At 44.0% G+C, this 144,179-nt stretch overlaps 1 protein-coding gene and 1 long non-coding RNA gene across 4 annotated transcripts; both read left to right on the top strand.

Annotated features, from left to right (window-relative positions):
• Positions 1 to 32,888: 32,888 nt before the first annotated feature.
• On the top strand, positions 32,889 to 141,506 carry SERINC5 (serine incorporator 5). 3 transcript variants are annotated; one of them, XM_061430058.1, is made up of 12 exons: positions 32,889 to 33,085; positions 86,516 to 86,677; positions 109,896 to 110,074; positions 110,552 to 110,634; positions 112,109 to 112,202; positions 119,985 to 120,196; positions 121,742 to 121,837; positions 124,183 to 124,309; positions 130,809 to 130,875; positions 133,945 to 133,984; positions 134,775 to 134,919; positions 137,009 to 141,506. In XM_061430058.1, the coding sequence occupies exons 1-12, from the start codon at positions 33,059 to 33,061 to the stop codon at positions 137,154 to 137,156; spliced, it is 1,380 nt and encodes a 459-aa protein (XP_061286042.1). In that variant the 5' UTR covers positions 32,889 to 33,058; the 3' UTR covers positions 137,157 to 141,506. The 3 variants fall into 3 exon arrangements, with proteins under 3 accessions (XP_061286042.1, XP_061286044.1, XP_061286043.1); XM_061430059.1 differs by having other exon boundaries at positions 32,895 to 33,206; XM_061430060.1 differs by lacking the exons at positions 134,775 to 134,919; positions 137,009 to 141,506 and adding an exon at positions 131,218 to 131,361 and having other exon boundaries at positions 32,891 to 33,085; positions 133,945 to 133,961.
• On the top strand, positions 86,684 to 96,929 carry LOC133255616 (uncharacterized). Its single transcript, XR_009738995.1, has 2 exons — positions 86,684 to 88,226; positions 88,285 to 96,929. It is a non-coding gene; the product is annotated as an uncharacterized LOC133255616 (long non-coding RNA).
• Positions 141,507 to 144,179: the final 2,673 nt, after the last annotated feature.

Below are 144,179 nucleotides of genomic sequence, written 5' to 3'. Positions count from 1 at the left end.
GTCAAAACACAGGGCAGACATTCAAAAGCCAATTGCTAGATATTTCACTCATACCCTTTAAAAAACAATCACAAAAAATGATGTTAACCTTGCTAAATATTAGAGAAATCCAAATCAAAACTGCAATGAGGTATCACCTCACACTGATCAGAATGACCATTGTCAAACACTCTACAAAGAACCAAGGCTGGAGAGGGTGTGGAGAAATGAGAACCTTCCTCCATTGATGCTGGAATGCCAACTGGGAACAGCCACTATGGAGACAGTGTGCACACGTGCTAAGTCATTCCAGTCGTGTCTGACTCTTTTTGACCCTATGACCTGTAACCTGCCAGGCTCCTCTGTCCATGGGATTCTCCAGGCAAGAAATACCGGAGTGGGTTGTCTCCAGGGGATCTTCCCCACCCAGGGATCCAACGCACGTCTGTTTCCCGGGTGGGCAGGAGGGTTCTTTACCACTAGCGCCACCTGGGAAGCCCATGGAAACAGCGTGGAGGTTCCTTAAACAAGGAAAATGGGAACGAAATTACAACAGCCCTGTCGACTTAAAAAATATTCACAACCTAACACTTGAGAGTTATGTTTTATTCAGTAGGAATTTTTAGGACTTCGAGCTCAGGAGACACCATCTCAAGCAACCCTGAGAGAACCGCTCCCGGGATGGGGAGGGGAGGAGCCAGCTTACACAAAGCTTTGTAACAAAGGGCAGGTAGTCTGAATATCAAAAGATTACTGCTAAAGAAAGCCAGACATCCTGAGTCAAGGAATTTAGTGCTTTTCTGTGTTTGGGAAGATGCAAGAGTCAGGGCTCCCTGAAATCATTCCTTTCACATGCACCTCACCTATCTGGGCCAGCATCCTGAGCTTCCTTTCCTCAGGGCTCAAATTAGGGAGTGTCTGCAGTCTGATGGCTGCTAGAGAGCAGATATTCTTCTTCCAGAGTTCCTGAAGTCTCAACGGCTCATATTGAAGAGCTGCAATTGCTGCTGTATATTGTCACCCTGCTTATTTAACTTATATGCAGAGTACATCATGAGAAACGCTGGGCTGGAGGAAGCACAAGCTGGAATCAAGATTGCTGGGAGAAATATCAATGACCTCAGATATGCAGATGACACCACCCTTATGGCAGAAAGTGAAGAGGAACTAAAAAGCTCTTGATGAAAGTGAAAGAGGAGAGTGAAAAAGTTGGCTTAAAGCTCAACATTCAGAAAACGAAGATCATGGTATCCAGTCCCATCACTTCATGGCAAATAGATGGGGAAATGGTGGAAACAGTGTCAGACTTTATTTTGGGGGGCTCCAAAATCACTACAGATGGTGACTGCAGCCATAAAATTAAAAGACGCTTACTCTTTGGAAGGAAAGTTATGACAAACCTAGACAGCATATTAAAAAGCAGAGACATTACTTTGTCAAGAAAGGTCCGTCTAGTCAAGCCTATGGTTTTTCCAGTGGTTGTGTATGGATATGAGAGTTGGACTGTGAAGAAGGCTGAGCACCAAAGAATTGATGCCTTTGAACTGTGGTGTTGGAGAAGACTCTTGAGAGTCCCTTGGACTGCAAGGAGATCCAACCAGTCCATCCTAAAGGAGATCAGTCCTGGGTGTTCATTGGAAGGACTGATGTTGAAGCTGAAACTCCAATACTTTGGCCACCTGATGCGAAGGGCTGACTCCTTGGAAAAGACCCTGATGCTGGGAAAGTTTGAGGGCACGAGGAGAAGGGGATGACAGAGGATGACAGGGTTGGATGGCATCACTGACTGGATGGACATGAGTTTGAGCAAGCTCTGGGAGATGGTGATGGACAGGGAAGGCTGGCGTGCTGCAGTCATTGGGGTCGCAGTGAGTCAGACGTGACTGAGCAACTGAACTGAACTGAATCAGTTCTGAATATTCACAAGGCAGGCAGGGCTGGAAAGGACTCCTGCCCTCAAGTGAAGTCCTTGGGGTAAATCACCAAAAAATGAATTCAAAATAGGGTCATCGTTCAAGAAGCCAATTTCAACAGGCAAACTGTACTCTCACTGTATAGGATCAAAAAGCACATGGAAACGTAGTTCACATGACTAATTATCAAATCAATGCAAATCAAAACAACACTGAGGAATCACCTCACCATGGTCAGAATGGCCATCATCAGAAAGACCCACAAAGAATAAACGCTGCAGAAGTCAGAGACAAAAAGGAATCTTCCTTCTTTCTTGGTGGGGGTGTAAATGGGTGCAGCCACTGTGGAAAACAGCATGGAGGTTCCTTAAAAAACTCAACACACAGGTACCATATGATCCAGCAGTCCCACTCCTGGGTTCAGATACAGAGAAAATCATAATTTGAAATGACTCGTGCACTCTTATATTCAGAGCAGCACTATTTATTAGAGCCAAGATGGAGAATCAACAAACATGGCCAGACATGGAAGACTTAGTGAGACAACTAGACACTAGAATACTCCTCACTCATAAAACAGAATTAAATAAATCCTTTGGGAGCAGCAAAGATGGACAAAGACATTATCATGTGCATGGAAGTAAATCAGAGAGAGAGAAATATCATCAGATATCACCTACAGGAGGAATCTATCAATTTATACCAATGAACTACTATAGAAAACAGAAAAAGACTTACAAATTTTGAGAAGGGTAAAGTAAGACTTTTGCATTATCACATACACACTCATATATGTCCAATAGATAATCATAAAGAACATACTGAGTTGCACAGAGAACTCTAAAGAACACACTGTTCAGAGCAAGAATAGATATACATCTAGATACATCCGAATCAAGTTCCTGGACACCTAAAACAGCACAGTGGAAATCTTCACTATTCCAATATATAATAAAGAAAGTCAATCCCAAAGAATGTTCAAACTACCATACAATTGCACTCATTTCACATTTTTGCAAGGTAATGCTCAAAATCCTTCAAGTTATCCTTCAACAGGATGTGAACTGAGAAATTCCAGATGTTCAAGCTGGATTTAGAAAAGGAAGAGGAACCAGAGATCAAATTGCTAACATCCACTGGATCGTAGAAAAAAGAAAGGGAATTTCAGAAAAACATATACTTCTGCTTCACTGACTACACTAAAGCCTTTGACTGTGTTCAGTTCAGTTCAGTTCAGTTCAGTCACTCAGTCGCGTCCGACTCTTTGCGACTCCATGAGTTGCAGCACTCCAGGCCTCCCTGTCCATCATCAACTCCCGGAGCCTATGCAAACTCATGTTCATTGAGTCGGTGATGCCATCCAACCATCTCATCCTCTGTCATCCCCTTTTCCTCCTGCCCTCAATCTTTCCCAGCATCAGGGTCTTTTCCAAGGAGTCAGCTCTTTGCATCAGGTGGCCAAAGTACTGGAGTTTCAGCTTCAACACCAGTCCTTCCAATGAACACCCAGGACTGATCTCCTTTAGGATGGACTGGGTGGATCTCCTTGGAGTCCAAGGGACACTCAAGAGTCTTCTCCAACACCACAGTTCAAAGGCATCAATTCTTTGGTGCTCAGCTTTCTTCACAGTCCAACTCTCACATCCATACACGACTACTGGAAAAACCACAGCCTTGACTAGATGAACCTTTCTTGACAAAGTAATGTCTCTGCTTTGTAATATGCTGTCTAGGTTGGTCATAACTTTTCTTCCAAGGAGTAAGCGTCTTTTAATTTCATGGCTGCAATCACCATCTGCAGTGATTTTGGAGCCCCCAAAAATAAAGTCAGCCACTGCTTCCACTGTTTCCCCATCTATTTTCCATGAAGTTTTTAGAGTCCCTTGGATGCTGGGAAAGATTGAGGGCAGGAGGAGAAGGAGATGACAGAGGATGAGATGGTTGGATGGCATCACCAACTCAATGGACATGGGTTTGGGTGGACTCTGGGAGTTGGTGATGGACAGGGAGGCCTGGCGTACTGTGGTTCATGGGGTCACAAAGAGTTGGACATGACTGAGTGACTGAACTGAACTGAACTGAACTGATGGGACCGGATGCCATGATCTTAGTTTCTGAATGTTGAGTTTTAAGCCAACTTTTTCACTCTCCTTTTTCACTTTCATCAAGAGGCTCTTTAGTTCTTCACTTTCTGCCAAAAGGGTGGTGTCATTTGAATATCTGAGGTTATTGGTATTCCTCCCAGCAATCTTGATCCCAGTTTGTGCTTCATCCAGCCCAGCGTTTCTTACGATGTACTCTGCATATAGGTTAAGTAAGCAGGGTGACCATATACAGCCTTGATGTACTCCTTTTCCTATTTGGAACCAGTCTGTTGTTCCATATCCAGTTCTAACTGTTGCTTCCTGACCTACATACAGGTTTCTCAAGAGGCAGGTCAGGTGGTCTGGTTTTCCCATCTCTTTCAGAATTTTCCACAGTTTGTTGTTATCCACACAGTCAAAGGTTTTGGTGAGGTCAATAAAGTACAAGTACATGTTTTTCTGGAACTCTCTTGCTTTTCAATGACCCAATGGGTGTTGGCAATTTGATCTCTGGTTCTTCTGTCTTTTCTTAATCCAGCTTGAACATCTGGAAGTTCATGGTTCATGTACTATTGAAGCCTGGCTTAGAGAGTTTTGAGCGTTACTTTGCTAGTGTGTGAAATGAGTGCAATTGTGCAGTAGCTGGAACATTCTTTAACATTGCCTTTCTTGGGATTGGAACAAAAACTGACCTTTTCCAGTCCTGTGGCCATGGCTGAGTTTTCCAAATTTGCTGGCATATTGAATGCAGCACTTTAACAGCATCATCTTTTAGGATTTGAAATAGCTCAACTGGAATTCCATCACCTCCACTAGCTTTGTTTGTAGTGATGCTTCCTAAGGCCCACTTGACTTTGCATTCCAAGATGTCTGGCTCTAGGTGAGTGATCACACCATTGTGGTTATCTGGGTCATGAAGATCTATTTTGTATAGTTCTTCTGTGTATTCTTGCCACCTCGTCTTAATACCTTCTGCTTCTGTTAGGTCCATACCATTTCTGTCCTTTATCGAGCCCATCTTTGCATGAAATGTTCCTTTGGTATCTCTGATTTTCTTGAAGAGATCTCTAGTCTTTCCCATTCTGTTGTTTTCCTCTATTTCTTTGCATTAATCACTGATAAAGGCTTTCTTATCTCTCCTAGGTATTCTTTGGAACTCTGCATTCAAATGGTTATATCTTTCCTTTTCTCCTTTGCCTTTAGCTTCTCTTCTTTTCTCAGCTATTTGTAAGGCCTCCTCAGACAACCATTTTGTCTTTTTGCATTTCTTTTTCTTAGGAATGGTCTTGATCACTGCCTCCTGTACAATGTCATGAACCTCTGTCCATAGTTCTTCAGGTACTCTATCAACCTTTGAATCTATTTTGAACAGTATGAAAAGGCAAAAAGATATGACACTCCCCAGGTCGGTACTTGCCCAATATGCTACGGGAGAGGCGTGGAGTAATAACTCCAGAAAGAAGGAAAAGATGGGCCCAAGTGAAAACAACACCCAGTTGTGTATGTGACTGGTGATGGAAGTAAAGTCTGATGCTGTAAAGAACAATATTGCATAGGAACCTAGCATGTTAGGTCTACGAATCGAGGCAAATTGGAAGCGGTCAAACAGGAGATGGCAAGAGTGAACATCAACATTTTAGGAATCGGTGAACTAAAAGGGACTGGAATGGGTGAATTTAATTCAGATGACCACTATATCTACTACTGTGGGCAAGAATCCCTTGGAAGAAATGGAGTAGCCCCCATAGTCAACAAAAGAGTCCAAAGTGCAGTGCTTGGGTGCAATCTCCAAAATGACAGGATGATCTCTGTTCATTTCCAAGGCAAACCATTCAATATCACAGTAATCCAAGTTTATGCCCCGACCAGTAATGCTGAAGAAGCTGAAGTTGAATGGTTCTATGAAGATCTACAAGACCTTCTAGAACTAACACCCAAAAATGATGTCCTTTTCATCACAGGGGACTTGAATGCAAAAGTAGGAAGTAAGGAAATACCTGGAGTAACAGGCAACTTTGGCTTTGGAGAACAAAATGAAGCAGGGCAAAGGCTAACAGACTTCTGCCAAGAGAAAGCCCTGCTCATAGCAAACACCCTCTTTCATCAACACAAGAGACGAATCTACACATGGACATCACCAGATGGTCAATACTGAAATAAAATTGATTATATTCTTTGCAGCCAAAGATGGAGAAGCTCTATACAGTCAGCAAAAACAGTACTGGAAGATGACTGTGGCTGAGATCATGAACTCCTTCTCTATGGACCATGCATATTTATTGAAGAAGAGAAAATAAAACTCAACTGTCAATAATGAGTTAATGTTGAAATTTACTGCGGGAATAAGCTCCGTAAAGGGGCACGGGATCAGACAAGCTTCGTTGGGGTTGGGTGCCAAGAAGAAGGTCAAATCAGTGGCAGGAGATAGGACACAAAATTCGGAGGTTGCACAACTTTCTAAATAGCCTCCATCAATGTCTTTAGAGCTAGACCGTTTCCCAGCCAAACCAAGACAAGGAGTTCATGACCAGGTTATAATCTACGTTAGAGAGTATGGGGATCCATCTTGTGCCTGCTATTTTGATAAGCACATCTTCAGCAATATAGTATACATCCTGCTCTCTCTCATTGTCTTTTTCCCTCTCACTCTTAGACTCTTTCTCTGTGTTCACTAAATAATTTGCAATAAGGTATACTAACTACTTCAGTTGCCCTTTGTTTTAAAAGTCAGTCACTACCCTGCTGGCCTTTCAGGTGAATAGGACTTACCTAAAACACTTAGCAAAGTGCTAAGACTTATATAGTTACAAAAGAATCAGGCTTGTCCTCTATCAGTTGTAAAATTTCTATTGTTTGTAAGCATGAAATTAAAAGATGCTTGCTCTTTGAAAGAAAAGCCATGACAAACCTAGATAGCATATTAAAAAGCAGAGAGATTACTTTGCCAACAAAGGTCCATATAGTCAAACTATGGTTTTTCCAGTAGTCATGTATGGAGTGAGAGTTGGACCATAAAGAAGGCAGAGTGCCAAAGAATTGATGCTTTTGAACTGTGGTGTTGGAGAAGACTGTTGAGAGTCCCTTAGACAGCAAGGAAATCAAACCAGTCCATCGTAAAGGAAATAAATTCTGAAAATTCACTGGAAGAACTGATGCTGAAACTGAAGCTCCAATACTTTGGCCACCTGATGAGAAGAACTGACTCATTGCAAAAGACCCTGATGCTGGGAAAGATTGAAGGTGAGAGGAGAAGGAGATGACAGAGTATGAGACGGTTGGATGGCATCCCCAACTCGATGGACATGAGTTTGAGCAAGCTCTGGGAGATGGTGAAGGACAGGGAATCCTGGTGTGCTCCATGGGATCACAAAGAGTCGGATGTGAATGGCTACTGAACAGCAACAGCAAAGCATGAGAGGCTATTCTCAATATGCAAGGGTGAGAATGGATTTTTTACTATGATTTAGCAGTTCCATGGGGTCGCAAAGAGTCGGAAACGACTGAGCGACTTCACTTTTACTTTTCACTTTCATGCATTGGAAAAGGAAATGGCAATCCACTCCAGTGTTCTTGCCTGGAGAATCCCAGGGACGGGGGAGCCTGGTGGGCTGCTGTCTATGGGGTCGCACAGAGTCGGACATGACTGAAGCGACTTAGCAGCAGCAGCAGTTATTTCAATAAAATACTTAAGAATTGTCTCAGGAAGAGTGAAGAAACAAATGTTGACCAATATTTACTTGTCCTTTTAAAATGCACCAATAAAAATTTGAATCATTAGCCATTCTGACTGATTCTGAACCAGGTGGAACCATCTTATGTCCTAGCATAACTATTCTGATTTCTGAGGATAAGCGGGCATATGTAATCCCCCCAAACCATAGCTTTTGCTCTCAAAAAAAGATTATAATCAACAAAATACAATTATCAACAGATCAGATGTCTTACTTCTGTTAGAATATGTAAGAGTGAGACCTATTCAGGAACTCTTACAAGGACAAACAAATGTAATCGGCTTTGCTGAATGCCATCTTGCTTTTTTATTTCTTCTTTCTCCCTTTCTCCTCTCCTTCCTTCCTTTCTCCTTTCTTCAGACACTCATACTGAGCACACTTGTTTCTAAGCTTACTTTAAAATTGAAGCATAGTTGATTACCAAAGCTGTGTTAGTTTTCAGGCGTACAGCAAAGTAATTCAGTTTTGCCTACATATATATCTATCTTTTTTCAGATTTTTCCATTAGAGGTTATTACAAAATATTGAGTATAGGTCCCCATACTACATAATAGGTCTTTGTTGATTATCTATTTTATATATGGCAGTATATATATATATGTTAATCCCAAACTCCTAACTTATTCCCCCTCCTTCCCCTTTGGTAAAAATGTTTGTTTTCCGTGTCTGTGGATCCATATCTGTTTTGTATATAAGTTAATTTGTATAATTTTATTAGATTCCACATATAAGTGCTGTCATGTGATATTTATCTTTTTCTGTCTGGCTTACTTCCCTTAGCATGAAAATACGTCCATCCATGCCGCTGCCAGTGGCATTATTTCATTCATTTTGATGGCCAGAAATATTCATTGCATATATGTAGATATATGGGCTTCCTAGGTGGCTCAGACTGTAAAGAATCTGCCTGCAGAGAAAGAGACCCAGGTTTGATCAATGGGTCAGAAAGATCCCCTGAAGAAGGGAATGGCAACCCACTCCAATACTCTTGCCTGGAAAATTCCATGGACAGAGCAACGTGGCAGGCTACAGGTCATGGGATCTCAAGGAGTCACTCACAGCGAAGTAACTTCACTTCTCAAGAATCAGACTGCTGGTCCCTTCTTGCTGGGAGGTCATCTGACAGTATGTTTCATCTAATCAGGGTAAACACAGGCATGGCCACCCACATTCCCAGAACACTCTCCACCAGTATTTTTGTTCAGAATCGGTGCGCTGTGTGTATGCTACGAGTGTCTTTACACAGCTCTAAATGAGGAGGGAAACGTGTTATCTTCAAGCTGGAAATCCAGGCAGTAAGGAAAATCACTATATTCTTCCTGGGAAAGCTGGATTGTTGCAGCGCTGCTTGCCACTTCTTAGTGGGAAGTCATCGCCCAGTGCACTTTCACCGAATTCAGCTGAGAACAGATGTGGAAGTCAGCACTCACAGAACACCCCCCACGGAACTCTTTAATCGGCGAATGGTGCAATCTGTCCTTGGGCTCCCTTACACAGCTTTCTAACTACAGGGACATTTGCTTTTCTTAACACAGGATTTGGAACCTAATGGTAGAAGCAGCATTTCTTCCTGTGGCTGCAATTCCTTGCCGCTGGATCATTTCCAGTGGAATGTAAACTCCTTTGGTAACAAAACTAGATGCGCTCAGCACTCGCAGACACAGCCTGTTTCCTCAGGGGCAGTCCCAGGATGACCTAGGTATGGGTTCACAAGGCTCAGAAATGCAAGGAAACATACTGGATGTGACTTTGGAAATTAGGGCCTCTGTGCAAACCTGGAGTTCTCACATCTTAGAATCTAGACTGTTGCTGATTGACAGATGCCTGAAAAACACTCTCTTTTTTGCCTTTCATTCATCAAAGGAACATAGATTTTACAGCATTTTGTTTGCTGAGAGTAACAGACTGCTTGTAAATCCTTGCTTGGAGGTAATTTTTAAGTAAAAATTTCCCCTGACTGTGTTACAGTAGGGAAAGCCCCCACACTCACTGGGACAAGCAAACAAACATCAAAATGTCTGTTCCATCGAGTTTTCTCTGTAGGAAGGATCCAGTGATCCTAGGTCTGTCTGGAAAATTCTTGGATACTCCAGGGACACATACTGAGTGTGAACCTGGATACTGGACCTTCTTGGCAAACTTAGCATTTTCTCTCTGTTGGCCCTAAAAAGGTGCCACCTAGCAGTTGCCCAAAAATCCACCCAATTGCTGTTTTCTTACTTGTGACAGCGATATCTTTGGTCAACCTTTGGGATTTCTGAAGCAAGCAGGTGGTTTGCAACTCCCTGCAGCAGGATCATTTCCATTAGAATGTCAACTAATCTAGGTAACAATAGTATGGCACTCACACTGTTACACAATCTCCCAAAGCCTGTTTCCTCTTGGGCAGACCCAATATGACCTAGGAATGTGTTCACAAGACTCGAAAAGTACAGGGAAACATACTCACTATGAGTCTGGAAATTAGGTCCTCTGTGCAAACCTGGAGTTCTCACATCTTAGAATCTATACAGCTCCTGATAGATAGATGCCTGAAAAACACTCTCTTTTTATGTCTTTTATTTGTCGAAGAAACATAGCTTTCCCAGCATTCTGTGTGCTGCGAGTAACACACTGCTTGAAAATCCTTGCTTGCAGGTCATTTTTCAGTAACAATTTCCCCTGACTGTGTTACAGTAGGGAAAGCCCCCACACTCACAGGGACAAGCAAACAAACATCAAAATGTCTGTTCCATCAAGTTTTCTCTGTAGGAAGGATCCAGTGATCCTAGGTCTGTCTGGAAAATTCTTGGATACTTCAGGGATACATACTGAGTGTGAACCTGGATACTGGACTTTGTTGGCAACATTAGGATTTTCTCTCTGTTGACCTTAAAACAGTGTGGCCTAGCAACTGCTTGAAAATCCATCCAATTGCTATTTTCTTACTTGTGACAGCAATATCTTTGGTCAAACCTTTGGGATTTCTGAAGCAAGCAGCCGGCTTGCAATTCCTTGGCGCTGGATCATTTCCAGTGGAGCGTCAGCTAATCTAGGTAACAACTCACAGACACACTCTTACAGCCTGTTTCCTCATGGGCAGTCCCAAGATGACCTAGGAACAGGTTCACAAGACTCCAAAGTGTGAAATGCAATGTGGGGAAACATACTGACCTTGACTTTGAAATTAGGGTGTCTGTGCAAACCTGGAATTCTCACATCTTAGAATCTAGACTGTTGCTGATTGACAGATGCCTGAAAAACACTCTTTTTTTTGGCCTTTCATTCATCAACTTTCATCATTGACTTCCCTGGTGGCTCAGATGGTAAAGCGTCTGTCTACAATGCGGGAGACCTGGGTTCAGATCGCTGGGTTGGGAAGATCCCCTGGAGAAGGAAATGGCAATCCACTCCAGGACTATTGCCTGGAAAATCCCATGGACAGAGGAGCCTGGTAGGTTACAGCCCATGGGGTCGCAAGGAGTCGGACACGACTGAGCGACTTCACTTTCTTTCTTTTCTCTCTTTCATTCATCGAAGGAAAATGGTTTACCAGCATTCTGTGTGCTGAGAGTAACACACTACTTAAAAATCCTTGCTTGGAGGTCATTTTTAAGTAAAAATTTCCCCTGACTGTGTTACAGTAGGGAAAGCCCCCACACTCACAGGGATAAGCAAACAAACATCAAAATGTCTGTTCCATCAAGTTTTCTCTGTAGGAAGGATCCAGTGATCGAGGTCTGTCTGGGAAATTCTTGGACACACCAGGGACACATACTGAGTGTGAACCTGGATACTGGACCTTGTTGGCAAACTTAGCATTTTCTCTCTGTTGGCCCTAAAAAGGTGCCGCCTAGCAGTTGCCTAAAAATCCACCCAATTGCTGTTTTCTTACTTGTGACAGCAATATCTTTGGTCAACCTTTTGCGATTTGTGAAGCAAGAAGGCGGCTTGCAACTCCTAGCCGCTGGCCCATTTCCAGTGGAATGTCAGCTAATCTAGGTAACAACAGTGTGGCACTCGCACTCTCAGACACACTCCCGCAGCCTGTTCCCTCATGGGCAGCCCCAGCGTGACCTAGAAATGCGTTTACAAGGATCGGAAAGTGCAGGGAAACATACTGCCTTGACCCTGGAAAGCAGGTCCTCTGTGCAAACCTGGAGTTCTCACATCTTAGACTCTAGACAGCTCCTGATAGATAGGTGCCTGAAAAGCACTCTTTTCTCCTTTTATTCTTTGAAGGAATGTACGTTTCCCAGCATTCTGTTTGCTGAGAGTAACCCACTACTTGGAAATCCTTGCTTGGATCTCATTTTTAAGTAACAATTTCCTCTCACAGGTGTCACAGTAGGGAAGGATCACATAACTACAGGTAGAAACAAAGAAAAAAACCCACGTTTCATCAGTTTTTCTCTGTAGGAGGGATCAAGTCATCCTAAGTCTGTCTGGAAAATTCTTGGATAGTGCTTGGACACATTCTGAGTGTGAACCTGGATACTGGACCTTGTTGGCAAATTAGCATTTTCTCTCTGCTGGCCCTAAAAGGGTGTGGGCTAGCCGCTGCCTAATAATCCATCCAATTGATGTTTTCCTATTTAACGACATCAACTCTTTGTGACCCCATGGACTTCAGCCCACCAGGGTCCTCTGTCCATGAGATTTTTCAGGCAAGGATACTGGCGAGGGTTGCCATTTCCTTCGCCATATGACATCAATAGGTTTGGTCAAACCTTTGGGATTTCTGAAGCAAGCAGCCAGCTTGTAACTCCTTGAGGCAGGATTATTTCCATTAGAATGCCAACTAACCACTTACCATCACTTCCTCTGGGACATTCTCATCGTTCTCATTACAACCTTCCTTGTTTATGACGATAAGCTTGCCTGTGCTGAGATCCTCTAGCTGCATATCTAGAGGCTCTAGAACAGCAGCAGGGCCAACATTCGCACAATGAGTGATTTCTTCTACAACTCCATCTGTGTTCAAGTCTCACTTCTAGCTTTATCGTTTTCATTTCTCCTGTGCACTTTCGTCTCTACTGGCCAAATCTGGTTATCCACTTTGTAAAATGTCACTTGGGTAACAAGGAGACAGAGCGACAGTGTGCTTTGCCATCTGAGGGAGCTGACTAACAGATGGGCAATGACCAACCCCTAGCGGGATTTGAGAGAAATAAGGTGACTACTAGTCCCTGATCTTGAAGCACACGTGTTACATAGGGACGGATTTGTGGACTAAGAGCCAGCAGGGGAGATTGTACTTCATGCAACTACTTACAACTAATATACCGTAGTAACTGAAATTTGAACTGTGCTGTTAGGGAACTGGTTTCTTTAACTAAGTCATTGTCAGTGAAATTGATGGGCCTGGAAATTATATGAATCGAGGACTGCCTATACACTGCTTGTTTACATTGACCCAGTCAGGCTTGAAGCTGACTGACTGCTGAGTAAATAAATGATTACATTCTGCTAAGTCACTTTAGTCATGTCCGACTCTGTCCGACCCCATAGACGGCAGCCCACCAGGCTCCCCGTCCCTGGGATTCTCCAGGCAAGAACACTGGAGTGGGTTGCCATTTCCTTCTCCAATGCATGAAAGTGAAAAGTGAAAGTGAAGTCGCTCAGTCGTGTCCGACCCTCAGCGACCCCATGGACTGCAGCCTTCCAGGCTCCTCCATCCATGGGATTTTCCAGGCAAGAGTACTGGAGTGAGGTGCCATTGCCTTCTCCGATGATTACATTGGGCCTGCCTAAATAATCCAGGATAATCTCCCATCTCCAAGTCAGCTGATTAGCAGCTTTAAACACTATCTGCAAACTTAATTCCCCTTTGCCATTTAACCTCATATATTCTCAGGATCCTGGGATTTGGCCGTAGACATCTTTGAAGGGCCATTACTCTGCTGACAGTAACTCCTGACTCAGTAAGATTAAGGGCCCTACCCTCCCTTTAACTCCCTGAAAACTCCTATCTTCTAATTTCTCTCATCTACACTTTGACATCACCAAGCTTCCCGTCATTTATATACTGTTCTGTACCCATAATTAAACCATTCATGGATTCATTCTAAAATCTGAAAAGTCAGTAACTTACTTAATTTTACTGTAATTTTCCCCTCAGAATTTTGAAGGTGTTGCTCCATTGTGTTACTAACATCCAGTGTTTCAAATGAGACTTCTGATGCTAATATGATTTTATCTGGGGGATTAGGGGTAGGAGGAACTCTGTTCCCAAGTATTCTATCCACATGAGGTTGGGTGGGGGTGCTGATGGGTATAATTTACTATTTAAGAATTTCTATTAATACTCTCGCTTTTTTGTGGAGTTTCAGCCTGGCCCTCCCTTGTCTCTGGAGGCCTTTCCATGGTTCTCTTGCTGGGCTAGCGCCCTCCCTGGGAGCATTTCCCTGACCTGTGGCTTGTATTTTAAGCAGCAGCTTCCCCACCCAGCCTCAGGCACCACCATTTTCCTCTTCCAGTTTTCTATTTTTCAGAAACTGTTCACATCTGTCATCCACCCTCATTTGCTTTAATGTAAGGAACTTGTTCCTGTTATTGCTTCGAAAGTGAAAGTGTTAGTAGTTCAGTTGTGTCCAACTCTTTGTGACACCACGGACTGTAGCCAGCAAGACCGCTTTGTCCATGGAATTCTCCAGGCAAGTATATTGGAGTGGGTTGCCATTCCCTCTTCCAGAGGATCTTCCTGACCCAGGGATCGAACCTGGGTCTCCTGCACTGCAGGCAGACTCTTTAAGATCTGAGCCACCAGGGAACTATCATTTTAAAGGAATGAATGTAAGATCCCTATCTTATACCACTAAAATAACTCAAAATTAATTAAAGACACAAATACAAGATCTGAAATCATAAAACTGGAAGAAAACATAGGGGAAAAGCTCCTTGACTTCGGTCTTGACAATGATTTCTTGGATATGTCACTTAAAACACAAATAACAAAGGCAAACAAATAAACAAACAAACAAAAAAAGTGGGGCTATATTAAACCAAAAAGCTCTGCATAATTTTAAGTCAACACAACCTATGGACTGGAAGAAAATATTTGCAACACACATATCGAATAAGGGGTTAGTATCTGAAATATGCAAGCAACTCAAACTCAATAGTAAAAAAATCAAACAATCTGATTAAAAATTGGGCAATGGACTGGAATAGGTACAGATACAATGAAACTCAATATTGCCGATCATCAGGGAACTGCAAATTGAAACTACAATGAGATATCTCATCATACTTGTTATGAAAATGACAATAGATAAGACCAGCAAGACAAAGGCTTGCAAGGATGTGGAGAAAAGAAAACCCTAGAACACTGTTAGTGAGAATGTAAATCGTACAGTCACTGTGGAAAACATTATGGAGGTTCCTCAGAAACTTAAAAATAGATCTACCGTGTGATTCAGCAATTCTACTTCTCAGTATATATCTAAAGGAAGTGAAATCACTATCTGGAAGAAACACCAGTGCACTTTCATATTCATTGCAGCATGATTTACAATAGTCAAGACATGGAAAAAATCTGAGTGCGTATCAGTGAATGAATGGACAACGGAGCTGTGAGATATATAATAGAATATTATTCAGGCATAAAAAGAGAAATCCTGCCATTTCTGACAACATGGATGGGACTTGAGAGTGTTACACTATGTGAAATAATATGACAGAAGAAGACAAATTATGTATGATCTCACTTATAAGTTGCTGCTGCTACTGCTGCTAAGTTGCTTCAGTCATGTCCAACTCTGTGTAACCCCATAGACGGCAGCTCACCAGGCTCCCCGTCCCTGGGGTTCTCCAGGCAAGAACACTGGAGTGGGTTGCCATTTCCTTCTCCAATGCATGAAAGTGAAAAGTGAAAGTGAAGTCGCTCAGTCGTGTCCGACTCTTCGAGACCCCATGGACTGCAGCCCACCAGGCTCCTCTGTCCATGGGATTTTCCAGGCAAGAGTTCTGGAGTGGGGTGCCATCATCTTCTCTGCACTTATAAGTGGAATCCAATAAAAGTGAATTTACAGAAAAAAATAAATGTAGATATTGAGAAAGATGGATGATAAATGCTATCACTAAATCTGCCATTTTAACCTCAAACCTCTTCCCTTGTGTTTTAAAATTTTTTCACCAGAATGGAAATATAAGACAAGCCTCGTCACATGAGCTATCCTCATCCTGAGGTGCCCTGGTAACCCCTTGTCCTGATTTGGGCATAAGAGATCAAAATGGGACATGATGGGGTTCCCTTGCCCCTGCCTCGCATCACCTAAGAGCTTGTAGTTCTTGGCTCACTCACTTCCCTGAAACCCAGGGACTCTACTCTATGGTAGTTTTACTATGGTAAAACTGAAGCCCAAGAGTTCATACCTTAACAATTTGATTCTACTAATATCTGAACTAACAGCTATTCAAAGGCCTGTTTGCCCTCTGTATAACTCCCTGTAAAACTCCTGTGTATCTCCTGTATAGTAACCCTGTACAATTCCCTGTATAACTGACTCATAGATAACTCTGATTAGGTTGTCAATGAGAAAATGTTCCTTGCTATATCAGTAAATAAATGATGTTGAGCCATCAAGACATCACATTATAGGGCCCCCAAAGTGAGCCCTGAGGGAACTCAGGATAGAAAGAGAATGCCTGCCATCTAGCAGTCAGCTGCTGCAGTCACCCTGATGGTGCACCTTGCGGAGACTCAGGATGGGAAAGTACAGGGTACTGGCCCCAGACAGCTGAGGAGTGATTTCAGTGAGCCCGGACTCTTGCATCTTAGAAAAGTGCTAACTGTCTTAACTTGAGATATCTGGTTTTCTTTCATTAAGAGTAATCTTTTGCTATTCTGACTTCCTGGTCTTTGTTGCAAAAATATCTATATACCCTAGCTCCTCCCTTACCTTCTCAGAGTAGTCCCTTAGAGCTATCTGAGAGGCTGTGTCCCAGGCTTAAGTCCTCCACTTTGTCCATCAAGTAAAACATTATTTTCAACTTTTAAGCTGTGCATTTTATTTTTTCAGTCAGCAAGGTCAAATATTGTCTCCTCTTGGAGATTTCCATGGAGCAGGCCTTAAGGAAAGATGGTAACAGGCATTACCTATTGACCAGGGTCCAGGCTGATCGCCCCCTGCATCTGGTTGCAGTGGACATATACGTGGGGTCAGCATAAATTTGGCATGCTTAGAGACATAAAAGCCAAAAGACTTTACATTTACTGGTATTTCTTTCTCCTAAGCCCTGAACGTCACACCTACTCTTAGGGTAGAAGCTAACCTACCCTAACCAGAGTAGAAGTAAACATTCTACTCTGTCTACTCCTTTTCCAAAAGTCTCTGTGTTCCAGAGGAATTTAAAAGAAACAGCAGCAGGGAATCCAGTACTTCTAAAAGGGAAATCTCCCCAAGTAATCTCAGGATAAAAGTGTGAAGTCATTACTGTTAACTTGTCAGGGGCTAGAAGGTGAATCTGGAGACTGCCTGTGTAGAGCACAGGCACTTCACGAATTGGTGTCTAAGGTTTTCCTTGGGGGAGATTTTTTTTTTTAATTAACTTATTTATCTTTATTTTTTGGCTGTGGTGGGTCTTCGTTAATGCGTGCAGGCTTTCTCTAGTTGTGGCAAGTGGGGGGCTACTGTTTGTGGAGGTGGCAGGCTTCTCATTGCAGTGGCTTCTGTTGCAGAGCACAGGCTCTAGGCACGTGAGCTTCAGTAGGTACGGCTCTTGGGCTCAGTAGTTGTGGTACACAGGTGAGCTCACAGGCGTATGGGATTGTCCCAGACCAGGGATAGAATCGGGGTCGCCTGCATCGCGAGGCGGATGCTTAACCATTGGACCACCAGGGAAGTCCCCTTGGGGGAGATTTTAGTTGAGACTTTCGTCTGCTACATGGACAGTCCTCCGCTTTCCTCCTTCTCCTGTCTCTACCTCTGCACCTTTAAGTCTACAACATGGCCTTAACTCTGCGTTTTTTATTAATTGCCCTTACATTCCAGCAAAAAAACTAAACACAACAGAACATTGGTGCTTGTTCCGTTTCTCGGTTTACTGTGACTCAAGCCATGTGCCCCTATTTTGGATTTTATACTTTGAGGGATGGGTCAGAAATGATTGTGCCTAAGGTTTCATTGATTTCTTCCAATGATGTAGTCCAGTTATGGACCAGGAGCCCACTGCTTTTAAATAAAGTGAAGGAATAGGAGTGTTTAATCTTGCTTTCAGTGCTAGAATCAGCATAGGAAAAACAAAATACAGAAAAATATAAAAAATTGTTGATTCATGATGTCAGTTCAATAAATGCATCCTTTCTTTTCCCCTTAAAGCAGCTGGTTTTTGTTGTTGTTTGTTTGTTTGTTTTGTATTTTAACTTTTCATTTGGGTTTCAGAGTTATTAACTTTCATTGTTGGGGCCAGTGTGAGGAAAGCAGGAGAGACTCCATCTTGAAGCCTGTCATCCATCGTATAGACAGGATGTAAACTGGGCCTGAACCCTGCCCAAGAGTGAGGAAACCATTGCTAGTGAAAACCAGGTCTCCTGGAGACTTCCCTCCCTACAGAAGGCAAATGGAGATTGTAGTTGAGGCCAGGTTGCTCCCGTTGGATTAACCATGGAGACATCCCCCTTGATGTATAATCATTGTTCCCCGCCTTTAATGTTAATTGCTTGTCCTCCTAGCACCTACTTGTAAAACTCAATCATGTACAACAGACTGCTAACGTGTAACCAGTCACCTAGCGGGGGTTCAGTTCAGTTCAGTCACTCAGTCGTGTCTGACTCTTTGTGACCCCATGAACCACAGCACGCCAGGCCTCCCTGTCCATCACCAACTCCTGGAGTCCACCCAAATCCATGCCCATTGAGTCAGTGATGCCATCCAGCCATCTCATCTTCTGTTGTCCCCCTTCTCCTCCTGCCCCCAATCCCTCCTAGCATCAGTCTTTTCCAATGAGTCAACTCTTCGCATCAAGTGGCCAAAGTATTGGAGTTTCAGCTTTAGCATCATTCCTTCCAAAGAACACCCAGGACTGGTCTCCTTTGGGATGGACTGGTTGGATCTTCTCACAGTCCAAGGGACTCTCAAGAGTCTTCTCCAACACCACAGTTCAAAATCATCAATTCTTTGGTGCTCAGTTTTCTTTATAGTCCAACTCTCACATCCATACATGACCACTGGAAAGGGGGTAAAAAACTGGGCCTCTCAGAAACATCAGGGTCCTTGTTGGGAACCGATTCCCCCTGGACCCACTGGCGTAATAAACTGTACGCCACTGTCTTGAGTGTCCTCCAGGTGTGTTTTGCAACTCCGGGTTCCACAACATTTCTGGCACGTTGGCCGGGAAGCCCTCGGAGACAGGTCCGTTGAGCCTCGGCCTGCGGCTCGCTGGGATGAGAGCCTCCGGGAGGGGAAGGCGCCTCCCGCTCTGGATCGGCTCTTGTTTTAGCGACTTGTCCTTCCAGGCAGACTTCACAAGACTGTTGTCAATAGAAGGGAAGCGCACAGGTAGGTCCTACTGTAACAGTGGAAGAAGGGGCCTGATCAACCCCTTGGGGCTGGATGAGTGTGCGGCGGCTGTGTCCTGGTAGGCTTGGTGGGGAATTGTTTACTGAAATAAGTGGTACTCTGTTAACTAGACCTGTACTGATTGTTTGTCAACGTATCTTTTGGTTTCCAAGGGACTGCCCCCTTTGCCGAGACACCTCCCATTCTCCTTAGGGACTCTGGGATCTCCCAAGCATTGTTTGGGGTCAGATTGGGAACCGTGGCTTTGGAAGCACGTTTGCCTGCACCACCCAGTGATAAGACGGTCTTGGATTTAGCAAGGATCAGACTTGTGCAGAGAAGAGTATGTGGAAGCCTTAACGGATTGGATCTGGCTGGCTACTGAGAGAGTGAGAGGAGCACGAGAGAAAATACAGAAGGAAAGTAAGAGCAGGATGGGTAGTGGAGAGTCCAAGCCGACCGTTCCTGGACGCATGATTAAAAGCTTCAGAAAGGGCTTTGGAGGAGACTATGGTGGAAAGTTAACCTAGAATAAGCTTAAAAGCTTTTGTGAGATAGATTGGCCATCCTTTGGGGTAGGATGGCCCTCAGAGGGAACTCTAAAATTGGACAAAGTTCGTGCTGTGTACTCTGTGGTAACTGGATAGCCAGGCCACCCAGATCAGTTTCCGTACATTGACTCATGGCTACTAATTGCACAAAACCCACTCCCTCGGGCCCGGGTATGTCACCCTGACAAAGGAGAAAGCAAGATTTTGCTGGCACAGGCAGAACCCAGGCAAGAAAAGTAAAAAAAAAATATATATATATATCAAGATCCAGAGGAAGAGGAGCTTCCACTTCCTCCCCCATACTGGGAACACATGTGGACTCCTAGAGCAGGAGAAGGAAGTAAGAAAAGAGAGAGATTTTCCTCCCCCACCTCCCCCAGTGAAGGTCGCTCCTTTCCTTTCTACTGCAGCACCAAGTATGATGGGAGTGACTGTGCCAGCATTATACCCTCCTCCCTGGTTCAGAGGAAGGGAAAAGGGGAGAGCCAAGTGTTCAGAGCTGGATGAGGTCTATACAGAAATCTCAAGAGAAAGAGGTTTTGCAGATGCCTCTTAGGGAAGTCTAGGCAGCACCGCAGGTGGGGTCTGTTCAGTTCAGTCACTCAGTCATGTCCGACTCTTTGCGACCCCATGGACTGCAGCACGTCAGGCTTCCCTGTCCATCACCAACTCCTGGAGTTTACTCAAACTCATGTCAATTGAGTCGGTGATGCCATCCAACTATCTCATTCTCTGTCGTCCCCTTCTGCTCCTGCCTTCAACCTTTCCCAGCATCAGGGTCTTTTCAAATGAGTCAGGTCTTCGCATCAGGTGGCCAAAGTATTGGAGTTTCAGCTTCAGCATCAGTCCTTCCAATGAATATTCAGGAATGATTTCCCTTAGGATGGACTGGTTGGATCTCTCTTCAGTCCAAGGGACTCGTAAGAGTTTTCTCCAACACCACAGTTCAAAAGCATCAATTCTTTGGCCCTCAGCTTTCTTTATAGTCCAACTCTTACATCCATACATGACCACTTGAAAAACCACAGCTTTGATTAGACAGACCTTTGTTGGCAAAGTGATGTCTCTGCTTTTTAATAAGCTGTCTAGGTTGGTCCTAGCTTTTCTTCCAAGGAGCAAGAATCTTTTAATTTCATGGCTGTAGTCACCATCTGCAGTGACTTTGGAGCCCAAGAAAATAAAGTCTGTCACTATTTCCATTGTTTACCCATCTATTTGCCATGAAGTGATGGGACTGGATGCCATGATCTTAGTTTTCCGAATGTTGAGTTTTAAGGTGGGGTCAGATGGGCACATTCATCCTGGCCCCACTGCTCTTTACTAGCAGCCATTCTCCATATATAAGGAAAGGGGACTATTAACTGCAACTGACAAAGAGATAAAAAACAAAGAGGCAATTCTGCTGCTGTTGGAAGCATTGTGGGAACCCGCTGCAGTGGCAGTAATGCACTATAGTGGCCACCAGAGGGCAGACACACCTCAGGCGAAAGGGAACTGTCTGGCCGACCGAGGGGCAAAGCAAGCAGCCGCCCAGGACAATATAGCAACCAAACTTATGGCGATGCCTGTGGTGTCTAGCCTACTAACCGCCCAAGCGGCCCCAGTCTATGATGAGGATAAAACCACCTGGGTACGAACTGAGCAAGATTTTAGCTCGGTATTTTGTCATACCATGTCTAATAGCCTTTTGTGCAGATGTAAGCCGCACATGTGTAACCTGTGCCCAGAATAAGGAAACATCTAGAAGTGGGCTTCTCTGAGGTAAAGCCATACCAGGGATACAAATATTTGCTGGTGATGGTATGTACGTTCACGGGATGGGTAGAAGCTTACCAAGCTTCTTGGAAAAGCAAAGGAAGTGGCCCGATTCTTGCTGAGACACAGTATTCCTAGGTTTGGGTTCCCTCTGAGTATAGAATCAGATAGTGGGCCTGCATTTGTGGCTGAATTACTCCAACTGGTCTGCAAAGCAGTAAATATTAAATGGAAACTGCATGCAGCGTATAGGCCACAAAGCTCAGGAAGAGTTGAGAGAATGACCCGGACCATCAAGGTGACTTTGGCAAAATGGCTGCAAGAAACTGGTGCCCCCCTGGCTGGACGTGCTGCTAATGAAGCTAGTGCTAATGAAGATCAGAATGACCCCCTGGTCCCACGGGTATTCCCCCTATGAGATAATGTTCAGGAGGCCTTCTCCACTTATTCGGGAAGTAAAGGGAAATTTATTACCAAGAGGAGGGATGAGGTGTCACTGCAACTGGAACAGTTAGGGGAGGTAATCCATGATATCATCCCTTACGTTCAAGAAAGGATTCCATTTTCTTTAGGTACTACTATACACCCATACTCTCCAGGAGATTTAGTATCGGTAAAGGATTGGAAACAGCGGACGGTACCCCGCACCTGGAGAGGGCCACACACTGTTGTCCTAACCACTCCCAGTGCAGTTAAAGTTGCAGGTATCACTCCCTGGACTCACCACACTCGGCTCAAGACAGCTGCGGAGGGAAAGGGACACTGGGCCACCCACACTAATCCAGAAGAACCCCTGAAGACCCGACTCATCTTCCATCGACGACCACAGACCCAGGATGGAGCTGCTACAGATGACTCTGCTGTTCCTAGTTGGCATGACAGCCCTACTGGGACTGCAAACTCAGGATAAGATGTTCCTGTCCTGGGCCCACTTGTATGCGAACTTCCGTAACACTTCTAACTATTGTGTTGTGGGGCCATGCCTTTGTCAGTGATTGATGGACCTCCTTGGTTGGTGTCTCCCCTCTGCAGAGGGGACTTTAGCCCCCTCTGTTCTTTTTTTGAGACAACACGGGAAACATTTCTTTGGTAACTCACAACCTGTCGCTTCTTTCTTCGTGTAAACTGGACTCTAATCAGATTGATCAAGGCCATGGGGTGACATTTAAAGTAAATGCAAGCTTTCCAGAAGTAACAAAAGCCTATACTTTTTATTTAAAAAATTTAAAAAAGATAAAAACTCTATGGGCCAATCCATCAGGTACTTTGAACAATTTTACCAGATATGGGATAAATATATTTGGATGACTCCAGAAAAAGGCCAATCTATTGTCCCTGCCCCTATCTGTTGGGAGCAAAGGGAATAAAAGATTGGATTTGGTGACTGTCCCATAGATCCAAAAGAATTAAAATATGTGCGATACTTGTCCTCTGAGCAACGTGAACAAACATAAGAGGTCACTTATCGCCCAGATTTACCAGCTCACTGGCCTGGCTCAGACTGGAAGTGCAACCCTGGGATCTGATGGGTGGCCCCAATGGCACCCAATGACTATATGGATCGAATTTATGGCCTTGGCTTCCAGTCAGTTGGGTCGGCAGCTACACTTTAGGATTTGCCTTTGCTCATGGAAGTATTAAGCCATCCTTACAACAAGCCCCAGTAAATTTGCCTTATTGACATACAGTTGGCAAGGTCTGTATTTCAATGGTATGATTACACAGCTGCGTTGTTTGTATAATCTATAGAAACAACAGATATTATGATTAAAGTAGAAGCTCTAACTAACTTCATGAAACAGGCCCTCCTGGACAACACAAAGGCAATCCAAGTTTTAAATGAAGAACAAATACAAATGAGAAAGACAGTGATTCAAAATTTGATGACTTTTGACATATTTGGGCTTCCCTGCTGGCTCAGAGGTTAAAGCGTCTGTCTGCAATGCTCAAGACCTGGGTTCAATCCCTGGGTCGGGAAGATCCCCCTGGAGAAGGAAATGGCAACCCACTCCAGTATTCTTGCCTTGAGAGTCCCATGGACGGAGTAGCCTGGTGGGCTACAGTCCACGGGGTCGCAAAGAGTCGGACACGACTGAGCGACTTCACTTTCTAACTTTCACTTTCTTTGACATACTTATAGCTGCCCAGGAGAGACCTGTGCTACAATTAATGTTAAATGTTGTGTATATATCTCTGACTTATCTGGCAATGTATCAGCTGCTCTAGACAACATGAAAAACCTGGTAAAAGCTATGTCAAATGATAATCCTCCTTTTTGGACGTTTGGTATTTTCTTGGATCAAAGGTGACTGGTAGAAAAATCTTTTTGTAATTATTTTGTTCATCATTGTATTACTAATTTGGGGGCCTTGCATTCTCCAGCATATACCTCGATGTGTAGCCTCCAGACTGACAGCCCTGCTGCAGTTACATAGTCCCTGCGTACAATGCCTACCCACGACTGATGCCCATCGTTAAAGATAAGATGAGCGTCAAGAGGGGGCAATGTTGGGGCCAGTGTGAGAAAAGCAGGAGAGACTCCATCTTGAAGCCTGTCATCCATCTTAAAGGCAGGATGTAAACTGGGCCTGAACCCTGCCCAAGAGTGAGGAAACCATTGCTAATGAAAACCAGGTCTCCTGGAGACTCCCCTCCCTACAGATGGCAAATGGAGACTGTATTGAGGTCAGGCTGCCCCTGTTGGAGTAACCATGAAACATCCCCCCTTGATGTATAATCATCGTTTTCCCTCCCTTTAACCTTAACTGCTAGTCCTCCTAGCACCTACTTGTAAAACTCAGTCATATACAACAAAGAGGTTGCTAATGTGTAACCAGTCATGTAGCAGGGAGTATAAAACTGGGCCTCTCAGAAACATCAGGGTCCTTGTTGGGAACCGATTCCCCTTGGACCCGCTGGTGTAATAAACTACACTCCACTGTCTTGAGTATCCTCCGAGGTGTGTTTGCAACTGCAGATTCCACAACAATAAAAAGATTGAATAGTGATTTTATAATGATTCTTTGCCTGATTTACCCGAATATTTATTTCTAAGAGAAGAAATTGGAAACTTTCAAAAATCTACTCAAAGCCTGCTACATATTTTAATTAGAAAGGCAAAGCCTCTCTATATTCTTCTACTGAATTTTCTTCAGTTCAGTTCAGTTCAGTCGCTCAGTCGTATCCGACTCTTTGCGACCCCGTGAATCGCAGCACGCCAGGGCTCCCTGTCCATCACCATCTCCCGGAGTTCACTCAAACTGAATTTTCTTAATGGAACTCAAATCTGAGTATATATTACACATCTCAGAGATGGTGGGGTAGGGTGGGGAACATATACATATTATATACGAAGAATATACATACATATTTGTCAAATTAAAAAGTCGTCACAACCAAAAGTTCAGAGTTACGTTTTACTTGGTGGGAATTTTTAGGACTTCAAGCCTGGAACACCAGCATCTCAAGGATCCCTGAGAGAACTGTTCTGAGGAGGGGAGGGGAGCGGCCAGGTTATACACAAGTTTTGAAAGAAAGGGCAGGTAGTCTGAACATGAAAAGACTGTTGTTATTTTAAGAAAACCAGATATCTCAAGTTAAGGCATTCAGTGCTTTTCTGTATATGGGAAGATGCCGAGAGTCTGGGCTCACTGAAATCTTTCCTTTCTTATGCGTCTCACCTACTTGGGGCCGTATCTTGTGTTTTTTCAAATCCAGAGCTCCCCTTAGGGAGTGAGAGTCCTATTGGCTGCTAGTTATCATATATGTTTCTCCTTCCAGAGTGCCCACAGGGCTCAGGGACTCACACTGAGGGCTGGAATCACTTATGACTATGACATCCTTACTTAGTGAAAAGGCAGGAATACTCCATTTCCCAGAGTTTTTCCACTGATATGAAGACTAGGCCCTTAGTCCAAGAGAGCTTTAAAAATATTTGTTTGTTCCCAGAAGGGTTGAGCAATCCTGAGAAATCTGTTGAACAATGCTCTACCTCCTCATTAACTTGGAATTTGTTTTCCCTGCGGTGTTACACAGGAGTATTTCCCTTTGTATTATTTATACTCAAAGGGCTTATCAAGCAAATTAATAATGTGAAATGGATTAAAGGTAAAAATCTTTACAATACTGAGGCAAAACTTTTAAAGCACCCATTTGAGGCTTGAAAATTAGTTTTCTCTTGGCACAAAATAACAGGGTGATTACATAAGATTTCTTCAGTTTCCCAAAGCATCTACCCTAAAAATCTTGACCAGGCAACATATGGTTAGCTTATTTGTTGCATTACCTGAATTTGGGAAAATAAAAGCACTTTTCTTTAAAAATTCCTTCAAATGGGAATTAGTGGAGAGATAAAAAGACAATGATTTTAAGGTGTTAAGGCAAACAGGAGGAGAACCTGGGGCCTCCAGTGACCTCAGAAGCTGCAGCTTCAGTGGCCTGGAAGGACAGAAGCCACACCAGAGAGGATTCAGGAGAGTGGAGCACCAAACTGTGTTTTCTAGAAGTTTTAAGACAAAGAAAAGAGCAATGGATGGTGCTGGGTTAAAATGAGGTTGCTTGTTGTTTAAGAAAAACCTGACTATGTTTGTAGCTTGAGACTGATTCAACAGAAAGGAAAGACTTAAAATGCTTGGAAGAGAGAAAATTGAGGAGACAGGAAGTAATGGAACTAAAGGTAGGATGAGGGTACAACGGAGTGATTAGAGTTAAAAAAGAAGCTGAATAATTTTTAAGTTGGACAGGTCAAGGAAGGTCAATACAGGGTTAAAAAAAAGTCAGGGGGTGGGGAGGTTGGCGTCCTAAGGCTGCTAATGCGCTCACCAAAGCAAGGGAATAAGTCAAGAAAGAGGACTCCAGAAGGCCAGATGTCCAAGAAGAGAGTGGCAGGGGTGACGCACAAATTGTTAGGTAGTCAATGTAGGGTTGGCAGCCTTGGTCTTCTTCTAATTTCAACTTATTCCCTCACATAGATGTTTCGCTCCATTAGCCCAAAGCTCCAGTTTTCCAGGCATTCAGAGGAATGCCTCCCTGGTCTGGAAGGTCATAAAACTTTCAGATCCAGGACAAGACAATCATTAAATGCTGTCCAGTATATCAAGGAGAACTTCAGGTAAATCATTAACTCTTAAACAGGCATCTGGTTCCTAAATAATGGTCTGGGGTCTTGAGATAGGATTGAGGGATGGCGTCTCAGTGTCTCAGAAACTGAGAAACCGGGAACCCAAAAGAAAGCCATAAAAATGAAAAACTGGACATTGCAACATTCAAACTGATTGGTCAAAAATGACATATATTAAAGTCACAAGCCAACCAAAAATGTACAGATCAATACTAGTAAAGATATAAGAACTGCTGTTATCTCCTTCTTTTTGGGTCTCTTCACCCCCTCTCAGGGTCTACGCTGAGAAGTTTGTATCTCTATCCTTTAAAATAAACTTTGCCTGTGTGTTTGCGAGTTTGAAGAATTCATTCTTTGGTTCCATGAACAGAAGTTGGTTTTCACATCTCAGGGGTAATGCCAGGAGGGCAACCATCAGTAGCAGCCTGGAGGGATCCAGGTTGCAATAGTTTGGAGAACTCTTAGGGAAAGAAAAGGCTCTTGGAGAAAATGGAATTGATAGATTATCTGATATTGTTGATTATCTGGGAGAAAAGAATTTGACAGATCAGATGGACAACTGGAAAAAAGTCAAGATTAGGTACCAAGAAAACCATGCAAGTCAAACATAACTTCAGACACCTAATACATGCTGGATGCTATTTGCTGCTGCTGCTGCTGCTAAGTCGCTTCAGTCGTGTCCGACTCTGTGCGACCCCATAGACGGCAGCCCACCAGGCTCCCCGTCCCTGGGATTCTCCAGGCAAGAACACTGGAGTGGGTTGCCATTTCCTTCTCCCATGCACGAAAGTGAAACGTGAAAAGTGAAAACGAAGTCGTTCAGTCGTGTCCTACTCCAAGCGGCCCCATGGACTACAGCCGAACAGGCTCCTCCGTCCATGGGATTTTCCGGGTGTTCTTTAATATGCATACTTTTATTAATCCTCCTCATTTAAAGAGGAAGAAACTGAAGGACAGGGAGATGAAATCAGTTGCTTAAAATCACAGATCTAATAAGTGACAAAAGCAAAGGTCTAATCCCAATATAGAGACAAGAAAGAAATGCTATCATTATACACTCTGTGGCTATGCAATGAGTAATTTTTACTAGCCATAACTACATATTAAGTTCCTACTAATTTGTAAAATTAATTATGTTATTTTATGAAAAACGTGATGTGATTAGACTGTCAAGATAGCAGATAGAAGTGCTTAATAGGTTAAGCTTTCAGCCCACATGCAACATAAAAGATAAAACACAACAAATATAGTCAACAGGTCAGGAAATAAAAGCATAAACTATTATTTAAAAATACGGACTTGGGACTTCCCAAAGACTCTGCTTCCACTACAGAGGGCATGGGTTCAATCCTGGTGGGGAAACTAAGATTCCACATGCTGTGCAGTGTGGAAAATTAAAATAAAATAAAAATGTTTAAAAAAATACGGAAGTAATAAGGAAAAACTGCTCGAAAAATTGAAAGTGATTACCTCTGGGGAGGGGACAGAAAGGAAGGATATGAGGGAGATGCTATTTCTTTTTATTTTATGTTTTATAATATTTGCAACATTTAAAAAACATTGTATAGGAAATCCCCGGTGGTTCAGTGGTTAGTGCTCCACACTCACACTGCTGAGGGCCTAGGTTTGATTCCTTATGGGGGAACTAAAACCCCACAAGCTAAGTGGTATGGCAAAAAATCCACAAACAAACAAACAAAAACCATTGTACATATATTAATTTAATAGAAATGAAGGAGAATGCAATCACCATAAGGACTGCGGTGGGGACACTATAGCGCTTGGATTGTTTTTTGCCTGAGTCCCCAAAATTTATAGCTATTTTTTCCTAAATGAATACTTCCTTGTTCACCTGTAACTGAAATTAATTAAACTTTTCCTATCAGATTGAGGTCCCAGGACCTTTATAAGTGAAGATTGGAGAAATCTCTTCTTTTATATTTAAATACCAATAGAATACATCACTAGGTTTTCTTTTCATAGTTGAGAAAATTTTAGGGAATTAGAATAATTAATTTTGTTGGCTTTTAAGCCATTCTTGAACTGGAAATTAAAATTTGCAATGAAGTTTTCTAAAATCAAAAGTTATAAAACAGCAAGTGTATGACTATTTGTTTTCTTTAATAACATAGGTATATCAATATTGTTTTCAGTTCAGTGAGTGTTTTTAAACTCAACATTGCCTTCTCCTTCCTAAAAGGGGGGGAAAAAAAAACGAAAAAAAAAAAAAACCACTTCAAATTCACAAGGAGAAAAAAGCAAATTATAAGCTTGTTATTTATAGTATGTCATATATATATATATATATGCATGCATAATTAACCTGTATAAAAGGAGCTAATTTAGTTAATTTCAGAACATTTTTGTGGGGGGAATATTTCACATGGTCTGCCAAGAGCTACAGTCTTATTAAAACAGGCCTTTTATTGGTCATTCCTGAGAAAATCCACATCAAACGGGACAGACCGTAAAATTACCTACATGTGAGGAACACTGTGCAACTGTCTTTCTTGAAAAGGCCTGCAGAGTACTTAAAATAAAATTAAGGTGCCACTGTTTTCTGTCATGTCTGCTGACATTACGTCTGTTCTTTTTGACTCACCACAGATGCAAAGGATGTTACCTACCAGACATTAAGTAGTAACTGCAAAACCCTCAGAACCAGGAAAGGAGGAAACCTTCAGATTCAGCATGAAGAAAAAAAAGAGTTACCAGCCAGTCCATTTCTACAGAGATCAAGCCATTAGGCACTGTCGCCCACAACAGTGCACCCAGAAGGGACTTCAGGATGGAGAAAGCCAAGAAGCATTCTGCGTTTTACCCCAGAGATGGTTAAGATGCATCTCTAAGGTAAAACATCCTGGCCCCTATATAATTAAGAAGCATATCCATGAAAAAATTTCAAGAATCCCAGATTCCTACCTCTTCCCATTCATAGAAAAGTATTGAAATTAAAAATATTGAAATTCCAATTATTTCAATAAAAATATTGAAATAATTGAAATAATAAAAAAGTATTGAAATAATTACCTTGACATTAGTAGTTATCTTTTTATGTTTGACCACGTGTTTTTTCCCCCAGCTAAACATTTATTATTTATTTATTATATATTTATTATTTACATTTATCCTCGCTTTCCCCTTCTCTCTCTGAAGCCAATTTCTCAATTTGGTGTTATCTTAGAGGCCATCTCCTGGGCTATGATTCACAGTAAGATCCCTGAATACAACTGAACTCACTTTACATTGTGTATTTTTCTTTCAGTTGACAGTGGCCATATTCCTTTGAGATCTTCCAGAAGAGAGGAAGAATCAGCCTGCATAAATTATTTAACATTTTTAAACTGGTTTTTGTTAATACCAGTCATGTCGGACTCTGCGACCCCATGGACTGTAGCTGGCCAGGCTCCTCTGTTTATGGGATTTCCCAACGAAGAATACTGGAGGTGATTGCCATTTCCTACTCCAGGGGATCTTCTCCACCCAGGGACTGAACCCTCATCTCTTGCATTGGCAGGTGGATTCTTTATCAATTTAATTTAATGTATGGTTAGTCCCCATTTTGCAGATGATAAAACTGAGGCTCAGAGGTCATCCAGCCAGTTCTTGGTTGATGCTAAAATTTAAAACTTTATAGCTTTAGAAGCTCAGGCTTCCAGTATGTTTTTCGGGTACCTTGGGCAGTCTACAAATTCTCTGGTCATTAAGTTGCATTGTCTCTTTGCCAGCTGATGTTAATATCATCATAGAATCCTTCCACATTTGATATAGATTTGAAAAAAAAAAGCTCAGGATTCAAGAGGCCTGGATCCTACTACCAGCTCTGCCTGTAACCCAGTGGCATGCTCCAATTTCCCTAAAAGGTGAGGAGACTTCATAGCCCCAGCAGGCTCAAACTGAAGTAGATTTCACACCTTCCCCTCCCTAGAAGCTGCCTGACTCTTCCCAGGGGAAAAGAAACTCCTGGTACCCAAGTAGTCTCCCAGGGTGCGAAGTGGGGCCAGAATGACCATCCCAAACAACAGTGAACCTGACTAGACAGTCTCAGTGAGATCCTTGGCTTCTGATGAGTCATAGACAGCCACCAAGCAGGTGGCTGCACCAGTCTGAGTGCTGGAGAAGACTCCTGAAAGTCCCTTGGATATCAAACCAGTCAATCTTAAGGGAAATCAACCCTGAATACTCGTTAAAAGGACTGATACTGAAGCTGAAGCTCCAGTATTTTGGTCATCTGATGCGAACAGCTGACTCATTGGAAAAGTCCCCAGTGCTGGGAAAATTTAGGGGGTAGAAGGAGAAAAGGGCGTAAGAGGATGAGATGGCTGGATGGCATCACCAATCCAATGGACATGAACTTGGGCAAACTTTGGGAGATGGTGAGGAACAGGGATCCTGGAGTGCAGCAGTCCAAGGGGTCACAAAGAATCAAACAAGACTGGGCTACTGAACAACAAGTTTCATCACCAGGGAATAGAAGCAAGAAACGGGTACCCTTGCAAGCTCTTGGAGGGAAGCTGCGTGGGTCCTTGACTGGTGTAACCATAGGGATGGATGAGTGGGTTTGGCAAAAGGTGTACCTTATTATGGGCTTCCCAGGTGGCACTAGTGATAAAGAACCCACCTGCCAATGCAGGGGATGTAAGAGATGTGGGTCCATTCCCTGGGTCAGGAAGATCCTCTGGCAAAGGGCATGGCGACCCACTCCAGTGTTCTCACCTGGAGAATCTCATGGACAGAGGAGTTTGGTGGGCTACAGTCCATAGGGATGCACAGAGTTGGACAGGGCTGAAGCCACTGAGCACGCACACAGGTACCTTACTATGTCTGTCTACCCCTTTGGTGGTGCAGTGTACAGGGATCATGCATAGTACCCTGCTTTAGCTCCTGGCACCTCAAAAACTTGTAGCCTGTGGCTTTTTTTGTATCCTCTTGCTCAAGGTTGTCTCAACTGTGCATGTGTGCAGTTATTTCTAGTCACTTATAATTTCCCTGTATCCTACTGCTCAAGGTTGTCCAGGTGCAAGCACTCTGGAAGCCTGTCTCAATTATAGAAGAGTCTGTGCTGCTCATGATCCAAGCATTGGTTCCCACGGACTTTTCTCTTAGTTTCCATCTCCTCAACTGCTGACAGACACTACTTTGCCAAAGGCGAAGGTCAAATTTGCGTCATGCCCCAGGGGGTCAGACACGTGCCTTCCAGTCCCTGTATTGCTTTTTCAGTTTTACTGATAAACTTTGGACAAGTTATTTAAATTGCCTGAGCTTCAGTCGCCCCACTTCTAAAATACAGAGAATAATCCTTCTTTTAAGGAATGAAAGGAATTTGGTGCAAAGTTTGCACTAACAGAAATTCCTCTGCTTGGGGAAGTGGCCATGAGGAGATTTAGGTAGGGAGAACTCTTTCTGTATGTAACAAATATCCGTGCTCCTTGTGACCCCATGGACGTAGCCCGTCAGGCTCCTTTATTCAAGGAATTTTTCCAGGCAAGAATATTGTAATAGGTTGCCATTTCCTCCTCCAGGGGGTCTTCCTCCACCCAGGGACTGAACCGGCGCTCCCTGTGTCTCCTACATTGGCAGGTGATTCATTACCTCTGAACCACCTGGGAAGCCAGAGAGGAAGGAGGGATGCAAACTAAGTCCCTGGGCGAGGATGCGCTCTCCTATGGGTGGTGGAGGAGAGACTGGAAAACAGGGAAGCACAGAAAGGGTTCTCCCTGGATCCCTTAAGGTGCCATGGTAACGTGCCAAGACAGCTAAGTGACCAGGGATTCGTAGCTTGGGCAAAGGGGATCTTACCAAAGCTTGAGAAATTTTATTGGGAGATGAAGAAGATAAAGGGACTTCTGAAACAGGGATCCCCTGCATACACCAGTTCCGCGCGAGGCCGAGCACAGACTAGCACCCGGCCATCCCTATCGCGCCGGTTCAGTGCAGGGCACTCGGAATCGCTCACAAAAGGCTCCTAGCTTTATTGGAGTCAGCAACCAGCTCTTCCACCGGAGCCGCGGATTGGGGGCGCTGCTCCCTTCAGGGCCGGGGACCGAGAGTGCCAGGCCAGCCTGTTGGCGGCCGGACTTCGCAGTCCAGCGCAGCACCGGGAAGTGATGACCACTGCCTGCTGCTTGACGCCAGCGGAAGTGCGAGCGGGGGAGACGGGGTTCGGAGGCGGTGCCCCGGGAAGGGGCGGGGACAGGGAGGGGCTGAGGGCGGTGGCGGCCTGACGGGGCGGGGCCTGGGGCTGCGGGGCGGGGCCTGCAGTGGAGGGGCGGGGTTTGGCGGAGGTTGTTTTCACCCAGGCCTAGGTCCCCCAAGCTCAGCTGGGGCTGCGCGGCGTGGAGGTGTGAGCGGTCTGCAGACCGACGCTTGAGGCCGGAGCTAGCCAGGAGCGCCGGAGCGAAGCTGCAAGCCGGCGAGCGCTCGGGTGGTGGTGGTCGGCCGCCGCTATGTCAGCGCGGTGCTGTGCGGGCCAGGTGAGAAGAGGGAGACGGATCGGTGGAGACCTGGCCAGGAGCCCGAGGCACCGCGGGCTTCCCTGGGTGTGCGCCCCGCTTCCGCCGCCGAAAGTGGGGCGGGTGACCCCGCGCCGCCTGGGTGAGTGCCCCGGGCCGGAGCGCGACGTTCAGCCGTCGGGGAAACCCTTTGCTTCGGCGGGCGGACCAGAGGCACACGGGGGGCAGCCCGAGAGGTGACCCCGAGGTCTTCTCGTTGGGCGTTAGGTAGGAACTTGGCTTAGGGCGGGGCAGGCAGGGTTCGGGCGGAAGGTGCCGACTGTTTCTGGAGCGTGTCGCCTACTCTCCAGGGCACGAGTGTGTGGAGCCGAGCTCCGTAGGCCACCGGGCTCCGCCAGCCCCGTGAATCCAGAAGACATGGGTTTGGGCAACCACTCCTCTATCATGCCCTGAACGAAACTCGGCTCGTTTGGCTCAGGCGGATTGCGCTTGACATCTCCCAAGGCTCCAGAGCTCTGGCTCTGTTCATTTGAGAACGGAGAAGCCTGCTTTCCAAACCGCAGGGCTCAGGTCTGGGCGCAGGAAGAGTCAGCCCTGCTTGTTAAATTTCCCGACCCAACCCTGGCTGGACACGAACGCGCCCCCTGGCTAGGAACCTCGAGCCTTCTCATCCCCCTTTCAGCTGTGAACTTGCCCGAGCCTGTTTGTAACTCTCGCCTATTAAGCTCCCGAGATCTTAAAACACCTGTGCCCGCTTGGGATCGGTGTCTTCTACCGGTTGGCAGTGCGTCAGGGCAGAATTGGTAGTAGGTGTTAACCTTTAACGCTGCTTTCATTCCTTCTTGCAGAGTTAGAAAGGAAGAAGTAGGTAAAGTCTGCCAGACGTTGCGCTCCCACCTTCTCAGACATGTTGATTATCAGCATTTCTTTACAGAGTTTTAATGGTTCGTTTTTCCCAGTGAGTCTGGCCCGGCTGTCGCTGCTTGCTGGTGCATTCAGCCTTGGGATGATCAGGCCAGCCCGTACGGGATGCAGGGGTTAAGCTGTGGGTTTCTGTATAGCCACCGATTAGATTGGTAGATAATCCGACCTCTTTCCAGTGGCCCTGTGAAGTTATCGCTTGAGTTTTTGAGGTCTAATACTGTCCTTGGCATGCATTCAAGCTGGTCTTTTCAGAAATGAGGAAATCGAGGTTTTTAACTTGAGGTGGAATGACTTGCCCTCAGTCAGGCAAAGTGACAAGAGAGGGCACTGGAGACCAAAGTGGACCTCAGAAGGCGGCTTTCAGATATTCCAGATCTCAAGAAGGCTTTGCAGATCGTTCACTGTGGTTATTTTGAGGGAGTTCCATTTTGAGGTGACCCCTCATTATATAGTAATTAGGTTACAATATTTCGAGGCACCCGTCCCCAGTCACTTGAAAGCCCCTTGAGGCTTTCTGTGGCTCCCAGTGGGTAATTTAGAGCTCAGAAAATTATTGCCAGTACTCAAGTGGGTCTTGTAAAAGAATTATTGGTATGGTCGATATTTTGGCAGGGTTTTATGACTTGTTTCTAAAATCCCCCTCTCAGGACTTTGGAAAGAACCAAATACTGGCTGTTCATCACAGGGAAGTTAACTTCTGCTTTCTTGGGACTGCTTGAGGCTTCACTGTGGTGGGTCTCAACGCTGGGAGGCGGGTGATGAAGCTATGATTTCATATGAATGAAACTGTTAAGTTTACATTAAAACACACACACACACAGCACCATCAGAAAGTATCTAAGTCTAGAAATCCTTAAAACTTTTTTGAGCACATGTGCATTGTTGTTACTTACATCACTTCTGACATCAGTTTATGGACCCCACACCCCCCACTCCACACCAATTAGTTCCCCAGCTCCCCGGATATTAACTGGATGTACAACAATACAGTTTAATTCTGACATTACCTGGATGTCAGATATCCCCCAGGCTAGGGGCCTAATCCCACAACACCACACTCCTCCCTGTCTGGCATCCCACACATTTCAGCTGTCAGCATTAAGTCTTCTGGGCCTCCCATACCCAAGTAGAAGACCAAATAAATATTCCTGATTATATCACAATATCACAGCACCTACCACGTGCTAAGAGCTGGAGATAGGGCAGTGAGCCAGACAGACATCATCTCTGCCCTCAGTGGTTGGTCCCGCTGGGGCAGGGATGGGGTGGCGTTATATAAACGTTGGAGCAATGAAACAATAATATACTGTAATCAGTAAACCATACTGATACTGTAACAGGTCCTGGTGGGCAAAGCGGCCTCTGTAGGGTTGTTGGGGAAATCTGTGAGAAGATGCCCTTGGAATTGAGACTGATGGAAAGGCACCCATGTGAGGGTCTGGGTAGCGAGCCTTCCAGGGTGTTTGAGGAACAGTGAGGTGTTGGACGAGTCCAGGAGGCTGGAGTGTCATAGATGAGGTAAAGAGGCAGGTAGGGCCAGGTGGGGTCAGTCACCGATGGATTTGGGTTTTATTTCTCTTACAGGGAAACGTTGTTCGGGGATTTTGAGCAGGTGAGAACTGTGGCTTGATTTACACTTAGCAGATCATTTTGGGCGCCATGAAGATTTGAGTGTGTCAGGGACTAGTGTGGAGGTGAGAGCAGTCAAAACTGTTCATTCAGTGAATGCTTTTAAACCGCCTCCTCCTGGATGTGAGCAGTGTTCTAGGCTTCAGCAGTGAACCAGAATCCTTCCTGGTAGAGCTTGAATCCTGGCAGTCTGCTGTTGCTATAGGCCAAGAAGAGAGTGTACTACCTTAATTTAGGGCGTAGCAGTGCTGACGGTGGGATGGTGTTGGCTTCTGGACATATTTTAGAGGTAGAGCTGGACTTTTGCATGGGTTAGAAGTGGAATGTGGAAATAAGAGATTCTGTTTGTGACCCGGGCAACTGAATAGATGATAGTGCCTCGCTGAGGTGAGGAAGAAGGATCTTTGGCAAGAAAAACCCATCGTTTTCTTCTGGCTTTGCTACATTTGAAATGCCTATTAGAAGTTAAATAGAGATGGCCAGTTATCAGTTGGATTTTTAAGTTGGGAGAAGTTTGAGGTTGGAGATAGAAATTCGGGGACCTTAACTGAAACAATGTGTAACCCAGAAAATAGGCTGGGCTTGAATTGGGAAATTTGGACACTGAGGGCTGGTGTGACTGTGCGTATTATTTACCCTCAGTTTTCCTCAGCTGTTGAATGGGTATGATAATATCTCCCAGGGTTATTGGGAGGATTACATGCAATAATGTCTCTAGAACAGAATTTGGTACAGAGTGAGGGACCTCCCACATCTTGGTGGCTGTTACCCAGTTGTACCTGGACAGTCTCCAGGTCATTTTATTTTTGCTTTGACTCTGATACACTTAGATTTTGCTTGGGCTGTTGGCTTCTAGTGTGTTAGTTGCTCAGTCGTGTCTGACTCTGTGACTCCATGGACGGTAGCCTGCCAGGCTCCTCTTCCATGGAATTCTCTAGGCAAGAATACTGGAGTGGGTAGCCATTCTCTTTTCCAGGGGACTTTCTTGACCCAGGGATCAAACCCATGTCTCCTGCCTTGTAGGTAGATTCTTTACCATCTGAGCCACCAGGGAAACCCTGGTGGATGCTAATGGAAGCAGAAATCACAGGAGGATGGTCACTCTATACCTTCTGGGTACCCAGCACTATGCTAAGGCCTCTGGGTACCCAGCACTGTGCTAAGGCCTCTGGGCAGTGAACAAAGCGCATCCTTGCTCTCCTGGAACTTAAGGGCTAGTTGGGGCTGGAAGTGTGAGGTAGGCTCACTACTGAAAAATGACAGGATGCCCTTTCAGAGGTGAAATATATAATTGGAAAATCTATCACTATCAAGGCAATTTGAGAGTAAGGCTGGGCAGGTTTTACTGGATCCAGGCAGGTATAAGCATTAATGATAATACTAACAATAGCTGAAGCTTATTTCACGTCCACAAGTGTGCTGTTTTTACCTACGTTGTATCACTCACACTTCACAGGAACTCTGTGCAGTCGAGGAACGTTCATTTTGGCTTCCTTTTGCAGATGAGGCCACTGAAGTGCAAGAGATAAATTAGCTTGACTCATGTTTACATGGTGGTGGAGCCAGGCCTTCAACACTGCTCCACCTGACTTGAGTCGGATCTTTTAACTGGGAGACTGCTATTCCTTATTATTCTAAATACAATATGAATAAATCAGAAACTGCTGCTGATTGTTGTTGCTCATAATGGCCCTAATAGCTCAGTTGGTAAAGAGCTATAATGCTTCCCTGATAGCTCAGTTGATAAAGAATCCACTTGCAATGTGGGAGACCCCAGTTCAATTCCTGGGTTGGGAAGATCTGCTGGAGAAGGGATAGGCTACCCACTCCAGTATTCTTAGGCTTCCGTGTGGTTCAGCTGGTTTCTTTAATCTGTCTGCAGTGTGGGACACCTGGGTTCGATCCCTGGGTTGGGAAGATCCCTTGGAGAAGGGAAAGGCTACCCATTCCAGCATTCTGGCCTGGAGAATTCCATGGACTCAAAGAGTCCATGGGGTCTCAAAGAGTTGGACACGACTGAGCGACTTTCACTTTCATAGTGACCCTAAGGCCGTGTTAAATACATCGTCATGCGGCCGTCTTGGTGGTTATTGGCAGTTGTCAGGAGTCTGGAGAGGTTCAGCTTCTTCCTCACAGCCGTCCAGGTTATAGACAGTGAGTCTCAGACCACATTCTGCCACTGGCGCAGACAGTTATCCACAGGCAGGCACAGAACATGTACGCAGCCTGACCTGTGGCTTCTCGAAGTTGCAGCTCTTTGTCCTTCTTGGTGAACCAACATGCAGCTTGCATGTTCACCTGAGGCAGATGACCTTCTAGAAGGAAGAACTTGCCCAGGACTGCCGAAGCATGGGACCTCTTGGATAGATCAAACCCACAGTGCCCCTCTCAGGCAGAAGACTCACTTTGTCTTTATAACCAGTTCATATAAGGGCAGGAATGCCAAGGTATTTCCAACCAGATCATATACTTGATTCCTGAGATTTTCCCCAACAAAAGTCTGTTTCTAATGTCTGTTATGTTAATTGTCAAAAGTCACCCAGAGACTCCCCATTGTCAAAGATAGATAAAGCTGGACGTTAGTTAAAGCAATGAAAACAGATTTTATTCGGTAATCACTCATTGACGGAAAGAGCTGAGCTGCGTCCTGATTTACAGGTACCTGGGAGTTTTAAAGGGAGGAGTGAGTGGGGGCCCAAGCAGAGTTAGGGAAGTGAGACGTGTTTGTTCGTATGGGTGGGGGGATGAGGCCAGCAGGGTCTCCTAGCTAGCAAGTTAGATTCTGTTCTTCCACCGAGACTGGGAGATAGGCCCTATCTTTCCAGAGGACTTCATTTTAAAGGAAAGGAGTTTAAGTCCTTGAGAAAGACATTCCACACTTGTTAGGAGATGTGTCTGCCTGTTGCTGTCCACAGGAGCAGAGGAAGGACTCTTGATTGTATAATGCTCTTAAGAAAAGGAGGTCAGGGCTTATCTTAACTATATAAATATCTTTTCCCAGCCCTGAACCTTTCTGCACAAGGACTCAGAAGGCAGCTGGGTTATCCCAGGCAATGCAGCCTTAGGCTGCTAGAAGCCCTGTTAAAGTTTGCTCAAGTTCTTCATGCAGGAATTTGGGCAGAGTTGCTGTGCACCCCACTCCAGTACTCTTGCCTGGAAAATCCCATGGATGGAGGAGCCTGGTAGGCTGCAGTCCATGGGGTCATGAAGAGTCAGACATAACTGAGTGACTTCACTTTCACTTTTCACTTTCATGCATTGGAGAAGGAAATGGCAACCCACTCCAGTATTCTTGCCTGGAGAATCCCAGGGACAGGGGAGCCTGGAGGGCTGCCATCTATGGGGTCGCACAGAGTCGGACACGGCTGGAGTGACTTAGCAGCAGTAGCAGCTGTGTATCGAGAGTTCTTGCAGTTTTCACCAATTCTCATCATTCCGCTGGTTAACAAAACCTGGGGTCATGGGAGTTAGAGATAACTGAAGTCCCCACAGGAGGTTCTTAGAGGGTGGCCTCTGTTGAGTGTTGACTGGAATTGGTCGATCCTCCTCATCAGGGCATCTTTTCACCTCTAGATTGTAGCTTAAAACAGATAAGCACACACACAATCAATCCATGAAGACTTCTTTGAAGAGTAAATTAGGTACCAGATAAAGATACTGATTTCCCTGAGGTGTCTCTCCTTTTTCTCTGTAAAACTCAAATCTCTGCATTGAAGGCCAAGCTCAAGAAGCCTTTTCCTCAGAAATGACCTTTCCCTTACTTTTCGAGTTCCCTCAGAACTTGCACCCCAAACCTGTCTATACCACCTAGAACATGGTCGTCTGACACCCTGGAGTTGTTCCCTGGTTACTGTGTGGGTGCATTTCCTCTTTCCTCCTGGACAGAGCACGTTCTGTAGACTAGCTGAACCCCCTGTTGTGTGTTTTTGGTTACACAACTCTTTTTCTCTACAGCTCTTTGTTTATAGTGATTGGAAACGTTAGGTCCACATTATATCACGTGTTGCTTCCACACTTGGAAGGGATCCAAGTGCAAAAGTTGATGCTTTTCACGACTGATGCTCTTTTGAACAGTGAGGGGGTATTTATGAAATACATATCCTCACCCAGACAGAACTGTATTTGATATTTTGACTCAGATTTAACATATAATTTTACTTTGTAGAGTTGGGATTATGTTGTAGGTACTATGTTTGATTCAACTCTTTGCTGAATTACAGGGTGACCAAGGCAGTTTTTTAAATGCACCAGCCACTCATTTGCAGCCACGCTTTTTATGCTTATACCCAGGAATAGTGTAGTAGGCCTCTACCTTCAACTATGGACATTTTTCCAGAGGTATTAAGTAAATGTAAATATGTGAAAGTCAGCTAATAGGCTTATGTATTAATAGGAGTGTGTATGGATGGCTGTTTCAATTCCCAAAGGACTAAAAATAATGAAGAAAATCCCGATTTCACCCTTTTTAGATACCATTGACAACGTGGTGCAACCATTTTCTTCCTCTTTTTTTTTAAATAGTCTTCGTTGAATTTGTTGTCATATTGCTTCTGTTGTGTATGTTTTGGTTTTTTTGGCCACAGCAAGGCATGTGGAATGTTAGCTCCCTGATTAGTGATCGAACCTGCACCCTTCGAACCGTCCATTGCACCTTCCTGCATTGGAAGGTGAAGTCTTAACCACTGGACCGCCAGGAAAGCCCCCTGGTTCAGCCATTTTTAATATCATCTTTAACTTTGGTCTTTTTCTTTACAGCTACTTATGCAGATACCATCTGTCTAGATGGTGTTTGGATCCGTTTTCTTGCTGTTTGAAGGACTCTGTTTTAGTTGCATTAAGTTTGAGTCCTGTGCTTATCACTAGTGTTGGCAGTTTTTTCTATTCATTTTATAAAATGCAGTCCAGATGCAGTAAAATGGCTATATTATTGCTCTACCTTACTGACAAAGGTGGTGATTTGACTGAAGTTAGAAGAGGAACTAAAAAGCCTCTTGATGAAAGTGAAAGTGGAGAGTGGAAAAGTTGACTTAAAGCTCAACATTCAGAAAATGAAGATCATGGCATCTGGTCCCATCACTTCATGGGAAATAGATGGGGAAACAGTGGAAACAGTGTCAGACTTTATTTTTGGGGGCTCCAAAATCACTGCAGATGGTGACTGCAGCCATGAAATTAAAAGACGCTTACTCCTTGGAAGAAAGGTTATGACCAACCTAGATAGCGTATTCAAAAGCAGAGACATTACTTTGCCAACAAAGGTCCGTCTAGTCAAGGCTATGGTTTTTCCAGTGGTCATGTATGGATGTGAGAGTTGGACTGTGAAGAAAGCTGAGCACCGAAGAATTGATGCTCTTGAATTGTGGTGTTGGAGAAGACTCTTGAGAGTCCCTTGGACTGCAAGGAGATCCAACCAGTCCATTCTGAAGGAGATCAGCCCTGGGTGTTCTTTGGAGGGAATGATGCTGAAGCTGAAGCTCCAGTACTTTGGCCACCTCATGCAAAGAGTTGACTCATTGGAAAAGACTCTGATGCTGGGAGGGATTGGGGGCAGGAGGAGAAGGGGACGACAGAGGAGGAGATGGCTGGATGGCATCGCCGACTCGATGGACGTGAGTCTGAGTGAACTCTGGGAGGTGGTGATGGACAGGGAGGCCTGGCGTGCTGCAATTTATGGGGTCGCGAAGAGTCAGACACGACTGAGCAACTGAACTGAACTGAAACTGTTACTAATACAGAAAGAGTGGTTTGGAGATGTCTCTGTGTAGTTAGCCAAGTTCAGGTTGTTGGAAAGAAGTCTGTCACTGACCTTAAACAGTAAAGAGAGTGAAGATCACCGTTGTAGGTGGAAAGTCAACATGAAAGTTGCTCATTCAGATTTGTTTTCTTGGGCAGCTTTAGAGCTGACCTGGCGAGCTGACAAATGGCTTAGGGCTGAGGCAAGTCTGAGTGGGCTTACTTTGCTGGGATTGGGCCAATCTGTTGGGAGTAGAAGGCAGCCCCCAAATCATCTCTCTGGTAATGAGGTAAACGGGAAAAACATCTTGCCCAGTGCTCGCTTCCCACCTCTGTTTTCTCTGTCAATATCACCTGTAGATTTCCCAAAGATATTTAGTATCTGCAAGTGTGTTAAATGTGAGACTCAGAAGTGTTTCAGTTTCCCATGTAAATCAACGTGTAGAAACCTTAGAAAGGACAGAGCAGTAAGGAAGGCATCGTCTACTTGTATTTGAGAGCAGGACGAGTGATATGTGGCCTGTTCATCTATGATAATTTGACATTAAAAAGGAAGTCCTTGTACAATGTGGTACGTCAGCAGAGCTAGCCATTGGACACAATTCCATTTTATCCTCTGACTAAGCTGCTTTCTGTGTCTTTAATTATAATGGTAATTATAGATAAAGATCGTGTGTTCTTTCCTTGTCCTAAGTCAAGCAGCATTGTAAGTGAATTTTCATTGCATATTGCTGTTGTTAGTTGGATTTATGGCTGAGATTGGGCGCTGAGAGCAATGTGAATCAAGTACTCATCTAAAACACCTTGATTGTCCTTAACGATCGGGTTTTTCCGGTAGTCCAAAGGGAACCTTTGCAGCCGTCATTAAAATGAATGTTAAAACATTTCCAGTGGGGACATCCTCTTATTTTCTAGTTAGTGTTTTAAAGATTTTAGCACATAACCTGGAAGTCAGTACAGTGTGTGTACAGGAGTTTCAAATAGTGGATTGTTTTGATTACACAAAACATCTGTTTGAATTTTGAAGGAAACAAGACTTTACTTTTGGCTTTTCTTGTGTAGTTTGCCTTGTGAAATTAAAGTTGAGCTGATGTTTAAGGAAAGCAGCTGTTATGGAAAAACTTAGGGTAGGTTTTTATCACAGAGTAAACTTTGAAACAATTTGTGGGTTTGAAGTAAGGTTACAGTGTATAATGATTAGACAGCATTTTCCCCCTTGTGAAAACTGTCTAGTCAAAACAAAAGTGGGAAAAATGCATACACACAACCCCTTAAATCTTAGTTATGCAAAGATAACTAGGAAAGATGGAAAATCAGGCTAATGTTTGTTTAAGTATCATTTTTTATAAACTGGCCAACTGCTCTTTGAAACAAAGCCCATGAGGTCTTTATGAGATTTATTTTCCAGTGCTTTGTATCTCAGTAATTTAACCGAGGGCTGAGTTGCCTAATGTTCTGATCCTTAGTGTGTGTGGCTTACCAAAACTGGGGAAGAGTTCATTCTTTTGTTCCTGTCTCCCTGCTCATTGAACTCCTCCAGTGGCATTCTCAGAAATAATGGCAGTATTTTGTAACCATAGTAATGAAACTGTTCTCTATAATAAGATACTCTGTTATTATGAATTTTCTTCAGCTTTCATAGCATTATTCCTCAGAATCCTAGGACATTGTTGACTTATTTCATTTGCTGTTCTTTCTTTTAAATAAAGGCTCAGTCAGTTCAGTTCAGTTCAGGCGCTCAGTCGTGTCTGACTCCTTGCGACCCCATAAATTGCAGCACGCCAGGCCTCCCTGTCCATCACCAACTCCCGGAGTTCACTCAGACTCACGTCCATCAAGTCAGTGACGCCATCCAGCCATCTCCTCCTCTGTCGTCCCCTTCTCCTCCTGCCCCCAATCCCTCCCAGCATCAGAGTCTTTTCCAATGAGTCAACTCTTTGCACGAGGTGGCCAAAGTACTGGAGTTTCAGCTTCAGCATCATTCCCTCCAAAGAACACTCAGGACTGATCTCCTTCAGAATGGACTGGTTGGATCTCCTTGCAGTCCAAGGGACTCTCAAGAGTCTTTTCCAACACCACAGTTCAAAAGCATCAATTCTTCGGTGCTCAGCTTTCTTGACAGTCCAACTCTCACATCCATACATGACCACTGGAAAAACCATAGCCTTGACTAGACGGACCTTTGTTGGCAAAGTAATGTCTCTGCTTTTGAATATGCTATCTAGGTTGGTCATAACCTTTCTTCCAAGGAGTAAGCATCTTTTAATTTCATGGCTGCAGTCACCATCTGCAGTGATTTTGGAGCCCCCCAAAATAAAGTCTGACACTGTTTCCACTGTTTCCCCATCTATTTCCCATGAAGTGATGGGACCAGATGCCTTGATCTTAGTTTTCTGAATGTTGAGCTTTAAGCCAACTTTTCACTCTCCTCTTTCACTCTCATCAAGAGGCTTTTTAGTTCCTCTTCACTTTCTGCCATTAGGGTGGTGTCATCTGCATATCTGAGGTTATTGATATTTCTCCCGGCAATCTTGATTCCAGCTTGTGCTTCTTCCAGCCCAGTGTTTCTCATGATGTTCTCTGCATATAAGTTAAATAAAGGCTGCTGTTGCTGCTGCTAAGTCGCGTCAGTCGTGTCCGACTCTGTACGACCGCATACCCCTAAAGCTCTATGTCAATTGATAAATGTTCATTGTGTACCTAGCATAATGTAAATCATCAGACTGCCATTCATGCTTAGGAGCAACTGGTGAATTGATGCTGGATGAACTTGAGTATAAGATTCCTTCTGCATACCTGATAGAGGTTTGCGTACCTCACCTTTTTTCTTTTATGCTTGGGAAAGGAAAAGCAGCAAGCAGGGGGTCCGTTGAGGGAGATGAGCCTACCCAGGGGAGCATGTGGAGAGCTGGGCCCCTGAGAATGGGCTCTGGGGGTTCCATATAGCCCTGTGGTCACACACATATGTCTGTGTGTATTCTAAAGACTTTTCCTAGAAGAGGATCGTTAGCATTTCTCAGCTTCTCAAAATCATCTTCTGACCTGGGAAAACCCCAGTATAGCCTGAGATTGGAAAGACCAGCCCTGAAGAGGCTTGGGTACTTCCTCTTTCCAAATTGCAGGATGCTGAAGCTTATTTACTGTAAGTTTTCCAGTAACCTGCCAAAATTTAATGTAGAGGGGACTCCCATCCCTTTGATTTTTCTCTTCTTCCTTCTCCCTCTACTCTTTCCCTTGCCCCTCTTTTTTTTTTTTTTTTTTTTGTGTGTTGAATCTAATCTACAGGGATTTTATTCTTCTTTGGAAAATTCTAGGGAGGCATGTCTGGTTCTGGAGAGATCCAGGTTAGGCTGTTTGTATGGCCATTGATGGGGTAGACTGAGAAATTGGAAATTTTTAGAAGAGACTTTGAAAGGCATCCCTTTTAATTCCCTATCTGAAGCTTAGAGATCTTTTAAAAATGCCTCTGCCAAGTTACATCTGGTGTGTTTGAACCTCTCCAGTGTTGGGGGGCTCACTACTGTTGCCAGTTTTTAAGTTTTCTGAGCCTTGGTTTCTTTGTTCACAAATGGGGGAGATTTGTGTGTTTTGCATCCCTTCTATGATTGTAGAAAGGGATGAAAACAAGTCAGTGTTAAACTCTGTCATCTGTAAACTGGGGATGCAGGTGTGTCAGGGTTCAGTGCAGAAAACTGAGACCACTCTGAGTAATTTAAGCAGAAGAGGATTTAATGTAGGTAATTAGCCGTTTAAGAAATAAAAGAACTAGAGGAACAAGAGTCAGGGGGCCACCCTTTGAACTCTGGGCTTTAAGAGCACACAACTGCAGCAGTAATCCAGAAGCCTGGAAGCCCAGGCTGCTGCCATCACCACGACTGCCTCTCGACACCCACACAGATGGTGGCTTCACGGCAGAGTCACGTGTCTGTCCATTGCAACCGCCTGTCCTGTCCTATATCTTGCCTGGCAGCAGGCCTTGCAGCAGGGGGTGGCCCCCGCCATGTTTTCATCTTCTAAATATTGTGAGTGTTGCCAATTGTCAGGTCCCAAGCAGCAAAGGAGTCTGAGAAATGTTTCATGTTCCAGATTCTTCAATACTGGAAGACCCATAGGAGAAGGAGGGAATGGAGACTGAAGGAGATCACTAACCACGTGGAGCGTAAGCTAGGAAGAGCTAGTATAATAACTCTACCCTCGTGTGTGCTGCACTAATTGCCTCATGGCTTGACCAAATGACAACCGCCAGAGTGTTAAGGGGGTTCATTTAGAGGCAGGAAGATGAAACATGTGTCATGTAAACTGGTTTTCCTCCCCTAGTCTGTTGCCTGCTAATTTTGCCATATAGTCAGCTTGTTAATCCTCCTACCAAAGTGTAGTCCCAGTCATGCCATCCCTTGCTGATTTTTCAACCCCATTGAGGTTAATGTAATGGATTTTCTAAATGCAAGTCTTTGGTAGGACTCTGTTAGTGGTTTGTATCAAGGTAACATATTCCAAATAACATTCCTGATATTAGTAATTTGTGTTCTTTTTTCTTTTTAATGACTCCAAGAGTTTATCAATTTGATCAATGTTGTAAAAGAAACTTTTTAAATTGTTGTTTGTTTTCTGTTTCGTTGATTTCTGCTCTTTATTTCCCTCTTTTTACTTACTTTGAGCTTAATCTTTTATTATTTATTTTAGGTTATTTATTAACTATTTTAAGATACTTAGATCCTTATTTTAAATCTTTTTTTCCTCTAAAATGAGTATTTAAAGTCATTTTATGTCCCACACATTTTGATATCATTCAATTCAAAATATTTTCTAATTTCCCCTGTGATTTCTACTTTGATCTGTGAGTTATTTGAAAGTGTGTTGTTATTTTACAAATATTTGAGAATTTTCCAGAAGTATTTTTGCTATTGATTTCTAGTTTACTCCTGTAGAGGGCTTCCCTGATAGTTCAGTTGGTGAAGAATCCACCTGCAATGCAGGAGACCCTGGTTTGATCCCTAGGTTGGGAAGATCCCCTGGAGAAGGGATAGGCTATACCCACTCTAGTATTCTTGGGCTTCCCTTGTGGCTCATCTGGTAAAGAATCCACGTGCAATACGGGAGACCTGGGTTCGATCCCTGGGTTGGGAAGATCCCCTGGAGAAGGGACAGGCTATCCGCTCCAGTATTCTGACCTGGAGAATTCCATGGACTGTATAGTCCATGGGGTTGCAAAGAGTCGGACACGAGCGACTTTCACTTTTTTACTCTTGTGATGAGTGAACATACTCTGGATATATTTTTCTTTTTAATTTCCCACAGTGTGATACATCTTGGTGAATGTTCCATGTGCTTTTGAAAAGAACTTATTTTCTACAGTTATTGGATATAGTGTTCAGGTTGGTTGCTAGTATTGTGCTCATCATCTTTATCTTACTGATAGAGGGGTCTAATTCTGTCAGTTACTGGGAGAAGGATGTTACGTTTTTCAAATATGACTGTATTTTTGTCTGTTTCTCCCATTAGTTATGTCAGGTTTTGTTTAATATATTTTGAAACTCTTTTAGGTATATATACACATTTGGGATTGATATGTCTCCTTAATGAATTGATCCTTTTGTAAAATGATTCTTTGTATCTCTGGTAATACTCTTTATCTCCAAGTCTTTGATGACCATACTACCCCCGCTCCCTTTTTATATCACACTTTTTTTTTTTTTGGTCGTGCTGGATCTTTGCTGCTGCGTGGGTTTTTCTGTAGTTGTGCCGAGCAGGGGCTTCTCTCTAGTTGCAGGCTTCTCTCTGCACTGGCTGCTCTTGTTGTGGAGCATGGGCTCTAGGCACACGGACCTCGGTCGCTGCAGCTCCCGGGCTCTAGAGCACAGGCTCAGCAGTTGCGGCTCCTGGGCTTAGTTGCTTCCGCAGCATGTGGGATCATCCCAAACCCGGGATGCAACCCGTGTCTCCTGCACTGGCAGGTAGATTCTTTAGCACTGAGCCTCTAGGGAAGCCCCAAGCTACCCTTTTAACTCATTTGTGTTCTATATTTTAAAATCTGTCTCTTAGAAACAAATGTAGTTGGGACTTGTTTTTTGATCCATTCTGACCATCTCTGCCTTTTAATTGAGTGTTTAGATCATTTACATTTATGTAATTATTCATGCTTGAATTTCAGGCTGTATATTGGTGGTCATTTCCATTTCCGCCTCTTTGTTCTTCGGTACCTTTTTAGGGGGAGGTAGGGTGGACATTAAATTTTTTTCAGTATTCTATTTTCTTTATAGCCTTATGTTATTTTATTATTTTTTAAAGTTTTTTAGGCTGTACCTTACAGGCATGTGAGATCCCTAGCCGTGAGATCAAACCTGTGCCCCACTATGGTGAAAGTGTGGAGTCCTAACCACTGGACCCCTTTATTGCCTTTTCCTTAAAGTTTTGCAAAGATTATAATATGTAATATTTTAAAGGATAAGAGTGGGTCAATTTGCTAGCCACTAATTCAATTTTTTTTAGCAAATGATGAATTAACAGTATTTTCTGCTTTATAAAAATAATATATAGTTATCATAGAAAATTTGGGAAATACGGAAAAGTACAAAGAAGAAACTGAGTATCATTTATAATACCACAGAGAACAAACCCTGATAGTTTTTTGTTTTATTTCATTCTAGTATTAAAAAAAAAAATAGTAAATTAGACTGGGAGTTCCCTGGCTGTCCAGTGGTTAGGGCTCTGCCTCTCACTGTGGAGGGTCTGGGTTCCACTCCTGGTTGGGGAACTAAAAAGATACCACAAGCTGCATGGCTAAAAGCTAACTAAATAAATAAAACAGACAAAATAAATTAGACCAGACTATGCTTTGTGTACTGTTTTATATCCTGTTTTCGAACATTATGGACATTTCCACATATGGTAATAATGAGAAAATTTTACATCACATTTAATTGATCATGTTGACATTTATTTCACTAATTATCCTTTAGTAAATGTTTAGTATATTAAAAAAAAAATCTTTTTCGTTTTTAGCCCCATACCTCTTACTTTAGGTTAGAGCCGTGGAAATAGTCCTTCCATAATACAACATGAATATGCATTCCTAAAAATCACACTCTGCAAAATGGAACAGTAAAAACCACAGGTCTTGTGGGGAAGATGGGTTGGAGCACAGCAGCGAATGTTTTGTCAGTGACACATTAAGAATTAAAGGAACCTAGTAAAAATGATATTACAGTTTTACAAACGTTAACTGTTTAAGAGATATAGAAATACTATGAAAATTTGGCACTTGATCTTGAAAACGACCCGAAAGTTGCTTGTGGAAGCGGGTGTTGGAAAAGTCGCAGCTTGTGAGTTGTTGTGAAGTGGTGGACGGAGGGTTATCTGAAGTTGGATCGGAAATTGTAACACCAGCTGTGCTTTGGCGTGACTCATCACACACGTGGAGCGGAGGAGTGTGCAGCTATGGTTTCTGTGCAGCGCAGTTCAGCTGGACACGGAGTTCTGCCTTTGGTGTATGTTGCTCACAACAAAATGCACATCCTGTTATGCTCACGTTGTTCCTTAACATGGCAGGAAAAGAAAAAGAAAAAGTTTTCCTTGACCCAGATCCAGTCTCTTGGCTGGATCTGAAAATTAAATTAACAAGGACAGATTATTAGGTGAAAGGCGTACACATTTATTTTATATACAAATTTTATGTGACTTAGGAGCCCTCATAGGGCTTCCCTGACAGCTCAGTTGGTAAAGAATCCGCCTGCAATGCCGGAGACCCCGGTTCAATTCCTGGGTCGGGAAGATCCGATAGAGGGGGGATTAGGCTACCCACTCTGGTATTCTTGGGCTTCTCTTGCGGTTCAGCTGGTAAAGAATCCGCCTGCAATGCGAGAGACCTGGGTTCGATCCCTGGGTTGGGAAGATCCCCTGGAGAAGGGAAAGGCTACCCACTCCAGTATTCTGGCCTGGAGAATTCCATGGACTGTATAGTCCATGGGGTCACAAAGAGTGGGTCATGACTGAGCGACTTTCACTTGGGAGCCTTCATAAGGAAATGAAGATCTCAGAAATAGTGAGACCTACTTTTATATTAGATGGAACCAGGAGAGGCGGTTGTGGAAAAATGACTCAACTGTGTGGGGAGGTAAAAGGAAGATAAAAATTATTTTAACAAGGTCTCTTTGTAGAGAATTCTCTCCGTCTCAACTTCTTGTCCTTGATAAGAATGTCTTCCTCCTGGTGCAGGGAGGGTGCTTCTCGTATAGGAAGTACATCTCCTTCTTTCAGGAAGAAACACAAAGGTCAGAGTGCTCTCCTTGCACCTGCTGTTTCTCATGAATCTTAGCTCAGAATGATCAGTATGCCAAACTACTTTCTGGGGGGAGATGCTCTGAACTCCTTCCATATTAATCCTGGTGGAACAAATCTATATTTTCAGGGCAAGTATAGCAGAACCAAGTATAAAATGCATAGCTCAGAAGCCCTGGACGTGGCAGACGTCTTGCAGGAAGGCCGACCAGTTCACATGCCTGTTAGCAGCCTGAGGGAGGAGCTGGGCCCCCTGTCTCTCTTTGGACCAACTCCCAGAAAACTGGTGCTGGAAGTGGCTGGAAGCGTCTGCTGCTCCTCCTACCCAATTGTGCTCAGATTTCTTGTGCTATCGTAAGCGGACAACTCTAGAGACGGGAACTTCCTCTCTTCGGAAACAGCTCTGCTTCATTTTAGGGAGCTCTGGTTGAATTCCTCTTCCTGCCAGCCTCCCCAGGCTGAAATGACCTGCTGGCCCAGATCATGGAGAGAATTGCCATAGTTTTGCAGAATAGAAGAGGCAGCATTGAAGGTTGCGATGGGCTCTGGCTCCTGGGGAGCGGAAGAACGCAGTTGGGTATATGCAGCTGCTCCTGGTTATGAAAATCCTCACTGTCCACCCAGACGTTAAACTGAAAATTGGGACATGCTGACAAAGGGGAATTGTACCTCTGGGTATGAGAAGTTTCAGTCAGAAGCCAAATTATTGGAACTTCTGGCATACCCAAATCATTTTTAAGAGGAATGGGCAGGCAGTTTGAGATTAGAACCATCCTGGGGAGTTTTTGGTTGGCAGCAAGCCAGAGAAAGTCTCACTGCTGACGGTGAGATTCTGATTGGAGTAATGCCCATCCCTTCTTTGGCGGGGGTTACCATTCTCAGACACCTTTCGAACTATGAGAATCTGGTCAGTTATACAGTCACCTTCTGGAGCTAGATAAATCCTTAAGGGATCAAAGGAGAGACAGGCCCCAGAGCTCAGATCCTCTTCCAGCTGCACACAGCTCTCCGGCGTGCAGCAGCGCCTGCCGCTGTGGCCTTTGCTCAGCCCCAGTGCCTTGTATACAGTGGACACTGGGTAACTGATGAGAGAGAGGATGGGTGGGTATTGGGCTTTTTCTGCTGTCTTTGCAGAGCAGTTCAATGAAGAGGGCTTCCCTTGTGGCTCAGCTGGTAAAGAATCCACAGGCAATGCGGGAGACCTGGGTTTGGTCCCTTGGTTGGGAAGATCCTCTGGAGAAGGGAAAGGCTACCCACTCCAGTATTCTGACCTGGAGAATTCCATTGACTGTATGGTCCATGGGGTCACAAAGAGTCGAACACGACTGAGCGACTTTCACTTTTCAATGAAGAGTTCATGGATATAGATTTTTTAAAACTTTGTTTATTTATTTATTTTTTTTCTAATTTTATTTTATTTTTAAACTTTACATAATTGTATTAGTTTTGCCAGAAAGCAGTTTTAAGAATGTATCTTCTTACTTCTTACTAAACCATATAGTTTGTGAAAGTTGCAGGTTGCTGAGTAAGGGGTATTAGGCTATTTAGACTGAGCTGGTTAACCAACAAGGCTCTCTATGCAAATTGTTATACCCAGCAGTGGCTTCTGGCTGCAGGCTTTAAAAAGCGTGAAGCAGTAAATTATTTCCTTATGATGGGATTGGGGGGGAGTGAGCAGGGAGGAGAGGGATGTGGGTTGTCATGGGATTGTATTTTCTTGGAAGCCAGAGGTCCGGCAGAGCAAAGGCTCTGACTTCACTTTCCTGCTGTGGCGTGGCAGAAAGGAAGCAGGCTGCAGAGCGCTGGAAGGGGCTGTCATTTCTCCCATCTGCCCTTCATTGTGAGACCAGCCATATTCCCAGGTTTTAGATGCCCCGCTTCTCCTCCTCCCAGCACTGTCCTGCCATTCCCCCTTCCCAATCTTTCTAAGACTGTGAGTAATATAAATGCTTGTGTTACTATAAGCAAAATAGAGAGCTCCTCATCAAAAACAGTTATCGATTCTATAAGGCTATTATTGGAAGGGTTGAAGAAAAAGCTGTAACTAATTGAGCTGTGGCATTTGGGAGGAATGATCTTAACTAGTGGGTCCCTGGGGCAGTGCTGTTTGTATTTTGGGTGAAGCAGTTCTTTCTCTTGAGGGAGTCCTGAGCTGGTATTTATTAATAGTATGCTTGGTAACATGTAGTGTCTAAGCTAAGCCAGTCAGATGTCAGTAGCACTCAACAGTCTTTGTAAAAACACTGCCAGCACCTTTATTAACAACAACCCACCAGGCCACAGAAGGGTGGGGATGGTGCTGCCCAGATAAGAACCACTCAGTGCTTTGGCCTTAGTCATTTTTTCATATAGTTTAAAACTGCAACATGGACTGGATCCTACTTCCTAGTGAATATAGAGATGGAAAAGGGCACAGCAACGTAGATAATTCGACCATCGCACCACCTTGACTCCCATAATATGTATTCAAAACTTGGCATGCAGTTGGCAGGTTGTATTTTGGGCATAGTTTACTTTGAATATTGCTCAGAAGTATCATATTAAGGTTGAGTGTTTAAGCTAGTTAGATAAAGTGTATTTGATAGCAGAAGGAAAAGCATGCTTTATGGTGAGAGGGTTCATTTAGACATTTTCCCAGCATGCATTTAGTTGCTTTTTTGTGTGGGTAGTCCAGAGGCAGTACAGTTGAGTAGTTAAGAGCCAATTCTGGTGATTGGCAGCCTGAGTCCAAGGAGACAGGAAACTGAGATTATCAGTTTGGTTCCACAACAGTTGGTAAAGGATGTAATTTATTTTTATCTGCCCCCACTCACAGTTTGCATATGTAAATGAGGCTTTTCTTGACTAACGTACCGAGGTGAATAGAACTAGGAAAAAAAAAGGGTGCCACTCATAAAAGTGGGTGCCAAGATTATAGTTAAGCTGTCAAATCGGTCTTTGTCAGAGTGCTGCAGCGGGCTGTGGGTTACTAGGAAGTATTGAAAGAGTTGTTTTGGGTACAAGAAAATTGTTAGAGGAATGGGAGCTCCAGTACTAAGAATCAGCCGTTTCCAAATTGTGCAGTCTCAAGAAAACTCAGTGTTGAAAGATCCATGAAACACTTAATGTAAACTTTACAAAGCATTTGACAGCTGACCGATAATTTAAGAATCACAGGGAACAATTTCAGCTCCACAAGTGCTGAGAATTTGCCCTTGGGGACGCTTTATTCCTGTTTAAATTAACAGGTGTTCAAAAAACCTCATAATTTTATTTTTATTCTTAAAGTGGAGTTGGAGCAGTGCCCAAGCATTTACTTCTGTTGAGCAGAAATATCCAACCTTTTAAAATTATTTGAGATTTCTCTTTTTTCATTTTTGGGGGGGATACTTCCTTTATTGTCTCTCAGTCATGTCCGAATCTTTGTGACCCCATGGACTGGAGCCCACCAGGGCTCTTCTGTCCATAGGATTTATCAGGCAAGAATACTGGAGTGGGTTGCCATTTCCTCCTCCAGGAGATCTCCCCAACTCAGCGACTGAACCCACATCTCCTGCATTGGCAGGCGGATTCTCTACCACTGAGCCACCAGGGAAGCTCAACTGCTTTCTTATTTGTCTAAAAATGACTATCTTAGATTATTTTTTATTTAAAGAAATTCCTTATAAAAATTAAAATAGTTTTGAGATGTAGTTCACATACCATATAGCTCATCCATTTAAAATGTTAAAAATTCAGTGTTTTTTTAGTATATTCAGAGTTTTACAGCCATCACTAGAGTCTAATATTAGGACATTTTTATCACCTCTGTGATCATTAGCAGTTGTTCCCAGTTTCTGCTCAGACCTCTTCAGAGCCCCGACAACCACTAATTCACTGGCTGATTCGATCGATTTGCCTATCCTGGATATTGTATGTGAACAGAACTGTACACTTTTACATGACTTTTATGATGGGTTTCTTTCACTTGTTTTCAAGATTCATTTGAGTAGTACCATGTGTCAATACTTCATTCCTTTTGTGCAGCATACCACATTTTACTCACCCATTTTTTCAGTTGATAGCTGTTTAGGTTGTTTCCACTTTATGGCTGTTTCAAATAAATAGTTTTCCAAAGAGGTCTTCCCACCAGCAATGTATGTGGGTTCTAATTTATCCATATCCTCACCAACAGTTTTTCCTCTTTTTTAAAAAAAATTTGGATTATATCCATTCTAGTGTGTGAAGTGACAGCTTATTCGGTTTTGATTTCCCTAATAACTGATGATGTTGAGCATCTTTTCAGGTGCTTATTGTCGATTCATATTATTTGGAGAAATGTCAATTCAGATCCTTTATGGTGCTCAGTTGCTCAGTCATGTCCGATTCTTTGCAGCCCCATGGACTATAGCCCCCCAGGCTCCTCTATCCATGGAATTTTCCAGACAAGAATAGTGCAATGGGATGCCATTCACTTTGCCAGGGGATCTTCCCAACCCAGTGATCAGACTGGGTTCTTCGCTCATTTCTAAATTGTTTTTTTTTTAATTTAATTTAATTTTAAGAGTTCTTTTTATATTCTAGATAGCAGCTGGATAAGACATGTGATTTGCATGTGTTCCCTCTCATTCTGTGAGTTGTCTTTTCAGTTTCTCAATGGTATCACTTGCAGCTTAAAAGTTTTTGATTTTGATGTACTCTAATGTATCTTTTTTTCTTTTCTTACTTATGCTCTCATCTTTCCTCTAGAAAAGCTTTGCCCAACCCAAGGTTATGAAGATTTAGTCCTGTGTTTTCTTCTAAGAGTTTCATAGTTTTAGCTTATAGCCTTTGGTCCATTTTTCAAGTTCATTTTTTTGTGTATGGTATAACGAAGAGGTCCAACTGTATTCTTTTGCATTTGGATATCCAGTTCTAGCACCAGTTATTGAAAATATTGTTTTTTTCCAACCTAAGTGTCCATCAACAGATGAAGAGAAAATAAGATATACAACAACACAGATAGACCTTGAGGCATTATGTTAAGTAAGTCAGAAGCAGAAAGGCAAATATTGCATGGTATCACTTATACTTGGAATCTAAATAAAATGTCATACTCACAAAAACAATAGAAAAGTAGTTGCTAGGATGTGGGGGGAAAAGCAAATGTTGGTTAAAGGGTACAAACTTTCAGCTATAAGATGCATAAGAACTGAGGATCTAATATTAATATATAACATGGTGACTGTAGTTGATAACACTCTTATATAACACTATATGTAATTGAAATTTGCTAAGAGAGGAGAACTGAAATGTTCTCACACACAAAAATATAAATATGTGAGGTGATGGATGTGGTAATTAACTAGATGGGTGGAATCCTTTCAATGTATATCATAATGTGCACTTTAAGTATCTTTACAGTTTTGTCAATTTTATCACAATAAAGCTGAAAAAAAGAAAATATCTTTTTCCTTCAGTGAATTAACTCAGCCCACTTGGCAGAAATTAATTAACCATAAATGTTCGGGTTTGTTTTTAGGCTCTCAATTCTGTTAAGTTATCGAAATTGACCCTATGTTGGAGGAATTACTCATCTGGGGTTTGGACACAGTGGGACTGTTGATCAGTGGGCTGGAGGTTGCAGTTTGGGGACTGATGACCAGTCATTCTTAGAGAGTTGACTCATTTCTTTGTGGTCATGAGATTAAGTATTTACAGAGGTCTAATTGTAAGTTACACAGGGTTGTAGTAGATGTTGTTGGAGGCATGAGAGATGGTTTTGTTTGTACAAATCACAAAGTATAAATACTGTGGCAGTAGAAACTGGAGTCATCCCTATATCACAGGTAAGCTGTGCTCCTGAGTCATGAAGTTGTCTGGACTGACTGAAGTACACTTCCTTGCTGTATGAAGCACTGGCCAGTTCTTCATGTAATATTGTCATTTATTAAGCAATAGCTTAATTGGAAAATAAATTATGATTGGATTTTCCAAAACAAGTATTGTTTTTAAAAGTGCCAATTCCTCTCTTTTTCTCTCCATGTTTAGTTTGGTGAGGCAGTTGAGAGTGCTGACTTTAAATCACACCTGCTTTTAGGGCCTGTCCTCACCCTTAATAGGCTACGAACATCGGCAGCTCATTTCCTTGAGCTAAGCTCCTCATTGCTATGGTGGGGATAGTAACAAAAGCGTCTCACAGGTTGGGAGAAGTTGTCCGCGTGTGAGCGAGTCCGTCCGAGCCCTGGGAAGTGAATGCTGCAGAAGTGGGAGCAGTTGCCTTTGTTGTTGTTTGATGTTAGGTAGTTATGAAACATGCCCTCCCACCCCTCACCAAACCCCCTGAGGGAAACTGAAATGCAAGGGGGAATGCTTTTTTGGTCGGATGTGAGGTTTGGGTGATGGGACTGAGGATGCTGACGCCACAAGTTCCTGGAACAGGTTGAGTTGCCAAGAAGAGGAGAAACCTTACGTTCCTTGTGCCCCTGTCCCTTTTCCAGTGGGAAGAGAGCTGGCAGCCAGGCAAATCTCCCTAAGCATCAGCTCCAGGTCTGAGTTGGAGGAAATGAGGTGCCAGCTACTTTGCAACAACTAGGTTCAGATCCCAGCCCTTTAAGCCTCTGAGCTTTCTTTTTGAAGGCGAGCAGAATAATGTTGGTACCTACCATTGCTGTTCTAAGTGTTTTACTATGTTTTCTGTCCTATGGTGTTGGAACTACTATTATCTCTCTTTTGAAGATGAAGTGATGGAGGTGCAGAGATGTTAAGTGACCTTGTATTGGATGGAATGAGCATTTAGTACAAGCTAATGTTGAATACTTTTGTGTGCCAGGAATGTGGGCTAAGGACCTGGGTTTCATGTTCTTATAGATATCATCATTATTGCTTTGATATGGAGTGGTGTTGAGTCCCTTGGACTGCAAGGAGATCCAACCAGTTCATTCTAAAGGAGATCAGCCCTGGGATTTCTTTGGAAGGAATGATGCTAAAGCTGAAACTCCAGTACTTTGGCCACCTCATGCGAAGAGTTGACTCATTGGAAAAGACTCTGATGCTGGGAGGGATTGGGGGCAGGAGGAGAAGGGGACGACAGAGGATGCGATGGCTGGATGGCATCACCGACTCGATGGACGTGAGTTTGAGTGAATCCCGGGAGTTGGTGATGGACAGGGAGGCCTGGCGTGCTGTGATTCATGGGGTCACAAAGAGTCAGACACGACTGAGCGACTGATCTGATCTGATCTGATGGAGTAATAAGTCTGTTTGCATTATTCCACCAGCCAAGAGATTCCCACCTGCATTAGGGAGCAAGTTTATGGACTTTGTTTACTTTTGCCCTCACCTAGTGTTGACTTAAACTATGAATGTTTAATGTGGTGAGTTCAAATTCTTGTTTGTTTATATTGATCACTTTTCAGTTATTTGATAATTTCAAAGGTTAGTCAGAAAACAAATTTGTTTTATGCAGTCTCTGAAGAGATGACCCCTAGTAATCAAATTAGAAACAATTTTTTTTTCTATGTGTGTGAAGTATTGAGGTGATATTCTGAGGGAAAGAGGGTCTTCTGAACTTAAGAAATTTGCTTTAAATCTAAATACAATTTTTGTTTTCTATCTTTTGCTTTTGTATCTTGTTGTGTGATTCATTTGGAAGAGTCTTTTTTTTTTTTTTTTGAAAGAGTGGGAGGTATTCTAATGTCAACAGCAGGAAAAATGTGAATCATGGAACAGTTTAGAAATGGGCATTTTGTGCAGAATCATTGATTGAGAATTCAGGCAACTTAATTTTTTTTTACTTAATGTAATTGTTGAAAGAAAGCTAATGATAAAAGGTTTGGGTTGTAGTTCAGATTTTAGGCTTGCTGCAAGTGCCAAATTCAGTTTCATTCTATTTTATGCTTAATGTCTGTTTTTAAAACTAGAGTCCAAAATAATTGCTAGAAACTTTTAAACATCATCCCTCTCTGTAGAATATCATTGTATTGTGAGTGCATCTCAGCACCTCCTGATGCCCACTCCATCTTACAGATAGTACCATAAAGGTTTGGGTTTGAGTGTTAGGACCTGGCTGGTTGAGTTCACATCTCAGCACCTCTAGTTGCAGCCAGGAAGCCATCCAGTGGACTCAGGATATGGTGGCTACTAATGGACTCTTCCCACAGTGCTGCTTCATGCCACGTGGACTCCTGCAAGGACAGTGAGCATCACAACTTCCCTTGACCTTGATCTGGTTTTTGTTTGGAGTGTTACTGAGATTTTCAGTCATTTGGACAGCCTTGGTGGATTTAAAGCAGACAAGATGGGAGCTAACAATTCTAGCTTCACTCCTTTGAACTGTATCCTGAAAAACTGGGATAGATTTGATCCCCAGAGCTTAAAGAAGACACCCCTGATCTTCCTTGTGATACTGCATGGCCATGACAGTTTACAATGGCAACGGGAGAATCTATTAAGCATTTCATAGAGATTGAAAGTCTTTTAACTGCTATATATTGTCCTAAAGAAGTAGCTGTTACACCTTGCAAAGGGCACAGCAGGGACTGGAGTAAAGTAGCCAAGGGTAATCAGCTGGCTGACTGTCAACCAGAAAGGTGGCACTTTATGAAACCCCTTCACTACAGATGCCTTTGATCTGGACAGGTCCTATGAAACAGGAAAAACCACAATATACTGAGGAAGAATTAGAAAGATATGAGGAAAGAGAAGCAAAGATTACTGATAAAGGATGGTTAGAGTTGGAGGACATGGACCACAGCCTTGTCTAACTCAGTGAAACTATGAGCCATGCCATGTAGGACCACTCAAGATGGACAGGTCATGGTGGAGAGTTCTGACAAAACGTGGTCCACTGGAGAAGGGAATGGCAAACCACTTCAGTATTCTTGCCTTGAGAACCCCATGAACAGTATGAAAAGGCAGAAAGATAGGACACTGAAAGATGAACTCCCCAGATCGGTAGGTGCCCATTATGATACTGGAGATCAGTGGAGAACTAACTCCAGAAAGAATGAAGAGATGGAGCCAAAGACAAAACAACACCTGGTTGTGGATGTGACTGGTGATGGAAGTAAAGTCCAATGCTGTAAAGAGCAATATTGCATAGATACCTGGAATGTTAGCTCCATGCATCAAGGCAAATTGGAAGTGGTCAAACAGGAGACAGCAAAAGTGAACATCAACATTTTAGGAATCAGCGAATTAAAATGGACTGGAATGGGTGAATTTAATTCAAATGACCTTTATATCTCCTACTGTGGGCAAGAATCCCTTAGAAGAAATGGAGTAGCCATCATAGTCAAGAAGAGAGTCCGAAATGCAATACTTGGATGCAATCTCAAAAACGACAGAATGATCTCTATTTGTTTCAAAGGCAAACCATTCAGTATCATAGTAATCCAAGTCTATGCCCCAGACAGTAATGCTGAAGAAGCTGAAGTTGAATGGTTCTATGAAGACCTACAAGACCTTCTAGAACTAACACCCAAAACAGATGTCCTTTTCATTATCGGGTACTGGAATGCAAAAATAGTAAGTCAAGAAATACATGGAGTAACAGGCAAATTTGGCCTTGGAATACAGAATGAAGCAGGGCAAAGGCTAATAGAGTTTTGCTAAGAGAACACCCTGGTCATAGCAAACACCCTCTTCCAACAACACAAGAGAAGACTCTACACATGAACACCACCAGATAGTCAACACCGAAATCAGATTGATTATATACTTTGCAGACAAAGATGGAGAAGCTCTAATCAGTCAGCAAAAACAAGACTGGGAGCTGACTGTGGCTTGGATCATGAACTTATTGCCACATTCAGACTTAAATTGAAGAAAGTAGGGAAAACCACTAGTTTTCCCTTATGATTATACAGTGGAAGTGACAAATAGATTCAAGGAATTAGATCTGATAGAGTACCTGAAGAACTATGGACGGAGGTTTGTGACATTGTACAGGCGGCAGAGATCAGGACCATCCCCAAGAAAAAGAAGTGCAAAAAGACAAAGTGGTTGTCTGAGGAGACCTTACAAATAGCTGAGAAAAGAAGAGAAGCTAAAGGCAAAGGAGAAAATGAAAGATATACCCATTTGAATGCAGAGTTCCAAAGAATACCTAGGGGAGAAAAGAAAGCCTTCCTCAGTGATCAATGCAAAGAAATAAGAGGAAAACAATAGAATGGGAAAGACTAAAGACCTCTTCAAGAAAATTAGAGATACCAAGGGAACATTTCATGCAAAGATGTGCTCGATAAAGGACAGAAATGGTATGGACCTAACAGAAGCAGAAGATACTAAGAAGCAGTGGCAAGAAAACACAGAACTATACAAAAAAGATCTTGACGACCCAGATAATCACCATGGTGTGATCACTCACCTAGAGCCAGACATCTGGAATGTGAAGTCAAGTGGGCCTTAGAAAGCATCACTACGAACAAAGCTAGTGGAGGTGATAGAATTGCAGTTGAGCTATTTCAAATCCTAAAAGATGATGCTGTGAAAGTGCTGCACTCAAGATGCCTGCAAACTTGGAAAACTCAGCAGTGGCCACAGGACTGGATACTGGATGCTTGGGGCTGGTGCACTGGGACGACCCAGAGGGATGGTACAGGGAGGGAGGAGGGAGGAGGGTTCAGGATGGGGAATATGTGTATACCTGTGGCAGATTCATGTTGATATATGGCAAAATAAATACAATATTGTAAAGTTAAAAAATAAAAAAATTTAAAAAACAAATAACACCACACACACAAAAAAGGTTTCATTCCAATCCTAAAGAAAGGCAATGCCGAAGAATGCTCAAACTACCGCACAAATTGCACTCATCTCACACGCTAGGAAATAATGCTTAAAATTCTCCAAACCAGGTTTCAACAGTACGTGAACTGTGAACTTCCAGATGTTCAAGCTGGTTTTAGAAAAGGCAGAGAAACCAGAGATCAAATTGCCAACATCCGTTGGATCATCAGAAAAGCAAGAGAGTTCCAGAAAAACATCTACTTCTGCTTTATTGACTATGCCAAAGCCTTTGTCTGTGTGGATCACAAGAAACTGTGGAAAATTCTTCAAGAGATGGGAATACCAGACCACCTTACCTGCCTCCTGAGAAATCTGTATGCAAGTCAGGAAGCAACAGTTAGAACTGGACATGGAACAGACTGGTTCCAAATAGGAAAAGGAGTACATCAAGGCTGTATATTGTCACCCTGCTTATTTAACTTATATGCAGAGTACATCATGAGAAATGCTGGGCTGGAAGAAGCACAAGCTGAAATCAAGATTGCCGGGAGAAATATCAATAACCTCAGATATGCAGATGACACCACCCTTATGGCAGAAAGTGAAGAAGAATTAAAGAGCTTCTTGATGAAAGTGAAAGAAGAGAGTGAAAAAGTTGGCTTAAAACTCAACATTCAAAAAACTAAGATCATGGCATCTGCTCTCATCACTTCATGGCAAATAGATGGGGAAACAATGGAAACAGTGACAGACTTTATTTTGGGGGTCTCCAAAATCACTACAGATGCTGACTACAGCCATGGAATTAAAAGATGCTTGCTCCTTGGAAGAAAAGTTATGACCAACCTAGACTGCATATTAAAAGCAGAGACATTACTTTGCCAACAAAGGTCTGTCTAGTCAAGGCTATGGTTTTTCCAGTAGTCATGTATGGATGTGAGAGTTGGACTGTAAAGAAAGCTGAGTGCTGAAGAATTGATGCTTTTGACTTGTGGTGTTGGAGGAGACTCTTGAGAGTCCCATGGAATGCAAGGAGACCCAACCAGCCCATCCTAAAGGAAATCAGTCTGGAATATTCATTGGAAGGATTGATGCTAAAGCTGAAACTCGAATACTTTGGCCACCTGATGCAAAGAACTGACTCATTACAGAAGACCCTGATGCTGGTAAAGATTGAAGGTGGGAGAAGGGGATCACAGAGGATGAGATGGTTGGATGACATCACCAACTCAATGGACATGGGTTGGAGTGGACTCTGGGAGTTGGTGATGAATAGAGAGGCCTGGCTTGCTGTAGTCCATGGGGTCGCAAAGAGTCGGACATGACTGAGCGATTGAACTAAGTAACTAACTCAGCACCTCCTGATGCATGCCCATCTTACTGATGGTGCCATAACCATTTGGCTTTGAGTGTTAGGACCTGGCTGGTTTAGTTCACATCTCAGGACCTCCTGATGCCCACTCCTTCTTACAGATGGTACCATAAAGGTTTGAGTTTGAGTGTTAGGACCTGGCTGGTTGACTTCACTTCTCAGGACCTTAGGAAAGTTGCCTCACTTCTGCTGACCTCAGTTTTTTCATTTGTGAAAAAGAAAAAAAACTGGAATCAACATTCTTTTTAACTTTTTCTCTTTCCGTCACTCATTCAAAGTCAGGATAGCTTCTAAATTTTTTTTTCTGATTCTTAATGTAGACATTTTCATGCCAAAAAGTTCAGTAGTATTTTCTAATTTGTGAAAAGATGGCAAAAATACCATTGAAAACAGGTAAATCATATCAGCTCTAGGATTTGAGGATGAAATGACTCTATGTTAGGAATTTAGGACCTCACCTGGCACCTAGAAAATACACAATACAATTTTCTACTATATAAAAAAAAATTATTATTACCGCTGCCACAACTTACAAGAAAAGTAAACAATGCCAAATGCTTTTCAGAATGAAGAGGTGTGTGCCCTTCCCCTAGGCAAATGTCCACAGTTAACTGTCTGCTTCATTTAAGAGCTGCCCAGACACCCATTGCGTTTTATCAGCAGCCCCCCTACCCTGAACCAGGGCCTCAGGACAAGGTGACAGGGTTTGTCAGGATGCTTTTGTTCAGGGACAGGAGGTGTCGATGGCATCGGATAGCACAGAACTCTCCGACACATGCAACTCCCCCCCCATCCCCAGTGGGGACGAAACTTCCTGTTACTGTTCTTAAAATACATCTGCTTAAGGAACCAAGGCCACACATGAGGGAGCTCACGAATCATGTTTTTCTATCAAAATAACACAGAAATGAAAATATTCTCATACAAGGCCCTCCTCCCCCACCCCAACCTTCACCTTCATATTTTTCATCCATCAGAGCACTGACTGTACCAGCAAGGAAGACAGAGGAGGATCTAAGGGAGGTTCTCCCGGGGGGCATTCTTTTTAATGAAAGAAGTCACTCATGTTGGGGGTAATGTGCCCTCTTCCACAGAATGATACTTGGATGCTGGAGACACCGTGGCTGTACTTTCATGTAACAAGACTCTGGTATGGTGCTGAGTGAGGGTCGGTGAGGAAGTTGCAGATCTGATGGGCCTCAGATCTTGTGTGCATGAAGGTGCTTTAGAGGCTCTCTTGATTTTATGTCTCTGTATGGAAGGAGGTGGAAGAGGCTTCAAAATAGTACACTCCAAGTCTTCTGGGGATGAGGTGATGTGAAAACAGTTTTTGGAATTTTGATGGGCTTTGCAGTCAGAGGCTGAGGTTTCCTCATCTATAAAATGGGGATCGTGATACATCATATTGAATCGGGATTCCTGGTGGTTCCATGGTTAGGACTCTGCACTGCCACTGCAGGGAGCACGGGTTCAATTCCTGGTTGGGGAACTAAGATCCCACATGCCTTGGTATCCCCTCCCGGCAAAAGGTTAAATCAAAACATGTCTTGAAAACAGCTTAGTATAGTGCCCTGATACAGAGGAAATGTTTAAGAAATTGTTTGTAGCTAGAGTACCTGATGCGAAGAACTGACTCCTTAGAAAAGACCCTGATGCTGAGAAAGATTGAAGGCAGAAGGAGAAGGGGATGACAGAGGACAAGATGGTTGGATGGCATCACCAACGCGATGGATATGAGTTTGAGCACGCTCTGGGAGTTGGTGATGGACAGGGAAGCCTGGCGTGCTGCAGTCTGTGGGGTCGCAGAGCTCGACATGAGTGAGCGACTGAACTAAACTGGGTAGAACGATCTCCCTGGTTGCTTAAGACACTCCCGGGTTTCTTTCTTTCTTTTTCTAAAGACACTCCTAGCTTTAATTTCCAGTGTTTTAATGGCAGAATAGCATATAATTCTTTGCATTCTTGTGGAGCTTGCTGCAAAGTTTGACGCTTTGAAGTAGGGCTGGGGCTTTGTTCTGTCCCTGGAGTTTTATTTGCTCTTCTTAGGCGCACCTGCTTGTGTGCACACACACACGTGTGTGTGCAGGTGCTTGTCACACGTGCACACAAACCCACCCTGTGCTTCCAAGGCACTGCTGAGGTGGCAAAGCTGCTGTCTTTATCTTTCCTATGTTACAAGTCTCCGGTCATTGCACCTTCAGGGTTTTGCTGCTCACTGCTCTCATCCTTATGGAGTGCTGTGTTAGAAAGAACAAGAATGAGTTCAAGGCTTTACATTCATCTCTGTAGGGGGAATAAAGTTATACCCCATGTTTGTCGCACAGGACGGTTATCAGGATAGAATGTGAGGAAGTTTCTGAAGGTATGATTAAAATGTTACACTGATAATTAAACCTTGGTACATTAGAGATGGAGATGGGTGACACCCAACTGAGGCAGAAATCCCAGTTCGTCCACATGCTAGGTATACCTTTGTTCTTTGATCAACTTCTCCATCTATAGTAGAGGTTGATGATAACAGGGTTATGATGAACATTAAATTCTGTAGTGTGTATGAAGAACCTAGTGAGGTATTATTGTTAGTCGCCGAGTCGTATCCGACTCTGCGACCCCATGGACTGCAGCACGCCGGGCTTAGGTATATGTTTTACTTAATAGGTGCTCAATGAATTGTTTTTGTACACACTTGTCAGTAGCTGTTGCTTATGTTCATTTTATTTTTGCTGCTTATCTTACCCTATTTTTTCTAGTTTTCCCCAGTTTCTCCCTTGCCTTCTTTGGGAAAACTGGACATTGGCTAAAAAGCCTGGCAGTCAAGCCCTTTTTGCTGTCTAGTTGGTGAGTGAGACACATTTTATCATCGAAAGTTAAATGGATTTCTGTTTGTTCCTGGTAGCTCTTTCTTTTCATTTTGTTTTTCCTGCTTTGGAATGCTTCAAGTTATTCTGGAAACCAAAGGGTACCAGGAATTTACTATGTGAGATGAGTTTTAATTTGATTAGAACACTGACTCTCAAACTTGTCCTTGGAGTGAGATACTCTGTAAAGCGTGGAGTTCTTTACTGAGCACTACGAGAAAGTTAGTGATATGCACTAGATATGATTATGTAGCAGAATGTGATTATTATATATATATCCTATAAAATCCCAAGCATTTATTCATGAAAAAGCAAGCTAAATGTCATCTTCTAATGCCTAGCTTTTTATTAATATTTATGATGTGTTCTTTCTGTTTACCATCTGTCCATACATAATTGAGAGCGTGTGGTGAAGGCTTAAGGAAAAATACATGGAATTAAGAAATGAAAATTGAGAAAATGAAGCCATTTTGGCGGTATGTTTTAAAATGTAGGTTTAATTATCATTTGAGTGTGGTGAAGCCAACAGATCAAGAGATGACTGGCATTGCAAAGGTAGTTTGTTATAGGGGTCCCCATGCCATACCGGGCAAGCAGCAGGGTCAGGAGGCAGGAAAAGTGAGGGAACGGCATGGGCAGGAGTCTTTATTGTGGCTTCTTTGGGAAGGCAGGGCAGGGTGAGCACGTTTACGGTTGGCTGGTTTGGGTAATGTCAGTGGGCTCTGGGGCATAGAGCAGGTGGTGTCTATGTCTGGTATGTGACGCTGGGATGGTCAGGGCAGAGAGATATTACCTCCTGGAGCCGAGCCAGATAGTAGGGGTGATTCAGAATATGACCCTGAGTTAACTAGTTTACATGTGAGAGGTTTACTTATAGAGGATTTATTTGCTGCATCTAGGGATTAGCTAGGGGGCTTCCCTGATGGCTCAGTTGGTAAAGAATCCACCTGCATTGCAGGAGACCTGGGTTCGATCCCTGGGTTGGGAAGATCCCCTGGAGGAGGGAAAGGCTACCCACATGGAGTCCCAAAGAGGTGGACACGACTGAGCAACTTGCAGTTTCTTTCAGGAATTAGCTAGCCCTGAAAGGAGCAGTCCCTTTTGGGTCAGTTAGGCCCCAGAGACTAGAGCAGCAAGAATATCGAAAATTAAAAAAAAAACAAAAACACAAAATACTATATTATATTTTGTTCCTGCAAGTTAGGGAAAAAACTACAGTGATTTAATTTCAGTAACAAACCCTTTGGCCCAGCATGTGATACAGGAGTGGGAAAAGGAACAGAGTGTAAGACTGGGGTTGGAGTAGATGAGGCCACAGTTTAAGGTCCAGTTCCATGTGGCCCAGGCTTGTTCTTACAGAGTAAGTGTGTTCAAGGACCACTGTATCACCAGTTCTCAAGTTGTAGACACTGAACTTGCCTGTGATGATGAGAAATAATGGCTGGAGACAGTGGGCCAGCCATGCCACTGAGTGGCATCTCAGTGGCCAGCCATGCCACTGAGAAACAACCTCAGAACAGTGGTCCCTCCCTGGTTGCGTGGTGGGGTGACTCTTCTGCAGGGAGGATGGTACAGTAGGATGCTCCCCACGTCAAAGCAGCATCTTGAGGGGGCTTACTCCAGAGAGTGAGGTTGGGGCCGTTGTAAATAAAGTGATCCTTGAACATCATTTTATGGTATTTCTTCCCTTCTGATATTTTTGATTTTGCCAAGGTTGTCTTGTTCTATAACCTACCCCAAGAGAATGAATTTTATAAATAAAATAGCAAGGCATAGAATATGTGGAAGGTAGCGAATTAAGTGGGCTTTGTACTTTTTTTTCTGGGTCAGAAGATTTCTACTCTTTTATTCTTCACCTATTAAGATTTCGCATACTTTTCTTTTTTAAATCCATCCTAATGTTGAAAATCTGGAAAAACAGGGACAAGGTAAAGAAGACAAACATGATTTAAAATCACAGCTCTGGTTAATATTTTAGTCTGTTTTCTCTGTCTTTTCCCAGAGATGTGTCCATGAGCATTTTCTCGTATTAATTATTTAATGGCATCTTTTTCAGGGACTATATATTTGTCTGTCACAATCCCCTTGTCATACTGAAACAGTGCTTGATCCCCCTGGAGCTGTGTGTTCCCCATCTGTCATTCCCAAAGAGTCCTCCTGAGTGGAGACGGAGGAACTTGCTATGAGGGGAGTGGAATGTCTTCCTTAAACACACGGCTGCGCCTGCCTTTGACTTGTTCCATATCCACGGAACAGGAGGCTCTGCCGCTGCAAAAGAGAAGCCCCCCCTGAATTCCCTGAGCCTGGGCACAACTTTGAAGGAGCCACAGGTCACCTGGGGAGCTTATTAAATGCAGGTTCTAATTCTGAGAACTGACAGGCTTCCAGTGATCCCCACGCTGCTGCCCCACACTAGGCTCCACGGAGCTCAGGTACTTACAAATTTGCCAGTCATGTTCTGCTCGGGGCCTTCCTGCACTTCCTTTGACTATCCCCTGGTCCAGGCTCTTGTCGGTCGTCCTCTGCTCACACCACATCCCCACCAGACCTGCTTTTCTCCTCACTCCAGCAGCTTTTAGCTTCCTAGGCCTCCCCCTCCCCCCTCCACCACCAAGTCAAGGTCCAGGGAGGTAAGCTAAGGGCTTTGACTTCATTGCCGCCCCCATCCTCCCAGCTTCCTGCTCAAGCCTCATGCTGGCTGATTCCTCTCTCTCCATAGAGGGTGGGGGCTCCCCGCTTCAGAGACTCCATCCCTCAGACGTACCATGGCCCCAGCCTGCCAACTCCCAAACTTGGGCTCTTTGAACCAGGCCTTGGATTTCCCTGGGGGAAGGAAGGAGGGGCCAGACAGATCCAGGCTCTTCCCTGGGGCCCGCTACTCCAGCCACCCTCCATCCACTCCACCCAGTTGGCTTGAGAAATGCTAGGTTTGACTGAACAGATAACAGTAATTAAGGCCTATTTGCTGAACTGCCCACCCCTTGGGCCTGTTTACCTTGCAGCCCAATAGTAGTTCATTGAGTGTGTGCCTAGCTCTGTGGTCCCTGTGTTTGATTTTGATGCTGAGGTACTGTTCTTCACAGTCTAGGCCTGATAGAGGGGCTCTATCTTTGTGGTTTTAAGCAGCAGAGGGAACACCACCCCCAACACGAGTGACTTCTTTCATAAAAATGCCCCCGGGAGAACCTCCCTTAGATTCCCCTCTGTCTTCCTTGCTGGTACAGTCAGTGCTCTGATGGGTGAAAAACATGAAGGTTGAAGGTTGGGGTTGGGGAGGAGGGCCTGTATGAGAATATTTTCATTTCTGTGATATTTTGATAGAAGAACATGATTCATGAGCTCCCTTATGTGTGGCCTTGGTTCCTTTTGCAGATGTATTTTAAGAACAGTAACAGGAAGTTTCGTCCCCGTTGGGGGGAGTTGCACGTCTCCGAGAGTTCTGTGCTATCCGATGCCATCGACACCTCCTGTCCCTGAACAAAAGCATCCTGGCAAACCCTGTCACCTTGTCCTGAGGCCCTGGTTCAGAAGAGGGTAGGGGGGCTGCTAATAAAATGCACTGGGTGTCTGGGCAGCTCTTCAGATGAAGCAGACAGTTAACTGTGGACATTTGCCTGGGGGGCGGGCACACACACAGGCGTTCCTTCCCCTTCAAGCTAGAATGGGAGGGAGAGAGAAACTTCAAGGAGAGGAGAGCTGAAAAGAAGGCTTTCTGAAGCTTTGAGGGACTGAGGAATGGAGAAATTAAGTGTGAGAAAGTGTTTTCTCAGCTGTAGGAAAACAGTGCAGCTGTTACTTCAGCTCTGAGGAAAGGCTGTGCCCCCAGGCCCTTTCATGTGGCCTCCAGCGTTCCCACAGAGAGATGACTGAGGCCGGCCCTGTAGGAGGGTCCCTGTGAGAACCAGCAGCTCCCTTGGGCCTCTGTCTCTTCCCTCCCTGCCTCTGAGGGCCGTCTGCTTGCAGCTCTGGGTTTTCCAATCCAGAGGCCATTTTCTGACATTTCTGTTTTCAATTTTTTTGTTCAGTTATGGTGAAAATAGGTTTGAAATGTCACCTTTTATCAGGCATTTGGGACTCCTGAAGAACAGAATTATATGAAATCCTGACTGCTGGAAAATCTAGGACAGGAGGCACATGCACGTTTGTCCTTGTGCAGAGTCACTGCAGCTAGTCTCATCTTCAGAGAGAGCCAGCTTGTCACGGCCAAGGGTTGGAGGAGTCTTGGGGAGGGAGAGTGGCCAGCAGTTGACTAGGCATGTGGGTTGTGCGGAGGCTGCGGGGAGGGACTTGCTTGCTTTTCAGAGGTGGGAAGTGGGCACATCAGGGGCCCTGGGTGCTTGGCAGCCATAACCTGCGGCTTCAAGAGCTTCAGCTTTGTGACCACCCCAGGGCTGACTCATCATAAGCCATAAAATACCCACACCAGTGTTCTTGCCTGGAGAATCCCAGGGACGGGGGAGCCTGGTGGGCTGCCGTCTATGGGGTCACACAGAGTCGGACACAACTGACGTGACTTAGCAGCAGCAAGCCATAAAATGCCATCACTTTAGCTATGCTGTGATGAAAACCTTTCACATCTTATTAGACACTTAGACACTTACTGCCTTCCTGTTAAGTGTCGACAGACCGTTGTTTACTCAAGGTGCCATGTTTTAGTAGGTTTGCATGTCTGCAAATTGATTGCACTATGGATTCAGAATTGTGGGACCCACACCTGAGTTATTAGCTCATCCTGCTTCCAGACTGCTGAGTTGTCGCAACCGGTGTGTTTTTTGCTGGTCCACTGATGCTCTTCATTAGATTTGTCCTTAGATTTCCTATCAGGAAAATAAGGGGACTGCACTGGATCAGAGGCCTTCAACCCAGGTGCTGTGACATGTCCCAGTTTGAGTAGAATTTTGGGGTTGCTAAGTTAGATATAAATCCCCTAGAGCTTCACGAGGGCAGTGACTGTATTACTAGCTCCTAGAATGCTGCCTGGTCACTAAGATCAGATCAGATCAGTCGCTCAGTCATGTCCAACTCTTTGCGACCCCATGAATCGCAGCACACCAGGCCTCCCTGTCCATCACCAACTCCTGGAGTTCACTCAGACTCATGTCCATCAAGTCAGTGATGCCATCCAGCCATCTCATCCTCTGTCGTCCCCTTCTCCTCCTGCCCCCAATCCCTCCCAGCATCAGAGTCTTTTCCAATGAGTCAACTCTTTGCATGAGGTGGCCAAAGTACTGGAGTTTCAGCTTTAGCATCATTCCTTCCAAAGAAATCCCAGGGCTGATCTCCTTCAGAATGGACTGGTTGGATCTCCTTGCAGTCCAAGGGACTCTCAAGAGTCTTCTCCAACACCACAGTTCAAAAGCATCAATTAATTCTTTGGTGCTCAGCCTTCTTCACAGTCCAACTCTCACATCCATACATGACCACTGGAAAAACCATAGCCTTGACTAGACAAACCTTTGTTGGCAAGGTAGTGTCTCTGCTTTTCAATATGCTGTCTAGGTTGGTCATACTTTCCTTCCAAGGAGTAAGCGTCTTTTAATTTCATGGCTGCAGTCACCATCTGCAGTGATTTTGGAGCCCAGAAAAATAACATCTGACACCGTTTCCACTGTTTGCCCATCTATTTCCCATAAAGTGGTGGGACCGGATGCCGTGATCTTTGTTTTCTGAATGCTGAGCTTTAAGCCAACTTTTTCACTCTCCACTTTCACTTTCATCAAGAGGCTTTTTAGTTCCTCTTCACTTTCTGCCATAAAGGTGGTGTCATCTGCATGTCTGAGGTTATTGATATTTCTCCCAGCAATCTTGATTCCAGCTTGTGTTTCTTCCAGTCCAGCGTTTCTCATGATGTACTCTGCATAGACGTTAAATAAACAGGGTGACAATATACAGCCTTGACGAACTCCTTTTCCTATTTGGAACCAGTCTGTTGTTCCATGTCCAATTCTAACTGTTGCTTCCTGACCTGCTTACAAATTTCTCAAGAGGCAGATCAGGTGGTCTGGTACTCCCATCTCTTTCAGAATTTTCCACACAGTCAAAGGCTTTGGCATAGTCAATAAAGCAGAAATATATGCTTTTCTGGAACTCTTGCTTTTTCGATGATCCAGCGGATGTTGACAATTTGATCTCTGGTTCCTCTGCCTTTTCTAAAACCAGCTTGAACATCAGGAAGTTCACAGTTCACATATTGCTGAAGCCTGGCTTGGAGAATTTTGAGCATGACTTTACTAGCGTGTGAGATGAGTGCAATTGTGCGGTAGTTTGAGCATTCTTTGGCATTGCCTTTCTTTGGGATTGGAATGAAAACTGACCTTTTCCAGTCCTGTGGCCACTGCTGAGTTTTCCAAATTTGCTGGCATATTGAGTGCAGCACTTTCACAGCATCATCTTTCAGGATTTGGAATAGCTCAACTGGAATTCTGTCACCTCCACTAGCTTTGTTTGTAGTGATGCTTTCTAAGGCCCACTTGACTTCACATTCCAGGATGTCTGGCTCTAGGTCAGTGATCACACCATGGTGATTATCTGGTCATGAAGATCTTTTTTGTACAGTTCTTCTGTGTATTCTTGCCATCTCTTCTTAATATCTTCTGCTTCTGTTAGGTCCATACCATTTCTGTCCTTTATCGAGCCCATCTTTGCATGAAATGTTCCTTTGGTATCTCTGATTTTCTTGAAGAGATCTCTAGTCTTTCCCAGTCTGTTGTTTTCCTCTATTTCTTTGCATTGATCGCTGAAGAAGGCTTTCTTATCTCTTCTTGCTATTCTTTGGAACTCTGCATTCAGATGTTTATATCTTTCCTTTTCTCCTTTGCTTTTTGCTTCTCTTCTTTTCACAGCTATTTGTAAGGCCTCCTCAGACAGCCATTTTGCTTTTTTGCATTTCTTTTCCATGGGGATGGTCTTGATCCCTGTCTCCTGTACAATGTCATGAACCTCATTCCATAGTTCATCAGGCACTCTATCAGATCTAGGCCCTTAAATCTATTTCTCACTTGCACTGTATAATCATAAGGGATTTGATTTAGGTCATACATGAATGGTCTAGTGGTTTTCCCTACTTTCTTCAATTTAAGTCTGAATTTGGCAATAAGGAGTTCATGGTCTGAGCCACAGTCAGCTTCTGGTCTTGTTTTTGCTGACTGTATAGAGCTTTTCCATCTTTGGCTGCAAAGAATATAATCAATCTGATTTCGATGTTGACCATCTGGTGATGTCCATGTATAGAGTCTTCTCTTGTGTTGTTGGAAGAGGGTGTTTGTTATGACCAGTGCATTTTCTTGGCAAAACTCTATTAGTCTTTGCCCTGCTTCATTCCGTATTCCAGGGCCAAATATGCCTGTTACTCCAGGTGTTTCTTGACTTCCTACTTTTGCATTCCAGTCCCCTATAATGAAAAGGACATCTTTTTTGGGCGTTAGTTCTAAAAGGTCTTGTAGGTCTTCATAGAACTGTTCAAATTCAGCTTCTTCAGCGTTACTGGTTGGGGCATAGACTTGGATTACTGTGATATTGAATGGTTTGCCTTGGAAACGAACAGAGATCATTCTGTCGTTTTTGAGATTGCATCCAAGTACTGCATTTCGGACTCTTTTGTTGACCATGATGGCTACTGCATTTCTTCTGAGGTATTCCTGTCCACAGTAGTAGATATAATGGTCATCTGAGTTAAATTCACCCATTCCAGTCCATTTCAGTTCGCTGATTCCTAGAATGTCGACATTCACTCTTGCCATCTCTTGTTTGACCACTTCCAATTTGCCTTGATTCATGGACCTGACATTTCAGGTTCCTATGCAGTATTGCTCTTTACAGCATCGGACCTTGCTTCTATCACCAGTCACATCCAGAACTGGGTATTGTTTTTGCTTTGGCTCCATCCCTTCATTCTTTCTGGAGTTATTTCTCCACTGATCTCCAGTAGCATACTGGGCACCTACTGACCTGGGGAGTTTCTCTTTCAGCATCCTATCATTTTGCCTTTTCATACTGTTCATGGGGTTCTCAAGGCAAGAATACTGAAGTGGTTTGCCATTCCCTTCTCCAGTGGACCACATTCTGTCAGATCTCTCCACCATGATCCGCCCATCTTGGGTTGCCCCAGGGACATGGCTTAGTTTCATTGAGTTAGACAAGGCTGTGGTCCTAGTGTGATTAGATTGACTAGTTTTCTGTGAGTATGGTTTCAGTGTGTTTGCCCTCTGATGCCCTCTTGCAACATCTACCATCTTACTTGGGTTTCTCTTACCCTGGGCGTGGGGTATCTCTTCACGGCTGCTCCAGCAAAGCGCAGCCATTGCTCCTTACCTTGGACGAGGGGTATCTCCTCTCCGCTGCCCTTCCTGACCTTCAACGTGGGATAGCTCCTCTAGGCCCTCCTGCGCCTGCGCAGCCACGGCTCCTTGGACGTGGGGTTGGTTCTCCTGGCCACCGCCCCTGGCCTCGGGTGTGGGTAGCTCCTCCCTGCCGCCGCCCCTGGCCTCGGGCTTGGGGGCGTGGGGTATCTCCTCCCGGCCGCCGCCCCTGGCCTCGGGCTTGGAGGCGTGGGGTATCTCCTCCCGGTCGCTGCCCCTGACCTCGGACTTGGGGTAGCTCCTCTAGGCCGTTCCTGTGCCATCACAGTCTGGTCACTAAGAAGCACTTGGTAAATATGTGTTGTATCAATATATAAGAACATTCGTAGTGTTGTGCATTCATATGTTTTGTGCATTGGGGTTGCACATGGGATTTCATTTGGCGAGAAAGGAGTGCATGGCTAACCCCTTGAAACTGCTGGCCCACCTCAGCTCTGAGGTCATGGCCACTGGAATTGTTGAAACGAGGTCATTTCTGTTCTCCTTCCCAGAGCATATTTGGCTCTGTGGCCTCCATCATTGCACTTGGCAGGGTCTGGGGTTGGGCTGGAGAAAAGTACTTCTTAGAAAGGACTTGGCAGATTCTTCACTGCAGCACAATCTCCGTGACACAATCAATCAGGGAAATTTTGGGTTTTGTGGTTCACTAACTGCTTGTTGATAAGCTGTTATGAAGTAGAACAAGCAGGATTTCCCCCCCACCTCTCCTTTTGATGAGAAGACTTAAAACTGACTTTTAAAAATGGTTTAAACTTAATGAGCACTTTCCTTCCCATCATCCCACACATTTCCATTTTGAATTTCAAGGTTTTGTTTTCTTGTACCATTTTCCCCCTAAACCTTGTTTAACTTGTCTTTCTCAGCCCTGTTCTGCTGCAGGTATTTGTGGCTTCAGTGGGTGCAAATGAATGTTCTGATCGCCTCCTTTGTTCCTTAGTGGCAATAAAGAGGGCTTGAGGAAAGTGCCTCCATGCACAGGAGACCACTTTTTCCCCAGTTGGTGGGATGCTTTCCTGGGCTCAGATCTCAGGAGTTTTTATTTATAAAATATTTTCCTTCAACAGGTGGAGTTACCATCCACATTAGAGCAGAAAATGAAAATATTATTATAAATGAGGTGTCATGATTTGCTCGCATCCCCCTCCCATCTTTACCTTTTTCCACGTCTCCCTGATGGACTGAGGAGAAGGGGTGTCTCTGAGGAGGAAGGACGTGACTATAGTGATGTAGGTGATAAGTGCAGGTGGCTTTCTTGGGAAGAGGGTGTTACCCTGTGCCAGGCTCTGTGCTAAGAACTTTCCCTTGAACTGATTCATTTAATCCTCAAAATAACCCTGTGAAGGAGGTACTTTTATACCCATTGAACAATGAGGTATTTGAAATGTGGAGAGGTAAAGAATTGGCCCAAGAGCCCATAACCAGGCTGCAATGGAGCTTGTGTGTGAACCCAGACAGCCTGGCCCCATTGGGAAGGGGAAGGGCAGTTGTCTGAGGTATTTCTGATTAACTCCACTTGTGTGTGTTAGGGGGTGGGCTGGTTGCTCCTGGCACATAGTACATAAGCCAAGGATGCTGCTGCTAAACATCCCATAGCTCACAGGACGCCCCTCCCCACCCCCACGAAGAATTATGTGGCCCCCAATGGTGCTGAGTTTGACAAACTCTTCTCTAGATGATCTGTCTCCCAGGAGAGTTTGTTTTCTATTAAACTGCCAGAAAGCAGAGTTAACCTTTTAACTTAAACTTTATAGATTGTCTCCACCAACCTACTAAAATATATCAAATGTGGTGTTTTTTTAGAAGATACATAAGCAGAGAGTGGTGTCAGGGAATGACTCAAAGAATCTGACTGCTGTCTGAGAGCAGAGAACTTGATCGGCATTCCTTTGGTGCTGAAAGTAACATTAACCTTGTGAGAGACTCCCAGCAAGGGGGACGGTTTTGTCCAGATTCATTGTAACCTGAAAGCCAGTGCTGGCTTGGCAGGTGTTGGCTGATGGCCTGTCTTTGGCTGATTCAGTTTGGGTCCCAGTGGCTGTGGGTGCTCAGTGCTCTTGAAGGAAGGATGCTGACCCTTGACAGTTTTCATGGGATGCTGTTGAAACCAGCACATTCTGGAATGTTGAAACCTGTGTCAGAAACCCCTGTCCCAAATTCCTTTCTGATGCGCCTACAGAGTCCTGTCCCTACAGTTATGGAAGAGACTGTGAAACCCTTGGAGGTTTAAGGAATTCTCTGAGCTCAAAAGAGAAAAACTTAATCTGAAATGAAGGGAAGCACAAGAGCCAATTTCAGGTTCAGGCAAATACACAGCTTCTAATCCTTAGTAGCTATTAATTTTTCCCATTTCATTTTTATTTGCTTCATAGTCTACCAAGTAGAGGTTTATTTATAGCAATTGAACTAAAAAATGTTACAAGGGTTAAAGAAATTTTAAGTTGAGGTAAAAAAAATTTACCATCTTAACCATATTTAAAGATACAGCACAGTAGGAATTTTCTACTTTTATGACTCAGTTACAGTAATGGTTAACTCTGTTTTCTACCAATTACGTAGCTGAAGTAGATCTCATTTACTCGCTGGCTGATTCATTTAGCAAATATTTGAGTATTTACCACCCATAAGGTAGAACAGCAATGTTATTTTGTTTTCTTCCAAAATAGAAACTTGAAGTGTTTTTCTAATTATAAGATATGTGCCTTTAAAATGTATTTAAAAAAAAAAAAAGATATGTGCTTCTTGCAAAGAGTTCAGAAAATATGGAAAAGCATAGTCACTCATCATCCTGCAACTCTGTTAACTACTATTGATGCACTGATGTATCCTTCTAAATTGTTTTTTGTTGTTGTTATGGCGGATCTATGTCTTGTTATAATTTTACTCCAAATGCTATCATACTCTGTGTTTTTTGTTATTAACTATTTTCAGTTAATGCAGTGTGGATATCTTTCCATGGGCTTCCCAGGTGGCTCAGTGGCAAAGAATCTGCCTGCCAGTGCAGAAGATGCAAGAAACATGGGTTCGATCCCTGGGTTGGGAAGATCCCCTGGTGTAGGAAATGTCAACCAACTCCAGTATTCTTGCCTGGGATGAAAAGAGCTTGGCGGGCTGCAGTCCACAGGGTCACAAAGAGCTGGACATGACTAAGCAACCACGTGCGTGTGCGCGAGCACACACACACACACACACACACGCACACACGCACCTTTCCATGATGGCAATTTTTTCTGTATAATCAGTGGGTGCTTTGAATTCAATAAGATGAATGTACTATAATTTCAGTGATCAATACTCCTTCCACTACAGAAAGGAACATCCAGGTTTCCTTTCTTTTAAACAAAATGTTATGTTAGTGTAAGTTCATGTGCCCAACGCATAGTGAAGCCAGACAAACCAAAACATCAGAGTTTGGAACAGAGAAAAGTTCATTGCAGGGCCATTCAAGGAGGTGGGTGGTTTGTGCCCAAACTCCCTGAAGAGTTCCAGCAAAGCGTTTTTTAAGGTGATCAGCTTGTGCACAGTTCTCTGAATGGCTGATGGTGAGGGGACAGGGTGATGTCATAGGGGTTAACATTATCAAGCCTTAGGCAGTAGTAGGTCTAGGGGCTAGGTGCTCATGGTCATCGAGTAGTTAGTGTCTTCCACTTGGTGGGGGTTTTCACATCTGTAAGACAACTCAGGAATGTCCATTAGATAGTGTTATCTAGGTACTTCAGAGAGGAGCTAAAGCAGAGGGTTTAGAGGATGGTTCCATGGGGCCTGTTGCTGCATTTCCAGGAATTAACATTGCACAGGAGGTATGTAGTATTGATATAGTAACCATTAGTTGAGTGAATGAATCACTTGGTTATTTCCACAGGATTAAGGGTAGGGCTTTAAAAATGGGATTGGACTTGGTGGTGAGGTGGGGAGCGTGGTGATGGGAGGGGCTGAGCTGCTTGGGCAGGTCTCTAATAGAGGTCCTCCAGGTCCACTGAAGCCAGAGGTTACCTGGAGAGAGGAGGGGCACGCAAAGGGAGACGGCTTCTTCAGATACTTGTTGAATGCTTTCTGTACCCCCGAGGACTTGCCACTTCCTCCCCACACAGCCAGTTTGCCTTCTGTAGGAAACCAAGGTTTCAGGCCCGTGTGGTCTTTGGTGCATCCTCTTTGTATACCAGCAGTGAGGGGAGCAGGTTTGCAAAAAGCCTACAGATTCAAATCCTGACTCTGCCACTGGCCAGTTCTGTAAGTGGGGGTGATATAACAGCTAGTGATAAAAGTTGTTGTACCTTACAAAGGGCACAGTGTTAGCTCTGGTTAGCTAATATTATTATGGATTAAATAAGCTTTACTAGGTTGCCCTACTTCTCTTCCTGTTTATTTATGTATTAGTGGCTGCACTGATTCTTTTTCATTACTGTGCTGCAACTGTCTTGAATTGCAGTGAGTGGTGGCCGCTCTCTAGTGGTCATACACAAGCTTCTCATTGTGGTGGCTTCTCCTGGCTCTGGGCACACAGGCTTCGGTAGTTACAGCACAAGGGCTCAGTCGTCATGGTGCATGGGCTTAGTTTCCCAGAGGCGTGTGGAAACTTCCCAGACCACGAGTTGAACCTGTATCCCCTGCATTCACAGGTCGATTCTTCATCACTGTACCACCAGGCAGGTCCTGCCCTATATTCTTTTGAGTGGGAGAAATCCAATAAGCCCTAAACAAACCAGCTTATTAACATATACATAGTATGTGTTGCATTTTCTAAAACATGATCATTGTGTGAATTAGTGACTACCTGCCACCTGTATTTCTTATGCAGTAAGATACTTCCTTATTGAGCAGAGTAGTTGAGTGTTCTTACTGTAGCTTTCAAGGCACATCATTACCACGCAAAGCTACTGGGAACAGGCAGCATGTGGCACCATGTTGGCAAGAGTTGCCGTTTACCACTCCCTGCCTCCTGGTTGTAGTGAAGGAAAAGGTCTGTGTGAGCTCAATGGGAAGATGTTTCTGAGCATAGAGTGAGGAGAATGAGCTGCAGATGGCTGGTTGTGGAGACCCAGATTTAAATAAATACTGCTGTCAAAGTAGAATCAGTTCTTCCTTACCAATGCTGACTGCTGGTGATTCATAGAAAGTCCTGAAGCCTCAAAGGAGAAGGAAGGCAAGCAGGCTGTGACAGGGCTTGAGTAGGATATTGTGTGTCCCCAAAAGATGTGGAGATCAAAATTAAAAGAGAGCACAATTTACTTTTATAAAATATTCTGAGCCTACTTTTATGTCTTGAGTATTTTTCTTCTGTTTTCTTGGTGTTACGTGCCCCGGGCTTGCACAGGAACACCTGGGTTCTGCTTCCAACAGCTTCAACATCTTCAGTTTTTTAGGAACTTGCTGCTGCTGCTCTATCCCCTCACTATTTATTAAGGGACAATATTATAATTATTGCAGTTAACAAAAATCTCTGTGAAGTCTTTTCCTCAGTTCTGTTGGGCTCCTGCATTTCCAAGTCAGGAAAAGGACAGAATGAAGATCCATGTCAGATTTGAAGTGTTGTTTCCTTTTGAAGTTTGAACTCAGTTTAGGGCTGTCCAGAGCTCTCGTGGAATAAGTCTGAATAAATGCTGGGAATCCCTAGGCTTCCACTGCAGGGGGGCATGGGTTCGATCCCTGATTGAAGAACTAAGATATCTGGCAAGCTGTGAGGTATGCCAAAAGAGTTGTTTTCCCCAAACTAAAGCACTGGAACTAAAAATGTGTCCTGAGTTTGGAGTGATTCTTGTAACAAAAGTGTCCTACGCAACTCGTTTGCCTTCCTAAGTGGAAGGAAGGGAACCCGAGGTAATGGGATGCCTGAGCCATGATGATGAACGTGTTTTGGCACTGCCTCGGGAGCTAAACATTGCAGACATAGTTTGGAAAGCAGTGCTGCAGGGATGCTCATAGAACCCACGGCTACGCGAGGAGCCTTTGACTGCTCCACTTTTTAATTCTTCTCTTTCTGATTGATCTTTCTGCCTTCGTGCTTTGGGCTTATTAACCCAGTGTGCTTGCCTCTTACAGGTCATTTTCAACATCTGAGAGTTTATGGATGGGAGAGGTCAGGTCACCTCTTGCAGGGATGACCAGACTCTAGCAGGGATGCCTCCGTGCCTCTGGCACCTGGCGCTCATTGGTGCTTGCATGTCCCCTATGGAGTGAGACATTCAGCCTTAGAACCCACCTCAGGACTGCCATTGCCAAGGAGTTGAGCAAGAGATGAAACCTCTTTACCTATCCTCTGCTTGGCTCTTTCAGTGTGCAGATGAGGAAAACCAAGTCCCAGAGCTGCACAGAGTTAGAGTCCAGGCCCTCTGGTTCTCAGACCTGTACTCTTTCACCAGTGGGCTTACACAAGCCTGTTGGAATTGTGAAGACCAGACCTGAGGGAGGGAGAGGGGAACTCTTACAAGATACATGTGTATTTATTTACACGGATTTTATGATTCTCTGACATCTCTTTGGCTTTCTTCCTGATTTCTTGCTATTTCCAACTGGTGGTGGTGTCAGCAGGGAATTCTAGATAATATAGAAATTGTGCTTTTTAATTTAACAAAAGAAGAGCCTGGAAGTTACTACCAGTCCTAACTCATGTTTCACTCTGTGATCATTTCCTCATGTGCCTGGCATCAGTCGTTAGAAGAACTCTCAACCTGTTGACTTAAAAAAAAAAAAAATTGTGCAACGTGAGAGTTGTGAGTCAAGTACTACTTGGGGCAAAATGAGGACTGCAGCCCGGGAGAGGGCACCTCAGATAGCTCTGAGAGACTGCTCAAAAGAGGTAGGGGAGAAGCACAGGATCGATGTGATTTTGGTAAAGGGGGTGTACGTACAATCAAGCACGTTTATTTTTAGGAGGTTTCTACTAGTCTTGTGGAGCTTCTGTTAGTCACAAGAAAGAGTCATCACCATGAAGGATTTTAGTGCTTCTGTAGACATGAGGACATATAAGAATTGGGCTCATAAAATCAGCTCCTGAGAATATGTAACCATCTGAAGACCTGTCCTGCCAGTTTTCCTGGCTCAAAGATGCCGCACTTCTGCTCTCCACCCTGAACTCCTTCAGTGGGTGTTGAGGTCAGCCGCTACAGCAGCACATGACTTAATCCTTGCAGAGGTGGATGGCAAGCAAGCACCCAGGACAAGTGACAATTTGTGATTGACAAGCCCAAGGCCAGTGGGGAGGACAGAAAGGGAGACTGGTATTTATTATTGTGGGGAGTGTGTGTGTGTGTATTCTCCTTAGATAAGAGAGGAAAACTCACACTAAAGGGAAGGCCCAGCTCCAGGCAGCAGCAGGAGGCTGGCTGATCCTTTCTTGTGGACTCTGCCCACCATCCTCTTTGAAAAAAAAGCACCTTCTACTTAGAAAAGCCTTTACTCTTCATGCTGTGGTTATTTCGAAGAAAGTTAGATATAGGGTGTGAACAGCTCTTTGAAATTTTTCCTTTTTCAGTGTATTTGAAGGAGGGGGAGTTCTTCAGAAAGAAAGAAATCACACAAGTCAATGCCACATTGCAAATACTTCTGTATCAATATCTCAAAACATAGTTACTTTTCTTAAATAGTCTATTTTTTTTTCTTAATCACAAGGGTGATACACACACATGGTTAAAAACCCAAACAGGGGAGCAGAACTGTGAGGCATAGCTGTCTTATTTCCCCCGCGACATGGAGGCCCAGCCTCCTAGGCCCACCCTCCAGCTGATTGATGTTAGTGGTCTTTGTATCCACACACCCCACTTTTAGATATGCATAACTATAAAGTATCCGGCTCTACTGACTGTATTACTTTACTGTCATAACCAGGTACCACAGACTGGGTGGTATAAATAAACAACTGACATTTAATTGTTCACAGATCTGGGGGCTAGAAGTCCAGGATCATGAGAGGCTTCTCTCCTTGACTCATAGGTGGCTGACTACCTCCTGTGGCTTCACATGGTCTTCCTTTTGAGTGTGTCCGTGTCCTGATCTCTTCTTCTTATAAGGACCCCAGTCATACTGGATTAGGGCCCACCCGATGACCTTGTTTAATCTTAACTACCTCTTTCAGGGCCCTCTGTCCAAATAGTCACGTGCAGAGATAGAGGATTAGGACTTCAGCATATGACAGGAGGGATGAGTGTAAGGACACAATTCTGCCCACAGTGCTGCCTTCTTCTTTCAAACTATGTCCTGCTGTGTGGAGAGTCCATAATTAATTTATTCAGTCCCTGTGCAGCTGGAGAATAAGACTGTTTTTATGCTTTTAATGAGCAACCTTATACTTAAATCTCTGTGTCCTTGTGTAATCATACCTGCAGGATGAACTTCTAGAAGAATTGTAAACAGGGTCCTCCCAAAGGATTGTCTTGGGTTCCTCTTGAATGTATACTGATTTCTTGTGGGGAAAGATTGTGTGCAGTATCTACAAATTCAAGGCCTTTGTAATGAGCCCTCTGCGATACAGTGTGGGCGTGAGAGAGGCAGAGCACAGCATGTGCCATGTGCCTTTTGCCTTCTGCAGCGGGGTCGTGAGCCCTTTCCTTTGAGGAGTGTTGCTGTTAGGAATTTATCATATGTTATTCATTTAGCATCCGTTTATTGAGCCATTGATTGGCACTGTTTTGTTCATATGTTGTTTGTTTTTTGATAGATTTTATTTTTAAAATGTTCAGAGTTCCAGCAAAATGGAGAAGAAGAGACAGAGACTTCAAACATAATCCGTGCTTCCTCACCCCACCATAGCTCTCCCATTGTTCACACCCCTCACTGCAGTGGTACATTCACCCCACCACAGCTCTCCCATTATTCACCCTCCCCCTGCCAGAGTGGTACATTCATTACACAGCTCTCCCACTGTGCACACCCCCTGCTAGATTGGTACCTTCATTACACACACAGCTCTCCCACTATTCACACCCCCTGCTAGATTGGTACCTTCATTACACACACAGCTCTCCCATTATTCACTCCCCCTGCCAGTGTGCTACATTCTTTACACAGCTCTCCCACTATTCACACCCCCTGCTAGAGTGGTACCTTCATTACACACACAGCTCTCCCATTATTCACTCCCCCTGCCAGTGTGCTACATTCTTTACACAGCTCTCCCACTATTCACACCCCCTGCTAGAGTGGTACCTTCATTACACACACAGCTCTCCCACCAATCACACCCCCTACCAGAGTGGTACATTCATTACACAGCTCTCCCACTATTCAAACCCCCTGCCATAGTGGTACGTTAGGTACAACCAGTGATCTATGTGGACACTTCATTATCATCTAAAGTCCACCAAACATTAGGTTTCACTCTGGGTGTTGCACATTCTGCCTTTGTTTTTTCTACCATTTCAGTAGAAAGTTTAAGTCCTTTGGAATCAGGAGTAACAAGACACAGACATTCATCTCCAAGCTGGTGACAGCCCCAGAAGTTAGACTGGCTAGGAATTGATTTCTCCAGTTTTGAAGTTGTAGGTTTGGGGAGTGCCATGTATGCAGGTCAAGAAACAACAGAACTGGACATGGAACAATAGACTGGTTCCAATTGGGAAAGGAGTACGCCAAGGGTGTACATTATCACCCTGCTTATTTAACTTATATGCAGAGTACATCATGTGAAATGCCAGGCTGGATGAAGCACAAGCTGGAATCAAGAATGCTGGGAGAAATATCAATAACCACAGGTATGCAGATGATACCACCCTTAGGCAAAAAGTGAAGAGGAACTAAAGAGCCTCTTGAAGGTGAAAGAGGAGAGTGAAAAAGCTGGCTTAAAATTCAACATTCAAAAAATGAAGCTCATAGCATCTGGTCCCATCACTTCATGGCAGTATGATGGGGAAACAATAGAAACAGTGACAGACTTTATTTTCTTGGGCTTCAAAATCACTGCAGATGGTGACTGCAGCCATGAAATTAAAAGACACTTGCTCTTTGAAAGAAAAGCTATGACCAACCTAAATAGCATATTAAAAAGCAGAGACATTACTTTGCCAACAAAGGTCCGTCTAGTCAAAGCTATGGTTTTTCCAATACTCATGTATGGGTGTGAGAGTTAGACTATAAAGAAAGCTGAGCACCGAAGAATTGGTGCTTTTGAACTGTGGTGCTGGAGAAGACTCTTGAGAATCCCTTGGACTGCAAGGAGATCCAGCCAGGCAATCCTAAAGGAAATCAGTTCTGAATATTCATTGGAAGGACTGATGCTGAAGCTCCAATACTTTGGCCGCCCGATGCGAAGAATGGACTCATTTGAAAAGACCCGGATGCTGGGAAAGATTGAAGGCAGGAGGAGAAGGGGACAACAGAGGACAAGATGGTTGGACAGCATCACGGACTCAATGGACATGAGTTTGAGCAAGCTCTGGGAGAAGGTGAAAGACAAGGAAGCCTGGCATGCTGCAGTCCATGGGGTCACAAAGAGTCAGACATGACTGAGCAACTGAACAACAAATCCCCGGAGTAATAAAGCTGTAAATGTCAGGGAATAAAAGATAAACCCATTTTATAAATTATACTCTTCCAGAAGGAAGGGGTAAGTCAGCAGGGTTGCGAGATTTTCCCTGACGCTAACATAACATTACTTTTATGGATGCTGTTTTGAATTTCCACTTCCATGTCGATGATAGCTTAAGAAAATGAGATGTAAGAGACGGGGGTTTGTTCTCTGGGTTGAGAAGATCTCCTGGAGGAGGGCATGGCAACCAACTCCAGTGTTCTTGCCTGGAGAATCTCACGGACAGAGGAGCCTGGCAGGCTACAGTCCGTGGGGTTGCAAAGAGTCGGATGTGACTGAAGTGACTTAGCATGCATGTAGTACACTTTCACTGTTTGTGATTGGCCTAGTTTTCTTTGATAAATAACTTGTAGGCCAGTAGAGCTCTGCTATTTGATTCTAATATTAGGTGTGTGTGTATATATGTGCACACATCTATATCTGTCTATCTGTCTGCATGTATGTGTGTGTGTATGTGGTGGTGGTTTAGTTGCTAAGTCATATCTGACTCTTTTGTGACCCAATGGACTATAGCCCGCTGGCTGCTCTGTCCATAGGATTTCCCAGGCAAGAATACTGGAGTGGATTGCCATTTCCTCCTCTAGGGGACCCAGGGATCAAACTCGTATCTCCTGCATTGCAGGTGGATTCTTTATCACTGGGCTACCAGGGAAACTCATATGTATATGCACATAAATACCATATACAGAGTGAAAGTGAAAAATAAGGAGAATTTTGTTGGTTTTTTTTTAAAAAATGCACAAAATGAGAGTTGCAATTTAAGTTTTCTTTAGGGGCAAAATAAGGACTGTAGCCTGGGAGATAGCATTTCAGATAGTTCTGAGAACCTGCTCTGAGGAAGTGAAGGGAAGCTAGGATATATAGGAGCTTTGCAACAAAGGGCAGGCAGTCTGAATATCAGAAGATTACTATCCCCAGAAATTTGCTATGTATAGGGAGATGCAAGAGTTGGGTCTCATTGAAATTATTCCTTTGATATAGATCTCAGCTATTTGGGGCAAGTATCTTGTGTTTTCACATCCTGAGTTTCCTCAGAGCTCCTGGCTCACATGGAGACTGCAATTGCTGATGACTGTCACATACTGGTTTACTGATATGGCAGGAAATAGTTTCATTTTCCAACTAAAAAATTAGCTCTATACAATGATACATGACTTTAAAATGATAGGATTAAACCAATATGATTTTCTCTTCATTTTCCATAATCATATTCCTCTGTTACTATTTGTCTTTAAATGATCAATTAGGCTCACATTATATCTGCATCTGTTCATTTTTCCCTCTGTGGAGATAGTAAGTGTAAGGGTTGATTCTGCTGTGGGTAAGTTCTGTCATGGTATGTATCAACTGCTTCTAAATATTTCTTTTTCCATGTGGGATAAATATTTAATCACATTTGAATTTGAAATACAGTAAAACTGGTTATCTAAGACCATGGAGCTTAAAGAGTTAGCAACCAGTGAATGAGGCAGTTGGGAAGGAATTTGAGAGGCAGAGGGGGGAGGCAGGGCTGGGAGAGGAGCCAGCTAGGCCAGTGGGAGGAGAAAAGAGGGAGCTGCGAGGGAGAGAAAAGAAAAATTGGGGCATATGAGTGGAAAGGGATCAGTAAATCAAAGACAGAGACTGTGGATGAGTGAACTGTGAAGGAAGGTGGCCTGTAAGAACACCATAAAGGCAGCAGTGTTCGGGTTCCGCTGTGTAATCTGTTAGCTCAACCCAGTAGAGTAGCTGATCTTGCAAAGCAGTGGCCCAGCCTTATGAGGCAAGAAGAGTCTTGAGGAAAATGACTTAGAAAACTGCATGTGAGATGGAAAGAGTGCATTAGGAAATTTCAAGTCATGAAATAGTGCAGAATGACAAAGGGCTTAAACAACAGCGATGTCATTAAGTAGACTAAATAATTTGGGAAATGTGTATGTTTCCAAGATCTGTCCTGATGATTACAGCCTGTTGTCATCTTACTCCCGTGATCTCTTCTTACCGTAAGTGATGTTTATAGTGTAGCCTTCTAATTGATGCTTGTTTTGAAGCCGTGCAAAACTCTGAACTTCCTGCTAAATCATGATTAAAAGATTGCATTGTTAGGTTTTTATATATAGTGTTAAAACACCTAGGTTTGGTGGTTATTTGTAGTTTATGGTAATCTCTTTTGTATTCTTCTCTATTTACTAAAGAGTAATTTCTCCCTAAAACCAGGTATGTCTGATTAGGTTATCCAAGAGACCAGCAGTACATTAAGTACTGTTAACACCCTTTACCCCTAATATATGAGGAATCTGAGTCTTGAAAAGTAAGGAAACTTGCTTGGGGCTCATTGCTAATAGATTACAGAGCCAGATCCCAAAACTAGGCTGGCTGAATACTTTGAGCTTTTAACAACACTGTGTTCTCTTGCCTGGTGCTTACTAAAAAATAGTTTCCTTTTAGGGCAGTGAAAATACTCTAATACTATAATGAGGATCAATATCATTGGACATTTATCTAAACCCGTTACATACAGGATACCATGTATGAACGCCTTATGTTAACCATGGACTTGCTGTGATTTTGAGATGCCAGTGCAAGTTCATCCTTGGTAAAATTTTTTTAAAATGTACCATTCTGGTCAATGATATTGCTAGTGGGAGAGACTATACATGTGTGGGAACAGACTCATTAGCCTCAAGCCCACCCTTCCTGTGTGAATCTCTGAGAGGTGCCTGTGTCTTTTGTGCTTCCTGTTTGTGGTAATCCACACCCCGCTCCAGCCCCCGCCCCGACCCCCACCACGCCACACAGTTCGTTCTTTGGCTATGAGCTTCTTGGTTTTCCCGTCCTTCCTGCTTTACTTAGTTCTTCTTCTAGTTCTTGGCTTCTTGTGCTCTTCCCTGATTGTTTTTGTCTGAGTGATCACAGTGCTTCGGGGGAAGGGTGCCTTTTCTGTTTAGCTATTGGACATCTCCCAAGCCTCACCATGTTTATTAAAGACAATATCAGACCAATCCTGGCGACAGCTTTGTTCACACACATCCTATGGGTGGGACGCTTCGGAAGGATGGTAGCTCACCTGCAGAGGCCTGGGCTCAGTAGGTCTATAAAGGAGAGGCTCTGAGAAGACTCTCTGTGTTCCTTTCCTAGTTGGCCTGCTGCTGTGGGAACGCTGGCTGCTCCTACTGCTGTGGCCCCAAGGTCCGTCAGTCCCGGAGTACCCGCTTCATGTACGCGCTCTACTTCATCCTGGTCGTCATCATCTGCTGCATCATGATGTCCAACACCGTGGCCAACGAGATGAGGGAGCACGTGAGTCAGCCCCTTCCACTCTGCCCATCACCAGCAATGGTTAATGAGGGGGTGTGGGAAGCATTCAGTGCAGAGCATGGGGCCCAGCCACCCAGGGTGGTTTGGGGTTATACCTGCTCTTCCTGAGCCTTGCTGAAGTCTCTTCAATGCTTTCTCTCTAAGCGGGCAAACCCTTCCCCATCTTGATCTTTAGTGGTAGGTCAGATGCCTTCTGATGCTTTTGGTGGAGAAGATTGTGTGTGTTGTCTTAGCTTTGTTGATGGCTGTTCCTGATGGGATGTGTAGTCTTTCCCTGTAGACTTCTGTACTTTTCCCTTGTCCTAAGGATGACTGCCAGTGTCTCCAGTCACAGCTATTATATAAACACTTAACGTGGCCAGTGTGGTAAAGCCCAGACCATCCCACACATAATGAGGAGTGGGCTAAAGGGCGGGTTTTACTTTCCTGGACATGTCACTTGTAGGGTGGATGTTTCCAGGGTTGAAGGATGGATTTTCTTCCAGTCATTGCCTGGGCAGTATCTGGAAGGTATCCCTAGTATGTGATTCTGAGAGAGACACATATAGGACCTTTTTCTGGAATTTCCTCATAATGGGCCTGATGGTGGGGGGTTGAGTTGGGGATTCTGAGGGAGCCCAATAAATAATGCCATCCTTCCCTTCTCAGGTTCTGAATAAACTGACAAAAAATACTACAATGTCAGCAGGTAGATACAAACATCACTTTTATCCCCCAAAAGCTGGTATAAGACAGCATGACTCATATTTGCAAGGAAGTGGGCTTCCTACTACTGAACCCCAAAACGAGTCAGACTTAACTCACCTGGGGACCCCACCTGAGCCAGGGAACACTTCCTCTGCAGGGGCACATTTGCTGTAGGCGTGTTCTCTGGGGGCAGCTCTCCTCGGAGGGAACGGGGGAGAAGAAGAAAGGCTGACCAGCCAGACCCCATTTGCCCCACAGACTTAGCGCTTAGCACTGCATCTTCCAGGGGCCCATACCCATCTTCCCTTGCCCAAAGGAGCAAGGTCAGACAGTGCCCTCCTGGAACCATGGAGATGGTGCCACCAGGAGCAACTCCCAAGGAAGTGTTTGTTCCCCCCAACCTTAGGCTGCAAGTGCAGACTATTTTAAATGTACTCAAGGGCTTCAGAAAAACCATTTTCTTAGATGTAGTTGTTATAGTCTTACCCATTAGTTAAGGTAGGCCCTTGGAAGTTTTCTGTAGGGTAAGGCTCTTATTACTGGTTGTATGGTCTGGAATATATTAGAACTAATGTCAAAATTTGTGAAATTTAGATTCTTCTCTGATTGCTTTAAACATGGATCTCTGCTCAATAAAGCCCTGCATTGGGAGCTATGGGGCCTTCAAACTTGAGAGAAAAGGAGCTTATAACTCAGAAGGCTGGTATAAAGTCTCCTGAGGCTTAAAACCAGGTAGAAATTGTGCCATATGAGAGGATACCTGAAGTGCTGTGAAGTTAGGCGGCAGGGAGACCAAGGGCCAAGGCTGCCTTGCTTGACTGCACCAGGTCCTGCTATATCTCAGGTGAGACCAAGGGCCGAGGCTGCCTTGTTTGACTACACCAGGTCCTGCTATATCTCAGGTGCGTTTGCCACTCATCTCTTCCTCTTACCATGGCTTAATCTTGAATGTTTGTGATAAGAAGTTTGAGAGGAGGAATATTTGAAACAGTAGATGTAACTCTTACTTTGATTACTTCTGCTTTTCAGGTAACTTAATGTTCTCCTTTTAAATGAACAGGCATTGGCTTAGGGGCCCCGCGTGTCACTCTGGGAGAAATTGCCAGTGTGTCCATGGGACGCTTAAGAAACTTTCAGTCTCTGTAAATTAGGCTTTGGATCTCAGAAACACAATCTCTTTAGAGAGAAACCCATCAGAAATGTTACTGGAGGTAAAGCTAATTTGGGAACGAAGGGACATATTTTAGGATGTGAGTTTAATAATAATAATTTGTAACATTTGATTGCCATCCAAGTAATCTACCTCATGGAACAGTCCTCAACAACTCCAGCCAGTATTTATGGCTTCTGGCTGTTTGCAGAACATTTAAGAAACAGAAGATTTGGTTGTTTTTTTTTGTTTGTTTTTTGTTTTTTTTTTAAGAAAAAAAAATGGGAGTGAGAAACAGAAGGTGCTGACCGATGTTGCTAGGGAAGGCTTCATGAAAGCTGTGACTCGTGTGATGAGTGTTTCAGTTGCTAATATCTGTTGGGTGATACCATGTGCCAGGTTTTATTTTAAGCATTTTACCTGAATCATTTCAGTTCATCACTACTTTACTCAACCTGAGCAACAGGTCCTGCCACTCTCCCTGCTCTACAGATGAAGAAACTGAGGCTTGGAGTCACTTATGTACCTTGCCCAAGGTCTCCATGTCCAAGTGGTGGAGCTGGGATTTGAACCTAGGCTGACTGAGTTCTTAGTGACTAGGCTCTGTGGGAAGAACAAGGACAAGACATGTGTAGAAGGACAGGGAGGAGACACGGGCAAGTAAAGTGACTTATAGGAATTTCAGGGCTAAGGTGAGGCATTTGGCTATGGTCTCATGGCAAATGGGAAGCCATTATAGATTCTTGAGTAGGAGGCTGTTGCCATAGAAACAGGCTGGGCTACTTAGGGAGGCGGGGGCAGCAGTGGTGTGTGTGCAGAGCAGAGGGCGGAGGAAGGGAAGGGAGGAGGGAAGAGGCAACCCTGACTCCTCACAGAGGCTCTTATAAATGTTTCTGTGCTTGTTCCCTGAATGTACTTATTTGAAAATGGTTTGGCTGGGCTTTCTGCATAGGGAATGAGGCTCCCGTGGGTGAAACCAACCTTTTTCCATCTCTGAAGCCTCACAGGGTTGGCCGGCTAGCTGGTCACAAAGTCAGTTTGTTTCTTGGCCAATGGAATAGAGGCTGACTTCATCCTCAGGCCTTGCTTGAGGGCAGGCGCTGAAAGGTCCCCTTGTGGGGACACACACTAGGCTTTGCCACAGTCCTTGCCCTCTCTTAGCTGGCCTGTGGAGATGTCGGAGGATGTGAGAGAAAGAGGGGAAAGCACGTATCCTTTCCCCAGTCCGGATGGGAGTGTGTAATTGCCTCCCACCCAGCAGCCCTGCCTTCGTGCGCAACGGCCAGGGCTCTGTCCAGAGCCTCGCAGGCCTCTGGTGTGAGGGTGAAGGGCACTGGGCAGCACCTTTTCCGTTATTTTCAGTTTTCGCCTTGGCTGCAGAGCATAGTGGGTGTTGAACTCCGAGCAAGAGGGAGCTGCCAAGAGCTGCTGGGCCAGACCTCGTCCTTCCTCTTCTCACTGTTTCTGCAGACCTGTGGAAGTTTTGTAATCGAATCCTGCTGACCCTCAAAGTCAGATTCCCTGGGGGGTTCTCAGGCCCTTTGCTGGATCCACAGGTTGGGAAGTCTGTTGTGGGGTCTGGAGCTTCTGCAACAGTGCGAGAACTTCTCGGGTATAATTGTTCTCCAGTTTGTGGAGGACTCGCCAAAGGGCTCTTGGGTGGGGCTAATGGCGACCTCCTCCTTGAGGACGAATGCCACGTGCCACGCCTCCCAGGACTGCTGCTGCTCGTGCCCTGGCCCTGCGGCAGGCCGCTGCTGACCCAAGCCTCCGAAGAAGGCCCTCAGACGCAGGCAGGTCTGGGTCAGTCTCTTGCGGGGTCACTGCTCCTTTCCCTGGGTCCTGGTGCGCACAAGGTTGGTGTGTGCCCTCGTAGAGTCTCTGGTGGATATGAAGTTTGATTTTAGACGTGATTATGCCCCTCCTCCCATCTTGCTGGGGCTTCTCCTTTGCCCTTGGTTGTGGGTTATCTTTTTGGTGGGTTGCCACATTTTCCTGTCAATGGTCGTTCAGTAGCGAGTCGCGATCTTGGTGTTCTCCCATGAGATGAGTGCACGTCCTCCCTTCTCCCCGTCAGGAACCTCCTCTTTCTCATGAGCACTCTGATTCTGCCGTGCTGGTTGACCTGGGTGTGATTTCTGTCTTCTCCTGTGAGCATTTTTCCCATCTCAAAACGTACCATCCGTTTTATTGCAAGTCATCGTTGTCAGTAGCTGTGTAATTCACTCAGAAATAGTCTTGAGACACTTGATGCCTGTGGGGATTAAAGACCCACTTTAGAACGTAGGAGAACAACTACAAAATGGGTGAGAGATGTAAGCCTTCTGCCCCGCACCACCGAATCAAGATGCAGCTTCTCTGTGGAGGGATGCTGACCCTGAGGTTTGCACATCCTGGGAAGCTGTGCAAAGGAAGGCTGTTCTTGTTTCTGGTGGGGTAGGAGCTCTGAAGACTAAGCCAGTGCTGGAAAAGGGAGGACAGGGCATATATGGCCCTTGGGGCTGCCTCCCTGTGAGCTGTGTGCCAGGTCCAGGCAGGAAGAGCCCGCAGGCCCCTGCACTGAAGCGTCTCAGATCCGTCTCCTCCAACCCGTGTTCACTTAGTCCCCAGGCTGACTCATTGATGGGGTGGTAGGTGGTGCCTGAGATGGCTGAACCTTTGTGTCTTACTTTTTTTTCAGAGCCAAAACACATCTTCCATATTGTGGAAGACCGGTGTTTGTGTTGTTGTAGTGTGTGTGGGTTTGCTTGAAATTTAAAATTTGAAGAATCGTTCCTTGTATTGAGAGGAGAAGCTACTATGGTCTTTGGTTTTGATAGCAGCGGTTTTCTTGGTCCCTTCCTTTGTTGTAAAAAGTGTTAACATTTTATAGTCTTACTTGATCTCTTTTGGAGACATGTTTTGCTTTATATACATGACTTTCTGCTGGTGAGTTTAGGTCATTTTCCTCTGAGTAGGAATGTGAAATTGCATCCTTCCTATGATTGGATGAAAAGAGCATTTTGGTTCTTTTCAGCACAGGATGATAATGTAGGCAGAAAAGGAAGGCTGGATGAGAGCCCAGAGGTGAGGGGCTGCCTCGGGCTGTAGTTCCTCAGTGTCTTAAAAGCAGCTTCTGAATCCCATTCTTTCCCTGGACTTGAGAAAAGCCAGCCCCAGCCCCACCCATTAGCCAGGGCCACACCCAGAGATTTCAGGTGCCCCCGAAAACCTCCTAGCCCAGGAATTGTTCGTTGGTTTACAAGCTCTTCTTGTTTGGCCTGCAGATTTTTTTTGTAATGTGCAGTTGGCTGCCTTTAGAGGGCCAAGCATGCTAGCTCACTACAGGCCCCGTCGCTGGATGCTTACCTCCATCCTTACTTCTTGTTCCCAAGAAAGGCATTTGGATGTGCATCTCCTGAAACAGCTTAAGCTCTGAGTTTACGAGTTTGTGAAAAGGCTTGTATGTATCAGAATGGACCGCAGGCTCGTTGCCCAGCCTGACGAGGAGAGAGGTTGCTGAGTGTGCTCAGTGGTCTGTGCGGATCTGTGCGCACAGGCCCAGGCTGGACCCGAGAAGCCCCTTCCTGCCGTGGCTGGTCTGCCCTTGGCTTGCTGGAACCTGACGATTTTATCCAAGGAGCCATTTAGAAATTGTCCTCGTCACTTTGGTCCAGTGGACTCAGTGGGCTGCTCAGTCTCAGGACCAGTGTGGGGTGGAAGTGGGACACTGATGGGATCTGAATCTGGCCCCCTTTTCAGTTACACTTACAGGTTACAGGTTATGACTGTAACCTGGGAGTGTAACCACCTTAAACGAATTTTAAGTATATGTTCTAATCACGATTTCTACAGTTATTATGCAGTGTAAATTTGCTAGGGAAGGGGAACAGGGATGGATTGTTGAGGCTGCCAGCTATGGATTTAGGCCCTTGGAATGGAGATAACAGGATGGGCTTAAAGGATTTTTCTCTATTTATTCAGAAAATCCAGTCTCTCTCAACACATCCCTAGAGGTGATATATAAATTATCTTTGGCCTGTATTTCCCAGTCATTTTCACTGTTCATTAGAAGGAGAAGAGGATGTGTTAATGGGAAATTCATGTATATTAGCTTTATTAGCATAAGATTATTTGGAAGTAGATAGATGAAAATGAAATAAAGAAGTACTATTTATAGCCAGGCTTGTTCCAAGCCACATCCGTATCTGGAGATTCTCCCCACCCCCCAGCCTCACCCCGGGCAGTGAAGAGGTCACGTCCTGGCATGATCCTTTCCCTGAGGCGGTGCTTTCATTTCTGGCTTTGGTTATTCACATCCTAACTGGTCTGCTGGTTGAGGCACGGTTTTCTCAGGACAGGCCCGGGATCCTGATAGATCATCCTCCCCACTTTTTCCAGGTCCAGTGCTGACCACATACTTCCCCACAAAGGTCATAAAGTGTTGGGTTTCCAGTCTGCTATCAGACAGTCCTGCTTCAGCCCCGCCAGGCTTCCTGATGTCACATTCCAGTTCTCTTATTTAGACTTGGATTGCCCTCCTGTCCCCGGCTTCGCAAGTTCACTTCCCTCAGACTTCGTTCTCTAGATAACTATCCCCATGGGCGACCTGAGGATGTTGTTGGAACTTGTATTTCTCCCAGATGGTACTCCATTTTCAAATTCCTGAGTCCCCACAGGCTGTAGAGGAACACAGAAGCTTCATGTCTCAGAGAAAAACTTAGATTTCAGAATGCTCTCCTGAGTACACCTGTGGTCAGTTCAGTGACGTTTAGCCAGCTTTGGTGGTTCCTAGAGTTGACAGAGCTTTGATCCACTATGTTAGAGATGCTGAAATTCAGTAATGAGCTGTTCTACTTTTTATGTGTAACCTGCATTATTAGGAATATAAAAGCATTAGGGATAGTATTGTTTTGGGGAAAGCCCTCCTGTGCCTGGTCCCTTGCTAGTCATAGGGGATTAAAAAAAAAAACAAAACATGAAGCAAAGTTACTAGGTAAAGAACCTAGTTAAAAAGATAATCAGTTCAGTTCAATCGCTCAGTCGTGTCCGACTCTTTGCGACCCCATGAATCGCAGCACGCCAGGCCTCCCTGTCCATCACCAACTCCCGGAGTTCACTGAGACTCACATCCATCGAGTCAGTGATGCCATCCAGCCATCTCATCCTCTGTCGTCTCCTTCTCCTCTTGCCCCCAATCCCTCCCAGCATCAGAGTCTTTTCCAATGAGTCAACTCTTCACATGAGGTGGCCAAAGTACTGGAGTTTCAGCTTTAGCATCATTCCTTCCAAAGAAATCCCAGGGCTGATCTCCTTCAGAATGGACTGGCTGGATCTCCTTGCAGTCCAAGTGACTCCCAAGAGTCTTCTCCAACACCACAGTTCAAAAGCATCAATTCTTTAGCGCCCAGCTTTCTTTATAGTCCAACTCTCACATCCATACGTGACCACCGGAAAAACCATAGCCTTGACAAGACAGACCTTTGTTGGCAAAGTAATGTCTCTGCTTTTCAATATGCTATCTAGGTTGGTCATAACTTTTCTTCCAAGGAGTAAGCGTCTTTTAATTTCATGGCTGCAGTCACCATCTGCAGTGATTTTGGAGCCCAAAAAGATAAAGTCTGACACTGTTTCCACTGTTTCCCCATCTATTTGCCCTGAAGTGATGGGACCAGATGCCATGATCTTCGTTTTCTGAATGTTGAGCTTTAAGCCAACTTTTTCACTCTCCTCTTTCACTTTCATCAAGAGGCTTTGATGGGGAAAAAAAAAAAGGGTGCAGCTTCTATTTATGTCTTCTCCCCAGTGAAGAGACAGCATTTACTATGTGGTGTTACATGTTACACAGAGAAAATATTGCCCTCTTTTGACAGTATAATTTGAGTAAAACATTGTTTCACAGTGGCAGAATCTTCCATTATAATCCTAACCAGTCTCCTCTTTTGACAGATGAGAGGGGTGGCGCAGGGCAGTGAGGTGGCTTGTCCAGGGCGTGACACCAGGTAGCGCTGGACGAGGGCCCGGGACCGCTGGACCCCCGCCGGGGTGCCTCGCTGGCCTGTTCAGCCGGGTCTGGTTGTTGCTGAGACATTCACAGGAGCGGCAGGAGAAGCCTTAGCAAACACCCTTCCTCATGATTCCTGACCTTCCTTCTGGACTTATGATGAGGGAGAAGCATTTCCTCTGGAAAACATGGGCCTCAGCAGCTTCCTTAGCTCACCTTCCCCACCAGCCTCTTTCCCTCCTGAGAGCCAGCAGCTGGGCTCCAGGGACGCCAGTTAGTTTGAAGTAGAAAATAAGGGCGACCGCAAATGTACTATTTACTTATGCGGTGGCTTCGCATGTGAAACAGAACCCGCCTTCAAGTTGTGTTTGGTGTGACCATCTTTTCAAAGTAAACAGCAGCAGTGAAAAATACTCTGCTCTGGTCACAAACACCATGTAATTTGTCCCAGCACAGCATGACAGGTATTCATGCTCAGGCTGGGAAGTCTGGCTCTTGCTCTGATTTGGGTCTTTCCTGGTTGAATGTTAACAGAACCTTGTTACTGAGACCTTGCAACAGGTGTTGCTGTAGCGTATTCAAGTTATAGGGAGCAGAACTCTATGGTCTCAGCTGGTATTTTCTGTTTTGTGTTAGAACAAGTGTTGACTTAGTACCCCCCGGCCCACCCCTCCAAAAAAAAATGGCTGACCCAGTTATCTGATTCTGGAGTTTTTTTATTTTTTAAATTCAGCTGAGATAGAATGCTTTCCGAAAGTCTTCCTTCTGAACAGCTGCCGAGTTCATTGTACGGCTGTTGTTCCTTATATGTGTCCAGCGGATCAGCCAGCATGTTTCTGAGGTTTAAGGTTGGTCTGGGCCATTGAACTTCAAGTTCTCTGTAGAATACAGAGGGGGATTTCTCACTGTGGCCTGATCACAGTTAGCCAGGGGTGTGTTGGCAGTGAGATTCCATCTCTTAAATCTTCTGGGTCCCCTCCACTCTCAGTTGGGTGACTCTGGGGACACATGTTTCCAAACAGTTTTATCTTCGGTCCACCTTGCATCCAGACGTAACACCACCCGAAGAAGACCATTCCTGTGGTCCCCCCCACATCCGTCACTTCTTTCGTGGCTCAGGCCCCAGCCTTCAGTACTCAGTGAATGCGGAGAAATGATGGTGGGAAGCAGGCTGGTTCTGCAGGCAGTGATGTGAACTAATGTGAAACCCTGCTGAGAGCCTTTTTGAGTCTGAACCAAAGACAAAGAGGTTTGACCCTTGTCCAGTAATAATGAGCTCCCCAGGAGCCAGAAAACAAGAAACAATAGCTATTGTCCTTTGGAGGATCCATTATCCAGAAGCTTTGGGGGAGCATCGGATGTTAATAGGATCTCCGTTTCAGGGTGCATCTCACTGTGGGCGAGGGCGATGAGATGTGAGAACTGAAGTTTTCCTAACCCTTTTTTTCTGTCATCATCAAAAGCGTCTGTTAAGCAACAATCTGCAGAGGCCTTGACGCTCTCTACAGATAAACGGGACAGACAGGGTCTTATGGCTGGAAACAGCTCTGTTGTGACGGGGCCAGAGGCACAGACAAATGGCACAACATTAACAGTAGCCTCGGATTGTGGTGAGCAGCAAACGTAAATATTGTGAATAGTTGAGTCTTGATAACCGTTTAAAAGACTGATCGTGTTACTTGGTTAAACTGTAATCTGAGTTCTTGTTTTTTAAAAAAATCTTTTAAGTCACGTAATTGATTCCTTCCTCCCTCCCTCCCTTCTTTCCTGCCCATGTGAGTGCCAAGCACTGTGCCAGGTGCATGGGATGCGGGCGTGAGAACGGGGCCTCCTTATGCACTTTCCGTGTGTGAGGAAGGCGCCCCAGCATCAGGCCACATGTGCGTGTGGTTGTGTTTGAAAGTTAAAAATATCTGAATTCCATTAGTGATTATTGGAGATGGTGGTGTCAGCTTAGCGCTCCCTTCTGTTGACCTCTGGGGTCACATCAGAACTCAGGAATGCTTTCTCCCTATCCTTTTGTGGGAGAACTGGAAGTCTAGGTGAGGTGGGAGGTTTGTAAAAGGGCTTAGAGTGTTTTGCCCTCTAAAGCAGGGTTGAACTTAATCACAAAGAGGGGTTGGGTATTTGAGGGAGGTGGGGGGCAGGGGAAGGCGAGGTTGTGGTTTTTAAATTTTAGTGAAGCTGTTTCTACAGTCTTAAAATTAAGTCTAAAATTATGTCTTGCAACACGCCGGCTTTCATCAGTGTGGGTTTTATTTTTGGTTCCACAAGTTGTGTTTGTATAACAGATGTGAGGGTTTTTGTTTTTTTTTTTTCCTACTATGTGGGCTTCTGACCCACAGAAAAAAAGCTCTGAACTCAAAGACATGTCCTCCACCACCCCTTCCACAAAGCTTTTTTTTTTTTTTTTTTTGTAGACAGACAAATTAAACCCTTAAGCTGTAGCCCTGAAAATAGCATATGGCAGATGAACAATTTAATTCACTTAAAGCACCAAGTTCCATTTGGGAGGCAGCAGGGTGTGCTCTGGAGAAGGCAGGACACTCGGGAGAACCGAAGGCAATTGATCACGACCAGTTGAGCTGACTGCCTGTCTGCTGTTCCTTTGACTGTTGATCTGTAGAGTAAGTCATCACCAGTTGTCATTTGCCTTTGAGATGCTAATTTACACTTCAGCAGTTAGCACAGCTCCTCAGCTCTACTTCCTGGTCCTGGGCTGGGCAAACCTTTCCTGTAAAGAGCCAGCTAGTAAACATTTCAGCTATGAAGGCCCTGTGGTCCTTAGCAACTACTCAACTCTGCAGCCAAAACAAAATACCTACAAATGAGCATGGCTGTGTTCCAATAAAACTTTATTTACATAAACAGGAGCTGCCTGGTTCTGACCCACAGGCTTTCCTTTGCTGTGCTGGCCCATGGTTGACCTCAGTGGCCCGGTTTGTGTCCTACGCAGTTCTTCTCCCCTTCCCCTAAAGGGGAAACTTGAATGGGCTAAACTTTGTGCTGAGGGTCCTGGAGCTCCTGATTAAGTTGCAGATACCAGGCTGTATGAGCCATGTTCTGGGTTGACTAGGCAAGAACAACACAGCAATAAATTTAGTGAGACACAGTGAACAGCATGATGTTTTCACTCGTGACGGATTTATTCATCCTGGCCTTTTGAGATACATGGTAAATCATTTACAGGTTAAAAAATAATAATAATCAGCCCTTCTTTCTATGTAGCCAAACCAAGCATTTTGGTGATTTGGGAAGAAGTAGGGATGGATAAAATGAGTATGTGGGTACCCCAGTTCTTCTTCTGCTGCTGCTGCTAAGTCACTTCAGTCGTGTCCGACTCTGTGCGACCCCATAGACGGCAGCCCACCAGGCTCCCCCATCCCTGGGATTCTCCAGGCAAGAACACTGGAGTGGGTTGCCATTTCCTTCTCCAATGGGGGCCCCCAATTCCTGGTCCAGTGTAAAATGAGAAGGATGCTGGGCCAGAAACCGAACTGTGTGTGTGGCTGGGGTCTTAGCCCTAGAATTGGGGAACAATTGACCAGAGGCTCTCAGAATCTGGAGGGTGTAGGTTTGGTAGTGTTGACTGGAAAAACATGTGCAACCTTTGAGTATTAGGTTTTATTCAGTGTAAATGTTAGGACTCAAGCCCAGGAGACAGCATCTCAGGCAATCCTGAGAGAGCTGACTCTGAGGAGGCAGGGGAGGAGCCAGGCTGTGTACAAGTTTGCAGCAAGGAGGCAGGTAATCTGAATATTGAAAGATAACTCTGTGGATCAGTTGGTAAAGAATCCACCTGCAATGCAGGAGACCTGGGTTCAATCCCTGAGTTGGGAAGATCCCCTGGAGAAGGGAAACTCTACCCACTCCAGTATTCTGGCCTGGAGAATTCCATGGACTGTAAAGTCCCTGGAGTCACAAAGAGTCAGACACAACTGAACGACTTTCACACTTTTAGGTGGCTCAGTGGGTAAATAATCCACCTCCAATACAGAGACTCAGGAGACGGGGGTTCAATTCCTGGGTCAGGAAGATCCCCTGGAGAAGGAAATGACAACCTACTCCAGTATTCTTGCCTGGAGAATACCATGGACAGAGGAGCCTGGGGGCTAGTCCATGGTAAAGGACTGAAGAGAACTCTTCAGTTGCAAAGAGGACTGAAGGAACGGAGCAAGCACACACTTAAGAAAAGCCAAATCTGTCACATGAAGAGATTCAGCCATCTTTTACGTATGGGAAAATGCAAGTCTCCGGATTTGCTGAAATCATTTCTTTCATATGTCTCTAACTATCTGGGGCCAGTCCTGCTTTCTTTATTGTTCACTTCCTAATTCCCGTTTACTGTAAGGGGTGTCCGATGAGGCCACCTCTCACATTCCACCAGCTCCTCAGCTCTAATGGGGAGGAAGTAGCTGATGGCTTCCAAATAGCTGGCTTTGTTTCAGGCTCAGATATTTGCATTTGAAAGAGACTTGAGTGTAGAGCGGGAAATATTTCATTTCACAGTAGAATTCCATCTTTTTGGAGAACATTAGGTTTCTGTGTCGTACCTAAGGCAAAATCATGGATTGTTGTTGTTCAGTTGCTAAGTTGTGTCTATTCTTTGTGACCGCATGAACTGCAGCAGTCCAGGCTTCCCTGTTCTTCACTATCTCCCAGAGTTTGCTCAAACTCATGTCCATAGAGTCGGGGATACCATCCAAGCATCTCATCCTCTGTCACCCCCTTCTCCTCCTGCCTCCAGTTTTTCCCACCATCAGAGTCTTTTCCAGTGAGTAGGCTCTTCACATCAGATGGCCAAAGGATTGGAGCTTCAGCTCCAGCCTCAGTCCTTCCAATGAATATTCAGGGTCGATTTCCTTTAGGATGGACTAACTCATGTGGATAGTCAAAATTAAACCATGAAAATGCCTGGAATATCCGTAAAGAAGAGCACACGTGGCTAGCATTTCTCTAGAAAGTTAGCTCCTTGTTAGCTTGGATTTTTCTGTTTTTTAATATTTCTTTTTTCATTTATTTATTTTTGGCTGTGCTGGGTCTTCGTTGCTGTGCTTGGGCTTTCTCCAGTTGCGGAGAGCAAGGGCTACTCTCTACTTCCAGTGCGCGGGCTTCCAATTGCAGTGGCTTTTCTTGCGGAGCATGGACTCTGGAGTGCTGCCCCAGTAGTCATGGCGCATGTTGCTTGGCGGCATGTGGGATACTCCCGGACCAAACCTGTGTACCCTGCACTGGCGGGCGAATTCTTAACGCCTAGACCACCGGGGAAGCCCTAGCTTGGATTTTTAATCTGTTTTATTTGCTGCTTGAATCTCCATAACCCAGAAGCGTACCTGTATATAGTAGATATGAATGAGTCAGGGAATGACCAAGCCCTGTGCTGTGATATCTAGGTATATTTACATAACATATAGTGTGGGATGAAGAATACACCTGTAAACTCCCATTTCATTGGACTTTCAGTAGCTATTTACAGAATACAGCCATGAGTGTGGTTGGATTTGCATATTTAGATCACCATGCTCTTCCTGTTCACGCATTCAATGGGAAGTTAGCTGATTTGGTGCTGCTCACTTTGGCCATAAGCACATCTTCCCACTGATAAGCGGTCTGACTAGAAAGCCCTGCCTGTTTAGATACTTGGTCCTTTTCAAAGAAACTCCAGCATCTAAGTGTTCAAGAGAGAACTGTCAGTGGGCCTTGCTCCTCTCAGGGGCCACAGACTCCTCTATCAGACACTGCATCCTGTGGGAGAGAGTGTGGGTCAGTAACTGTGTCTTCCATCTAAAACAAAGTCCAGGCCTCCACAGCAGCAGTCTTATCTCTGGGCTTAGGTATGGATTTGTTTTCTGGACTCAGGGCCCTGGTCCACCCTTTTCCCCTTGATTTTGGGGGTCAGTGCTTACTGAGAAGCTAGTCCTGTGGGAGCAGCAGAGACTTTCCTGGTTCCGAGATGGAGTGGGGGGCTCTGTTGGCTCCTCTGTTCATCTTGTCTGGTCTCCCTGTTACCCATTACCCTAGAGTTTTCAACCCTCCCTGGGAAGAGTTTGTCAGTGTCTATGAAAATTTAACCACCTTCATGATCCGGCATTCGCCTTCTGGATGTCAGTCCTTCTTAATGCCTCTGCATGTGCAGAGAAAGAGACATGCGATACCCACAGTACAGGCACTATCGATTATGCCTTGTTCCTAAGGGTGAAAACTCAGAAACAATGTGAATGTCTGCTATTAGGGTCACAGAGACTAAATTACGATGGGTCTGGGCTGTGGACTTCTGTATAGTAGTTTCAGTCGCTCAGTCATGGCCAACTCTTTGCAACCCCATGAACCACAGCATGCCAGGCCTCCCTGTCCATCACCAACTCCCGGAGTCCACCCAAACCCATGTCCATTGAGTCAGTGATGCCATTCAACCATCTCATCCTCTGTCATCCCCTTCTCCTCCTGCCCTCAATCTTTCCCAGCATCAGGGTCTTTTCTAATGAGTCAGCTCTTTGCATTAGGTGGCCAAAGTATTGGAGTTTCAGCTTCAACATCAGTCCTTCCAGTGAACACCCAGGACTGATCTCCTTTAGGATGGACTGGTTGGATCTCCTTGCAGTCCAAGGGACTCTCAAGAGTCTTCTCCAACACCACAGTTCAAAAGCATCAATTCTTTGCCGCTCAGCTTTCTTTGTATAGCAGTTTAAAAGGTTGCAAATAGATTTATGTGTTGAACATGCAACAGTCTGTGGGACATAATGAGTGGGGAGTAACAGAGCAAAGGGCCTACAAGGAAGTGAGACAGGGGTTCCCTCTGGAAGCAGTCAGGTTAGGGTTGGAGTCATGATGGTTAGGGGGATTCAGTTACCTGTATCTGTTGTAATTTACATTTTCTTTGGCAACAAGAATGTAAATATGTGTTGCTTGTATGTATACTCACTCGCTCAGTCGTATCTGACTCTTTGCGACCCCATGGACTATAACCCGCCAAGCTCCTCTGTCGAGGGGATTCTCCCAGCAGGAATATGGGAGTGGGTTGGCATTCTCTTCTCCAGATTGCTTGTATAATGGTAAATAAATACCTTTTAGAATGATGCACTTTTAGGTTTGCAGTTAGATTTCTTGAAAGCAGGGGTGAAAGGCCTGCTGGGGTCACTTCCTGCCCAGTATGCAGCCCCCTGGACTGTCTCCTCTCCTCAGCCTTCAGTCTCTGCTCTGGAGAGTATTCTGATTACTGCCCCAAATGACTCTTTGTTCCCAAATCCAATGTTACTTCTGGCGTCTCATCAACTGGTGGTATTTGACACACTCTGCTTCCTGAGAGCTGGCTCTGCTTCTCTCTGGCTCTGTATCTTTTCAGTTTCTTTCTTGTTTTTTTTCCCCTTTCTTCTCGGTCCCTGAATGTTTGCATTCCTCAGCTCTCTGTCTGGGCTGTTCCCAGCTCTGTCTCCTTCACCCCCCGCTCCTCCACCTGGGTTCCTCTCCTGGTAAATTTATTTATTCCATTGAGTGCCTCCTTTGCCATCTCTTCTGGTCCCTACCAGTCCTTTTCTCTAGTCTTGCTCTCTCGCCATCTGCTCACATTTCCCCTTGATTCTGGCAGCCTGCACTTAAGTGAATTACTGCCCCTGCACCCTGAAACTGCCCCTCTCTCGTGCTTCCTGTCCACTGCTGGCCCACCATCCAACCTGCCGCCAAACTAGAAATGGGGACTCTTGGTCCTTGGTCCCTCTGCCTTCCCTCATAGGCCACGCCAGTCAGCACATAGGACCTATCTATTCCATGGCCCCAAGCCCCACAGCTGTTGCCTCATTGAAGCTTTATATGAGTTTTCGCTGGGATTAACTCTTATCCCTCCTTCAAGGTTAGCAAGTGGAGTGATTCTTTGTACATTCTGCCTTCATAAATCCTAATTCCCTGAGCAGATTGATGGTAGCTGCTCCCTGTTTCCCTTAGGAAGAGCCCTCATGTCATCATCATTAGTTCTCTGCAAGCTGTCTTGTTTCAATTGAAAGCTTATTATTTAAAGTTTGTGATTGGAGTCGTTTTCTAACTATCTAATCATATTTGTGGCGGTTTGATCCTGAAAGGCTCATGGTGGAGGGGGAGCTGTGAACTCTAGCATCGTCTCTGTCTTGCATGCTTCTGAGATTCTGGGGAGTTACTATTGGGGACATTAAGTTCCTGACTGCAGAGGTGATTGGGTCAAATAAAACCAGGCTCAGTGGAATTTTCAGTTCAGTTCGGTTCAGTCGCTCAGTCGTGTCGGACTCTTTGCGATCCCATGAATCGCAGCACGCCAGGCCTCCCTGTCCATCATCATCTTCACTCAAACTCACGTCCATCGAGTCGATGATGCCATCCAGCCATCTCATCCTCTGTCATCCCCTCTTCCTCCTGCCCTCAATCCCTCCCAGCATCAGGGTCTTTTCCAATGAGTCAACTCTTCACATGAGGTGGCCAAAGTACTGGAGTTTCAGTTCCCTGTATAACTTTTAATGGGCTCCCCAGGTGGCTCAGTGGTAGACAATCTGCCCGCCAATGCAAGAGATGCAAGACACACAGGTTTGATCCCTGGGTCAAGAAGATCCCCTGGGGTAGGAAATAGCAACCCACTCCAGTATTCTTGCCTGGGAAATCCATGGGCAGAGGAGCCTGGTGGGCTACAGTCCATGAAGGTACAAAGAGTCAGACAGGACTGAGCAACTGAGCACCCACATATGACTTTTAATAATGACACATTGTAAACTCTTCTCTTAAAAATATTGAGAAATCTGAACAAAAGAGAGGTGAGTACTGATGCTTACTTTTTTGTTGTTTGGCTGCACTGCATTGCTTGTGTGATGATCTTGGTTCCCTGACCAGGGATGGAACCTGTGCCTCCTACCTTAGAAGTGCAGAGTCTTCACCACTGGACCACCAGGGAAGCCCCTCGTGGTTACTGTTTTTAAAAATAGCCCCCACAATCCCGAAAGGGCCTCAAAGGTAATAATTTACAGAGAGATGACCCTTGATTACTAGAAGCCGTCAAGGGGAGGATGGAAGCTGATTTTAGCCTTCCCCGTTTTGCAATTCCTGTCCATGGGTGGGTCCACTGTCATGGACACTGGAATTTTTCCACAGAGAAAACTAAACTGTCTTCAAAAGTTTACAAATAATTGGAATGTCAGAAAGGGGAGAGAGTCTTGGTTCTGAAGTTTATTTCAAGTAAGATATTAAACAGAACCTGTAGATCTAGTTCTTCTAGGTTTTGTGATATCACTCCTGCTCAGCTCTCCCAAAGCTTTCTTTGCAGCTTGGTTTCATTCAATGTCCTAAAAATTTGATATAATGGAAGGTAAGACTCATCAGCTTTGTTAATGTGCCGTTTACTCATCTCTCTAAAATAATGTTATGGGGACATGATGCTCCATTTCCTCTTCATTTCTGTAAGAACCACTCCCAAATTCTATTCTTTATTTCTAAGTTTGTAGCATGTGGGCCCCTGGCCAACTAGAGCTGTAGGCCTTTCTAACCCTGCCATTATTTCTTCACATTTATTTGCCCGAGATTGAAATTGTTTTAAGGGCATAGCCAGCATCTCCCCTCAAAAGAAAAGCCATGGGGATTTTCTAGTTAACATCTCTAGGCTTAATACTTGTGTTGATGTTTTGAAATGTCTTCCCTGATTTGGAAGTTCAGATATATTTTCTTTTGAGTGGTGACTAGGTCTCTGAAAGACAGGTAGTGAGTACTGTTTTTAGAACTCAGTTCTTATAGAGGCATACCTTGCTTTGTTGTGCTTTACTTACAAACTGAAGGTTTGTGGGAAACCCTGCCTCGAGCATGTGAATCAGTGTGCCATTTTCCGAACAGCATTTGCTCATTCTGTGTCACACTTGGGTAATTCTCGCAATATTTCAAACTTTTTCATTACTGTTGTTACATGTTCAGTGATCTTTGATGTAACTGCCATGACTCACCAAAGGCTTAGATGATTGGTGTTCTTTAGCAATAAAATATTTTAAAATCTTATATTATTAAATTTTTAAACAACGCTTAAAAAAAAAAAACACACACATAATGCTATTGCACACTTAATAGACTGCAGTATAGTGTAAACTTAACTTTTATGTGCCCTGGAAAACCAAAAAAGTCACGTGGCTTGCTTTACTCTGCCATTTGCTTTATTACATTGATCTGGAACCGAACCCACAGTATCTCTGAGGTATTCCTATATAGATGTGCCAGGGAAAGGTTCACCTTATTGACAGTTGCCAGTACAATTGTTCCTTGGTATCCTTTGGGGGTTGGTTCCAGGACCCTCTTGAATATCAAAATCCACTGATGCTTAAGTCCCTTATATAAAATGGACTTGCATATAACTTAGGCACATCCTCTTATATACTTTAAATCATTGCTAGATTACTTAAAATATCTAATACTATGTAAATAGTTCCAGGTACATGGCAAATTCAAGTTTTGTGTTTTGAAACTTTCAAATTTAAATTTGAAATTTAAATTTTTTTTAAAATTTCTTTTTGTGGTTAGTTAAATCTATAGATGCAGAACTGGCAATTATACAGAAGTTCAACTGTATCTTTCAATATGAATCCTTTGGTAAAGTGAATAGAATGTCTACTGAGTTCTAAGATGTTCATTTCCCCTCTTGTTTAAATCAGAATGCATCAGCCAATCGGGGGTTCATATAATGTGCCTGACTCCCTCCCCCAAAAGGTTTTTTTTTTTTAAATAATAACTTTAGAATTAAGTACGTTTGCTTAATGGCTACTATGGATCAAGAACTGTGATGAGCCCTTTTTACAAGGATTCACTGATTTAATTCTCAGAGCAGCTTCATGAGGTAGAAGGCAGTATTATTTCATTGTACAGATAGGGAAACTGAGGCTCAGCTAGGGTGTGTGATTTTCCCAAGTATTAGTGGAGTTAGGGTTGGAAGTCCACATGAGCTCTTTATTCTCACTGATACTTTGTGACTTTGAGTTTGGTTGCTCAATGGTTGGGAGGAAACTCCTTGCCCTCGGGTCTGTACAGAACCAACACAGATGCAGTGTCCCTGGATGCCCAGAGCCAGACATAAGAGGCACCATCCTTAGCAGGCCCGTCCCCTCCAGCCCACAGTGTGGAATCTGTGTGTGATGTATGTTTTCTTTTTCTAAAACTGGGATGGAGCTCGGAACAGCAAATATTTAATCAGAGCAAATTCCCGTTGCTAAATCCTGCCAGCTTGTTCTACTCGGAGGTTCTTTACCCAAAAATATTCACCACATGCTGAAAGCTAGACGTCTTGAGTCACCCACAGAGCATAAGACAGGTCTTAGTATTTAGAGCAGGGGGTTGTTTGCCTACTTTTATTGTGGATGAGATATGCAGTGCCACATACTCACCCTTTGATGAGCCTAAGGGCCCCTGGCAGTAAGTAAGGGTCTGGGGAGGGGAGTTTGTGGGAGATGACAGGGTGGGTGCTCATGCCTGCTGGCAGGAGCATTCTTCTTCAACTGATCTGAGGAGAAGAGAGAACTGGGTGTGGGTAGGGAGGTGGAAAAGAATCTGACTGGGAAAGATGGACTGGGTAGATTAAAGGGATGCTGACTCCAAAATCACTGCAGATGGTGACTGCAGCCATGAAATTAAAAGACGTTTATTCCTTGGAAGGAAAGTTATGACCAGCCTAGACAGCATATTAAAAAGCAAAGACTTTACTTTGTCAACAAAGGTCCGTCTAGTCAAGGCTGTGGTTTTTCCAGTAGTCATGTATGGATGTGAGAGTTGGACTATAAAGAAAGCTGAGTGCCGAAGAATTGATGCTTTTAAACTGTGGTGTTGGAGAAGACTCTTGAGAGTTCCTTGGACTGCAAGGACATCCAACCAGTCCATCCTAAGGGAGATCAGCCCTGGGTATTCATTGGAAGGACTGATGTTGAAGCTGAAACTCCAATACTTTGGCCACCTGATGCGAAGAGCTGACTCATTTGAAAAGACCCTGATGCTGGGAAAGATTGAGGGCAGGAGGAGAAGGGGACAACAGAGGATGAGATGGTTGGATGGCATCACCGACTCAATGTACATGAGTTTGGGTAAACTCCGGGAGTTGGTGATGGACAGGGAGGCCTGGTGTGCTGCATTTCATTGGGTCGCAAAGAGTCGGACACAACTAAGCGACTTAACTGAACTGACATGCATGTGTTATGGCAAGAGTGTGGGGTCGCTGTGCAAAAGGGATTAGCTTTGATGATAGGGGGAACAGAGAAGGTAGGGGAAGAGTTGAATGAATATTACAGAGCAGTAAATCCCATATGAATAAAACAAATAAGGTGGAGGCATGGTGCCTCCTTTTACAGATTTAAAGCAACATTACCTCCTTATAACTTTACTAGCATGTGCTACTGCTGCTGCTGCTAAGTCACTTCAGTCATGTCCAACTCTGTGTGACCCCATAGATGGCGGCCCACCAGGCTCCCCGGTCACTGGGATTCTCCAGGCAAGAACACTGGAGTGGGTTGACATTTCCTTCTCCAATGCATGAAAGTGAAAAGTGAAAGTGAAGTCGCTCAGTCGTATCTGACTCTTCGCGACCCCATGGACTGCAGCCCACCAGGCTCCTCTGTCCATGGGATTTTCCAGGCAAGAGTACTGGAGCGGGGTGTATGTGAGATGAGTGCAATTGTGTGGTAGTTTGAGCATTCTTTGGCATTGCCTTTCTTTGGGATTGGAATGAAAACTGACCTTTTCCAGTCCTGTGGCCACTGCTGAATTTTCCAAATTTGCTGGCATATTGAGTGCAGTCATCTTTCAGGATTTGAAATAGCTCAACTGGAACTCCATCACCTCCACTAGCTTTGTTCGTCGTGATGCTTCCTAAGGCCCACTTGATGGACAGGGAGGCCTGGCATGCTGCAGTTCATGGGGTCACAAGGAGTCGGACACGACTGAGCGACTGAACTGAGCTGAACCTCCGTATTACCAGTACCATTCATAGGGTGCAGCTTTTGTTTCCTGCTGCAGGCTCTGAAACATTCACTTGTACGGGGTCCCCCATGACTTCAGTAGGTGAAGATTTTAACCGTGTGAATTTGCTCACTCATTGTGAAACAGCTGAAAATTCAGACTCCTTCAGAAAGCCCTTGCTAAGGTCTCTCATGACCTGGTGGGGGCGCATCCTGTATCTTAATCACTGTTTTCAAGCAGTTTCCAGACTTACCTTCTCACTGGAATGCTCCAGGGTGCTTCCAACTCTCTATGTTAAAAACAAACTCCCAGAGCTCTTTTCAGTTCCTAGGGCTTCCCTAGTGGCTTAGAGGGTAAAGCGTCTGCCTGGAATGCGGGAGACCCGGGTTCAATCCCTGAGTCGGGAAGATCCCCTGGAGAAGGGATAGGCTACCCACTCCAGTACTCTTGCCTGGAGAATCCTATGGACGGAGGAGCCTGGGAGGCTGCAGTCCATGGTGTCGCAAAGAGTTGGACATGACTGAGCAACTTCACTTTCCTTTTTCCCTTTGACCCTACTCCCCCTCCACCCTAAATACTTTAAAAAGGCAGAAGAGAACCCTCTCCCTATCCTTCAGTCCTGCCAACTATGACTTCCACCCACAGACTTTGTATTTTTTCTACTACTAGTTTACTTTCTTCAGCTGTTTTCCGGACTGCTAATTCAGTGGCCTTCTAATCCTCCTGCCTCAAACTTGTCCCTTTTCTCACATGTTCTCCACTTTGCAGCCAAAGGCATTCCAGCTTAAATAGCTGTTTCCCCTTCCTTACAGTGTGAGAGCCAGTCTTCTTGGCGTGGCATATACCCAGCCCTTCCCACCAAGATCATGCCTTCTTTTGAGCTTTATCTCTTGGCAAGGAATACTTTTTTAGTATAAGTATGCCCCCATGCAATATTTAGTCTAAGTGTATCCCAAAATATTGTTATATTAAAAATTAGTTGTTATTTATACAACATTTAAATTTAACTATACAATCTGTGTTTTACCTGGCTTGGTCAAAAAATAATACTAATGTCTCTCTTTGTGGATTTACATCTTGCTGTGATCTAAAAAAACTGGAGTTGCAGGAACTTGCTGACCACAAAATGTTTGGTATTTCTTTATGAAATCTTTTATAGCTATGCATGAAAGTGGAACTATTATAATGGGATCTCAATAACAATGCATTTTTGCCCAAGACACTCATTTAAAAAAAAAATCATATTTGAGATTCAGGTATAGTAATGATTGCAAATCTTTTCTGAGGGAGAGAATCCTCAGGGAGGAAGATGAACTTCAACTACATTTAGTCTTCCTTCTGTTTATGGAAATCTTTTATTTTAAAACTTTTTTAATTTTTATTTTTTGGCTGCGCTAGGTGACTTGTGGTATCTTAGGTCTCAGATGGAAATTTTAACAACCTCATTGTTACTGTTTCTTTAGGATCTTTTCTGTAGAAGAAACGAAATTATCATGCTTCAGCTTTACCTTTAGTGTTTTGTCCTTTCTCCCCCTGTTTTAGTTTTTGTTTTGTGAGTAAAGGCTATAATGTGATTTTTCAACTTATTTTCTGTTCTGAAGAGTGTTCAGCTTTGATGTTGGTAAGAAGCAGATTTCTCTCTTTTTTGTTTTTAACAGTAAATCTTTATTTTCTGACATTAGTAGAAATGTGCTGCTTGTTCTCATAATGTAAATTTTTAATTATTCTGATAATGTAAGTGGGTTTTATATTAAAACCTTCTAATTATACTGGAATAAACCATTGTTGACATTTATCAGATTAAGATCCATAAATAAAGAACTCCAGTGGATCAAGTGAAAATCCTATTAACCACCAATTCACAGAACAAAATATTAAATTAAAAAAAAGATATGAACCTTGCTAGTAATGAGGACTATGGACATTGAAACAAGATCGTGGTTTTTAACCCTTAAATGTGGTGCTCAGGCTGGGAATGTGAGCAGTCTCAAATATTGCTGGTGGGATATAAATGCAGCCTTTGAAACAGTGATTTGACTTTATTGCTTGAAATTTTCAAATGTAGCTACTACCTGACCCATTGATTTCATTTCTAGGTTAGGAGCTTATCCTATATAAATAAAGGCATATGTGCACTTAATCTCTATATTTACACATTTTAAGAAAAAATACCCGTGTATTATAAGCATAATTTTTAAAAATTCTGATACTGGATTTCAGAATTCATTAGGGGTAAGTGAAGGGTGCCTGGTACGTTATAAGCGTTATATCTCTAAAAAGGATTCAGAGGAAATTAAGGAAAAGGTCTTTGGAAGAGAGACTTTCTTCTCAGTCTTAATTTCTCTTGGTACATGGTGTATTTCACATTGGATTTTGACTTGCAGTCTGAAAGAACCACACCAACTCTTCCTTAGTCTTTGTTAAAACTACCTTTCTCTCTTTTTCTTCAGATCCCTTATTTTGAAGATATTTGTAAAGGCATTAAAGCTGGTGACACCTGTGAGAAGCTGGTGGGGTATTCTGCAGTATACAGAGTCTGTTTTGGAATGGCCTGTTTCTTCTTCATCTTCTGCCTCCTGACCTTGAATATCAACAACAGTAAAAGCTGTAGAGCCTACATTCACAATGGGTGAGTCTTCATGGGGATCGTTTCTCCTTTCCTTGAACTCAGAGCAGCGTTCCAGGGCGTCTTCTACTCGTCACACCCTCTGACTGCTTTCCTCCAGTTGAAATTGTTGATAGTGATTTTAGAGAAGGTGGAAATTACACTTTTCACTGCACAGTGGACTAAGAACTGAATTCCTGTTTGTAACACCTGATGCCATAGTGAGAAATGCAGTGGAGATAAGAGCTTATTTCTTGTACCAAGACCTTCCCCCAGGTCACTTCCCCCCTGCGACAAAAGGGTTTGGCACAATCAGAGGTCAAGCACTGAGTCTGTCTAATTACGGGAGGAGGCAGTCCCCAGTCACTTAATTTCTTCCCCTCCATTTGAAGTGAACAGAATCACGGATTGACGCACTTAACTTCTAAGAGGTCTTTTGTCCTTCCTTGAATATCATTTGAATACATTTCCTCTGTTTTTTTTTTTTTTTTTCCCCTCCAGCTTTTGGTTCTTTAAACTTCTGCTGTTGGGGGCCATGTGCTCAGGAGCCTTCTTCATTCCAGATCAGGAGACCTTTCTGAATGGTACGAAGGGAGGGTTGGGAGTATCTATTTATTGTGTTTTACCCACTTTGTAAAATTGTTCCAAAGCATAGTCCAGGGTACCTTTGATATTTTAGGTTACTAACATTCTTGTAGCTTAAAAAAAAAACCTGCCTCACCAGCCCACACTTCATTCACCTTTTCTAGTTCTTGTCTCCCCATCAACACCCCCCCTACCCCACCCCCACCTCCCCGGATGGGTGATAGAACCTCTAGTTACTCTGCTGGCTGAAGAATTGCAGTTAAAGGTTATTGGCCTGAAGAGAAAATGAGGCACTTGGAAAACTTGTTTGGAAACTAGTTTAGCATGTCAGCAGCGTGACCAGGGAGACCTTGTTCTTTCTGCCCTGCACATAAAACCCAGGGCTTCTTAGCAGCTTAAATCTGCTTCAGCGATAGTGGGCTAAGAAAGGCTGTGTCTAAGATGTAGCTGTGTCTAAGATAGTGGGGTCCTCTAGGCTATATCTAAACCTGACTGGTGTGAAACTGTGTAACATTTAACTCTATTCAATCAATTATATTCAATTCAATTGACTATGCTTATCGATGGAATCTACCAGTAATATTTATTATGACACATTCAACCATAAGTGAAGCAAGAGGCCCTTCTTTATTTGAGCTAGGGAAGGGAAAAATAAAGCCTGTGTTTCAGAGGTTCAAAGCACTGTTCAAACCCAATGGATTCACTTTCCCAATTAAGATAGTGAAAGTATTCACACTGTGAATGAGGATAGATCCTCAAAGAGCCACATGCCAGGTCCAGCGAATTTCTTAGGGTCACACTGCTTTTATGCATTCCTTAAGGCAGTTGTATCCAAGTTGTCTTTTTACCTAAAATGCCTGTAACTAGTTTTCTAGTCCCCACAGAGGTCCTTGTATATATTAGAATAAGATACGTAGAATGGTTGGGACCTGGCAGTTAGCCCACTAGCTCAGCTCGGTTGTTTTATAGATAATCCAGAGATACAAGGTGCTCATCCAAGGTTTGAGCTGCTTTGTGGCTGAGCCGGAAGTAGAACTTCAGTTTGAACGTCATTTCTTCATTGAACCTTGATGGGTCTCTCCCCAATAAAATTCAAATCTTGGGTTTTTCTGGCAATGGGTGATTTTACTTTAAATGGGGGGTTGTTGCTGCTTTTATGAATTAACTACATCTGTTAGGGTATCTGGGATTTATTTATAGCATGGAGGTGAAGCTTGGATGCTGTGGTGCCAGACTGCCAGTGCTCACATCCCAGCACTTTACTGGCTGCAGGACCTGGTCAGCTTATGCAGACTCGGTTTTTCTCATCTGTAAAGCAGGTATAATAGTAGTACACCTTGTACAGTTGTATGGGGATTCAATGTGTTAGCAGCACAGGGAGCCGGAGGTAAGAATTAAGCATAGTCATTACTCTTTGGAGTTAGGCACTTGGGACCGTCACCTCATCTCCTTTCACATGGCCTTCTTTTGCAGCCTGGCGCTATGTGGGAGCCGTCGGGGGCTTCCTCTTCATAGTCATCCAGCTCCTCTTGCTTGTGGAGTTCGCACATAAATGGAACAAGAACTGGTACGTGCCTTTGCGAAAGCTTCCACGTGAACTCACTCTCTGGCTCAGGGAACGTGCCCAGTGTCGACAGAGGCCCTGCCCCGAGTCGTATTGCCAGGGCTTAGCAGCCTGCTTACACCAAAACTGGTTTTTGCTGGTTCTCTGCCTTCCTTCTGCTCTTTGAACCTCTTCCTTTACTCCTCTCTCACACTGATTTTCTCTCATTCCTACCTTTCTTTTTCCCGCATCAGTTCTTTTTACTTTTTTCTCCCTTTTTCCCTACACCCTCTCATTTGGACTCTGAGACTTAGCCACGCGCAACCCCCCTGCTGAAGCCTCGCAGCCCAGCTCCGTGCTGTGTCAGTGGCCGAAAATGATGAGCGAGCTTTATCTTAGGCCCCCATCCTTGGCAGATTAAAAAGAAAAAAGTAGTTTGGAGCTGAAAGTTCACTTTCAGCAAAGACTTCGATGGACTAGTCCTTTCCTCTTTAAAAATAATTTTGTTGCTTCTCAACTGCCTAAGAGAAGAAGAGCCCCTTCATTAGGAACTTTTGCTGTGCTCACTTAGAAAGCCATCCTGACTTTTAAAAATATAGACTCTAAGTGCCTTAAAAATAGGATTCACTCCCCAAGATGTGTGGCAAGTACCAGACTATTAGTGGCTCATTTTATTTCTTGCTGAGCTACATTGAGGAAATGACTGGACAAGGGTCCGGCTTCTTCAGTGCTAAGGCCAAGGTGACTTTGTTACTCTGGGCAAAGCTCTGTCTGACTTAACTGCTCTGTCTGACTTTATAAAATATGAGTGAAAATAACTGCCTGCTGTGTCTAGTAAGGCTCTTGTTATTTTGTAGATTTTATAGGCATCATGTTATTTTATACTGTTTTGGGGTAGGGGAAATCTGAAAGTTCTATATGAATGTGAATTTATTTTTTTTAATTTTGGATAACATAAGATATACTGTCCACATTCTCTCAAAACACTTTTCATTCTGATTATATTCTGCAGCTGGGTACTTGTTGTTTTGTTTGGATTTTGTTTTGTTTTTTAAAGATCAAATCATGAGATGCATGAATGAAAAGATACTCCTAGTCATTCTATTATTTGGTAAATACTAGAGTATGCACCCAAATGCCAACGTTATAAATGTTTAAAGCACATCAAATCATCTTCGAAGTAGCACTACAGTCGTATTTTGGTATTTTTCAATTCTTAATCACTATGAAAATGCAGATTTCTAGGTCTGAATTGTGCTCATATATGAATTTTTTTTTAAGTGTATTTGTTTTGGGTTGTGCTGGGTCTTCACTGCTGCTCAGACTTCTCTAGTTGCAGTGAGCAGGGGCCACTCTTCACTGTGGTGCCCGGGCTTGTCTTGTTGCGGGCACAGGCTCTAGGGAGCACAGGCTCAGTAGTGTGATGCACGGGCTTTAGTTGTTCTGCGGCATGTGGAATCTTCCCAGACCAGGGATTGAACCTGTGTCCCCTGCATTGGCAGATTCTTATCCACTGTACCACCAGGGAAGTCCAAAATATAAGTTTATTATTGCATGCTGTCCTACATTTTGAGTCATCCCGAAAACCTAGTATGTTTGGGGTTTCTACTACATCTTGTTTTGAGGCCGCAAAGGTTTCCTAAAGATAAGTCTAATGGGTGATTATAGTTTTATGTGACCCTGTTTTCTCAGTTGTACAGAAGAAATGTGCACAGTAGGTTAGAAATGCATTGATTAAATATCACACTTTCCATTGATTCTTAATGTACTTTCACTCTGAATTTTTTGTTAGACAAAATATAATATGTCACCCTCAATTTTTTCTAAGATTTTCACAAATTTCAAGTTAGGAACTTGGTAGTAAAATATTAATATCTTTGATTCTGAGGGCCTGATTTGCCCATTAAATAGTATGTTCTCTTCAGAAGGCTTGTGCTGCTTTATTCTGACTTTTAATGTTTTGATTGATTCTGAAGCCATTTTCTAGGACTGAGTATAGATGCCAAGTTTGAATAGGCATTTTGGAAGAGTTTGATCACTTTAAAAACTTTCCAGAAGCCACCTAATAGGAATGGCTTAAGAGCTTTGCAACAATTGATGTTGCTGTTGTACTGGCTGTGGGGCCAACATCCAAACAAAATCCCTTTTGTCCACATACTCGTGGTTTCTTGATCTGCCTAAAATTAAGATTAAGCTAGGAAATGAACACAAGCTGGAATCAAAATTGCCGGGAGAAATATCAATAACCTCAGATATGCAGATGACACCACCCTTATGGCAGAAAGTGAAGAGGAACTAAAAAGCCTCTTGATGAAAGTGAAAGTGGAGACTGAAAAAGTTGCCTTAAAGCTCAACATTCAGAAAACGAAGATCATGGCATCTGGTCCCATCACTTCATGGGAAATAGATGGGGAAACAGTGGAAACAGTGTCAGACTTTGTTTTTTTGGGGGCTCCAAAATCACTGCAGATGGTAACTGCAGCCATGAAATTAAAAGACACTTACTCCTTGGAAGAAAAGTTATGACCAAACTAAATAGCATATTGAAAAGCAGAGACATTACTTTTCCAACAAAGGTCCGTCTAGTCAAGGCTATGGTTTTTCCTGTGGTCATGTATGGATGTGAGAGTTGGACTGTGAAGAAGGCTGAGCGCCGAAGAATTGATGCTTTTGAACTGTGGTGCTGGAGAAGACTCTTGAGAGTCCCTTGGATTGCAAGGACATCCAACCAGTCCATTCTGAAGGAGATCAGCCCTGGGATTTCTTTGGAAGGAATGATGCTAAAGCTGAAACTCCAGTGCTTTGGCCACCTCATGCCAAGAGTTGACTCATTGGAAAAGACTCTGATGCTGGGAGGGATTGGGGGCAGGAGGAGAAGGGGACGACAGAGGATGAGATGGCTGGATGGCATCACTGACTCGATGGACGTGAGTCTGGGTGAACTCCGGGAGTTGGTGATGGACAGGGAGGCCTGGCGTGCTGCGATTCATGGGGTCTCAATCAGACAGGACTGAGCGACTGAACTGAACTGACTGAGAGAGATGTACAAATATTGTTATTTTTATGTAAGTTCATTTAATTTAGGGTTTTTTTTTAATGGAGATTCTTGCTTTCAAGGTTAGTCTAGAAAATATAATACTTGTATCTCTCTTCATGGGTGAAACAACCAAAGTTTTTCTTCCCTTTTCTTTTTTCTCCTTTTGTAAAGATCTTGAAAAAGAGATAATCTCAAAGGCAGTAGGAGAGAAAAGCCATGGGCCTGGATACCAGGCAGCAGGTTTTAATGTCCCTGACCATCTGGCTGTTTTCCTTGAGGCATGTGTGCGTGTTCAGTTGCTCAGTCGTGTCTGACTGTGCTCACATGGACTGTAGCCTGCTAGACTCCCCTGTCCGTGGGATTCTCCAGGCAAGAATACTGGAGTAGGTTGCCATTCCCTTTTCCAGGGGATCTTCCTGACCAGGGATTGAACCTGGGTTTCCTGCATTGCAGGCAGATTCTTTACCATCTGTGAATCTTAAGGCATATGACTTGACTACTCTGACCTCAGTTTTCATACCTGTGAAGTGATGTGTTTTGTTCTTTTGTTAAAAGAAAAGCTAGGGCATTTAAAAATGTTTGTGTGAAAATTGATTCAAATTTAGCACTCTGCAATCTAGCAAGTAGAAAGGATCTCTGGAGTTGTACAAAATGAAAGGACTTCTATAGGCAAAAGGGAGCAGAGACAAGGAAGTTACATTAGGCAGAAAAGCAGTTTAGTTATTGTGAGGTAACTTCCCTATAGGGGATGGCAGGTCCTACCAGTCAGACTACCTAACTAGTTAACTAGACTATCTAATTAGTGCTGAATAGGAGATTTCTGATTGGTTTAATTTCTGATTCACTGTTTCTGGGAGAGCTGATACTCTGTTGCGTTGGTTTGGCGACATGGGGCTTAGCCTTAGTGACTTCATTTTAAGTATTTCATCTTGTTTTTAACACTTTCTAGGTCAATTTTTTGTGGTTTGAAGTGTCAGTTCTATATCAAGACTGAAATCACAAAAAATAGACAGCATAGTCAGGTGTTTCTAATGACCCATTTTCTAGGCTTTCTAGATTTAAAAATTCACGTTGTTGTTGGCTTTTGTTTTCCCCCGGCCCTCATCCCAAGCCTGAGCCCGGCCGCCTCTTCTAACCTGATAACCTGCTTGCCTCTGTATCTGTACACTTCATCCTGCTGCTCGGTCCTTTTCTAATCTTCATCCAAGTGCTCGCATTGAGCATTGATTCAAAATTTTTGGAGTGCCAACTCTGTGCCAGGCACCGAGAGTATAGTCATGGCATTATTTGGTGTGTCTACAGAGGTTGTCTCGGGAGGACCAGCAGAGTCCGGAGCAACAGGTAGCGGCCACTCTGTCATCATTGCTGCATCAAGTTGTCCTCTGACGGTTGGCAGTCCTTGCACCGACATTCTTTAAGCACCTATTACTTGCCAGGCATTTGGCAGTAGGCAGTGAATGCAACAGTGCCCTGCTCTGTGGAGTGTATATTCTCCTGGAGAGGAGAGGGGGTAGCTAAAAGTCCAATCAAGCAAATAAGCAATAGGTTCAGTGGTGGAGAATGTGCTGTGGGTGTGAGAGTTGGGGCAAGCAGGGCAGAGAAAGGGTTTCATTATAAGGTATGAGGGAGACAAAGGAAGTTGGGAAGAGCCTGAGGCAGGGCTGTGCTGGCTTGTCTAAGGAGCGAGGAGACATCCACTGTGGCTGGACCCCAGAGGTGCGAGGGGAGGGAGCAAGGGATAAAGTCATTCATCAGAGATGGCCCTGGACCAGATCATGAAAGGTTTTTGGGGCCATCATGGCAGATGGCAGGGCACTAGAGGCACAGAATCTAATGCACATTTCAAGTTAAGAAAAGACGAGAGGACGTCATAGGTGTAAGTAAGGAGACCAGTGGGAGGTGATCCAGGGAAGGGATGCCGTAGCTTGATGCTAGATGGTAGCAGCAGTCAGATGCTGATAGAGTCTGAAGTGGGAACCAAGGGGGTTTGCTGCTGGAGTTGGCATGATGCTGGGGAGAGGGGAGGAGCAGGGAGTGAAAGACAGTGGTCCAGCAACTACAGTTCTTTACCCCCAGCCCTAATGGAATTGCCATATTCTGAGGTTGGGAAGACCACAGGAGAGCAGGTTTGGGGGTGGAAATTTGAATACTGGAAAGTTAACCTGGACCTCCTAAGGTCCACAAGCCAGTTAGACCTCCAAATGGAGACGTTAACAGGGATAATATGAGCCTGGAGTAGAGGGGAGAGGTTAGGGTTGAAGATTTAACCTTGGGAATCCAAGCAAAATCAACTGTTAAGAAAGTCCTTCTTACACTAATAAAATAGCCCAAAAGACTGGTGAGGACATAGCTGGACCCCCCACTTACACACTGGTCAGCAGTGTTCACCTTTTTCTTCATAATCCATTCTCTCTCCCTGTCAACAGGTAGCATTTGACTCTCTGCTTTCTCTAAGTCTCGCTTTATCTTCATGTGATTTGCGTGCCTTCTCTATTACAATAACTCCACAGTCATCGGACTGCCTGGCTCAGTGTCAGGAGTATGATGGTCATTATCATTTTGGCCTTTCCTCTTTGTTTTCTTTCTGGCTGCAGTAACTTCTCCATCATTCAAACGTTTCAGCTGGGCTGCTTGAACATTTTCCAACTCTGTGAAGATGTTAACCAGATTGCCTGCTCTCGAAGTTTTGTGAGATGTGGTTACAAAGGGCAGTTGACCCCTAAGGCAGATGAGATGATTCAGACCAACCCCTGTTGTAGTTCTGTCCTCTTCTTTGAGCATCAGTAAGCATTCTTCTTTGTTCTGACCAATCTCTATAGCTAGTTAAGCCACCACATACTTCTCCCATCCCTTTAATAATGTTTATATAAAATAATATAATCTTTACACTAGTCTCCTCTTCTAGAGTCTTTATTATAAATCCCATTAAAATTTTTACTCTTTTCCTGGCTGATTTTATTCTTCACTTTTTTTTTTTTTTTTTTTTTTAAGAGGAGGTGGCTGTGCTCCAAGGCATGTGGGATCTTAGTTCCTCAACCAGAAATCAAACCTAGGCCCCTGGCAGTGAAAGCACTGAGATCTAGCCACTAGACCACCAGGGAATTCCTGCCTTCACTTTTTTTTAATGTCAAAGTCTTCCTTAATCATACCTGGCATTGTTTGGGAGAAGCAGTACTGGTATAGAGTCTTCTTTTCAGTGCAAGGACAAAAGAGATGAGGTCAGCCAGTCTTTCTCTGGGTGGAGTTCAATTACTTCTCTCTCCCTAAACAGAAGATGGGCATCAGCAGGAGCTGCTGGCAGCACTTGGAGAAAGAGACTGGCTGCGGGCTCTGTGTTTCTGGGAAAATTCAGAGAGAACTCCAGCACACAGCCCACTTTATAATACTGCCAGAACTTGTCCTGGGGTGGTTGACATCCAGAATGGGGAAGCTAAAGTCTGTGGATATTCATTTTAGTTACTGAATACACTTGAGTCAAAGACTGAAGTTTTTCAGTGTTAAGAAAAAATTCTAAGCTTGAGCCAAGAATTTTTTGAATATTCAGCTGTATCTTCTAGTTTTTAGTTGGTAAAATGATTGTTTGCTGTTGTTCATAGACTAAGTAGTGTCCGACTCTTTGTGACCCCACAGACTGCAGCCCCTAGGCTCCTCTGTCCTTCACTATCTCCTGGAGTTTGCTCAAATTCATGTACATTGAGCTGATAATTCGAACCATCTCATCCTCTGCTGCCCCTTTCTCCTGCCCTCAGTCTTTCTCAGCATCTCGGTCTTTTCCAGTGAGTAGGCCCTTCAAATCACATGGCCAAAGAGTTGGAGCTTCAGCTTCGGTCCTTCCAATGACTGTTCAGGGTTGACTGCCTTCAGAATTCACTGGTTTGATTTCCTTGTGGTCCAAAGGACTCTAAAGAGTCTTCCCTAGCACCGTAATTCAAAAGCATCTATTCTTCAGCACTCAACCTTCTTTATGGTCTAACTCTTACATCCATACATGACTACTAGAAAAACCATAGCTTTGACTATATGGACCTTTTTTGGCAAAGAGATGTCTCTGCTTTTGCATATGCTATCTAGGTTTGTCATAGCTTTCCTTCCAAGGAGCAAGCATTTTTTAATTTCATGGCTGCAGTTGCCATCCACAGTGATTTTGGAGCCCAAGAAAATAAAATCTCTCACTGCTTTCACTTTTTCCCCTTCTATTTGCTGTGAAGTGATGGCACAGGATACCATGGTCTTAGTTTCTTGAATGTTTAGTTTCAAGCCAGCTTTTTCACTCTCTTCTGATCAAGAGTCTCTTTAGTTCCATGTTTTCTGCCATTAGAGTGGTATCATCTGCCTATTTGAGATTGTTGATAGTTCTCCTGGCAGTCTTGATTCCAGCTTGTGATTCATCCATCCTGGCATTTCGCATAATGTGCCCTGCATAGAAGTTAAATAAGTAGGGTAACAATATACAGCCTTGACATACACCTTTCCCAGTTTGGAACCAGTCTGTTGTTCCATGTCCAGTTCTGACTGTTGCTTCTTGACCTGCATACAGGTTTCTCAGGAGGCAGATCAGGTGATCTGGTATTCCCATCTCTTTAAGAATTTGCCACAGTTCGTTGTGATCCACAAAAACTGGTAAAATGATAGGTCTTCTGAATAACTCCTTACGATGGTCTGGGACCTGACATTAGCTAATAATACTTGAAGGGTGGTAGCTATTGTTGGAGAATCAACTGACCTGTCTTCCCCCCACCCCTTCCTCTCCTCTACTTCTGGAGAAACAGGACTGCAGGCACAGCTACCAACAAGCTGTGGTACGCCTCTCTGTCCCTGGTGACCCTCATCGCGTACTCCATCACCACGGGAGGCTTGATTTGGATGGCAGTGTTTTATACCCAGAAAGATGGCTGCATGGAAAATAAAATTCTCCTGGGAGTAAATGGAGGCCTGTGTCTGCTTATGTCAGTGGTATCCATCTCACCCTCTGTCCGAGATCGTGAGTACGAGATCCGTACTTTGTTCATATTATAAATGTCTTTGACCATTATTTTGGAAATTATGGTCAGTTCTTTATTTACCACAGGTGGGTAAACAGTAGGAAAGGTGGGATTCCAGTGCCCTCTTCCTACCCTGCACTGGGCTGAAGGTGATAGTCAATCATGCCTTTGTCAAAGATTTGCATATAATGAAGTCAATAAATAAGAAGATAGATGTTACTATTGTTAAATAATGTACTACAAGGAGCGTTTCAATGGAAAATGCCTTTAGTGGATATTTAGCTCTTCCCTGTAATCTCTTTGTAAAATTTGAATGAATGAGAAGGCTCCCGAAGAAGCTGTTTTGGGCTTATCTTTGACTTAAGACCTCTGTGGACCACAAATCAAGGACAGCCTGGTCCCAGAATCAGGAAACAGGAAATCCAATCCTGGCTCAGCCATCTGCTGGCCCCAGGAGCTGGCCTTTCTCAGATCCAAGTCCTTCCTCAGCAAAGCCAATAGAAACCTGTGAGCCTGATCTTGCTAATGGTTGTTTCAAAGCCAAAAGAAAGAAATGACTGAAGTTCATTATTGAAATTGAGATTGTTATTATTCACCCAGTTCCTTTATCCATTAAGAATTTCCTAAAACATTATTAGTATTCAGATCGAAATATTCTTTGGGTTAAATTCCACCCTTTGAAATAGTTACGGTTTGGTTTAGTGCCATTGATTGTTAAGGTGAGTCTCATTCCCATGCCAAAGAGCACCACTGGGAAGGGCCTATTTTTTACCTTTATTGGCCCTTATAATTTGATAAGTAAAGTTCTGGAGATAAATTTAATCAGAGGGAAGACTGGGTAAAACTAAATCTTTTTATGTCTGTGGATGTTTGAAAATTTCGCCGAAAAAAAGGATGAGTCCTTTTTGTCGCATCTTGTTTACTCTTAGCCATCTGAACCGTTTAATTTAAATACTGTAACATAGAAGGCCTTTCCCCAATAAATGCTGAGTCCCATAGCCACATTCTTTGGCTTGGACCAATTCTGGTGTTCTCAAAGGTTTTCTGTCCATTGACGGATGAGAACTCTTCCCCAGTGGCATGGATTCTGAGTATCTGATGGCTTTGTGAGTCTGGAATCCAGGTCCTCCCTGTAAAAGCCATCATTCACCCCACTAAGCTATGGGATCTCACAAATTAACAGTGGTGAATTTTTTCTGGAGACCTTGTGATTTAAGAACTAATGTGACGAACCTCAGGGAGACCAGGCAGTATGTTTCAGTACAGCTGTAGTTATTATCAAAATAAGGTGTTGGGCGAGAACTCGGCAGAACTTGGTATCTCTGAAATGGCATATAGGTTCAGTGTGTCACTTTCTCCCCCCAAAGATTTTAGCGTTATATGAGAAATATGCTGCGTATCTCTTCTTACCTTCATGTGTGGGGCTTTAGGTTTGAGGGATATTATTTGGGGCAGACCTTTTTTTGGTGGGGGGGCGGGAGGGGGCGGGGGCGGTGCATCTGCTTTCTCACCATTGATTTATAACATGGGCCCTTGTTCTCCAGGACAGCCACACTCTGGGATACTGCAGTCGGGTCTCATCAGCTGCTATGTCACGTATCTCACATTCTCAGCCCTGTCCAGCAAACCTGCAGAAGTAGGTAAGCTGGCCTTGTAGGAAGACTGTGCTTGCAGGGTGAATATTGTCATTTGTGGGGTGAGGACTGTGTCTCCTCGAACTATCGTTTAAGTATCAGAGATGCAATGCGTCAAAGTAGAGAGGTGATCTAGACTTCTTCACTAAATAGTGTCCTCAGCATGGGACATGAACCTGGACCTTCCTTCTCCTGAGGCTTCCTGCTCTGCAGGAAAGACATGAACTCACGAGGGCTAATGAGTTTGCTTGTAAGCCTAATCTGCATTTTCCTGTTCAGATATAATCAAATAATCAAGAAATCATCAGAAATACTCAAGCTATTTCTTTTTGTTCTCCTTATTATTGCTGTTGTTTTTAGATGGCTATTAATTAACTTTCAGTGATCATTTCTCTGACTCTAACAGAGTGGGAAGAGTGTGGGGGAGTGGTTCTGCCACGTCAGTAACTTATATAAAGTGACTTACTGTTCTCTTCCTAGACATCTCGCCTTTAAAATAAGAATTTTAATTATTATTTTAAGAAGATAATTAAGATTCCTCTTTTCCAGAGTGGTTTTTAAGACTTCAGTTGAGTATGTGTATATATGTATACGTACAGTTTCTGGCGTGTCAGAGGTGCTTTGTAAAGGTTACCTATTATTTTTGTAGAGTAGTTACAACGGATATTTGAGAACTATCAAAAGACCATTATAGGTTGTTACTGTACGAGCCCTTGAGCTTTCCCAGTAAAGGACCATATTTTCTTATTTTAATCTCCAAATTCCTTAAATTTCATCATTTTTTTCATGTTTGTGATATATAGATGTATGTATACATGTATATTCATATATACATAAGTATATACAAATGTGTGTATGTTTGGGTATATTTTGTCTTATATAAATCAAGTTAAATACGTATACTCTTTTCTCTAGAGTAGAAAATTGATGTTTTCCGTTTTTTAAATTTAGAAAGCAAATGCAAAGATGTTTTTGAAAGTTTTAGCATATACGTGTGGTATGTATGGGTCTTGCCTTTATAGCTATTTATAGTACAATGTGAATATAACTGTAGGTCTTTTGTTAAGTATAGTCTATCCTGGATATAATTTTTTTAGGAAAAAACTATAAATTTGACTTCAAGTTTATTTAAATCTAGTCTATTTAAAACTTTTAAGAGTATTTTGTCTGTTTACATATTAATCTCTGGCTTTAACTTAATGGGGTTTTTTGGTTACAGCATTTTTCTTCCCAATGGCAGGTATCACTTAAATACAGAAAAAAAAAACTTTTATTTTTAATTTTGGGTGGTAGTACTTAAATAGCAAAGTTCATATTTTGGTCAGGTTTGTAAAGAAAATTTTCAGTGGCCTAAGAAGAAGATTCCTGAAGCCACAGCACACAGTGAAGTTTACAGTTTCAAGTGGGAGTACAAGTAGTCATTTTAGTGCAACTTCAAGCCCATAGAATGTGCATGTCTGTAGAATGGTTTGTAGCCTGTTATTTTATATTTATGTTCCTTATTTTGGGGCAGAGCAAATAGAGCCAGCTTGGGTGTTCAGAACTGAAGACTCTGTTAGATAAAAAATAAACAACTAATGATGGTAATATGATAGAAATCTTTGTTATCTAGCCTCTACAATTTTATTAGACTCTAGCCACTTGAGAAGTTTCCAAGGTTACAGCCTAAAAGATGTCATGACGGTCCTATTACTGACAACAGAATGACTTCTTATCTGGGTGGAGGCTGCTGGCCAGACAGCAGTTCCTGCGAGTTCCTGTTTGATTGTTGGTTCGTCTCCAAGGATGATCGACATGGAGGATGCTCTCAGTTACCTGCATGCTACCTGCTGCCCAGTCAGCCAATTTATTGTTATCATTTAGTCCCTAAGTTGTATCTGACTCTTTTGTGACCCCATGGACTGTAGCCCACCAGGCTCCTCTGCCCATGGAATTCTCCAGGCAAGCGTACTGGAGTGGGCTGCCCTTTCCTTCTCCAGCGGATCTTCCCAACCCAGGGATCGAACCTGTGTCTCCTGCATTGGCAGGCAGATTCTTTAGCACTGAGCCATGAGGAAAGACCCATGAGCCAATACTTTTTACTATTGCTCCAATAGTACTGAAAAAGAACATGACTCTTAGAAATCCCTGGTACTGAAGACCCCTTTAGCACTAAGCTGACACCCAAGGGTCTTATTCTGAGAGGCTGCCTAGGTGGGAGAGGGTGCTTAGAGTGCAGCCATCTAATCTAAGTTGGATGGTAGAGGAAACCTTTGCAGTGCTGAGTGTGCACTGTTCTATACTGCATGAATTTTCCCAAAGTGAATGCATCCCTGAGTTACAGAGGGCTTTTTTTTTCTTGTCTTCACAAGTCCTAGATGAACACGGGAAGAACGTCACCATCTGTGTGCCTAACTTTGGTCAGGACCTGTACAGGGACAAGACCTTGGTTGCTGGACTGGGCACTGCCATCTTGTGTGTATGCATCTTGTATTCATGGTAAGTTCTGGAAGTTACCTGAGGCCATCTTTGCAGACTTCAAAAAAGTACAAGAGGAGAATTTACACAAGTTGTAGCAGTATGAGGTGGTCAAACAAATGCCATCTGAGGAAGAGGGAAAATGAAGCCTGAAGTAAGAAGGTGGTATTACAGCATGAAATCTAGCTGTTTGGACTTCATTTTACATAACTTGTATTTTTGGGGGGGTAAATAAAATAAATATATATGGTATGTTGCAATCCTTTAAAAGATGGTTGAGTATTACTTGCTAAAGCCCTTTTGGAGAGTAAGGGAGCACAAAGTGAGGAAGAGACAGTATGTGCCAGAATGTTTTGGCAACTTTCTACTCCAACAGAAAAAAACGTTTGTTCTCTTGTTGATGGAAAGAGTACAAAGTACTCCATACACAGACATTTTGTGCTTGGTCCAGGAAAGACAGGAAACATTTCTTTTATGCTGAAACTCACATTGCTTTTAAGGAGCAAAGTCATTCCTCCAAAAGTAGCTGTGATACATAAGCAGGCTGTGTTTTAGGTGCTCGGGGTGGGGTTTATTATTTTTAAATCTATATAAAAAAATACCAGAGGGAGAAGAGTAAAGGATAGGAATCATAAGTTTCTTATTCCATTTACGTCTCACTGTTGATCACGCTTTCCTTTGACAGTCACCCTTTCATGTTTAGGTTTTACTCCTGTGTTTTACATTTCGGTATATTTCAGCGTCTAAAAATTTCAACCAGTCACAGGCACGTTGTAGTGATCCTTTGGCCAAAACTGAACCATCCTTGGTAGCTTGTATAAGTAGAATGTCTCTCTGCACATGTTGGCATTTTCTCTTACAGCTTCTAACACCCCTTCGTGCTGTAGAGAGGGACCAACAGACGTGGGCCTTGACGACAGACACAGGCAGGAGAACTGAGTTTTATGAAGCATGTGTTCACAGTCATGCGTCAAGCTTGCAAAGGCAGTGTCGACTCTCAGCCTGTCTGTGACATAGTGGCAGCCTCTCCACACTGCAGCAAAAGCGACCATGGTGAACACTTTCTGGCCTAACATTATTATTAATTCCATACGTTTTCACTGATTCGGGCCCACATCAATGCTGTAAAGATGTTTTCAGGAAAACCGTTAAGGCACCCACATTTTAATCCTGATTCTCGGTCCTTCCTTTCTCAAGTTTTTCCTTCCTGAGTCTATTATCTTTGGGCTTTGAGGGAGAAATGTCAGCAACATGGCTAATTTTATGATCTGTCACTCACTTTTTTTCTGTATTGGCATGTAAAAAATATTGGTGAGTCCAGCAAGGAGAAAGTAGGTTACTAAACTATAAATGTAGAATATTTCATTTTTAGAATAAAATGTAGTTGTATTTACATATGAAGAAAAAATCCTGGAAGGAGATAAACCAAGCTTGTAATAGTGCTTGTATTATGTATATAATTTTTTTATTTTTTTCTTTAAAAAAAAGTTTTTTTTTTTTAACATGAGCTATTGCTTCTTTTGTTTGTATTATCAGAGAAAAAAAAAGCTGTAAAGATATTTGATAGACTAAAATCAGATGTTTTTGTGAGTTGCTGAATGCCTAATCCCACATGATTAAAATATTTGCTCCCTTAGATAAAATAGGGCTTAGATTTGCTATCAGTGGAAAAGATGCAAAAATACTATTTACTATGGTGATAGAACTGCCACCAGTGGTTTTGGTTTGTGGTGTGTAATTTCCACCGTATACATCTCTACTTGAAATTTAGCGGCACCTTAGCAGAGGTTGGCAAGGTCTAGTCTGGGATTCCCAAAAGAGCTTTTGAAGCTGACAGCTGCTATGTAAAATCTGTCTAAATACCAATAGCACACGTTATTGAATGCTGGTAATCAATCTGCAAAACCATAGTGCTCGAAGGATGAGGAGACAGAAAACAACAGCCACGCCAAGTGGAGCTGGGGAGTAACCAGCAGCCCTCTGGGCTGACGCAGCACACAGCGTGAACATACCACCTGGTGATGGCAGCTGATTCCTGGGGGTTCAGCGCAGTGCTGCACAGCGAGGGGGGCCCTGGGTGACTGGTGTTTGCTCTAATTACCCACCGCAGCTCCAGGAGGAGTGGGCTTTAAGAACTTTATAGCAAGCAGCCTGGAGTTTGAGGGGGCTTTGAGTTCAGCCCTAGGAGGGCCTTGAAAAGGGGAAATGTGGGAGGTAGTACAATTTGGAGGGTTTCAAATCTTGACTTCCTAGACTCAAAAAGGATTGAGAAGTTGGAAGATGTTACAAAAGGAGGCTGCATTGCCTGGGCGAAAACTCATTTGAAGATGATTGCAAGAATGTCTATTTCTCAATAGAATCTGTAGGAAGCCTAGCTGGTTGTGTGCATTGCAGAGAGAAGAATTCACCCATTTTCTTTCTTTTTAAAAAAAATTTTATTCTTATTTATTTTTGGTCCTGTTGCTATGAGCGTGCTTTCTCTCGTCGTGGGGAGCGGGAGCCACTCTTTGTTGTGGAGCTGGGACTTCTCACTGCAGGGGCTTCTCCTGTGGCAGAGCACAGGCTCTAGGTGCACAGGCTTCAGTAGCTGTGGCACAGAGCCTTGGTAGTTGTGGCTCACAGGCTTAGTTGTCCCAATGCATGTGGAATCTTCCCCGACCAGGGATTGAATCTGTGCCCCCTGCATTGGCAGGCAGATACCCAACCCCGGACCAGGGAAGTCTGAAATCACCCATTTCAACAGAAGTCCACGACTGCTTGGGACTTCGGTAAGATCTTAGAGGCTCACTGTGCTGTGTTCTCTTCTAACTGGATTATCCCCTCCCCACCCCCAACCACAGACACACAAACACACTCTCTCTCTCTCTAATGCTTCTTTAGGAGGCTCTCATAATGAACTCCAGTTTTGCTTTTTGGTTTTCTGCCCCAAGTCCTGCTTCTGTGGCACTCACTTTGAGGAGGTTTTACTCTTGGCTGTCTTAGCTTGGAAGTAGGGTTCAGCCAAAACCCATACCCTGGCTTTCCGGCTGAGGCCGCCCCTGCCCCTGTACCCAGGCATTATGCAGTAAAGAAACGCCACAGCCTGGGCCCCGTCAGGCGTTCCCTGCAGGCTCTCTCTGTATGGCTATGCCCTGTGCCCTCGTAGGCTGTCACCTGCCTGTCCTCCCCTAGCTGTTCCTTAAGGCCCTCCTTGGTCTCTACATTTCGGCTGCAATTATTAGTCTGTTGGCTTTAAATTCACAAACTGTCCAGTGAGACAGGATTTTGGAGTTCATCAAGTTCAGTTCCCTCATGGAGTGGAATTTCCTGGAGGTCCAGTGTTAGGACTCTGTGCTTTCACTGCCAAGTGCCTGGGTTCTATTCCTTGTTGGGGAACTAAGAATCCACAAGCTGTGCCCTGCCCCCCAACCCCACAAAAGTCAGCTCCCTCCATGAACATACATGGAAACTGAGACGTGGAGCCTGCTCCTATATGTCTCACCCAGTTACGGAAACCTTTCCTTCGACCTCCTTTGCTGAAGTATTGGAAGAGACATGTTCATAGTCATTTTTCTTTCCCCTGGGATGACTTGGAGTCAGGTCGTTTTACTTAGGTGGACCCATCAGCTGGGTAACTTACATAATTGCATTATTAAGAGGTATTTGTGCTATAAAATGTTTCTGGCTATTTTAGTTTTAACTATACTTGAGAGAAAAGAAAATAAGTATCTTTTTCAGCTGTCTAGGAATTTGAGTACAAAATTGGAAAAACTAAGAATCTTTACGAATGGTCAAACAACTTGCTAGTTCAAATGGGACATTCACAGCAATATGGCAGACCATTTGGAAATAATTGAAAGATTAGTAAGATGGCATTGGAGGGACTAGTTTAAACTGAGAAAAGTTGGCACATCAAGGAGGGTTACCTATACTGTTGGTGTGGGCTGGACCTGCTGCCTTTTTTTTTTTTTTTTAAGAATTGGGGGGGTATATTTTTGGGAATCCTGTTATTCTGGAACCTGCCAGCTAGAAATCTTCATGTCTCTGCATCAGGGGTGTGTTGAAGGCCTCTTCCTACAAACACTGGTTTCTCTTGGGAGCTGAGTCTCCAGCTCTGTATTACACTGGGAAGGTAGTTGAACTTTATTACACCAAGGCTGAGAATAGTCATGTGATCTCTCAAGGGCCCTGTAAGTTGGTCAGAGGCAGAATCTGTGGTCTCCAACAGGAAAGTCTGGACGTGTTGGCTGGAGATTTTCTGTGACCTAGTGGAGTGTACTCTTGCCTGGAAAATCCCATGGACGGAGGGGCCTGGTGGGCTGCAGTCCATGGGGTCGCTAGGAGTCAGACACGACTGAGCCGCTTCACTTTATTTTTTCACTTTCATGCATTGGAGAAGGAAATGGCAACCCACTCCAGTGTTCTTGCCTGGAGAATCCCAGGGACGGGGGAAGCCTGGTGGGCTGCCGTCTCTGGGGTCACACAGAGTCGGACACAACTGAAGTGACTTAGCAGCAGCAGCAGTGGAGTTTGGCCAGTTCCAAAAGCAGCTGAAGCAGATGTGGAGGGGCATCTGCATTACAAATCTTTCTTCCAGTGTGCAAGAGGTTCAGAGCTCAACAGAGGTTAGGAGGGCTTGGGGGTAGCGGGAGGTTTATTTTTTTTCATTGTCACAGCAATGGAAAGATGCTACTGGCTTTTAGTGAGTGAGGGCTCAGGATAATAATCAAATAAGGTTACTAGACATTCTGTGTCCAGCTGTGTCCAGCTCTGCCCCAACCAAATGCTGTCAGGCTCCTCCCACCCCCACAGGAAGTACAGGGTTAAAGTCACTCAGGCCTGAGCCCTGGAAGGGAAGAGGTTATGGATAATCCGGGAATTGTCTTGTGCAGACCAGATGGTTCTAGTAATAGCCAGAGTGCAGACAGTAAGAATTTCCCAGGCTTTTAAAGAGTTTGTAAAAAACAAAAACAACAGTATTTTCTCAGTAATTCTAAGAAGAATGTTTTGTGGATAAAGGCTATGACTGAATAAAGATCTTATGGTTACATTTACTTATAGAAGTCCATATATATGATGAACTGATTATAGGTATTTTTAGAAGTAAGAACAAAAGCTCCCGCTCTTAGTATCCTCCGATATGAAAGTGAAGTGACAGAGTTGCCAGGACCAAAAGTTGGCTTTTCTGAAACCATCTTATTCCCAAGAAGTTAGGAAATGGAATATTAAGTCATACTGTTTTAAAGAATAAACGTCATCTTTCAGATGAAAATTCCAGATATTGATCTTTTCCTGAAGTTAAGTCACATGTCCCCCCATGGAAACAACAGACCGTATTAACTCATAATTCATATGTGCAAAATATAGCCCCTTGAGTGCAGGGGCCAGGTGTGTGTGTTTCTTGGGCACACAGCCGTGGAATTGTTTCTGTCACTCCTCAGACCAGGCTCAAGCCAGGAAGTGGTACTGGAGTGGGCCTCCATTAACATCCATCTGTTCAAAGCAGAATTGAAAGTGATGCTGTTGGACTTGACTGGACAAAAGAAACAATGATCTTGGATCCCAGAGGACCTTTTTATGAGGGAAGCTTTTTATTGTTTATTTGCGTCTCATTGATCTCTTCTCTCCTTGGGAAAGAGGATGAGAATGAGTCCAGAAGACAGTGTTCCCTTTGTGGTTTATTTGGTTGAAATGAGTCTGGAATTCCTGCCTCTCCACTAACAGCTCCCACCGTCCCACCCTCTCCCCTATCCCTGGAGTGCAGGAGGAAAGGGATCGCTGTATGTCTCACTGAGTTCCCAGTGCGAAGAACAGGGCCTGACACAGGCCACACCTTCAGTAAACATTTGCTAAATGAATCTGTATAGATTATTCATGTACACTGTATATTTACACATAGAAATGTGCTTAAAATGAACCCCACCCCAGGAAAAAGTAAATGCCTTTTTGTACCTCTATAAGCCAGATTTTACAACATTTTACTTCTCTAGGCAGGAGGAAAGTGGCAGGAAGAATTTTTTTAAATGACATTGATAGCTACTCTATACTGAATTTCTAAATAGAAAAACTTGTCTGTCCAAGGCTGATTATCACAGAAAATTGTGAAAACCTTTGCTTTTCATGCCCTTGAGTTTTATCACCATTTCTGGCTTCTTTCATTGCCTTTGATCTCTTCTAAGTGAGACTAGTCAAAAGGAGGGGAAAGATAAAAGTGAAATATGAAAAGTATGTTGGCATTTGAAGGAGGAGAGGCAAAAAACCAAAGTGAAAACCAATATAACAGGACCAAAAGACAACTTTTTTTTTTTTTTTCAAGCTTCTGTTTGCATAAAATGGTCTAATGCAATCCATGGAAGAAGATATCGGCTGTCGAGTTGGTCAGCCAGTTTTGGAATAAAGTGGGATATTAGACAACTTTTATTTAAGCAGAACTGTAGGTGAGAGCGAGCCTCCTTGGAGTCCTGGCCAGGCAGCTCAGCCCTCCTTCGATGTGTTATGTGACATGTTAATATACTCAGCTGACCTTTCTGTTTTGTCTTAGTTTGACATCGACGACCAGATCAAGTTCCGATGCTCTGCAGGGCCGGTACACAGCTCCCGAGCTGGAAGTAAGTTCATTTCCTTTTCTTGGCCCTGCTTTATCTCGGAAGACCCATTTTCCAGGAAGGCTTTTTGTGTCTTGCATCTTTAGTGGTCTGCATCCCATGATCCCATTTTTTTTACTCAGGAAGGAACACGATTCCTGTACGGAAAAAGAAATGTCCTCAATATACTATAGGATTAAAATAAAAGTTGTTGATTTTTCTCCAACAGATTCAGCCTCTGGTGTGGCATCCGGCCACCCCGCTCCCACCAAAGGCCTGGGTAGCTTGTCAGTCTGCGGTCTGTTTTTTTCCTCTGTCGTAACAGAATGTATGTGGGTTGTTTTAACTTCCGGTCCCTTCCCCTAGTGTGTACCTGTCTGTGTTCTCCATACATGGCACAACTGTGAGGTCAGAAGGCGGCTGTTGGAAAGAGAAGGGGAGGGACACCCTGTCTGCACGCTGCTGGGCACTGTCTGTACGTGAGCTTACTCCCTGCAGCAGCTCCAGCAGGTGGGCATTTCACAGGGTGAAGAATAGCAAACAGTGAACAGAGGCCTGTCGGTCAGCAGAATATCTTTTTCTTTCTGATGCAAAACTCCTTTTCTGAGGCCCTTGGTGGAACATCCACTGAGGTCACAAAAGGTCTAACCAGATGGAAGCAGCCAGAAAGAGACTCCGCCCTGACTCCAAGAATGGAAAGAAGAGGCGTTTCCAGGGATGGCTAGGACTTGCTGTGTTCTAAGCACTGCATCTGTGATTTCATCTTCAAAGAAACCCAAGTAGGCTTTTATCTCCATTTTCCAGCAGGGTGGGGGATAAACAGAAAAGTGAAGTCCTTTAATCTTGGGATTTGCCGGCATGTAGACCATGTAGTCTGGCTCGAGTCGGTGCTGTGTTCCCAACCACCGTTGCCCAAGATCCGGCTGCTGTCTGCCGGCTCTGCTGCTGACCCTGCCTGGCGTCCGACCCCCGGCTGCCCTTCCCTGCGTGGAGGAAGAGCCCTGGGGTCTGTCCAGACACGGGTGCTTTGCTCTGGGGATGGGCCTCCCTCCACCTGACCTGGAGAGAGCCGGTAGTTATGAAGGGTTGTCAGTCTGCCAGCAGCATTCACCAGCTCTTTCTGTCACTTGAAGAAGGAGCGAACTGTACTGAGTCTGAATGGGTTGCTGCCTATTCTTCAGAAGAGAATGGCTCTAGAAGGCAGGCGGTCATGCTCACCACTGACTGGGTGACCCCTGCTGAGGCTGGACCGCTCTGGCTTCAATATCCCTATTGTGTACAGAGGTGAAGTGCAAAGAACAGCAAGTCTCCGCGTTAGATTTAAGAGAATGTTTTTCTTCTCATTCCGAGGAAAGAGCCCCAGTGTTCCCCTCTGAACCGGAGCGCACACAGGATGGAAGTTGGTTCGCCAACTCCTTGCATCACTTTTCACAGGATAGACCTTTGAAAGAGAGAGTCAGTCATTGCTTGTGGTAACTTTAGCTTCAAAAGAACTGGGACCCCAGCATAACATGTCTTGGGCCCCCTGAATAAATTAATGAATCTTAGACTGTATCCCTTGATCCAAGATTCTGTCAAGACCAGTCCCTCTATTGACAAGTTTCCTTGACACAAGAAGGAAAAAGAGCTTGGCTTTGAGGGATATAAATGGGGCAAAGGCTTGGATTCCCACGTCCTTGCCCCCAGCTCTCTGTTCTTTATCATAAAACTATCAAGCCAAGAGGCGTTGAGGACCCAGCACTTCCTAGACAGTCCTGGTATGTGTTGTGTTTCTTATTCTATTTACCAGAGTCTTTCTGGAATCAATGTAGTAATTTTTTGTAAACGCAATTTAAAAAAAGAAATTAAATTTGTTGTCTTGAGTAGGTCAGAAACGTGGTACATCGTTTGGAAGGAGCCACCCCCTGCATTGCCGTCCCTGTTTCCCCTGCTTCCCTTAGGCCACCAGTTCAGAGCCTGATTCTAGTAGCGATGTGGGTGGGCCTGCTGGCTCCAGGTCCCTTAGTTTTCCCCTTTCTGAGTCTGTCGGCTCCACCATCGAGATACCACATGCTGCCTGTTGGCCCTTGTGAAGCACAGACCTGGGAGTTCCCATCCACCCAAGTTCCTGTCCCAGCTCTGTCACTAAGCTTGTTTTGTGACTTAAGGCCAGGTCTTCAACCTGGCTGACCCCAGTTTCCTCACCTAAACACAGGATAATGATCTCAGTCCCTGGCGCCAAAGATCGAGTGGAGCAGCAAGTTGGACAGAGTGCCAGGAGGGAGCTCCCAGAGGGAGGGGACCTTATCTCATTCACTTCATGTTCCAGGCTGAGTTTTCCAGAAGTGGCCACCAGGGCAGAGCCTGACTTGCAGGATATTTATTAGGGGGGCTTCCCCTGGTGGCTCGGAAGACTGTAAAGAATCTGCCTACAATGCAGGAGACCCGGGTTCAATCCATGGGTCAGGAAGATCCTCTGGAGAAGGGAATGGCAACCCACTCTAGTATTTTTGCCTGGAGAATCCCCTGGACAGAGGAGCCTGGCGGGTACAGTCCACGGATGTCAGACATGACTGAGCAACTAACACTTTGACTTTTCAACACATGCGGAGGAGGGAAGGGGGGTTGAAGGGCACTGCAGGTTGGGCAGAGCCTCTGCTCATCCCAGGGGTGCTCAGAGCAGATATGACCCATCAAAGCTGTCCCCCAGGGGTTGTGGCTGCACCTTTACACCCCTGCTAGGAGCTCTTATCCTGCGTGGGTTGCGCAGGAAGGGCTTGCTTGAGAGTGGGGTGACTCCCAGCTAGGGCAGAACCTGGAGCTGCCAGCCAGAGCTCACAGGGGTTGAGCAGGCACTGAGGGGGCACCCTGGAAGGGGCTCTGGGTGGCTCACCTCCATGTCCTCGTGTTTCCCATCTCACCAGCCCCCAGACCATCAGGGAAGAACAGACACTTCAGTAGAACCTTTCGAAGGGATGAAGTGTGCAGTTCTGGATTTGGGGTGTAGTTCAGATGGGGGAAATTTGGCATGTAGATGGCCTTTAATTCTTAACCGATGTGGAGATGGAAAAGCAGAAAGCAAGCCTCCTGACTTGGTTGGTTTTGCCCTCACAGGTAGCCCGGTGTTGCTTTTGCTTCAGCTCTGGGGGAGAGGGTAAGTGGACAACATCCCGTCTGGGCCTCCGTGATGCCCTGCAGACCTGTACCACTCGTCTGTAGGTGTTTGGGATTTAGGCACAAATAACTTGAGTGGGAAGAGGAATTCCTTTATTCCAGAGCTGGTTTATTGTTTATATACTTGACACGTTCTTCCCAAAGGGTCTTTGGGATTTGTGTTGGTATTCTGGCAGATGAGGAAAAGTTGATATTTTTGGCTCATATTTATAAGTTAAATTACACAGTACATTTTTGAGGAACAAGAAGTTACATTTTTTTTTTTAAAGGAATGCAAATTTGGAAAATTTCTTTCATTCAGCTTCCTCTTCTTGAATTGGAACATTCCAGGGGCTGGAGAAGGAAATGGCAAACCACTCCAGTGTTCTTGCTTGGAGAATCGCAGGGACGGGGGAGCCTAGCGGGCTGTCGTCTCTGGGGTCGCACAGAGTCAGACACGACTGAAGCGACTTAGCAGCAGCAGCAGCAGGGGCTTGAGAACTCTTGCTCTGCTATCACTTTCTTCCGAGTTTATAATAAGTTTTCTGTGTTTAAGAGCTCTCTTCTGTTAAATGTGCCAGTAGGTAACTCATCCTATTACAGAAGGTTCAGGGGTGAGGTGGGAGCTTGGGGCTCACGGCATAGATGAGCTTGCCTGAGGGTACAAATGGTGTTTGACAGCTTTCCTACTCAACAGCCTCTGGGTTGGAAATAAGCAAGTTTGGCTTTGCGAAAGTGGTAAGCATCCTTGTGTTCCCTCATGGAACTTGTGCTCACTTTGTGGTTCACAGACGCTGAAGAGAAGCGGAATATGAAAGAGGGCCCACGGGTCATTTATGATGAGAAGAAAAGCACCGTCTACAGCTATGCCTATTTCCACTTCATGTTCTTCTTGGCTTCCCTCTATGTGATGATGACCGTCACCAACTGGTTCAAGTGAGTGGCCCCTCGTCTTAGATGTTTTAGAAGTTAATTTTTTAAAACATCCTATTCTTGACAGCCTGAAAATCGGACCTCTTGAAGTCAATTAACTTCTTCTCCAAGACCTGCTGCACTCGTCTTCCCAGAAACAGTCCATTGACATACTTTTAACCCTGGAAATTGGTGATGCTTACTGCAGCCTTAAGAAAATAGGAGGTTAATAGCATATGGACAGTCTATAGAACTTAGTAACAGAAATGGAAGAAGAACTTAGAATTCGTAAGCAATCATCTGGCTTTTAGAAAAGAGATGATACTCTTTTTTTCTACTTTGTCTTTTTTTTTTTTTAACACTTTCATTACAAAAGTTTGAAACATCTAAAAAAAAAAAAAAACTAATATGTAAGTATGAAAAGTAGCATAGGCCCTCCACCCCAACTCCATAACCACTGCTAATCAAATGATGTATTTTCTTTCTTTTTTGTGCACTTATATGCCTGTATAATTTTTTTAAACATAAATGTGATTACACATATTTTCTCCCTTGCGGGTTGGGTTTTTTTTGTTTGTTTGTTTTTTGTTTTTTTTTTAACTCACATGACGAGTCTTACTTTCCCTGTTACTACATGAAGATTCTTTTCGATTCCTTTTGTATCTTTCTTTGATCCAGAGTTTCTGTTGGATCATAATTTGGTGTACATTAAGATATACCTAAGGTAGACATTAGAATAACTTAGGATAGATATTTGGGCTTCCCTGATAGCTCAGTTGGTAAAGAATCTGCCTGCAGTGCAGGAGGCCCCGGTTCAATTCCTGGGTTAGGAAGATCCGCTGGAGAAGAAATAGGCTACCCACTCCAGTATTATTGGGCTTCCCTTGTGGCTCAGCTGGTAAAGAACCCACCTGCAATGTGGGAGACCTGGGTTTCATCCCTGGGTTGGGAAGATCCCCTGGAGAAGGGAAAGGCTACCCACTCCAGTATTCTGGCCTGAAGAATTTATTTAGACTCATTGTGCAACAAACAGATGAGTGGCTTCTCTGGGCCACGCTGCTGTGGGTGGCAGGGCCTGTATTCTAGTGCCGGAGGCGAACAGTGGTCCACATCAAATACAGTGTGTTGACACTGATGACTACTGGGGAGAAAAGTAAGGAAGAAGAACAAGGAGCAGGGCGGGGTGGGGGTGGGGGGCAGAGGTTGCGAACAGACTGATGGGGAAGGCTTCCCTGAGGAGATCTTCCCAGACAGCCTGAGGAAGAAGAGGGCATTGGAGCCTCTTGTGTTTCCCAGCGTGACAGGGAATTCCTGGAACATTTTGGCCTGGGAAGCTTAAAAAAGGTTGGAGGCAGAAAATAGCAGGTATCAAGGATGTGTTAAAACTGGAGCCCTCTCTCGCTCCTGGTGGGTAAAAATTGTATAGGCACTTTGGAAAATAGTTCCTCAGAATGTTGAGTTGTTATATGATCCCGCAGCTGTACTCCTAATGATATACTCAAGAGGAGAAAAAAACACGTCCACGCGAAAGCTTATACACAAATGTTCATGGCAGCATCGTTCATAATAGCTAAGTGGAAGCAACCAAATGCCCATCAGCTGACAAATGGATGAACAAAAGGTGCTATATCCACTCAATGGAATATCCCTCCACAACAGAAAGGAGTAAAGTACTGCTACATACTACGGCATGGAGACACCCCAAAAGAAATATGCTGAGAAAAGCCAGTCCCAAGAGGCCCCTTGATTCCATGCCCGGTGACATGTCCAGAATTGGCAAAGCCATACAGACAGACAGTGGTTAAGTCATGCCAGGGGCCGAGTGGAGGAGGAAAGGGGAGGGCAGCTAAAGGGTGCAGGGTTTCTTTCTAGGGTGATGAGAATGTTCTAGAATTGACTGTGGTGGTGGTTACACAAGTCTAGGAATACACTAAAAATCATGTGCTTTAAGTGGGTGTGCATTATATTAATATCTGAATTGAGTTGCTAGGGAAAAAAGAAAGGCTGGTGTGGGATGGCGGTGGAAGCAGGGAGAGACGCTTGGTGGGAAGAGACCTCCCCACCACCTGTTCTCTTCCTGCTCTGACCACAGCTGGGTCTCTTGTTTCTACAGCTATGAAAGTGCCAACATCGAGACCTTCTTCAGCGGGAGCTGGTCCATCTTTTGGGTCAAGATGGCTTCCTGCTGGATATGTGTTCTCCTGTACCTGGGTACGCTGATTGCCCCCCTCTGTCGACCCTCTCCGCAGTACTCCGTGTGAGGATCTGAGCAATCTCCTTGGTTCTGCAGCAGAAAGTGATGCCCTTGAACAAATATCCCAGGAGTCAAGCAGTGACTGGTACTTTGTGACAAGCTGGCATTCCCCTGGCTGGCTTCACTGGGTCTGAAAAACCTTCAGAGGGGAAAAAAAAAAATTACTTGATTCGCTTTTTGTAATTCTGAAGTTCAAAAAGAAGCTACCAGTTTGCCCCTAAAGAATTGAAAATTTCACCTAAGTTGATGCTGGGTGTTTATAGATTTTGTACGTGTTTTACCCCTAAATATTGGGATAGTGGTCAGGCTAGTATTTTCCTTCTGCATGTTTTTACCAGGACAGAGTTTGCGGAATGACATCTTTTCACAGGGATAAAAGCGTACTTTGTGTGGCCTATTACCTGTCCCTGAAATAGACATGACAAAATCGGGAGCCCTTTGCCCAGTAGAAGGCAGAGCCCTCAGAAGGCTCCACACCTCAGCCTGCAAAGCTCCTGGCTCACCGTCCTGGTATTTATTGGCTCCAAGAGGAAGCATCTGCTTTTCATTCCACCCCTGTGCCATCTCCTCCCACCCCCGACATGTTTCCCTTTGAAGTTGTGATGCTGGGAATCACAGACTTCACTCTGCCCTTGCCCTTCCCAGAGGTGCCCTCATCCCTTTGGGTTCAGCATCTTTCTTATAATGTGAAAAAGCACACTTTGCCATCACCACCCATGTGATTCCCCCCACCAGATTGTCACCGCCTGATCTGAGTTACTGCCTTAGTAACTTGCTTTGTAACTCAGATCAGGCAGTGATGGAGCCGTTTGACCCTTACTCGTGGTGGTGTTCACGTGATGATAGAACAATGTTCGTGTTGTTGTCTTCGCTATAGTTCTTGTTTGTGGGTTGATAGTCATGATACTTTAGGACCTTATTGGGAAGTTGCTTCTCGACTGAAGCCTACTGCACCCCTCTTTCCATTACTGAAGTCAACCAGTTTCTCTTCCACGCGAGGCCTTTGAAATTGTAAAAGCAAAAGGGCTTTTGTTTTCCAGATCTGTAATGTGACCACACCATTAATGTCCCTTATGATTTTAGGGGTAGATTTGCTGAGGTGAGAATCAGAGGCAGCACCTCAAACAGGGCTGACCAGGTAAGGCCTCCAATTATACAAATTGTAGAAGTGACCAGATGATATACTTAGAAGAAAAGGTGGGTGGGATGGGGAGTTATTTAATTAAGCCATGAGCAAAAGCCACAGAAACTTCCAAAGTACATACTCCTAAGGTGACACTTAAGAGAGATTTGACTCTAGGCAGCTGTGTAAGAAGATCTCCATTTTCAGTGCTGATGCTCTTGTCCAGGGAGGAGTTTACACAGCGGAATGTCCACTGGAGACCCCAGTGGAGACACAGTGGGGACCCACCTCTTAGTATTTCATGCAGGATGGAAAGAATCCTCTCGGCACGTCGGGTCCCCCATAAGCTGGGCTCCAGGGTGCCAAATGCTGACCTGGGAAATTAGTCCCGCTCTTCATTTCCACTCACTCCTTTGCCCTCCTCTCAAGAAAATGAGGGAGTTGGGTGGACGCAAGAGGCATACAGTGGATGAATTCCTCCAGAAACTTGCCTTAGTTGTAGTGTTGGAGATTCACTTTTTAAAGGCACTCCTTGTGTGTGTGAGAGAGCCTTGTTTTGTACACTCGATCAAGTTTTTTTCTTTTTTCCCCCCAGATCAGGAGTCTTCAAACTTGGTCCAGAGATCTTCTATAGGCACAGAATGAGTGGTTGCCGTGTGTGGCCCACAGGGAAGCCCGTAGGGGTGGGAGCTCTGTGGTCAGACAGGTGGTGGCAGTAGGTGGCGTGTGTCACAGCAGAGCCCACAGGGGCCACTGCAGTGGCTGGTTCAGTGACAGGCTCTGGGTAAGCGAGACTGGCTTTACAAAGATCACGAGGATGGGCAGGTCAAGAGCTGGGGTGCTGTCGGTAGCTGGTTTTGTTGTGTTTTCTTCCTGCTAGGGTCTAGCATCCAACTCTGACTTTCGAGCTGGCCCTTCCCGTGCAGAAAATAGCTCAGGGAGACACAGAGGAAAGGACATCGCCAGTAGCCAGGCTTCCTTCCTGAGCCCCTCTCCCTCGCAGCCAACCCACATTCTCCAGCTGCTTAAGACTTGGTTGGTGCCTGATAATGTTCCTTTCTGAAGGTTGGTCTGATACAAGAAGAGTTACAGTCATTCTGATTTTTATTCTCAACAGAACATTTAAGCAGTTTTATCCAAATGATCAAGAGAGATGTGGACGTTCTCTGAGGACTAAGGGTATATAAATAAGATGTTGACTTTAATGATTATTAATTGTAGTAAACAGTACTCAGGTGATAAGTCAACATTCATGGGTTTAAAGAGTCTACGTTTTTGTGCTATTATGTTTTAAGAAACTGGAAACACAGTGCCAATTGCTTTGAGTTGCTGTTAAGGATGATGTTCATTTGATAAATTCACTGATAATCTTTTCAAAATAATAGACTTTGCTTCCTACAACTTTTTATACATGATTTAAAAAGTGCATTCTCAGAAGCTGCAGGTCAGATTCCTTTAGCGATGAGAGCTGAAGATTTTTTAAAACTGTGTGTAAGCTTCCTCGGTGCTGTTCATCTGATGTGGAAATTTTTTCACTTCTCATTTTCACGAGTAAATACACATAAATAGAGGAAGGGATTCTTCTGGGAGTGTTGCTGTTTATGTCTAGATGTGTCACCTGACTGGAGACCAGAGACTTTCTCACCAAAGGCTTTCAGAAACCCTAATTGGTCCTCACTGGGTTGATTTTTTTTTTTTTTTTTTTTTAATGCTGGTTAGTTGGTTTCGTTTTTGTCCTCACAATTTCTTGGGAAATGGCTTGAAAGAATTGTTTGCCAGAAGTCCTTGGAGCTCCTTCGTAGCGTAGGTGGGCTGTGTGCATGTGGGCCGATGGAGGTTGGGGTCCCGGGGGCTTTGGGATTCTGGTGGCCAGCGAGGGCGCTCCCACACCCCTTTGTTTATTTCCAGTTGCTCAGAGATGCCTTCACTATGGTTGACCTCTGTGCACTGCTATTCCCCCCACATTGTCTCCTTCTGCCTTTTTAAGATTATTTGCTTATTTATAATAATTTTGGCCAGAAGTTTACTACCATTGGTGCTTCCTGTTACCCTGCAAAGGGAATTCCAGAGCCTGTATGCATTTACGCTGCCTAGGTCTTTTTCTCCTTTGATTGCCTTTCTAAAGAGCATCTCATTTTGGTGTACATTCATGTCCTACCCCTCTTGAAAATGAAAGGCGGTTTTAGATATAACTAAGAAGGATGTGATCTTGGGCTAGGATCCCACATGTCCAGAGAGCATCCTGGGCTCTCCTTCATTGAGAACGGCGCCGATACCACTGGGTTCATGCCGTTCTCTGTAGGGTCTTCTCCTTGATTTACTAAATCCTTCTGACTTCGTTCTTAACTGTGTTTCCTGCTGTCCTTAATATATTTGTAAAGCCTCAGACATTTTAATCCAGTTTTGTATTTTAGGCAGAGATGTGCTCTCTAATATACTCGTTTAGCAGGATACAGATCTTTTGAATTAATGCTAACCATTCTAAAGATTTCTCTCTCTCTTTTTTTTCCCTTCCTCAGTAAATCATTTACAGAAGTGTTCATTTTGAGAGGATGAAGTATTTGGCTTTTACCAAAGAGGTGTTCTTTTTTTAAAAGCAAAATCCTTTCAGCAAAAACTTAACTTGGGGAATTGTAGATTAAGAATGCATTTGTCCACATCCGCTTCTGTAGGTGTTAACCATGTTTATGTGAGTAAAATGTTAGAAAGAACTCTTTAAGGTAATCCTTTGTGGTGAAGGATCCTGGGAAATTCTCTCAGGTAAAGAAAGCTTGCAGCAGATGGGTAATATATGTCTTGAGAGCTATTTATAAGAAATTTAAGGATTGTTTTGTTTTCCTTTATTAAAGATTTAAGGTTATTTTACTTTGAAAAAAACTACAGAAATTTTATAGTCATAACTTTGTTACTTTTTAAAAAAAAAACTTGTCTGAAATAATTAGATGTAGCCAAATTATGTGGTTATGTTTTGCTGTTAGAATTTGAAAATGTAGTATGAGTGGTAATCTACTGTTTGAAATTTATAATGGTCTTAGATATGTTTGAGTTTTGGTAACTTTTAAAAATAGTTATTTTTTTTGTTTTAAGTCACAAAGGCACCTATGGATTTATAATTGGGGTTTTTTTGAATGCTAATTTTTCTATGAAGCAGCCGAAGTTGACCAGTCTTTTCCTAGGTGGAAAACTCAAAACTTGTTAACTCTGTACTTTAATAAAATTAAAAAATGAAAACCATGTTTTTTTTTTCTTCTTCTTTCTGTTGAATATATTTATAAATAAAGTCTGCCAGGTACCATTTTCCAAAGATGTCTTCAAATGTTAATTCAATCTCAAGTTTCATAGAGTCTGTTCTGCTTCTAGAAGATACAAACAGGAAAACCCAAGTTTTTTGCCTTCTTCCTTGCTGAAAGCCTCTATCTACAACCTGCTTTCTTCTTATTTTTTTTTTTTTATTTACTTTGCTGTGAAGGGTCTTTGCTGCGGTGCTCAGAATCTTTAGTCATGGCATGCAACTCTTAGTTGCTGGACCAAGGATCAAAGCTGGGCCTCCTGCACTGGAGCATGCTGTGTGACAATACTCATATTTTGGCAGAAGCCTTCTTATATAACTAACTGAGATTAGGAGACTCTAATTAAGAGTCTTAGAAATCTTCTGTTTAGCCAGAGGATTTGGCACTTCCTTAAATCTTTGAAATCTTAATAAGAGGCTTTATCTTGACGTTGAGGCTACATTTTTACTTGTGGCATCTTAGAAATGATAAGTAGTTAATAAAACAGTGTGGTTGGAAAGATACTTCATTGAGTGTGTTTCAGTGTGTTGTTAAATGAAAAAAAATTGTTCAGTGTGATCCAAATCCTGCATGTATGAACTCTTTTAAAAAAAAAATTCTGGAACTTGTTAAAACAGTAAGACTTAGGAATTTCCTGGTGGTCTAGTGGTTAGGACTCAGCGTGTTCACTGTGTGGGAGGGGTTGGGGAGGTGGGGGGACTTGGGCAGTGAGGGTGGAGAAATCAACTCGATACAAGGATAAGTGGGGACTGATAGCCAACAAGCAGAGGCATGAGGTGGTTGGATAGTATCACCAACTCATTAGACATGAGTTTGAGCAAGCTCCAGGAGACAGTGAAGGACAGGGAAGCCTGGCATGCTGCAGTCCATGGGGTTTCAAAGAGTTGGACATGACTGAGTGACTGAACAACAAGAAAAGCAGAGGGAGGGGATCCAGTAGATGGAAAATTACAAGAGGAGATCTCAGGTAGAGAGATTCTTTCTCAAGGTAGACAGGCCAAGTGTAAGCAGACAGGGTAGGGGACCCCAGAGAAAGAACCAGGCATAACTTTAGTAACAGAAGCCGTTTTAGGCCTGAGCTATTTTGTGATCTAAGCCTGGCCACAGTGCCTGCCCTTGCAGAGGAATAGGTCTCAGTAGTTAATGATATTAAAGGAACAAAAGAAGGTAAGAACTAGTAACTACCAGGACAAGGAGATAACCTAACTTCATCAGAGACAATATGTCAGTTGTAAAGACTCCTAGTTCTGTTTCAAAAGTCAAGATTAATCCAAAGCATGTTCTTGAGTTGTTTTGCAGAATTCAACTCCACAGGAGTCCTCAACCATCAGATTAACTGGAACCTAAGAGATGATGGGCTTCCCAGGTGGCACAGTGGTAAAGAATCTGCCTGCCAATGCAGGAGACACTGAAGAAGCATGTTTGCTCCCTGGGATGAGAAGATCCTCTGGAGTAGGAAATGGCCACCCACTCCAATATTCTTTGTCTGGAAAAGTCCATGGATAGAGGAGCCTTGTGGGCTGCAGTCCATGGGATCTCAAAGAGTTGGACGTGACTGAAAACAAGATATACGCAAGGGATGATGATGATTTTTTCTGATCCTCATGACTCCTATCAACTACAGCCTGGACTCTGTCAATTATTGCCCCAATTCTATGCCATATTCTCCTCTGCTCACATGCTTTCGTGAATACCCATGTCCCCTTAGCTTAAAACTTACCAAGTTTTTTTGTTCAGGGAGACGCTACTTTGGGAAAGATCCCCAGTGTCCTTACTTGCTGCAAGTGGTAATAAATCCTTCCTTCTCTCAGTCTTTGGCTTGTTTGTATCTTTTGGCTGTGAAACCCACCAAGAGGCAAACCCAGTTCCTTGGTAATGAAAAGACTTTACACCAAAGATGGGGGGAATGAAGAACTTCAGATATCAAGGGTGGGGAGTCTTGCTAAGCCAAGGTTGTGCTGCCCTGGCAAGGACAGAATGGATGTGGAAGGCTAAGGTTGAGGTCTGGTCAAGAAGAGAGCTCAGAGGAGCCTGGTTTGGTCAAGGAGATGGACTTGGTCAGAACACACACGTTGTGCTCGCATGCTTGGAGAAAATGCACCCAAAGCGTACACCTGCTGTTTCGTCTCCACCCTCCGTTTCCTTCATATTTTGGGAACTGTTCACGTAGTTGTAGCAGGAGCAGCTATTTTCTTTCCATATAATTGTCATAGCTACAGTTAGTTGATTCAGGATTGGACTTTTCATTTAAGTTGGGTGATCAGCCTCTCTGGAAGTTTGGACTTGAAGTGAGTTGGGAAGCTTAAACGATGTTGTTAGTGTCTGGTTTAGGTATTATGAACACAGGGAGAGAAAGCCAATTTGTGAAGATCTGGGATTAAAATGGATGTGCAGAGGGGCAGGTATGAAAGAGGGAAGGGGTGGGGCAGAGAGAATGGGCTTCTGGGTTTTCAGGGTGTTCTTAATGTTCCCCACTCGAATCCCATTCTGGAGCCTCTGTTTGAAATAGCAATGATAGCAATTGTTCATTGAGCATTTGATGTATGCCTTGTAAAATTCTCATAATGATCCTGTGGAAATTACTGTTCTAACTTTCATTTTAAATTTTGGGTGGGGA

Source organism: Bos javanicus, chromosome 10 (genome assembly GCF_032452875.1).
Source record: "Bos javanicus breed banteng chromosome 10, ARS-OSU_banteng_1.0, whole genome shotgun sequence".
Classification (NCBI taxonomy): Eukaryota; Metazoa; Chordata; class Mammalia; order Artiodactyla; family Bovidae; genus Bos; species Bos javanicus.
This window is presented reverse-complemented; position numbering and strand designations above follow the sequence as displayed.

Coding starts and splice junctions, on each gene's coding strand:
- SERINC5 (XM_061430058.1), top strand. CDS start 33,059: ATGTCAGCGCGGTGCTGTGCGGGCCAG. Junction 86,678..109,895: donor CCAACGAGATGAGGGAGCAC/GTGAGTCAGCCC, acceptor CTTTTTCTTCAG/ATCCCTTATTTTGAAGATAT. Junction 120,197..121,741: donor CTCACCCTCTGTCCGAGATC/GTGAGTACGAGA, acceptor CTTGTTCTCCAG/GACAGCCACACTCTGGGATA.